General features: G+C 35.5%; 1 protein-coding gene and 2 long non-coding RNA genes across 10 annotated transcripts in view; 1 reads left to right on the forward strand and 2 right to left on the reverse strand.

Annotated features, from left to right (window-relative positions):
• Positions 1-15,606: 15,606 nt before the first annotated feature.
• Positions 15,607-87,548, reverse strand: LOC141541060 (uncharacterized). The gene is made up of 4 exons (XR_012481639.1): positions 87,460-87,548; positions 39,215-39,291; positions 17,233-17,309; positions 15,607-16,494 (listed from the first exon to the last, which is right to left on the reverse strand). It is a non-coding gene; the product is annotated as an uncharacterized LOC141541060 (long non-coding RNA).
• A 32,512-nt stretch (positions 87,549-120,060) lies between these two features.
• LOC141565662 (uncharacterized) overlaps positions 120,061-144,179 on the forward strand; it is a 25,261-nt gene continuing 1,142 nt past the window's right edge. The window contains exons 1-11 of one of the 6 annotated variants that reach the window (XM_074309043.1): positions 120,061-120,304; positions 121,712-121,897; positions 123,527-123,718; positions 124,201-124,300; positions 125,787-125,872; positions 130,289-130,477; positions 133,443-134,708; positions 136,160-136,180; positions 138,047-138,131; positions 140,424-140,515; positions 141,733-144,179. The exon at positions 141,733-144,179 is cut by the window's right edge and continues 1,142 nt beyond it. In XM_074309043.1, coding sequence (XP_074165144.1) covers positions 120,214-120,304; positions 121,712-121,897; positions 123,527-123,718; positions 124,201-124,300; positions 125,787-125,872; positions 130,289-130,477; positions 133,443-134,708; positions 136,160-136,180; positions 138,047-138,131; positions 140,424-140,515; positions 141,733-141,788 — 2,364 coding nt within the window. In that variant the 5' untranslated portion in view covers positions 120,061-120,213 and the 3' untranslated portion in view covers positions 141,789-144,179. The remainder of the gene's footprint in view (positions 120,305-121,711; positions 121,898-123,526; positions 123,719-124,200; positions 124,301-125,786; positions 125,873-130,288; positions 130,478-133,442; positions 134,709-136,159; positions 136,181-138,046; positions 138,132-140,423; positions 140,516-141,732) is intronic. The other 5 variants (XM_074309046.1, XM_074309044.1, XM_074309045.1 and 2 more) reach the window with 5 other exon arrangements.
• LOC141565664 (uncharacterized) overlaps positions 138,418-144,179 on the reverse strand; it is a 26,671-nt gene continuing 20,909 nt past the window's right edge. For all 3 annotated transcript variants that reach the window (XR_012489085.1, XR_012489084.1, XR_012489083.1), the window contains 2 exons: positions 142,476-142,582; positions 138,418-138,507 (listed from right to left, as the gene is read on the reverse strand). This is a non-coding gene — a long non-coding RNA (uncharacterized LOC141565664). The remainder of the gene's footprint in view (positions 138,508-142,475; positions 142,583-144,179) is intronic.

Below are 144,179 nucleotides of genomic sequence, written 5' to 3' on the forward strand. Positions count from 1 at the left end.
CAAATAAATTGGGTGTATATATATATATTTATGTACATATATATATGTAAACAGTATTTATAAACTAACAATAAATTAGACTATTTATATTTATAGCAAGCTCACATGCAAGCCTAAAGATATGCCAGCATATTTGCAGTAGTATTATCATTGGTCATATCTTCTTTCCCCCTTCTCCTCAGAGAAGTAAGTGCATGAAAAGCCGTAGTAGAGTGTATGAATACATCCTATAATAATAACTATGGAAAGAATATAAAAATAATTGAAGTGATTGAATCAATTATGTTTTCATAAAGTTGTTGAGGATAATAGATTTTGTTCCAACTTTTTATTTAAATGCATTTCATAAAAACAACATGTTGGATTATGATTTTTTTCTATTCAACTATGTTCCATTTATAAGTTAATTCTATAATTGGGCATTTACTTCCTTTTAATTTTCTTATGATTTTTCCTCTCTTCCCCACTCATTCTTTTATGAGATGATGAGGATGATTCTTCTTACCATTTTTCTGTGATTGATATTTCTGCTGTGCTGCCCATCTTTTTTCTCCATCACTTTGGGACTTATCACAAGTTTTTACATTTCCTTTCTTTCATTTTAAATTTGATCTTTTGCAATCTACCTTCTGAGTTTAGCATTTGTGTTTCTTATGACTAATCTCTCTTTGAATCTGCCTGCACTCTTATTCACTAGTCTTTCCTCTCTCCATTCTATTTGTTTCTTTGTTCATCCAATTGTGTCTACCTTTCTTTGACCTTCAGTTGAAAGTTTGTTCAAGGGCCACCTGTTTTCCCACTTCTTCTTGTTTGTATAATTCTTTCTAGTATATTAAAGATTATGCAATATATGTTCCCCCACCCTCTTTTCCCTAGTATATTTCTTATTTTCTCTCTCTTCTTTTGATATCACAGAACACAACAAAGCAGTCCCAGATCCTATTTCTTTTAAAATTTCTTCTATGGCTCTAAAGACATTAGGGTTCCAAGGGAAAAGTTGTATCATTTCCCCCTGTTAAAATATGTACACTTCATTTTTCTTTAACCTTTTTCAATTGTTCATTTATATTGGTCTCTTTATGGTTTTCTTAACTAATACTTTTATTTCAAAATATATACTAAACTTGGATCTGATCAGGAACCTTCAAGTCCTTTATTTCATTGAGGGATCATTCTCCTTTTCTTCCACAAGATTATGCTTTTGTTGAATAAGTGTTGAATAATTGTTGAATAAGTGATTTTTGGTTGTGATTCTATATCTTTTACCTTTTGGAATATTATATTCCAAACTATCCATCCTTTAAAGTTGTAACTACTAAGTATTATAAGGAGCCTATGACTCTCTTGAACTCTTTCTACTTGAACTATATTGACTATTTAAAATATTTTTTCTTTGAATATTTTTGGAGGGTTAAGGCTTTTGGGAGTTTTCATTTGAGGCTTTATTTTATTTTATTTTTGATGGTTTATTTTAGGAAATGACTGATAAAGTCTGTCTTCTCATTTTGCCCCCATGTTCCAATACATCTGGGCAATATTTCCCTATATCTTGAAATATTATGTCAGGTTCTTTTGTTATCTTTTGTTTTGGTCATGGAATTCAGATAGTCCAGTAATTCTTAAGTCAAACCTTATTGGTCTTTTTTCATATCAATTGTTTTTTATGTGTTATTTAATATTTTCTTTTGATGTTTTGATTTTTGTTTGAATGTTTCTTGTTTTCTCCTGGAATTATTAATTTTTATTTAGTTAATTCTGATTTCCAATGAGTCTATTGTGTGGGTAAGATTTTATATCTCTTGTACTTGATAAACCTCCTTCCAAATTTTTTCTCTACAACTTTCTTCCCCACCCCACCCCAATTTTTTCCTTTAATTTTCTCTTTAATTTAATTAATAAATAAATCCTTATTTATGAACCAATTTTAACCAATTATTTCTTTCTGGAATTCTAGATGAACTTTTGTCCATACTATATTTTTCTTTTAGGTTTTGCTTGTATATGTTTAAAAGTCATTCTCTTCTGTGATCCATAATAGGTTTTTTTTACAGGGAGTACTTTTTTTGTTTATTCATTCTTCTAACCTTACTTACTAAATTGCCACCTAGTTATTAAGATTGGGCCCTGAATCCTTCTGAAAAGAACTTATAGGGCCTTGTATAGTCATTTGTATTCTCTGGTTGCTTCTTATTGCTTCTTTTTTTTTTACATGTTAAATATTGTGCTCTTTAAGATCACAGGGTACCTCATATAGAGACTTACACACTTTTAGTGTATACAAAACAGTCTATTGTAGGGTGAAGTCTGATCACCATTCTCTTGGGCTGATATTTTCAAGTTCCTCATCTTTCTTTCTGTCTGAAAAACAAAATCACAGGTTTCCCTACAGTTGATAGCACATTGGATAGAGTAATGGGCCTGGACTCAGAAAAACCTGGGTTCAATCTATCTTAAACACTTATTAGTTGAATGATCCTGGGTAAATCAGTGTTTGCCTCAATTTCTTCAACTGTAAAATGGTGATAATAATAACACTTATCTTGCATGGTTGCTTTGAGAATCAAATGAAATGATCTCTTTTTTTAAGTGCTTAGCAAAACTCAGAGTTGTTGTTATTTGTCCTTCATTCTTGAATAGGATTGTGACATCAGGAGATGGTACCATGACATAAAAGTAAATTGAATTTGAGTGAGGGAGGATTAGGTAAAGACACTAGTTTCACTTTCTCTAGATGATGAGTGGTGGCTCTGGATTCAGTAAAAGACCTGGATCTTTTAAAGTTTATGTCTTTTAATAGATCTCATTTAGACTAAGTAAACCACCCATTCAGTGATTAAGGCTAGGTAAGAAATAAGGAAGGCAAAGAATGGCCTTTGCTATGTAGTAAAAAAAAAAACAAAGGAATCAATCTGGGAGGGGAAGATCCTCAGCATTTCTGATCAAAAAGCAACAACTTCTTATTTAAATTCACTCTGCAATCAGAACCAAAACAATACCAACTAGGTTTGGTCTGGGACTTTTTGTTGGCCAATCTAGGCATGAGAAGCAGAATGATTTGGATTTAAGACATGATTTTAAAAAAATCTATAGGAACAGAGGAAGGGAGAAGTCAAGGAAAGGAAAGGAAAGAAGACCATAGAGAAAGTGCTGTCAATACTGACTCCCTTATTTTCCCTTTGTCCTTGGCTGGAATTATAATATTGATATAGATCTGTATCCTTTAGCAAGCTGAAAAGTTCTACAAGTTTAGTGTCAACACTTTGTAAAGGCTCCATCTTGGTATAAATTCTGCCATGGTTGCTCAACTTCAGGCTTCAGGTGAGAGTGGAGGTTAAAGACCTCATTCTAGGGTCAGAGATCTAGGGAAAAATAAATAGTTTCAAGTTTGGCAATGGAAATCATTAAGAAAGGAAGGAGAATATCTGGCAGGTCTGTAGATGACAGCCACTGGCATCTAAATTGGGTGATAAAATTGGATAGTGTATGGGAATCTCAAAAATAAAGAAGTTAGTGACAGTCTGGGAACGGTTTGGAAAAGGTACTATGGAGCAAGAAGTAACTTGAGTCTTTCACTATGACTAGTTAGTTGGGGGCTACGGGAGAAAGCATAGCAGGTATTGGCTAAGAAAACAGTGTGGTTAAGAGGGACCTGTTTCTCAGGGAAAAAGTAAGGAAGAAATGAGGAAGGGGAAGAGGTTTAAAGTTAAAGGAAGTATGTTAATCACAGAGTAAAAAGATAAGGAAGAGAAAGATCTGCAGTGGGTCTTTGGTATGATAGGGTTGACCTGAAGATAGTCAGGTCAAAGATAGTGAATGGGGTTTGTACATCAGCTGTCTAAGTAAAACTATGTTCCCATATCTAAACTTCTATCAATTATTTTCTGCTACCTCCAGGATAAATTCCAATCTCTTTTATCCTATCATTCAAAAACTTCCATGATTTACACCTAAACTACCATTAACAATCTCATCCCTCACTCTCCTTTTCACACAGTGGGCTTCTGGCAGCCAGATCAACTCAGTGTCTTTCAAATGGACAGTGCATGCAGTCAACTTGATCTCAGGTGATCCATTCCACCCCAAATAATTTCCTTTTTTTTCCCCCCTGCCTATTTAATTCCTATCCATTCTTCACAAGCTCCATTTTTGTTCTGATATATTTTAGAGGACTTTTACTGGAAATGGTGGATTCTCCATCATTTAGAGCTGTAGTACTTGAAAATTTTTCCTGTATCTGCACAATGCTAGTACACAAAGTAAAGATATGGTAAAACAGAGGACAGCAGAATCATATATTTGTGTGGGGGATGGGAGTGAAACTTCTTAAAGTCAGCATGTAAAGCACACATTAAAATCAAAATTATCTTTGAAAACTACCCATAGAGTACAGCATCTTTAAAATGTAGTTGGCAAGGAACTAGGATCTCCTTTTAAAAAAAAAATATTTTGTTTGAAAAAAACAGATTAAGAAAAAAAGAAAAATAGAAAGGAAATACAAAAAAAAAAATAAATGAAAAAAAAAAAAAGAGAGCATTGTCATGTGCCCAGAAGAACATCAGGGAGGATTCAAAATATATAACAATGAATTACCAGATCAAGAAAGTATATATATGAAATTATATTCATAAATGACCATTTTTTTACTTCCTTGTAAATTGTTCTTTGATTCTCTGCTTATGCACCTTATTTACTTTATTCTTTTTTCCACTTTCATCCCCTTTATCATGTCCAAGCAAGCTACAGATAAGAAAATATATGTTTATGTATAAATATATTGATATATATCTATATATACATATACTTATACCCAATACACCTCCCGCCCAAAGATATTTTCTTTGTCTTCTTCCCTCACCCTTTGCTTCCCCATCTGCCCATCCCTTCCCCCTTCTTTATAGATTTTGGAGGGTTCTATACGCTTCAAGGTATATATGTAGTGTCACCTATTGAACTCATTCCCTAAGTGAGTAGGTTTTCAGAACTACAAGCCTCATCCCCCCTCCAATGACTCTGTGTCTATTCTTCCTATGCATCTCATTTGTATAACATTATTTCTATTTTTACCTTAACTCTGTCAATTTTTCTTTTTAGCTACCTGTCATGGGCCAGAACTCTGAACTTGAAACAAAGGTTTCTTTCAAGGTATTAAGTCAGTGGAATTGATAGAGACAATAGTTATCTAGTTTAGCGTGGTTCAGTATGATTGATTTAATCCTTCAAGGAGATGTTATGGGCCAGAACTTGAAACAAGGTAATGAGTGGAATTGAGGAGACAATGGTTAAATCTAGTTTAGCATTGATTTAATCCTACAACAAATAATGGTTTCCTAGTGATATAATGATGGGTTTATATAAGAGCATATAAGCTAGAAGTTCTCAGGGCCAAAAAAGACTAGTGAACTAGAATCTCTTGGAGGCTGAGACAGATTCATTCCATCGTCTACCTTTGTGGTGGGTCGAGATTGAAGCTTTCTCTTTCCCTCCTTTAAGATCTATTTCGGATATAATCTCAGTACAAACACTGCTGAATTAAAGAGTATGCACAGTTTGATAACTTTTTGAGCATAGCTCCAAATTACTCTCCTGAATGGCTGGATCCATTCACAATTCCACCAACAATGTCCTAGTTTTTCCACATCTCTTCTAACATTCATCATTATTTTTTCCTATCATTTTAGCCAATCTGAGAAGCATCTTAGTATCTCAGAGTTGTCTTAATTTGCATTTCTCTGATCAATAGGGATTTAGAGCACCTTTTCATATGACTAGAAATGATTTTAATTTCTTCATCTGAAAATTATCTGTTCATATTCTTTGGCCATTTATCAATTGGGGAATGTCTCGAATTCGTATAAATTTGAATCAATTTTCTATATATTTTAGAAACGAGACCTTTATCAGAAACCTTTAAATGGAAAAATGTTTTCCCAATTTATGAGCACTTAACTTTTAAGACTTCAAACATTTATAGTATTTTATTAGTAACTTCATTTTAACTTTCATGTTGAAAAAAAAAAAAAAGACAGAGGTATGTGGAGTTACTGGTATCCTATTAGGCACTTCACAAGTTTTCTTCACCTTACTATTGTAAAGAATTTCCTGTACATCCATTGCATAAAGTATAGTGGAAGTTCTTTGGGCTTTAAGGTGATGTTGAAACCTCACCAGTCTCTATGTCTTCCAAGAGCAGCAACTATAGTCCCAGAAACCTATCCTTTGGTTTTCAGAGGGCAGCCAAGGTAGAGAGGTTTACAGCCATATAGCATCTAGCATAACATACTTACACTGCTATCTGACATAGTGGAAGGTAAAATTCAGATTAAAAATGTTTTAATTTCAATCATCTTATTTGCTACACTGTATTTATGGCATGGATTTCATATGCTATGAAAAGTGAATATTGTCTGAAATAAAATGTTTTATATTCAGATGTTAACACAAAAGGTCACAGAATTCTAAGGAATTACTAGTGTGAAAAATGTTTTGCATGTTATCAATTTATTTTGTGTATTGCATTTTGTGTGTTATTTCATAGTTTCATATTTTTCAGAATCAATATTTTTAATTAAAAAATTATATTCAGAATACTATATTTTCAACAATCTCTAGTTTTAAGTTGTTGCAGGAACCTAACTCTCTATTTTTCATAACTACAATATATCATCATTTGAATTTTTCACACTATTTTCTAGTAATATTAACCTTATGAAAATTGATGATTGATTATGATTTTTCTTGCACAATTCCTACATGAATATCCTTGACAAAGATTTTCATAGGCCAGTATGTCTGAACTTACCTTACTTTAGCAGTGGCAATATTATTCCTATTCAAGTTAACTCCCAATAGTCCTTTTGGATTTTTTAAAAAGGAAAATGAGGGCAGCTAAGTGGCACAGTGGATAGAGCACCAGCCTTGAATTCAGGAGGACCCGAGTTCAAATATGGTCTCAGACACTTAACACTTCCTAGCTGTGTGGCCTTGGGCAAGTCACTTAACCCCAGTCTCAAAAAAAAAAAAAAAGAGTTGGAAAAAAGCCATTGAGACTCTTATCTTTTTGGCTAAAAACTCAGAAGATAGCAGTGGACTTAGCTAACTACTCAGAACATGGCAGAGAGCCCTGATAAATGATTATCTTATTTTACTATAGGCATAGTAATAGAAGAAAACAATCTCAGATTCATGCAAAATTGAGTCTGATGCATTTGTGTGAGATTTTGAAAGTAATTTTCCTATTGAATGTAAATATTTTGGTTGCTATAAAAATTTTGGAAGGGAAATTGAAAAAAATCAGCTTGAGGAGAAATACAAATCACCAGACAAAATGTTGAGGATAGACAGACAGTTCTGCTCCTCAAATAATATACTAAAGAAGTACTTGTTTGAAAGCTCTATGGAGGTGACAATGGTTTCAAGACATTGTGGCTTATCAACTCATTTTCATGTAACTGTCATCAGAGTTTAAAAAGTTATATCTAAGAAACTATATATAAATCAAATAACTTTGGATACCATAGAAAGTTTATATAGGGACTATTGAGGTCATACTTGATAGAAAGATGGATAATTCGAGTTTTACATAGATGGGTTATTTTTATGAGATGACCCTGATTTGGAACATTAGCAGTACTAGGAGAACTAGATGATAGGAGAAGAGGAGTTAGAAAAGACAGAATACAACAGATGAAGAAAATTGATCAAAGCTGAGGTAGGATTTGCAACAGTTTACTGGAGATTGTGCTGATTAGAAGACAAATCTTGTTTTTCCAAGAACTGATTTTCTGGAGAAAGGCAAATTCCTATTTATAGATTGAATGGGGAAATCTTTCAAAGACTTATTTTTGTGTTGCCCTCTATTATCCTTTCTGGCTTAAGAGGGAGAAATAAAGAGAGAAAGACAAGATTTGCTGACAGCAAATTGGATAAAATGAAATCTGATATTTAAGAGTTTGCGGGACATTAACTGGAAGACTCTAATGAAATTTACTGCTTGAGACTTAGGTTCTTCAGATCCCCAAAACAGATATCAGGATAAGCATTCATTAAATGTTTACAATATTTCAGAGCTAAATACTGTGTATACAAAGAAAGACTTTAATCTAGGCTTCCTTTCCAGTCTTGAATCAGCAAATATCTCATTGAATCTAGATCTGGATTTCTGAGAAACCAGACCTATTGCTTAGATATCATATCCATTTAATGCTTCACTCAGAACTTAGGTTGTACAGACTAGAAAGCTTTCAGATTCAAAGTCTGATGTGGAGTTTCTTTTATATATCTTAAGCAACCCATGTATCTTATCTGGAAACTGTAACGTGCTGTCGTCTCCAGAAGCTGCTGGATCTCTCTCTGGGAAGAGATCTGCTGTGTCTTCTACTCAAATCTCTCCGACAGATTCTTCTTCCTGTAACGAACCGTTGTCTCCAGGCAGTTGCTGTTAACTCTTGTCCAAAGAAGTGACTTCCCTTCCTGCAGAGAGCCCCGTCAGGCCTGATGCAATTCAGAGTCTTCTCCTCTTCCTGGATTGCTGTCCTCTTTATCCTCCCAGAGAATGGGCGTGGGATAATGCAAGGGCTTCTGGGAAGAACCACCCCAGCCAATGAGCTTGCCCCCTCTATCAAGTCAACCTGAGTTCTCACCTTGTAACTGTCCAGACAACCTGAGTTCTCACTTAGTAATCCTAACATCTCCCCCTTTCTTTTGATTTAGAACATAGGACAGTCATGACCTTGAAACATAAATCCATCAATATGGGAAGTATTACAGATAATTACATAAATTACATAAGCACATAGTAACATAACACATGCTAGAAGTATATAACATAATCATAAATTGAAAATTTATAAATGTCCATAAGTCCATTGTCCATAAGTCTCATCTTGTGTGAGGAAGTCCAATGATTCCTGCTGGTTTTTGAAGTTCTTTAGCAGTCTTCTTATTATCCATGCTCTTTCAGTGTCAGATGTTTCTTAGATCTTCTCCTTTATTTTGAGGTCTTTCTCTTTTTCTGTCTCTCTCTGATGGACAAGGCGAATATGACTCATTGGCACTCATCTGATTCCTTCTCCTGCTGAAGAAATACAAGCAAACCCTCTCTCCCAGGCAGTTAACCTATCTAATTTCCTTCTATTTACCACTTTCTAAATCTCTTCTCATCATCTGACAATTACATTGGAATTGTTTGCACTGGATACAGCCCTGTTGGTTTAAAAGGCCTGTATTCTCCCCAAGTGTAATCCATTTTTGCAATCTGATTGCCTTTTGGCTCACTTATCAGGTAATCCCTTTCTGCCATGTGATTGCTTTTCTGCTGGTTGATTAAATCAGAGTCCTGGCCTTCTAAAGGTTCTTTGGGTGTAACATCAGCTGCCATCATGCCCCAAGTCTTTTTTGCCTGGGGCCTTGGACATGGGCCCCTCATCCCATTTCCCTGAATTATTCTACACTCTGATGCCCAATGGAGTCCTCTGTTGCATTTTGGACATGGGGTTTTAGGTCTTCTTTCACCCTGTCTTCTCACTGTATCTCCATACCTACACTGAGCTCTTAGATGTCCAATTTTTCCACATTGAAAACATCGCCGAGTTTCTCTAGAAGTCCCTTGCCAGGAGGGACCCTGTCTTTCCACATTCATCATTGTCTGAGTGTAAAAAGCATTTGTTCCCACTGTAGCACAGCGTCTTATGATCTCCTCTAAAGGAGCATCTTTGTCTAATCCCCATATAATTCTTTTGCAAATCTCATTGGCATTTTCCTTAGCCAGATGTCTGGTCATTATTTCTGTAGCTGCATTTTCTCCAATAGTTCTTTTGACAGCAGTTTGCAAACGTCCCACAAAATCTGCAAAAGGTTCATTGGGACCTTGCTGTATTTTAGTGAAAGCCTCTCCACGATCTTTCTGTCCAGGAAGGACACCCCAAGCTTTTATTGCAGCCTTAGCAATTTGTTCATATATTGTCATGGTATAATTAATCTGTTCCGAATTCTCTCCATACTGACCTTCACCAGCTAAGTGCTCAAAAGTGAATTGTGTGTAAACTCCTATTTCCAAATTGCATCTGACTTGAATTTTACATAATTCATGAAATTCCGCAAGCCATAATAAATTTTCTCCAGGTTCCAGACATGTCCTTGCTATGGATTTCCAATCATTCGGGGTTAGGACTTCATAAGACAAACCATCTAGTAACATTTTGACATAAGCTGATGTAGCCCCATAAAGGGTACAACCTTTTTTCAAATCCTTAATTTTATTCAAATCTAAAGGTGCATATCTTCTCCTTTTTTTACCTACAGAGTCAGTATTTTCAATCACAGGATATGCATGTATAAAATCACTTATATCCTGTCCTTCTCTCTTAGCTTTAACCAATGCTTTTTCTAATCTTGTCATAGGCTTAGGCTTCTTCACAGGCAATTCTGTTTGTGTTTCTGCCTCTTCCCCTCTTTCTTCCTCCATCTCTGAAGGTGGGGTTGATGTGGGCCTGTCAATAATCTGTTCTCTAGGCAGGGTTGAAGCTTCTTCAAGAGAATCATACCATAATTCCTCATTTAAATCCTCTTGCTCTAGGGAAAGATCTTGATCTTTCCTTTTTTCCTCACACTTCCTCCTCTGTTCATTTTTAGAACTTTTCCTTCTCCTACAATTTGCTTGATAGTTTAAGGCTAATTGAACTATGTTGTAGATATAAAATACTTCTGCAGAAATTGAACGAGGCCCATTTTTTGCTTGAAATTCTTTCATTTCATATCCCACTAGCTTCCATTTATCTACATCTATCTTTTCTTCCTCTAAGAACCAAGGAGATGTACGTCTTAATGCAGCCAAGAGTTTAGCAATCTGTACCCAGGTTACAAGTAAACTCTGCTCCTCAATTATCTTGATTATACTCTCTATAGTACCACTCCTGAATGGAGCTGAGGTTGCGTCTGGGGCTGAGGTTGAGTCGGCTGAGGTCCAGGAATTGAATATAGCTAACATCTGCCCCATTTCAGCTATAAGAGATTCCTGGTTTAGCCCTTAACAAATTAAGTTCCTTATTTATCTATTAGCACACTCACTTAATCTTTAACAAAGTTTCCTCGTTACTCACGGTTCTGGGTCAGAGAGACTGATATCTAGATCAGAAGCTTTTCCACTGGAATCAGGACTGTGTCTGTCCCTGTTCGGGCGCCAAATTGCGAAGGTCTGGTCTAGCTCCTCTTGTCAGGATAAGCAAAAGTCCTTGCCCCACGTTGGGCGCCAATTGTAACGTGCTGTCGTCTCCAGAAGCTGCTGGATCTCTCTCTGGGAAGAGATCTGCTGTGTCTTCTACTCAAATCTCTCCGACAGATTCTTCTTCCTGTAACGAACCGTTGTCTCCAGGCAGTTGCTGTTAACTCTTGTCCAAAGAAGTGACTTCCCTTCCTGCAGAGAGCCCCGTCAGGCCTGATGCAATTCAGAGTCTTCTCCTCTTCCTGGATTGCTGTCCTCTTTATCCTCCCAGAGAATGGGCGTGGGATAATGCAAGGGCTTCTGGGAAGAACCACCCCAGCCAATGAGCTTGCCCCCTCTATCAAGTCAACCTGAGTTCTCACCTTGTAACTGTCCAGACAACCTGAGTTCTCACTTAGTAATCCTAACAGGAAACTACTTCCATAATGATCAATCACCTACTGTTTCTTTGTTCCTTTGTTTGAATCTATATAATCCATAACATTATGAACACTTATGAGAAGTGGGTCATCCCTTTTGCAGCTTCTCCATCTGCCAGACAACTTAATATTTATTGTTTACAAATTATTTCACATCTGGGTTCTGTTCTCTGACACAGAAATTATGATGTCAGAAGTGGGATCTCAGAGAGTCAACCTGTGGAGCAAGACTGAGAAGAGATCAATCAGCAAGAACTAGATGAATAACCTTAAAGTTTGGTGGAGCAGTCTTTGTTCCTTTGTTTTATCTCTATATAATGTAGGGAACTGTCTGGCAACTTCTATGTTTCAGTTCTATATCACAGTTCCATGCTTAATAAGATATCAGGGTGGCTGCCACCTGAACCATGTGACCGGATAAGAAAGCATTTTTTATTCTTTTCAGTGATTATCAGTGATGAATCAGTTGCTACAACAGTCCTATACATAGGACTTTCACTTAGAAAGACCCCAGATTAATGAGGGAAGAAAGAGAAAATTGAGAATTGATCAGTGATGAACAGAACAAACTACTCCCAGTGAAAGAATATTGAGAAATGAGTGTGGGCTGCTTGCATTTTTGTTTTTCTTCCCAGGTTAATTTTACCTTCTTTCTAAATCTGACTTTTCTTGTTCAACATGATAACTGTATAAATATGTTTACATATATTGTATTTAACATATACTTTAAAATGTTTAACATGTATGGAACTGCCTACCATCTAGGGGAGGGGATGGAGGGAAGGAGGGGAAAAGTTGGAACAGAAGTTTTTGCAAGGGTCAATATTCAAAAATTACCCACGCATATGTTTTTTCAATAAAAAGCTTTAATGATTTTTAAAAAATAAAATAAAAATGATAAGCTTAGAAATATCATGAATAAGAATTAAAAGTATAATTGCCCTATCAACTGGTCTTTTAAACGACAAACTGATGAAGTGATTTAATATGTGGAAGGCAAGATGCAAAACATAAAATGATTAGAAGTAATCAGCTGAATTGGTGTTATTTGGTAAAAATGTTTTGTAATATGTTTTAAAATCCATAAAATCATATGTGTCATTATACTTCTATTTTTCTTGTATTATAATTTTTGAAAAATAATTGTATAAGAAATGCTATAATTTGAAAATTGACAGCTAGAGTTAATACAATTGTATCATTGGCAAATTAGACATTATTTTTAGACACTATTATAATTATGATTTTTAAAACTTTAAAGTATTTAATTGTATGTATTTTGCTCAAAATGAATAATAAGAATTACTTAGAATTTGGGAAATTACCACAGATTTTATAAATATCTATGAAGTTCTTTGGGACATAGTGAGATTTTCAGTTTCCTAGTTCTTCAACCTTAGCAAGATCATAAATCTTATTATCCCTGTGAGGAAAATTGCTGAAAGAATGTTGTGAAGCTCTAAAATAATGAAGTGGTTTAATAAAAAAAAATTAGGTGTTCTCATGTCTGAAGTAAAGATATTTTTTATTTTATAAAGAGTTATTTTTTATCTAATAGATTGTTTGGCCATTGTTTGTGAAATTATGAAATAGCACCTGAAATAGTATGTGTTGAAGTTATATCTTTGAGCCACCTTGGTACTCAACAGATTTCAGATTTAAAGATTTTATTTTGGCCTTACAGATTAATATTTAATTCATACCAGGGTGAATATCTGTCAGCCTCAAGGTTACAACAACCAGGGTGTTTTTCTGGGTTTTGAGTAAACTTTCATGTGTTCACTATATTTATGTAATCATAGAACAGAATTGTTTTCTTAATTTTTGGTGACTGATTTCTGCTCCAGGATGAATTTGAACTAAAAAGGATGAATAAGATATGATTTGCATTTATTGTTATAAACATATAGCAAATTTCTATAATAAAGGCATGTAAAATGCAAAATTTATAAATATAATGAGTCCCATTGTTGTAGGATTCAACGTTTCTGGATTACTATAATAGGATGTAAGTATGAAAAATCTTGACTTTTAAAATTTTACTATTTTGAATTTGTGGTCACTAATAGTTACATATTCATGTATAAAATTAGGTCCTTAAAGTGTTTCATTCTTTCTGGGTGATTTGAGGATGATCTATATCTTCAAAGGGGTGGATAGGAAAATTAGGACAAAAGTGTGATGTGAGAAAGATGTAAATTTTTTTTCATTTTAATGGAGGAGTATACATTACTCTAACAAAAGTAACATGGTTAGGTTATTTTCCCTAAAAATATGTGTATATATATACATTTGAATATGTGTGTATACAAATGTTTCTATGAAGAACCATGACAAGTATGAGATTATTTACATCAAGTTTGAACTGGTTTACATCACATGAACTAATTATTGAAAACAAATTTAAGAGGAATGCCCCTCCACATCTGCCGAATTTCCAAGGAAACATGTTTCCAAGAATTAGATAGCTACAAGTCACAATAAGATTACATATGTTTTAATCTGTAACCTAACTTTTTCCTATAGAGTCTGTATAGCTAGATTTGTTTCCTTAGGGGACATTTCCTTAGGAGATTATGACTATTTGATTTAGTTTATTCACCATCAATTAAATTAAAGGAATGGGATTATGTTTTTTTTTCTTTTTTACTTTTTGTGATGTTTGTGGTCATATGTGTTATTTCAATGTTTGGGAAATCTCCCTGTATTGTATAGTGCACATGCTTACTGGCAGAAGTCTAAGTCTCCTGACTTATAGCCCCTGGTTCTTAATTTTATCCCTCTGATTATGAGATGCTGCAGAAAAATCCCTCCTTTAAAAAGAATTCTATCAAGCTGTTCATAAGATGGGTAGTGAAAGAAATGTCTCCACTAATCAGCCTTATCAAACTTTAATTCAGCTATCTGTTTCTGTAATTTTGCTTCTACTAGTATAGAAATATTAAAGTTTCTTAAAGAAACTTTATAAATTATTAAAAGATTAAAATAGGAAAACTTTATTGCATTCTTTGAACATAGCCATGCATTTCTGAGAAACCAGACACATTGCTTAGATATCAGATCTGTTTAATGCTTAACTCAGGACATAGATTGTGCTAACCAGAAACCTTTCAGATCTGAAGACTGATGTAAGGAGTTTCTTTCCACTATACATGTGAAGCAAACCATGTATCTTCTCTGGAAACTGCTTCTATTCTTGCCAGTCAACTACTGTTTCCTTGTCCCTTTGTTTGGACCTTATGCAAGATGCAGTTTGCAAACACACAGAAGGAGTGGATTATTCCCTTTTAGGCTCTCCTCTTTGTTGCAGAAGTTGATAAATCCTTTCTAAATTATTTAAATTCTGCTCCGAGTTTTATTTTCTGCTACATTACCATAGATATGTTAAATTCAACAAATTCAAAACTCATCTGATTATCTTTCCATTAATCCTTTGCTCTATTCCATATATTAATGATGAGGACACCACAACCTTCCCAATCACTTAGGCTCCAGATGAGGTATCGTTCTTGAGTCTTCACCATGACACTTCCACCTCCTGTCTTCTGATACTTTCACCAATTAGGGTCTAAGTTATCATGACCTACAAATGCATATTAGGGTTGATATCCCTGCCTCAAGTCTCTTCCCAATCCAATGGATCCTTTACTCAGCTTTCAAAGTGATTGTCCTAAAGTTCTGACCTGACCATGTTAGCCCCCGACTAAAGAGACTCTAATGAGTCTAGGATCAAATGTAAGATCCTTTGGCTTCTAAAATAGCTCACAACCTGGCTCTTTCTATTTTTCTTTTTTGAAAACGTGAAATATATTCTTTATTAACCATAATGCAACAATATTGTATTTGAAACAAGGACCATAAACAAAAATTAAAGAAATGCATAGGCTCTTTTTACTTTTCTACTCTTACAAGTTATTCCCACTTACACTCTCAATGATCTAGAAAACATCTCTCTTGTGATTCCTTGAACATGATACTCTTTCTCTAGTCTCTGTACCTTTTCATTGGTTGTCTCATATCTCTGAAATGTTCTCCCTCCTTCTTCTCTCATCTCTGCCTTCTGGTTTCACTGACTTCTTTTATTTTTTTACTTAGCATTTTATTTTTTCTTCAATTACATATAAAAACTATTTAACATTCTTTTTAAAAAAATCTGAATTCCAAATTCTCTCCTTTCCTTCTTCTTCTTCTCCCTTCTTATTGAAAAAAACAAGCAATTCTTCAAAATATATTTACATATTAGTCATGTTGTGAAAGAAAAGATAGCAAAAAAAGAAAAAGACAAATTTTTAAAAGTATGCTTCCATCTGAAGTCAGATTCAACCCCTCTTTTTCTGGAGATGAACAGCATTTTTCATATGTTCTTTGGAAATGTTTTGGATCACTAGCTAAATCATTCACAGTTGATTATCATACAACATTGTTATTATAGTGTACAGTGTTCTCCTCATTCTTATTTTTTTTAATCCCTTCATGTAAGTCTTCCCAAGTTTTTCAAAGAGCATCCTGCTTGTCATTTCTCACAACACAATAGTATTCCATCACAATAACATACTATCATTTATTCAGTCATTCGCTAAATGAGGGGGATTCCTTCAATTTCCAATTCCTACCATTAAAAGAACTGCTATTACTGGCTTTTTTTTGAAACTCAACTCAAATCTCACTTTCTGCAAGTGGGCAGACTCTTCTTCACAACTACAGCGTTTCCTAGGGGTAAAAACAGGTACACCTGGAGAAACACTGCTGCTTCTTGTATCAATAGCTCTTGAATTTAGAAGGGACATCATTTCACTCTGTGTCTCTCAAAGAGTTTCCTTTATGTAGTCTTTTTTTTTTTTTTGCCAGAGACTCCTTCTGAAAACAAAAAGCCCAGATATACTTTATATACTCATCATTTCTCTAATTTGTTACCCTACCCAGCAGATCAAGGAACATCAGTATCTGATCAATCTCGAATGATAGCCACCAAGTTCCTTTAAAAGTAAACAGGTTCATGATACTCCAAATTCTGACTTTTATTTATAGCTTAATTGAAACATTGAAAGTAACAATATCCCAGAGTGAGAACTCCCTAAAGAGACCTCAGAGACTTATAGTACTGCTTTAGGCAAGGCTATGACATGAAGCAACTTAGGTTTGCTTTTGTACATCAGCATTCCTTTTTGGAACCCTACCAGTCTCTTCAGAGTTCTTTTCCCCAACATCTCTTGCCATAAGTTCATCAACATCAATAGTGTCACCAGTCACACTCATTATTGATGCCTGCTATTGCTGGCTTCATAGCTTCAGAAGATTATGGTGATTCACTACAGCTTCTTACCCATTTTCAATCCCCACTCCAGTCTTCTCTGTCACTTCAGTTCTGCTATTTTTCCTCAGCCTCTAGCAGCTGCAGCTCATTCTTCTTCCTATCTCCCCTTCTTCAGCTCTCAAACAAGTGGCCCATAAGGGGCAATTACTCTAGGGTTTTGGAGAGCTCTAAACTTATGAACCAGTACTGTTCTGGGATGCTGAAGGTTTCTTTTGCACACTGGCTTTCACAATCTCAGGTCTCAAATATGAGAGGGACAGAAAGGCCTTTCCCTTACTTACCTTACAAGTAGGCTTTTTTCTTCAATCCCCTGAATGTCTCTGAACTTATTACTATTACACATCTTTTCCATCAATATCTGGTGAGGGAATTAGAACAAAATGAGTAAACCATACTACTCCATATTGTGACTCAAGTTTTTAAAAACTTTTTGTTTTCAAAACATATGCATAGACCATTTTCAACAATGATCCTTGCAAAACCTTGTGTTTCAAATTTCTCCTCCTTTCCCCTCACTCCCTCCCCTAGATGGCAAGTAATCCAATATATCTAATTTCTATCTTGTGAAAAATAATTTATTCAGTTGTGGAAGTTTTGAGAAAATTTTATTTGTGTTGTTTGAACCTAGCTCTACCAGACTGGAAAGCTGGACCACCTGCCCCCTGCAGCTGGGGAAGAGATAAAATGTATAAATAATCTAGGTTTATTTCCAAAAACACCTAGAAAAATGGAAAGGGAAAGAGTGGATTCCTCTTGTTACTGACTACACACTAGGGAGAGAATTTTTTTTTGTAATTCCCACTGAATTTGCATGGACATTTTTCTGTGCAAAATCTTTTATGTCACCATAATCTATGAGCCACCAGCTGGGACAGTAAGATTGTGGTGGCTGCATCTCATTCCCTTAATTTATCTTGCTTGTTAGAACTACATTTGGTAAAGGGTTAATTTTAAACAGTGAACTTGTGATGAAAAGGCCTTTTCAGATACAGTTCAGGCTAATATGGCTAACTTTTCAAGATTCTTCCCCTCTGCCTGCTCACCTTACGGGCTTATATAAGAGTCCTAGGCATAATGATTTCACTGCCATGATGAAAAATATTTCTTGTAACGCTGAAGATTTGATTAATATTGCTGCAGCTCAAGGAACAGCTGTGTAGGCTTCAAACTGTGAGGATTAGGTTACAGAATGAGTTTGAATAACTTCACTCCTGCCTAACACTATTGCATTCCCACTCATATTTTAAAAGCAACACACTGGTTCCCACAGCTCTCTCTTGATTATACTCTTTCTTGGTCACCTTCAGCTTGTATTCAAAACATAGCCTCCTCACAGTTTCAATATAGATCAGAAAGGGAAGAGAGAATGATATTTGTAGTAAAAAAAACAAAAAATAAAAAAGATTATGAGGAACTACTTGTACTTTAGATTAGGTATTTAGTTTCCTAATTGGAAGAAAGGAGACTGTTGTTGGGAGATCATAAACAGCTCAAACTCTTACATATAACATATGTGTATATGCATACATATATGTGTGTATATATATGTGTGTGTATATATATATATATATATATGTATATTTATTTATTTATCTGTGTGTGTATATATGTATGTATGTGTGGGTATGTGGGTGTGTAAATATCAATTTAGCAATGATAGCCAAAAAGGAGGAAAATTGTTGGAGAACTTCAGGAAAAAACACATTATACATTGATGTACTTGTGAATTGATCAATGTTGTGATTGAACAATGTTGGAAAATAATTTGATATTATAACCCCCCTAAATCATTAACTCCCAAATTATTAAACTGCATGTCTTTGATCCAGTAATACTACAATGAGTCCTATAACCCCCCAAAAATATCAGAAATAAGAAAAGAACCTAGTGAGGAATGTTTGAAAGAGCTTTTCAGTTATAACAAAGAATTGGAAACTATAAAAGTGCCCATCAATTTAGGAATGGCTGGAAATACTCTGGCATATATAGAATATGATATTATTGTGCTATAAGAAATAACAATGAATAAAACAATGGTTTTAGAGAAATGTGATTTCAGAGTTGTGGGATTTTATGTAGAATCCTCTTTTTCTGTTCTGCTTTGAATATGGAAATGTTCATTTTATTTAGTGTTTGTTAAATCTAGAATATTTCTCAAAATGCTATTTATTCCTTTGATCTTTGATGATTTAGACAGTTCATGGGACCTAGATTGCTTGGTATTAGAACTTTTTAATCTTGAGTCTAGAGATCCCCAGCTATGGAAACATTTTGGAGATTTGTGAAATTAAATGGGGAAAAAAATCACATATTTGTTTTAATATGACTGATTTCCTTTCTAATAGCAATAATTAGAGAAAATTGGATAATAATTTAAATTATTGGAAAATTAGAGAAAAATGGATAAGAAGCCTGAAAAATTAGGTTGGATCTACAATATTAAGAGCTTTAAAGACCAAATGAAGGAATTTATAGTTGATCCTAGTGAAATACTTGGAAGCTATTAAGTTTATTGCATAGGAGAATGATATAGGTAAATCTGTGTTTTAGGAAAAATCACCTGTAATTAGTGGAAAATGTTTAGGAGAAAAGAAGGATGGAAGACAAAAAGATCAACTGGGAGGCTCTTATAATAATCTAAGTGAGAAGTGATGTGGGCCTTAACTAGCATACTGACCTATATGAGTAGAAAGAAGGGAATCCAATATATATATATACATGATACAAGACTAAGTTCCATCAGCAAGAGTTAATTCTCTGAAATATTTTTAAGGAATGTTAAGTTTTTTAATACAATAATTATTTCTTTTTAACATTTTAAAAAATTCGGAATCTCATATTATCTCTCTCCCTCTGGTGCCTCCCCCACCTTTGGAGATGGCAAATAATATGACACTAATTGTATTCGTGAATACAAAACATATTTCCATATTAAACATGTTGCAATAACTACAAGAAAAATAAAGTAAAAAATATTACTTCAATTGCACTAAGAATTTACAAATTCTCTCTTTGACCTACTTGGAAGTACATCCTGTAAGGGCACCAAAACTTTAAATTATTCAGATAATAGAGAAGCAGGTGCTATTATGAATGAAGTTCTGCACTTAGAGTTTGGAAGGGTTGAGATTAGGGTTCAAATTGAATTCAAATCCCACCTCAGCCACTTACTAGTTGTCATTTAAGTGTCTTGGGCTTCAGTTCCTTAATCTGTCCTATGAGATATTTGAGTTTGATTCTTCTCAATGTAACTTCCACTCTCATTCCATGATTTAATGATCTAATCTGATGCTATAGGGGAGGCAATTAATTGATCTATTAATATTATTAGTGGACAGTCTAGACATGAAATATCTAATGCTATATTTAAGATTTCAAGAAGTGCCAGTACATGAAGGACACCCAATAGAAGTCAAAGAATCTTCTAAAGCTATTGGCAATACTTCCACAACCACATGAAAGTGGATATGTAGACAGGTGTTGTGTGCCTTTCATCCCACCACCCTCAAAGCAGTGAACCCTGCACATGTCTTGCTGGAACTTCAAAGAACACTTCAAGAAGAAGAAGACAAAGAAGGAGGAGGAAGAAGAGGAGAAGGAGGAGGAGGAGGAGCAGGAGGAGGAGGAGGAGGAGGAGGAGGAGGAGGAGGAGGAGGAGGAGGAGGAGAAGGAGTTGGAGAGAAGGGGATGGGCCTTGTCTAACTAGATTGTTTGCTTCTCTTATTACATACTTCCCACTTTCCTCAATTTTTTCCACCAAGTTTTAAACAATGATTCTTTGGACCCATTCATCTCTCAGCATCTGAACTCTCTGACCTATGCTCATAATCATATTCATAATGAAAGCTAATATTGACGCAGTGTCTATTGTGTACCAGGCACTATCCTGAGAAGCAATTCACAACTATTAAAGTCATTAGATCCTTTTAACAATCCTGGGAGGTAGATGTTACTATTATCCCTATTTTACAGATATTTATATGAGAGAGAGGATAAACAATATGCTCAAAATCACATGGTTAAGAAGAGTCTAAGCCTGGATTAAACTCAGGCTTTTTCTACCTCAGGTCCCATGTTCTAACCACTATCCCTATATGAATTAAAAATTACCACATTTTGAAGATTACTCATCCACTTTTCCCTTAGCTCATACTTAAGATCAATATAGGGCATAGAAACTATGTGCACAGTAACACATAAAGCTATGTATTTGGAAGCAAGTGAAATGCAAAATTAGTAATTACAATACCATTAATAATATATCATTAAATCTAATTATTTAAAGCAGGAAGTACATTGACTACTTCTAGTGTATTATTGGCCAGCCACCATTCTGCTGACTTTGGGCAGAAGTGTCAATCTGCAGAATAAGAATTAAATCTGAATAAGCCTAAGGAACTCAAGAAGGGTTTTCTGTGTGGTTTGGGTCTTCTGGAGGCAATTTTCATTCAAAAAAGCATTTTCTAGTGTAATAAATATTCTATGTCACCTCTTCCTCTCATAGCCATCAAACTCTTCACTTGGGAGAGTATCATTTTGCCATGAAGGGCAAATCTGAGATGATGAAGCTATATTCATTTCTGGTTCAGGCTGCATTTCTGACACAGTGATTGTTCTGAGATTCTTTTCTCTTATCTTAAGTCCATGTTTGAGAAGTTCATTACCTGAACATATCTGGCTGATAGTACAGATTTAAAATGTCAAAAAAATTATTATTTTCTTCCTAAGATCTGCTCCTCATTCTAATTTCTCTATTTCCATTAATGGAATCTTCATACAACCTGGTTCAAAAAACCTAGAGTAGTTTTTCCCTCTCCATCAACCTCCATATTCAATAGTTGCTAAGCCCTATTAATTCCATTTCAGCAATATCTCTGACATTTGTTTCTAGTGTAGACTCTCCTGATCTCTTATCAAGGTTATTGTGATGCTTCTTAGTTAGACATTCTGATTCCAATCTGTCCTTTCAATGTCATCCTCACTCCCCCCAAAGTAGCCTTCCTGATGCAGAGATCTGTATCCATTACATTATTCTCCTACTAAAGACTTGCAGTTCCCTACAGTCTGCTGAATTAAAAACCAAATAGGTTTTCTTGATCTTCAGGGCTCAACTTTCTAGTCTTTAGATTTTTCCTATATTACATGCTAGCCAGAGTCACTCCTCAATTTCAATCTCTCCTTCCCCACATCTACACTATTTCCTATTCTATATTCATAAACCTCTTCCACAACTTTACCTATGGAAATGCTCTCCTTCTTTAAAATGGAGCTCAGATGCCACTTCAGGAAATTTTCTCTGATTAGAACAAGCTAGAGCCAATCCTCTTCAAATCTCATATGTCTCTGTTTAAACTTTCTTGTGTATTTGATATATTTTAACTTATAGCATAATTAGTCATATATACATATATATGCATACATATATATACTTCTTCCCCTTCTATGATTGAGAGCTCATTAAGATTGTGTTATGAGTTCTTTCAAACCTTTCTAAACCCATTTGCTTTGCACCTAGTAGACTATGAACAAGTGTAATTAAATTGAATTGAATTATTTCTGACTGTAAAGCTTTTTTTAATTCTAAATTACCAGATGGCTGAACCTGTATCTAGAAATGTCTGCCTCTTAAACTTTTTTTTTCTAAATCCTCCACTCCTCCTAGTACTTTTTGGAGTAATTAATCTATTAATTATCTGTTATATTCAAGGCTGCCTTTACTCACAATAAATGACTTTGGGAATGGAAAGTCTTCCATCTAAAGTTCTATTTCATTAGTACCAAATTAAGATATGAAAAATCTGCAATTAAATATTAAGTTAACTATTGCCTTCTTTTTAATAGTCATCTTTTAAAGTTCATATTCCTGCCTCCCATCCCATTCTCTCCTCTAGGAGGTAATAGGTTTAGTCCCAAGCACTTTAAAATTCTGTGAGAAAGAGAAAGGAGGCAAAGAGTTCCAGTTTTAAAGCCACGAGAGGATGAATGGAAGTGCCACATAAATATTGAAATCAGAAAGAGAAACAGATAGAGTTTGATTTTGGAGGTATTAATGGAGCATTGGGGTGTAGCTGTCCTGTAGGAAGTGGGAGACTAAAGTTCAGAAAAAGATATAAATTTAAGAAACACAGGCACGAAGGTGAAATTCTGACAGTACTAGCAGAAATTGTGTGAGTGAAAAAAGCTGTTAAAGTATTCTCTTCAATTTCTCTTTCTCCATTTGATCTTTCCATGTTATCTATAAACATGGCCAGTCTATTTTCTCTTTTAAAAAAATCTATACTTTCTAGCTAATGATCTATATTTCATCTCCCTTAACTGATAAATTCCAGTATAAAATCATCTGTACTCCTTGCTTCCATTTCTCAACTCCCATTCACTTCTCAGTCCCTTGCAATCTAGTTTCTATCCACAACATTCAACTGAAACTGCTCTCTCTAAGGTTATCGATACTCTCTACCTTGAAATCCTCAGTTTCCATTCTTCTTGACTTCTGTAATTTTTTTAACCCTGTTGAGTATGTCCTTAAAGACATTCTCCTTCTTCCTTGGCTTTTCATGGCCCTGCTTGTTAACAAGTATTTATTAAGCATTCACTATGTGCCAGACACAGTGTTAAACTGTGAGGATACAAAGAAAGCCCTTGATCTAAAGGAGCCCACATTCTAATAGGAGAGAATATGCAACAACTATGTTACACACAAGATATAGGAAAAGGTAAGTTGGAAGAAATCCCAGAGGAAAGGCAGGGAGTGGGGAGGACTGGAAAAGGCTTCTTGTAGAAAATAGGCTTTGATTCCCAGATCAGAAGTTGTTTGTTTTGTTTTGTTTTCCTGAAGGAAACTTGGGAAACCAAAGGACAGAGATGAAGATGAATAGAATTCCCAGATTTCTGGGACAGTCAGTAAAGAGGCAGCAAGTTGGAAGATAACGTATCATGCATGAGCAACAGCAAAAAGGCCAATGTCACTAGACTATCATTGATTTCTCCCGGTCCCCTTCCTACCTGTCTGATTAATCCTGCTCATTTTCCTTTGCTAAATCATCATCCATCTCCTGTCCCCTTTGTGTGAAGTATCCCTAGGGCATGTAGCCCTCTACTGTTCTTTCTTTATACCCTCTTTTAATGATCCTATCAGCTCCCATGAGTTTAATTATCTTTATACAAATGAGTCCCAGATCCACATATCCATTCTGCTTTCTATTCTGTGCTCTACTCCTGCATCATCAACTGCCCACTGGCCTTTTTTTTTTTTTTTTTTTTTTTTTTCCTTTTCTTTTTTTGGTGAGGCAATTGGGATTTAATACCTTGGCTAAGTTTGAACAGCTAGTACGTGTTAAGTGTCTGAAGCAAGATTTGAACTCAGGTCTCCCTGATCTCAAAGTTGGTACTTTATCTACTGCCCCATCTAGATGCTCCTATTCTTTCTCTTCAAAAGCCATATACATATATAAATAAATAAATATATATATATATATATATATATATATATATATATATATATATATATATATGTATATATATATATATATATGCTATAATTATTGTTCCTATAGCTGGTTATAGAATATTGAGTCGTGTGTCTTAAGGCCAAAGAAAGAGTTAAAAAAATGAATCCAAGACAGATCAAAAGAACAGGGTTTGAAGAAAAAAATTAGCCAGTGTGTTTTACTTAATTGTGAGCACTCTGCTCCATTTTAAGTGAGCCTGCTTTTAAGTCAGGGTGGGTAAGCCTGGTCTCCACCACATAGCCTTTGTTCTTCCAGATGGGCAGCAGCTGTAGACAGCTTCAGTTATTCATTGCCCTTCCTACTTAGGAGGTAGGCTATGCCAATGGACTATATCCATAACCCAACAAGTCTTCCCTCATTTACAGTCTGTCTCTGTGAAGCTATCCTTCAACTACTCTAATTATTCTTTCTCCTCCCCATATCTTATGCAGGAGTAGAGGTACAGTAAAGGCCTGTATGTTGTCTGAGGATCACCTTAATAAAAATCTGATAAGTTTACTTCTAAGCCATAGGATGTCGAATAATTTGGCCACAGCTAATCTCCAAGCAAAAAATTAATTTATTGTTTTCCTCTCAAAGTTTAAGTTTTGAAAGTGTTTTGATTTGTGTCAGTGGAAGAGGGAAACAGACTAATAATATTTTAGGGCTTTAAGGTACTACTATATGTATACATAGAACTGATCAAATCCTTCTTCTATTCAACCCCTTAAAATAGTGCTTCATTATTGTCAAGTCATTTCAATGGTACCTGACTTGTCATGATGTAATTTTGGGTCTTCTTGGCAAAGGATGGTGGTTTGCCATCTCCTTCTCTCATTCTTTTTACAGATGAGGAAACTGAGGCAAACTGTGTTAAACGATTTGGAGGGGGTCACACAGCTGGCAAGTATCTAAGGCTCAGGTCCTTCTAAACCCAGGATCTACATTGTAACTACTGCGCCACCTAGTTGCCCAAAGAGCTCCTCATTGCCTATTCAATAAATAGAATCACAAAATCTGATTGTTGGAAGGGATTTTAGTTTGATATCCTTAAGGCTCCTCATCTTCCTTGCTCTCCTTTGAATACTCTAAAATTAATCAATCTTGCTTAAGCCACGCAGCCCAGAACAGAGGACTATATTTCAAATTTGGTCTAATACAGGCACAGTACAATGGGACTTTCCTATTTCTATTCCTAGAAGAAGACCAAACTCTGCTGTGGTAGCATTGAAGACCATCCACATTCTGGCTACATTCTACCATTCTAGTCTTATCTCATTGCTCCTCTCTCCAATTGCATTACATGCAGGACAAACAGGAAGACTTTCCATCTCCCTTGTTTGTCCCATACTGCTCCTTCCCTGGGCATTTGTTCATACTGTTCTACGCCTGGAACGTTCTCTCCCCACCTCTACATTGTTGAAATTCTACCCATCCTTATGTCACTGTTTTCATGACATCTCCACTGATTCTTTCTGTAAGTGATAATCCTCCCTCCTCCCCAATCCAAACCTTGAAAAGCATTCAGTCTGTTCCTCTCCTTTTTACTTCTCATGTTATCGTTTGTATTATAATGATTTGAGCACCAAGAGGGCAAACATAGTGCCTAAATCTTCAACATTATACTTTGGCGTTAACCATGATCATTTCTTCTAAAAAGATCAAAGCATTTCATAGATGGGAATTTTGGCCACCTTCCTCCCATTCTGAATGACAGAAATAACAAAGATCTACTTCCCCAGTCAATGGGAAAAGAATAAGAGAATGGAAATAGTCATAATTATTTCCAACTGCTAATATGCATAGATACATAAACCCATATGAAACACAAACACCCCACCCCCACTCACACTTCAGAGCACAGAAGAAAGTCTAAATTTGTATTTATTCTCCTGAGCATTAAAAAAATGTTCAGCTGGGGTTGCAGAAATATTCCCCCCAGCTTCATCAAATCATGGCCCTTTGTTTTGTTGCTTAGCCAAGGGTATTTTAATGTGACAATATAAACAGGTGTAACCACTCAGGTGCAATGTAACCAAGGGCAGCAGTTTGGTTCCTGTCAACAGTTTGGACCCCTGGGCATATGACTGTCAATCAACTGTCCCCAACCCCCCCCCTCCAGCCATGCTTTGTCATGGTTATATACAGATTCTGCTATATAGGGCAATGATTCACTAAACTTTTATGCTTGTTCCCCACCTACCTGGCATGTTACTTTTCCTTCCATTCCTATTATTTCATTTGTTCACTTCAAATCAAAATTTTAAACTCACATTTTGACTTGATTGGTATTTGAGTGGCAAAAGCAGAAACAAATGCTGGACCATAAACTCTCTTTGGAAGATGATACCATGAAATACTGACTAGCAGAATGATCTTAGAGTCAATAAAACTGGAGATCAAGTCCTTCCTGCCTCTGACACATATGTCCTCTTTCATCCTGTGCAAATTACAATCTCTTAAGTGTTCTCAACAATTCCTTAAGACTACAAGTTATAAAGAAAATGTGGACTTATACTGGTCAAGGAAGCTTTGCCATTTTGGGAAATCACAGGCCCATTTCCTACCCTCAATAAAATTGATATGTTTCATTCTTGTCTAGATTCACCTCCTCTCAAAATAGAGACTTATTTCAGGTTGGAATCTGTCTCTCCTTTTTTTAGGTTTCTAGCCACAAAGGTGTGGCCAAGCTGGAAGTCCAATGTCTTATTATAAACCTTCACATCTTCATGATGAAACAGGGTGACTGTAGGTTGTTAACTGACAATTAGTTTAGTTTGGTTGTAGAGTTTTCAGCGATTCTCAAGACTGAAGCTTCATGGAAGGGGGCAGAGTCAAGATGGCAGAGAAAAAACAGATACTCCTTTGAATTTCCCCCAAAATCCCTCTGAATACCTTAAAAATACCTTTAAAACAATTCCTGAAGCAGCAGAACCCACAAAAGGAAGGGATGAAATAATTTTCTAGCCAAAGATAATTTGCAAGGTTTGCAGGAAAGATATATCATACCTGGATGAGAGTGGAATACAATTCAGCACAAATTGGACAAAAGCAAACCAGAAGCAGGCCTTGGGAGCCACAAAATCAGCAGCAACAGCAACTGTTTGGGATCTCTCAATCAATAGACAGTTAAGGGAGTCAGAAGGAGATTTCAAAGGTCTCTTTGCTAGCCCTGAGGTAGGACTCTGTTGCTTTGCAAATACTCAGATTCAGACCTAGGTGGCAGTCCAGGGTGAGCATTAGCACAACAGAGCTTGTGACCACAAAGGACTTGGAATTCTCTTCACAGTTCCAAGACAGAAAAGAGTGCCTGTGATCCCTCACAAGGCAGAGCACAAGTCAGAAGAGCAGTACTACCACCTTGGAAAAATTGAAAACTTTCAGGTCCCTAGAAGTATCTTTAAAAACAGCTGCACAAAACCCCTGAAGCTTGGCAAAGTGCACCCTTCTTAGCAAAGCCCATATTAGCAAAGAGTTCAAAGTCAAGAAATAGGCAGGGTAAATGAACAAACAACAGGAAAAATATTCTGGTTATACAAAGTTACTTGGGTGACAAGGAAGATTAAAATACAAAACTTAGAAGAAGATATCAAAGTCAAAGGCTTTAAGAAAAATATGAATTGGCCTTAGAGCATGGAAGAGCTAAAAAAAAAATTTTGAAAGTCAACTGTTTGGTAAAAGAGACAACAACAACAACAACAACAAAAACACTGAAGAAAATAACCTTAAAAAGATTAACTGGTCAAAATGGTAAAAGAGTTATAAAAAGCCAAGGAGAAAAATACCTTGAAAATCAGGATTGGTGAAAAGGAAAAAGAGGCACAAAAATTCACTGAATAAAAAAACTCTTTAAAAAGTAGAATTCACCAAATGGAAAAGGAGGTACAAATGCTCACTAAAGAAAATATTTCCTTAAAAATTAGAATTGAACAAATGGAAACTAATGACTTTATGAGAAATTAAGATACAATAAAACAAAACCAAAAGAATGAAAAAATAGTAGACAATATAGAATATCTCACTGGCAAAACAATTGACCTGGAAAATAGAGCAAAAAAAAGATACTTTAAAAATTATTAGACTACCTGAATGCCATGATTCTTTTTTTAAAGGTATGGACATCATCTTTCAAGAAATTATCAAGGATGGGGGGCAAGCAGCTAGGTGATACAATGAATAGCCCTGGAGTCAGGAGGACCTGAGTTCAAATCTAGCCTTAGTCATTTGACACTTACTAGCTGTGTGACCCTGGGCAAATTAATTACCTGATTGTCTCAAAAAAACAAAGAAGAAAAAATTATCAAGGGAAACTGCCTTGATATCCTAGAACCAGAGAGCAAATTAGTCATTAAAAGAATCCATCAATCACCTAAAGAGATGCCAAAATGAAAACTTTAAGCAATATGATAGCCAAGTTCCAGAGTTCCCAGGTCCAGGAGAAAATATTGCAGATAGCCAGAAATAATTTGAATATCATGAAGTCACAGTCAATATAACACAAAACTTAGCCGCTTCTACAATGAGGGATCAGAAAGCTTGTAATATAATACTCCAGAAGACAAAGAAGCTAGAATTATAATCAAGAATCAGCTACCCAGATAAACTGAGTATAATTCTTCAGAGGGGAAAATGATATTCAATAAAAAAGAGTACTTTCAAGCATTCATGAAGAAAAGATCAGAGTTGAATAGAAAATTTGACTTTCAAATACAAGGCTCTAGAAAAGCATAAAAAGGCATATTAGAAAAGGAAATCATAATAGACTTAATAAGATTAAGCTGTTTACATTCCTACATGGAAAACAGATTAGAAAAGATGTGGGGTGACAAAAGGATAGACAGATTGAGGGATGGAAAAATCAAAAACAAAAGGAAAGAAAATCGAATAAATGGAGAAATAGGATGGAGAGAAATACATCTAGCTACACTAACTGAAAAATAAAATTGAAGCAAATTTCTCTGATAAAGGCTTCATTTCTCAAACATCTAGAGCCCTGAGTAAAATTTATAAAATTAGGGCTACTCTCCAATTAATAAATTATTTTAAAAATATGAATAGTCTTCAAATAAAGTAACCAAAGATATCTATAGCCATATTTTAAAAAAAGAAAAACTGTGACTCAGTATTGATAGTAGATTGATTTAATAGGACAGAAAAGGAAAAAGACGAAAGTTGAAGGGAATATGGGGAAAATGAGACATTGATGCATTGTTGGTGGAATTGTGAACTGATTCTGCAGAGCAACTTGGAACTATGCCCAAAGGGTTATAAAACCAAGCATATCCTTTGACCTAGTAATACCATTATTAGGTCAAGTATCCCAAAAGAGATGAAAAAAAAGAAAAGATCGAATACAAAAAAATATTCATAGCAGCTCTTTTCTGGTAGCAAAAACTGGAACTTGATGGAGATACCCATCAATTGGGGAAAGACTGACAAATTGTGACATATGATTATGATGGAACACTCTTGTATTATAAGAAGTGATGAGCAGGATGTTCTCAGAAAAACCTGAAAAGATTTACATGAACTGATACAAAGTGAAATGTTCTGGGTACAAAATAACAGGAACACTATAAAATGATCAGCTAGAAATGACCTAGCTATCCTCAGCATACAATGATCCAAGACAACTCTGAAGGAGTTATGATGAAAAATACTAAAAAAAAAAACTAAGGTCAACTAGGGAATATCTCTTATTTTTACAAATTTGACTCAAGTCTATATGTTTGAGAAACTTGTTTCAACTTTTTCTCATAGTTATTGTTGCTCACTGTATTTCCTTCCATTTTATCCTCTCATTTATTCTATTCTCTTTCTCCTTTAACCAAGTCTCCTTTTTTTTTTTCCTGAGGCAATTAGACTTAAGTGACTTGCCTAGGGTCTTACAGTTAGGACGTGTTAAGTGTCTGTGGCCACATTTGAATTCAGGTTTTCCTGACTTCAGGGCTGATGCTCTATCCACTGTACCACCTAGCTGCCCTTACCATGTCTCTTCTCAAATATCATCCTCTCACTTTTCTCTATACCTCCAACTCTCTTCTCTATATTAAGTGTGTATGTTATTCTTCTTTGAGCCAATTCTGATGAAAGTAAGCCTCACTCACTTTCTTTGACCTCCCCTATCTTCCCTATTACAAAAGCTTTTTCTTTTCTCTTTTATGTGAGAAAATTTACCCCATTCCACCTCTCCCTTTCCCTTTCTCCTAGTATATTCTTTTCTTACCCCTTAATTTTATCTTTTAGGTATCATCTTTTCATAGTCAACTCACATCTGTACCCTCTCTCTATATAGATTTCTTTTAACTGCCCTAGTAATGAGATAGTCCTTAGAAGTTATAGATATCATCTTTCCATATAGGAATATAAACAGCTTAATCTTATTAAGTCCATCATTATTTCCCTTTCCTGTATACCATTTTATGCTTTGTTTGAGTCTTGTATTTAAAAGTCAAATTTTCAATTCAGCTCTGGTCTTTTCATCATAAATGCTTGAAAGTCCTCTATTTTACTGAATATCTATTTTTCCCCTGAAGGATTATACTCAGTTTTTCTGGGTAGATAATTCTTGGTTGTAATTCTAGCTTCTTGATTTCCAGAATATCATATTCCAAGCCTTCCAATCTTTTAACATAGAAGCTTCTAAATCTTGTGTTATCCTTATTGTGGCTCCCCAATATTTGAGGAGTATTTGTTTCTTTCTGGCTGCTTGAAATATTTTCTCCTTGACTTGGGAACTCTGGAATTTAGTTATAATATTTCTTGAAGTTTTCATTTTGAGATCTCTTTTAGGAAATGATTAGTGGATTTTTTCCATGACTATTTTACCATCTGGTTCTAGGTTATCAGAGAAGTTTTCATTGATAATTTCTGAAAGAAGATGCCTGCTGTGTTCTTTTTCCTGAAAATGGTTTCTGGTAGTTCAATAAGTTTTAAATTATGCTTTCTGGATCTATTTTTCAGGTCATTTGTTTTCCAATGAGATATTCCATATTGTCTTCTATTTTTCATTTTTGGGGTTTTGTTTTGTTTCTTGATTTCTCACAAAGTCATTAGCTTCCATTTGTTCAATTCTAATTTTTAAGGAAATATTTTCTTTGGTAAGATTTTTAACCTTCTTTTCCATTTCATCAATTTTACTTTTTAAGGATCTTATTTATTTAGTGAATGTTTGCCTCTTTTTCCATTTGGCCAATTCCAATTTTCAAGGTATTCTTCTCATTAGCTCTTTATACTTCTTTGCCCATTTTGCCCATTTTTTTTAAGATGTTATTTTCTCAAGTTTTTTTTTGATGCCTCCTTTATCAAGCTATTGACTTTTAAATTTTATTTTCTTGCATTACTCTAATGTATTTTCCCAATTTTTCCTCTACCTACCTCTCTTACTTGATTTTCAAAATCATTTTTGAGCTCTTCCATTCAAATTTTTCTTGGAGTCTTTAGATATAGAATCTTTGACATTGTTATCTTCTTTTAAATATGTATTTTAATTTTCCTTGTCACTCTAGTAACTTTATACGGTCAGAAAATTTTTCTGTAGTTTGCTCATTTTCCCAACCTATTTGTTGACTGTGAATTCTTTGCTAATATGGGGGGCTCTGCTAAGAAGGGTTCATTGTCCTCACAAAACAGGGGTTTGTTTAGCTGTTTTTTTAAATTAAAGCTTTTTATTTACAAAGCATATGCATGAGTAATTTTTTAACATTGACCTTCTATTATTATTAACAAAGCCTTCTATTCCAAATTATCCCCTCCTTCCCCCCACCCTTTCCCCTAGATGGCAGGTAGTCTAATACATGCTAAATATGTTAAAATATATGTTAAATCCAATATATGTATATATAATTATACAGTTATCTTGCTGCACAAGAAAAATTGGATCTAGAAAGGAAAAAAAACCTGAGAAGGAAGACAAAAATGCAAGCAAACAACAGAAAGAGTGAGAATGCTATGTTGTGGTCCACACTCAGCTCCCATGGTCCTCTCTTTGGGTGTGTGTAGCTGTTTTCAAGAGACTCCTTGAGACCTCTAAGTTTTAGATTTTTCCAAGATAGTATGATCAAAGCAGAATATGCTTACTGCTTTCCTGGTCAGTCCTGTGTTCTATGAGGGAGCACTAGCATTCTTTTCTGCCCTGGAACCATGAAGAAGATCTCCAGTCCACTGTAGACACAAGCTCTACTATGCTAGAACTCTTTCTCAGCTGAGCATAACCCAGATCTGATTTGGGCAAAGCAGCAGAATCCTGTCTCAGTCTCAGGAAAGAGAGCTCTGCAATCTCCTTTTGAACAGTTGTTCAACTCCCTTAACCATATATGGGGGGGGGGAGCTAGATGGTGCAGTGGATAGAGTACCAGCCCTGAAGTCAGGAGGATCTGAGTTCAAATCTCGTCTCAAGACACTTAACACTTCCTAGATGTGTGATCCTAGGCAAGTCACTTAACACCAATTGCCTCAGCAAAAACAAAACAAAACAAAAAATATGGACTGAGAGCTCCCAAAGCAACTTCTGCTGCTACTGATTCAGAGGCTCTCAGAGACTGCTTCTGGTTTTCTGAGGTGCAAACTGAACTATTATGACTTGCACTGGACTTTGTTCTACTTTCACTCAGATATGGCAGACTTTTCATGAAAACCTAAGTTGTCTGTGGTTGGAAAATTATTACACACCACCCTTTTGTGGGTTCTGCTGTACCAAGAATTATTTTATGGCATTATTTAAAGATGTTTACAGCATTCTTGGAAAGAATTCAGGTGAGTCATTGCCTTTTCTCTGCCATCTTGGCTCTGCATTCAACATTGACTTTTTATAGTAATTTTTCCTAGTTACATGTCAAAACAATTTTTAGCATTCATTTTGTACAAGATTTTGAGTTCCAAATTTTTCTACCTCCATCCCACCTTCCCCTCTCCTTTTACTGATATGGTAGGCAATTTGACATAGATTATACATGTGCTATCATGTAGAATATATAGAATATATTTCCATATTAGTCACAGTTGTGAGAGAAGAAACAATAGTATTGCACAATAGTATTCCATTACACTCATATTCCATGGCTTATTTAGCCATTCCCATAATAATAGGCATCCTTCTGATTTCTAATATTTTGCCATCATATAAAGGACTACTATAAATATTTTTCTCACATAGGTCATTTCCTCTTTTTTTAATGATCTCTTTGGAAATAGACCTAGTAGTAGTATTGCTGGCTCACGGTTGGATTGTTCTTTGGACATAGTTTCAAATTGCTCTTCAGTGTGGTTAGATTAGTTCACAACTTCACTAATAATTCTTTAGTGTCCTGATTTTCTCACATCCCACATTCTTTTTCTATCATGTTGACCTATCTAATAGGTATAAGATAGTTATTTTAACTTGAATTTCTCTAATTAAAAGTGATTTACAATACTACTTCATATGGTTATATCATCTAAAAAGTGCTTGTTCATATGTTTGACCAATTATCAAATGGGGAATTGACTTATATTTTTATTAATTTAACTCAGTTCTTCATATATATAAGAAATGAGGCCTTTATTAGAGACACTTGCTATCAAGATTGTTTCTCAGCTTTCTTCTTTACTTCTAATCTTGAGTGTATTGATTTTGTTTGTGCAAAAGCTTTTCAATGTAATATAATCAAAATTATTTATTTTACACTTCATAATATTCTCTGTCTCTTGTTTGTCATGAACCTGTAACTCAGTTAACTTCTCCTTTAAGAATTTGAATGCTATACCACTTGGTGCATATATATATAGTGTTGATATTACTTCATTGTTTATGGCATCTGTTAGCAAGATGTAACTTCTTTCCTTATCTCTTTTAATAAGGTCTATTTTTGGTTTTGCTTTGTCTGAGATCAGGATTGCTACCCCTGCTTTATTTTTACTTCACCTGAAGCATAATAAATTCTGGTCCAGTCCATTACTCTTACTCTGTGTGTTTCTCTCTTCTTTGAGTGTTTCTTGTAAACAATATACTGTAGAATTCTGACTTTTGATCCACTCTGCTATATGCTTCTGTTTTATGGGAGAATTCATACCATTCACATTTATAGTTATGATTACTAACTACTAATAAATGTATTTCCTTCCATCCTGTTTTCTCTCTGTTTGTCCTCTCTCTCCTTTCTGCCTTTCTCTTCTCACCAGAATTTTGCACCTGCCTGCTACCTTCCCTGGCCTGCCCTCCTTTCCATTAGTTCCTTCCCCTTTATTTAATCCCTACCCCTCTTATTATATTCAACTGATCAGGTATATTATTCCCTCTCTGAGTCAATTATTTAGTTGGTTGGTTGGTCATTGTCCTTTGTTCTCAAAGAGGACCAAAATGACATCACCATGTCAGAGTCAGGTTACAGTGTATCCAACTATGGCTGATCAGACCAATGTGAGCTCAGAATACTCCATATGTACATTTGAAGTAGCTTCCCTAATTTTGTGTATCTCATGTATCCTTTGGGCTAATTCAATTCTGCTTTGCTCATAGAGCACAGCATTTTTATAATGGGAGCACACCATGCTGGGTGGTCCTGTGCCAGTGCGTCCCATGTCATGCAATCAATTCTAAAATTCTTAAGAGATACCTTGAGAGTGTCCTCATATCATTTTTTCTGACCACCTTGTGAGTCCTTGCCCTGTGTGAATTCTGATGAGAGTAAGATTCAAGTAATGCTCATCACTCATCCTCCCATCTCTCCTTATACTGTAATACATTTTTGCACTTCTTCCTGTGAAATAATTTACCCCATTCTATCTTTCTCTTACTTCTGCATGTTATATACTCTTCTTTTTCATCCCTTAGGTTTTTTTTAAAAATGTATTCCCTCAAATTAACTTTATGTTCATATCCTTTGTCTATATGTCCTTCTATCTATATTATTAGTGGTACAATTTTAAAGAATTACAAGTATTATCTTCCCATATAGGGATTTAAATGGTTTAGCACAGCTTAATCCCTTACATTTTCTTTTTACTTTTTTTTTTTCCTTTTTAGGCATTTCTTGGACCTTGATACCAGAGAAAAAAAAGTTTTGTTCAAATCTGATCTTCTCTTATGAAAACTTGAAATCATTCATCGAATGACCATTTTTTTCTTGTCAGGATTATACTTAATTTCATCAGGTAAGTTTTCTTGGTTGTCCTAGCTCCTTTGTCTTCCACAATATCATGTTACATGACTTTCAATCCTTTAATGTTGTAGCTTCTAACTAGGTTTTATGTAATCCTGTTTTTGGCTCCCCAGTGTTTGAATTGTTTCTTTATGAACTCTTGTACTTTTTCCCCTTGATCTGACAGTTTTGAAATTTGGCTCTAATGTTACTTAGTATTCTTATTTTGGCAACTTTTTCATGAAGCCATCAATGGATTCTTTCAATGCTTATTTTGCTCTTTGTTTCTAGGATATCAGGACAGTTTACCTCAATAATTTCTTGAAAGATGCTGGCCAGGTGCTCCTTTTTTATTATGGGTTTCAGGTAGACCAATGATTCTGACATTGTGTCTCCTGGATCTACTTTCCAGATCAGCTGTTTTTTCCAATGAGGTATTTTACATTTTCTTCTATTTTTTCATTCTTTTGATTTGTTTGATTGATTCTTAATGTCTCATAATGATGTCTCATTAACTTCCACTTACCCAATTCTAACTCTTAAGAGAATTGTTTTTATCACTTGGTTTTGGTACTTCCTTTTCCATTTGGTAAATTGTATTTTTTAAGGAGTTGTCTTCTTCAGGGGAGGTTTGTATCACCTTTTCCATTTAGCCAATTCTACTTTTTTTAAACAGTTGTTTTCTATTTTTCAAGTTGTTGACTGTCTTTCAATAATTTTCTTTCATCACTCTCATTTCCTTCTCCAATTTTTTTTCTACTTCTTTAATGTGATTTTTAAGCTCCTTTACGAGCTCTTCCATTAGTGTTTTTTTTTTGTTTTGTTTTTTGTTTTCTGGACTTGAGACCACTTCCTTTTCTTTGGGATTTTGCCCATAGGTGTTTTGACGTCATTGTCCTCCTCTAAGTTTATGTCTTGGTCTTCCCTTCATTATAATTACTTTCTGTGGTTAGATTCCTTTTTGTTGTTTACTCATTGTTTTTGGCCTTATTCCTTTCTTTTAAGTTTGAACTCTGTTCATATGATGGAAGAAGAACTGCCTCAGGCTTCTTTTATGTGTGGCTGTAGACTCTGACTATTTATTTGGTGCAGCATTGAAGCTGCCCTGAGCCCATAAGGGACATTCATATCTGGTGCTGTACTGAGAGGGTAGAGATGGTGGTGGTAATAGATGATACTGATGCAACCCAGGTTGTAGGGGTTTGGTATGTTAGTTGGTGCTGAGCCAATGTCCTAGTGCTGGTGTCTGGCATGTGCTGAGGCCAGAAGAGTGTTTCTACCTTTTTCCAGAGCTACCTAGAAGCACATAGCTGTCTGGCCATTGGCAACTGGCTGTTTTTTCTGTGCTGTGCTAAAGCATGAGAAAGTCAGGTCACTGGAGGTTAGCTGTTTGCCCCAGGCTATGCTGAAGCATTGGCTATTCTTGAAAGTGGAATTTGCTTGTTCTCCCGGCTATTCTGAGTCATATAGGGAGTCCTGGTATTAGGATTTGCCTGATCTGACAATACTGGGGCTCAGGTTCTCCCACTGGTTTGCTGAGGTGGGTTTGTGGATTGCTTACTCAGATGTTTTCTGTCCTGGTCTATGTTCCCTTTTTGCCTAAGTGAGCCAGACCTCCTTGGCAACCTTCCAAGTTTCTTGAGCTAAAAGATTGTTTCATTCCATTTTTTTTTGCTGCTTCTTCTCTTCCAGAACTCATTTGGGGACATTATTTTATGGTTATTGATGGATGAGTATGGGAAGATTATATTGATTTACTGCTTACTCCGACATATTGACTCTAAGGAAGTAAATTTAGAATTGATGTCACTTCCTAACAAGGGAAACTTCTCCCAAGTGGAATGGTCTGCCTTCTGCAGTTATATAGTACCTACTATGTACTAGGTATTTTACAGTTATTTTCTCATTTGATCTTCCCACCATCCTGAGAGGTAAATGCTATTATTATCCCCATTTTATAGATAAGGAAACTGAGGCAGAGGTTAAATGACTTACCCAGAATCACACAACTCATAAGCATCTGAGACCACATTTAAACTCAGGTTTTTCTGCCTCCACTCCCAGCACTTTAGTCACTGTACTACCTAGCTATCTTTTGAGAGGTGATGATTTTCCCCTCCTTAAAGATCTTCAAGCAAAGGCTGAATATTATAGTGATAGTATGAATTTTTGGAGTTCTTCAAGCAAAGGCTGAATATTATAGTTATAGTGGGAATTCTTTTTGAATGTGGGTAAAAGGATTAGTTATTCTCTGAAATCCCTCACAAGCATGAAAATAACCCAGGATATTTATCCTGGGATGGGGGAAAATTGTGAATGCATTCACTCCTGAAAAGTTTGTTATAAATTTTCAAGGAAAAGCTATATGTATGTATGCATGGATATATATGTATATGTATGTATATATATATACATATATGTATACATATATACACATACATATATATATACAAACACAAAAACATATATACACACACATATATGTCTATATATAGCTCCTTAGTTCTTAAACACAGTAATATTCAGCTATTAGAACTAGCACAGAGTAATATTAAATATCTCATTTTCTCTATTGCTAAGGTTTTTCTTTCTAGAAAGACAAGCTTGGGATGTTTTGCTTTCTTATGGCTAGAAGAACCAAAGGGAGGAATGGAAAATAACTACTACCAAATTCTAATAATACTGATAGTACTACTTGTGCCACCAATAATAATAGCATATTTTATACACTGCTTTAAAGTTTACAAAATGTTTTTCATATGCAAATTCATTTAATCTTCACAACAACCCTAAAAGAAAGCTGCTATTATTAATTCTATTTTACAGAAAAGAAACTGAAGGGTCATACAATTAATAAGTATCTGAGGTTGAATTTGAACTTAAGTCTTCCTGACTTTAATCCCACACTCATATTTGACTTGGGGGGTTTAAAGTTATTTTTTTTTAAATATAAAACAAACCCATGTGTAGAACAACAAATTCTGGAAAGCATATTGGCACCAGAAGCTCAAGAGTTAGAGCTCGAATCAGTATGGTCACTATAAATTTCCTGTCCTGAAATTGGTATAACTGTTTCTAACTAAAGAAACCGCATTCCATTCTCCACAGGGCTCTTTTTGAAATCTGGGTTTTCCCAAGAAGGCGCCAGAAGGTTCTCATTGGAGGGAAAATGGTTAAGGATATTCGTGGAAGGGAAGAATGTGGCTCTTTGCCAGGAATGTGGTTGAGAGGCATTGGTAATCATATATTTTGTTTCTTATTCTTTTTCCACCATAGCTTCTTAAGCACAAGATGGTAAGCACAACTTCCCCACCCTCCATCACATGGAGTTTCTTCTTTTTTCCATCTTTCTATTTTGGATTTTAGCATATTTGTTCCATGAAGCTATCTTAAATAAAACAAAACAGCCTTTGGATTTTAGCCATTGAGTTTATTATTCCTTGTGCACTTTATCTGGTTTGCCAAATAACAATAAGAACTTACTTCATTCAACATTAATGCCTTTGGGTGTAGTCCTTCATATTCAGAGAGAAAGAGGAGAAATGCTATTTTTGTTTCAAAATATTTTTCATTAATTTGAAATATGGCAAATTAAAGCATTGTTTAATTGTTTCTTAAGCATTCGTAGCCTCTTTTCCCTTGAAAAGAAAACAACTTACCACTAGTGAAGTCCCTTTGAGCCTGGGCATTTTGATCCTAAATGGAGCTGGAGTGAAGGACTTCCATCGAAGATTTCCTAGAAATCAGGATTCTGTATCAGTTACTTTTTTCTCCTGCATCATAATGTAGATAAGCTAAGTGTAGAGACTGATACAACCTCATGCTTATAATACAACTCTCTCCAGTCCCTAATCAATTAAGTTAATGTCTTCCTACATTTTTTGATTGGCATATAAGTGCTTTAAAATGATTTTTCAACCACTGATTCATTCATTCACCCATCCATCCATCCACTCATTCATTCTTGGAAGATGATAAAGATTACTATACTCGCTACAATGTCCTAATAATGTTATGGGTTCAAATACTTTCTCTCCAAGACTGTCCATGAGAATCTCAAGGACTCATTTCAGCCTCACATAGAAAGTCACAGGATTTAAAGTTAAAAGAAACTTTAGAAATTGTCGAGTCATTTTACAGATGAAAAAACTAAGGACCAGAGAGAGAAAAAATTATTTGACCAAGGTCATATGAGCAGTAACAGAGTTCAAATATGAATCCATGTTCTTTCCATGTATTTTCTATCACACTTGCCTTAATATAGGCTTCATCTGACGATGAGCAATCTAAGGGTCTATAGTAATTAAACAGGACAATGCTAGGAGTCAGGAGTTCTTTTCTAATTGTCCTGTCAACACTGGCCCTTGGGACTGATGATCCAGTGAGATTTCACGAGGGCTCCTGCTCCTAGGGAGCCACACTTATTGCTCATTGGGGCCCGAAATAAGGCTTTGTGCGCCTTATACTGCATGTATCAGTTTCTGGTTAGCATTGATTTGAGATCCAATAACTACTTCTCATCTCCTTAAATCTTCCACTCTGGCTGCTGCTGAGCAACCCTTCTGGGATCCCAAGGGCTAAGGTCACCAGCTGGGTAAAAAGCATAATTCTGTACATAAGCTATGGGGACTGCACAAAGTATTACTGTATATAATCCCCAAAGTGAGAGTGCAAGTGGGAAAGTAGAAATAAATATATCTCACCTACAAAATGCCTCCTAATCAACCAGGCCTCCCTTTGGAAGGAACCTGTTCAAGGATCCCTGGGAGTTACCGTATTTAAAAGAATATAGTATTCCCCCAAGGAGGACCTACCAGGCAAAGAGATAGGTTAGCATTAAAAAAATTTAAATACAACAGGAGGTCAGTGATCAAAAAATTGATGATGGTTAAATGGATGTCACATAAGTAGTTGGGATGGCTCTGGTCTTTGTGAAAAGGGGATTTAGAAGTTTAGCCTTTTTTAGACAGTTCCCAAAGGGCTGACCATCTCAAGAGCCAGAATGAGTATTACCTAGCAACTAGATATACAGTAATAAGTTCCAAGAAGTTCATTAAAACCTACAAGCAGCCAAGGTCTCCTCTTCATTGTCCTCTGGCATGGGACTATTCATACATTAATTAAAGCAAAGCTTTAAAATTGCATTTTTAAAAACAAAGAACTTGAAATGCTTCATATGAAGCATTATTAGGAAACTGAGACACAAAGAGGTGAAACCAAAGATCATACATATAGTAAGGTAGCATGGCAATGGAAAGAATACATAGAAGTTCTGGAGACAGAGATCCTAGATTATTCTGCCACTGCCACTTCTTACCTGTATGATTTTAGAAAAGTTATTTGGCCTCAAAATACCTCTACCTCCTTACCTGAAGAAAAATCAAGGGATTTGGGCTAGATGAGTTCTGAAGTGATCATTTAAAGCAAAACATGGCTAAAGAACTCAGGAACCCTAACTCCCAGACTACAGCCATTCCCTCCAACCTAAGAACTTTAGTTTTTACTATTATTATTTTTTAAAAATATTTTATGTTCCTCCAACTTCATGTAAAAACAATTTTATTTGTTGTTTTTAAATTTTTTATACTTGAAAACTTTTATTTTATTTTTAATAATAATTTTTTTATTTTCAAAATATATGCAAAGATAGTTTTCAACATTCATCCTTACAAAACCTTGTGTTCCAATTTTTTTTCCTTCCCTTCCCTCCACCCCCTCCCCTAAAAAGCTTGTAATCCAACATATGTTAAACATGTGCAATCCTTCTATACATATTTCCGCATTTATCATGCTGCACAAGAAAAACAGATCACAAAGGAGGAAAAGATGAAAAAGAAAAAATAAGCAAGCAAACAACACAACCAAAAGGATGAAAATACTATGCTGTGATCTACATTCAGTGTCCACAGGACTCTTTCTGGATGCAGATGGGCTCTTTCCATCTCAAGTCTATTAGCATTGGACTGAATCACCTCATTGTTGAAAAAAGCCAAGTCCATCAGAGTTAATCATCATATAATCATTGTACTCAGCTTATTGCTGAGTATAATGTTCTCCTGGTTCCACTTACTTCACTTAGTATCAGTTCATGTAAGTCTCCCAAGACATTTTCAAAATCATCTTGCTGATCATTTCTTATAGAACAATAACATTCTATTACATTCATATACCATATTCAACCATTCTTCAACTCATGGGTATCCAACCAGTTTCTTGTTCCTTGTCTCTTCAAAAAGGGCTGCTACAAACATTTTTGCATATGTGGGTCCTTTTCCCCTTTTTATGATCTTTTTGGGATACAGACCCAGTAGAGTCTGGATCAAAGAATATGAATATGCAGTTTGATAGTCCTTTGGGCATAGTTCCAAATTGCTCCCTAGAATGTTTGGATCAGTTCACAACTTTACCAATAATGTATTAGGGTCCCAATTTTCTGATATCTCTTCTAACATTTGTCATTATCTTTTTCTTAGCCAAACTGAGAGGTGTGTAGTGATACCTCAGAGTTGTCTTAATTTGCATTTCTCTGATCAATAGTGATTTAGAACATCTTTTCATATGACTAGAAATGGTCTTAATTTCTTTATCTGAAAATTGTTCATATCCTTTGATCATTTATCAATTGGGGAATGGCCTTAATTCTTACAAATTTGAGTCAAATCTCTATATATTTTTAAAAATTGAGGCCTTTATTAGAACCTTTGGATGTAAATTTTCCCCAGTTTTCTGCTTCCTTTCTAATCTTAGCTGCATTGGTTTTGTTTGTATAAAAACTTTTTTAATTTAATATAATCAAAATTATTCATTTTGCATTTCATAATGTTCTCTAGTTCTTCTTTGGCCAAAAATTCCTTCCTTCTCCATAAAACTGAGAGGTCGACTATCTCTTGTTCTTCCAATTTTCTTATAGTCTCACACTTTCTGTCTAAATCAAGAACCCATTTTAAATTTATCTTGGTATAGGTTAATGCCTAGTTTCTGCCATACAATTTTCCAATTTTCCAGCAATTTTTGTCAAATACTGAATTCTTATTCCAGAATCTGGAGTCTTTGTGTTTATAAACACTAAATTACTATAGTTGTTGACTATTGTGTCTTGTGAATCTAATCTATTCCACTGATCCTGCTCTGTTTCTTAGCCTATACCAAATGGTTTTGATGATTACTGCTTTATAGTATTAAGTCTGGTGTAGCCAGGCCATCTTCATTGCATTTTTTTTTCATTAATTCCCTTGAAATTCTTGACCTTTTGTTCTTCCAAATAAAATCTAAGAACTTTAAAAATGTTTATGCATTTATTATGTCTCATCTTCATTTCATGATACAAAAATCAGAGAGCTGGAGAACAAGAAGATTAAAATATACTTGATACCTAGTAACATAAAACTAAATAGAAACTGATCCCTGTTGGCTGCCTATTGACTTAGAAAAACCACAAATTCACATTAATTATGTTGTAGTATATTTTTATCTTGTTAAACATATCCCAGTTACAATTCAGTCTGGTTCAGGAAACACTTTAGAGTTTTGCCCCTGGGGAAAGTCCTGAGTTTGATATCTCTATGTAGACATAGAATGTTGGAAGCAAAAGGACCCTTTAGATGATCCAATTGCACCTCCACTACTTAATAAGGAGGAAGCTGAGATTCAGAAAGTTGATACCTCTTACTCAAACAGAGCTATACTTAATACCCAAGATTTTCACATTACTTAATACCCAAGATTTTAACATTCCTTCTAGCCTCTGGAGGTTCAAATAATTCAACTTCTGATACTACTTGTGTAGTCTGGGGAAGTTATTTCATTTTCCTGGGTCTCATTTTTTCATCTGTAAAATGGGGGTAGGGGCAGTGAAGCAGATGGCCTTTTGAGTTCCTTCCAAGTCAGATCTAATGATTTTCTGATTCTTTCTCTACTTAACATCTAACCTAGTCCTCTTGTCCCCTCAACTACCAGTATACATGCTAGGAATACAAATCATGTTCACAGCAACATGGCCAAAATAAAATAATAGAATCATCAAGTCTCAAAATTAGAAGGATTTAGATCACCTATCCAACTTTTATATAAAACTTGAAAATCTTCTGTAATATTCACAGCAATTTGTCACCTGGAGAGAAAATCTATTGTGCAGTGGTTAGAAAGGTAAGAAAGGATAATTGAATGCATTTCACAATCAAACTGGAGTGCTTTGGGGGCCAGCTAGACAGCACACAATGGATAGAGCACTGGTCCTGGAGTCAGAGGACCTCAGTTCAAATCAGACCTCAGATACTTACTAGCTGTGTGATCCAGGGCAGGTCACTTAACCCTAATTATCTTGTCCCAGTCCCACCCATCCCCCCCAACAAAAAAATCTTTTTGGATTATCTGTTTTTCACCTCCTATGTTACTGATATCTTGCCCACTGCCCCTTTCATGAATACAGAAAACAGAGAATCAAATAAATAAATCACACACACAGTGTCTTATTGATTGCTATATACACACATTTGGAGCTATTTTGGGTAATCAGATATTAAAAAAAAAAACAAACCAAAAAAAAAAAACATGTCCAGACTAAGGCTCTGAGTGAAGTGTAAATAATTTGGTCTCCTGATGCTGATAAATTCCAAGCAATTGCCTCTCTTGAAAAATGGTTAACACACGCCAAAATGTAATACTAGATCCTTCTGCAAGTTCCCCTTACCCAAAGTAATCATTAATTAATTATTCTAGATAACTACTAGAGAATCCAAAACCCAAAAAAGACATTTCCCCTGAGGGTATGGTACAATATAGAACTCCATTGCCAGTGCCTTATGCACGCTAACTACTCACTTTGTTCTCCTTCCATACTTAAAAAAATTTTTTTCTTTTAAAAATCATATTAATATCTTGGTTGAATTTTTATTTATCAATAAATTTTAATCTTCTCTAGACTGCATTCATGACTTTCCATGGGACTTTGTCTACCAAGCCATAGAACCTCTTTACCCTGGAAGTTCATTCAAGTACTAGATTATTTTTCACATTGTAAATATCCCTAACTCTTCCACATCTCCTTCTGATTGACTAGTTCCTATCAGAAACTTCACATTAAGGAGGTCCAGGCCAACTATGTCTTCATTTCCATTCAGACTTTACTCCTAAGTCTCTACAAATCTTTCTCTACTATGGTCCCATTAGTCTCCTCTTCAGCTTCCTTTTATGTTTTATTTTCCCTTCATCAGAACATAATGAGGACAAGGTTTGTTTTTTTTTAGGCCTTGCTTTTTAGTCCCAGCACTTGGCACCTAGTTGGTGCTTAATAAGTGCTTATTGACTTAGCTTGATTTGTTATTTCTCCCTCCTCTCCGTCATATAACAAAAAATAAAACAGAAAAGTGGGTGAGGGAACTAGTGATTCCAAGCACCAAAATGTATAAACATTTTACCCATTTTATTTAACAATAACATGCCATTACATCTGGCTAACATAGTTTTTCAGCCATTCTCCACTTCAGTGCCAACTCTTTGCTTCCACAAAGAATGCTGCTGTAAACATTTTTGTATATACTGGAGTTTTGTCTATAGCTCATATCCATAAGGTATATACCGTGTTTCCCTGATAATAAGACACTGTCTTATTATTTTTTTGGGACTAAAAAACACCAGAGGGCTTATTTTCAGGGGAGGGCTTATTTTATCCTCCATCATGCCCCTTTTATCCTCCATCATGCCCATTTTAGCCTCCATCATGCCCCTTTTATCCTCCATCATGCCCATTTTAGCCTCCATCATGCCCCTTTTAGCCTCCATCATGCCCCCTGAGTGCTATTTTATTCTCCATCGCTTACTGAACTTACCGAGTTTTTAGATGGTCCTGTCTCAGCTCTACTCCGCGGCGCTGCTCTCAGTAGCGCCAGCAAGCAAATCACCAGGGAAGAAGAGGATGACGCGCTCACTGCTGCAGCTCTGATTGGATGCAGCTCGGAGCGCGACGTGCGTTTCACCCGGGAGGGGAGGGCGGCGCTGCTTACTGAAGGTACCGCTACGCAGCATATAGCGCAGGGGATCACCATGATGACCGTTTTCATAGTAAGTTCGATAGGGCTTATTTTCGGGGGAGGGCTTATTTTAGCGGAATATTAAAGAGTATGTGGGTGTCTTATTTTCAGGATAGGTCTTATTATCGGGGAAACACGGTACCTAGTAGTGGAACCTCTAGGTCTTCTTCCAAACTGATATCTGGAAATATTGAACAAACTGACTGCATTACATCTAAAGCTTTTAGATTATAAACTTCATGGGGGCAAGGACCATTTCTATATCATTATATCCTAGAATAATGTTCTGTTTGTAATAAATGCATGTTTAACTGAAGTTCTTCAAAATATTTTTTCCCAAAAGTTGCTCCCTCAACCATTTAGCACAGTACTCTGTAGATACTGGGCTGCACAATAATTGCTATTGCTCCTAATTTCTCAGAAGATTGAAAGAAGGTAAAAGGACAAATGCAGATTGTTCATACTTAATGTCATTATTCTCTTCTCTAGACTAGACAAACTCTACTTTCTTAGCTTCCTTCAGGACTGAATTCAAATCCTGCTTTTCTCAAGAGGCCTTTCTGAGTCTTTCCTATTAAAACCTTCCTTCTGAGTTTACAAAGATTCTGAAATTACCAAGTACAAACAAGATACCAAATCCCCCATCACTCTGAATATGAGCTATTTAAGGGAAGGGATTGTGTTTGTGTCTTTTGTTTTGTTTTGTGTTTGTTTTGTCACATTATCAGAGCTTTAAAAATGCTTGGTGACAGACAAGGTAAATAAATTATTTGCATGATTCTATTTACATGGGTATAGAATGTTATCTTCTGCCTTTCTAAGTCACCCGGTGAAAGGAAATTAAAGATAGTTCAGGTAAATAGTACTAAGTAGACCAGTATAGAGAATTGAACAGAGAATTATCACTTCTATCTCTGGAATTCAACCAATCCCAAATGACAAAGGGAGACTTTGCTGATTTACTTTTTCCAAGAAGAATGTTTTTGTTAATGACTTACTTATAGGATCATATTGTAACTAGCAAATACCTACTTACAGAGAAAGGGAGGAACCCACAATTAAAACAACACACTGCCAAATACTTAACTGAAAAACAAGTCTCTGTTTGTTTTTCCTGCGGGCTAAATATGATATCAGATGTTCTTTTTATTACCTGAAATATGGAAAGCATTAGTGGAAATGAAGAAGAGCACCATGAAAGGATTTGATGGTGCCATGAGGGAAGAGGGAGGGATTAAATAAGAACTCATAGAAAAAAGTAAGAAAACACAGGAGGTACAAAAGGGAGGTCAAAAAAAGGAAGGCAGAACAAATACATTTTTTCTTTATTTATTATTTCATTTATTTCTTCCTTGAGAAGATTTTTGTCTCATATTTTGTTTGCTTATAAACAGTTGAGTGACATAAGGAATGGAGGTCTAGGTCTGGAGGTGGGAAGCCCTGAGTTCAAATTTTACTTCAGACACTTCCTAGCTGTGTGACTATGGAGCAAATCATCTAATCTCTCTCAGTCTCCTCATCTGTAAAATGATTATAATAGCACCTATATCCAGAATTGTTGTGAGAATCAAATGAGATAATATTTGTAAAGAACTTAGCATAGTGCCTAGTACATAGCAGATATTATATAAATATTATCTGTTATATATTTGATTAATTTAATTATTGTTTTTAGTTCCATATTCTCTTCTACCCTCTACTCCTACCTCATCCATTGAAAAGACAAGAAATATAATACATATTTAGAAGAAAAATAAAAAGCAAAAAAAAAAAAGAAGGAAAGAAAGAATTGGAAGGAAGGAAGGAAGGAAGGAAGGAAGGAAGGAAGGAAGGAAGGAAGGAAGGAAGGAAGGAAGGAAGGAAGGAAGGAAGGAAGGAAAGAAGGAAGGAAGGAAGGAAGGAAGGAAGGAAGGAAGGAAGGAAGGAAGGAAGGAAGGAAGGAAGGGAGGGAGGGAGGGAGGGAGGGAGGGAGGGAGGGAGGGAGGGAGGAAGGGAGGAAGGGAGGGAGGGAGGAAGGGAGGGAGGGAGGAAGGGAGGAAGGAAGGAAGTTAAGAAGGAAAGAAGGAAGGAAGAGAGGGAGGAAAGAATCCAATTTGGAATTATGCCCAAAGGATTATAATACTATACATATGCTTTAACCCATAAAGCATAATCTGACAATGCTATTCTAAGAGGACTTATGAAAAATATAGCTCATCATATTGATTTTATGATTTGGTATTCTCTGTCCCCCAAACCTTGAGACTTTACTTTATGGTATGTCAGTCAAAAATTTTATTAAGCCCCTACTATGTTCTAGGCACTATGCAAAGAGAGATAAAAAGCATTCCCAATTTTCCCCCCTGGACACTAGCAGTAGTACACAAGGACACAAATACAGTTATTCAAAAACATCACAATCTTTTAGCTTTACTGATTAACTAACTACAAAGAGGTGTTACCTCTTACTCTCCCCCTTTTTGGAGACAACATGGTCTATAAGCAGCAAAAGAAATGAAGCAACTTAAAACACCTTCTCAGAGAGTCTGCTTCTACCAGCTTATCTATTTCCTACAGACACCCTCAAAATGGGAAAGAGATTATTTATTGCAGGCCTCAGACTGTTTCCCAAGGCTTCACTTGCAGGCCCCACAAGGCAGATATAGTCAAGACACAATTCAGAAAACAGAGACAATCCTTGCCTTCAACAGTTAATATTTTAATTGTAGAAAAGTCCCCACAAAAAAAGAAAGGTGAAGAGGAAAGAATGGAGGTGAAGGCAGAGAAGAATAGTAGAGCAATGAAGACATGAGTGGTCTGTGCCCTCCCTAAATGGAGATTCATAAGGAAACATCCAACCCAAGGGAGAGATCACAGGTATGTGAATACCAAGACTACAGCAGTCTTTCAGAAAGAAGAGATTTTTGAGGCAAGGTGGAGAAATGGGGACAAATACAACCTCATAAGAAATGAAGATTTCTCCACTCAGCCCTACCTTCCAATGCATTCTAATTCTCACAGTGGTTTCCCATGCTCCTTGAATTATAATTGATCATATAGCAAGAGGAATGATTTTTTTTTAATGTTCTTCCTGAAGGTCTTTAAAGCTTAAAGAAATTAGAGTTGGGGGGGTATTGTTTTCTTTTTAATTCTAAACTTGGTTTATATTTCAATAGAAAAAAGATAAAATTGTCAAGACACTTTCAACATTTTTGGCTGCACAAGTGAGAGATATGTTTTTGAATGGAAACATTGGCATTATGTTCTAGTTCTAGGTTTGTTCTAATGCCAGCACACCCTCTCAGATCAAAATTCAATGTTGGGATGAAAGGGGGTACTCAAAAGTCATTGAACATTTAATAAAAGAGGTTTAACTTTTGTCCTTTTTATATTATAATAATATATATATATATGTAGAAGAAATTATATTCATGAATGTCCATTATTTTTACTTCCTTGTAAATTGTTCTTTGGTTCTCTGCTGTCCACCTTATTACTTTATTCATTTTTCCTTCTTTCATCCCCATCCCCATCCCCACCCCCAAGCAAGCTACATTTGAAAAGAGATATTTATGTATACATATATAGATAAATACATACACATTCACACACATACACTCACATACACACTCCACATACACATGTCTTTCCTATCCCCGCTGGCTCTTTAATTAAATTCTGCTCCATAGCTTGCCTTGCTATTACTTAACCTTCATTCACCCAAGAATCTCTCCCTTGTCTTCTTCCTTCATCCTTTGCTTTCCCATCCACCCATATGTCCCCCTTTATTTCCTGATAGATTTTGGAGGGTACTATACCCTTCATGGTATATACTCATATACTTCATATACTTCATGGTATATACTTCAGAATGGTGAAATTTTTGGCCATGAGACTCTCATATACCAAATAGTAAGTTGTAAATAAGATGCTATCCAAGATGGTAGAGGGAATATTCATCACTGAAAGCACATATCTTTCAAATAGGTCACTATTCTAACAAGCCAATCATAATTTTCAGATAGTCATTAGCATGAGTATAACCTTCTGTTCCTATGTCCTAGTATATTTTGTACTAACAGAGTAATTAATTATAATAATATGAAGGAATGGGGGGGAAGGAAATGCTGTAGATGAGATTAAAGAACACCTGAACAAATCTAAACCTGAAGGGGAATGTCCTGCAGCCCATATCTTCTCCTCCCCCTTTCACACATCTAAATGAGAGTATTTTTTTCAATGTTTGCACAAGACTGAACAAGGGTCACCAGACCCACCCTTACACTATCACAATATCACAATGGGTGGTGAGGATTAGTCATTTTTCTGTCAATTTCTGACTTCTGTGGAATGAGATTATTTAAGACTCTTTACAAACATTCTGAGAACAACTATCTGCCAATATAATATTTAATTGCTTATTTTTATCCATGAAACAAATATTTATTGAATATCTACTATTAGAATTCAGGCATAAAAATAGTCCCAATCAATCAAAGGATAAGGTGTTCTGGGACATTAGTTGGAGCCTTATTTGTTGTTTGTCCTTCATTTTCAAAGGGAACCATGACATCAGGGAGATGGTGCCATGACATGCAAGTGAATTGGATTTAAGTGAGGGAGGGCTGTGTAAGGTCACCTGCCTCACTTTCTCCTCCAGAGCCATCTGGGTCCAGTGGCCTGATGTAGATCAGAATGACTGGAGATGACTTTGGAAGCAGTAAAAAACCTTGGACTTTAACCTAAGGTCTTTAATTGGGTCTCAGTTTGACTGAGGCAATACCCATTCAGTGATTTAAGGCTAGGTAAAGTTTGGGTTTGGAGTCACTAAGGAAGGCAGAACCAGGACATAGAACCCAAAGTCAGTCAGGACTCTTACTAATTGTGTAATATTGAGCATTGAGACATCAGTCAGTTCCTCAATTCTCAAGTAAATGGGTTAGAAGACCTTAAAAAACTTTCATAGACCTGATGGCTATTTGATGTCATTTATGAAACTGGGCAATCCTTTTCTCCGTCTTTTTTATCTGACCTGTTCCCTGAAACTATGATGGAACTTTGGGCACCAGCTGAAAATATGATACCTCATACTTATACTTGTATAGTACTTTGTATCTAGCAAAGCACTTTGTTCTCAACCAGCCTCCAAGGTGTGTAGTGCTAGCCTTATGTCAAAACCACCATTTTACAAATCAGAAAGTAATAATGGGGGAGGGGTAAGGATAGGAGGAGAGGAACCAAGATATATAAAGTCATTGGATCTTAGATTAAAAGCTGGAATGAACCTCAGAAGGCAATTAGTCCAACCCCATCATTCTTGGATAGGCCGAGCGAATATAATAAAGATGACAATACTCCCCAAACTAATCTATTTATTTAGTGCTATACCAATCAGACTCCCAAGAAACTATTTTAATGACCTAGAAAAAATAACAACAAAATTCATATGGAAGAATAAAAGGTCGAGAATTGCAAGGGAACTAATGAAAAAAAAGTCAGAGGAAGGTGGCCTAGCTGTACCTGATTTAAAGCTATATTATAAAGCAACAGTCACCAAAACCCTTTGGTATTGGCTAAGAAATAGACTAGTTGATCAGTGGCATAGGTTAGATTCACAGGGCAAGATAGTGAATAAAAATAGCAATCTAATCTTTGACAAACCTAAAGATTCCAAATTTTGGGATAAGAATTCATTATTTGGCAAAAACTGCTGGGAAAACTGGAAATTAGTATGGCAGAAACTAGGCATGGACCCACATTTAACACCACATACTAAGATTAGATCAAAATGGGTCCAAGATTTAGGCATAAAGAACGAAATCATAAATAAATTGGAGGAACATGGGATGGTTTACCTCTCAGACTTGTGGAGGAGGGGAGTTTGTGTCCAAGGGAGAACTAGAGACCATTATTGATCACAAAATAGAACATTTTGATTACACCAAATTAAAAAGTTTCTGCACAAACAAAACAAATGCAAACAAGATTAGAAGGGAAGTAACAAATTGGGAAAAAATTTTTACAGTTAAAGGTTCTGATAAAGGCCTCATCTCCAAAATATACAGAGAATTGACTTTAATTTATAAGAAATCAAGCCATTCTCCAATTGATAAATGGTCAAAGGATATGAACAGACAATTTTCAGATGATGAAATTAAAACTATTTCCACTCATATGAAAGAGTGTTCCAAATCACTATTGATCAGAGAAATGCAAATTAAGACAACTCTGAAGTATCATTACACACCTGTCAGATTGGCTAAGATGACAGGAACAAATAACGATGAATGTTGGAGGGGCTGTGGGAAAACTGGGACACTGATGCATTGTTGGTGGAGTTGTGAAAGAATCCAACCATTCTGGAGAGCAATCTGGAATTATGCCCCAAAAGTTATCAAAATGTGCATACCCTTTGACCCAGCCATACTACTACTGGGCTTATATCCCAAGGAAATACTAAAGAAGGGAAAGGGACCTGTATGTGCCAAAATGTTTGTGGCAGCCCTTTTCATAGTGGCTAGAAGCTGGAAGATGAATGGATGTCCATCAATTGGAGAATGGTTGGGTAAACTATGGTATATGAATGTTATGGAATATTATTGTTCTATAAGAAATGACCAACAGGAGAAATACAGAGAGGCTTGGAGAGACTTACATCAACTGATGCTGAGTGAAACGAGCAGAACCAGAAGATCATTATACACTTCAACAATGATACTGTACGAGGATGTATGCTGATGGAAGTGGATTTCTTCAACATAGAGAAGAGCTAATCCAATTCCAATTGATTAATGATGGACAGAACCAGCTACATCCAGAAAAGGAACACTGGGAAATGAATGTAAACTGTTATTTTTACCTTCTGAATCCAATTCTTCCTGTGCAACAAAAAATTCGGTTCTACACACATATATTGTATCTAGAATATACTGTAATATATTTAACATATATAAGACTGCTTGCCATCTGGGGGAGGGGGTTGGGGGAGGAAGGGAAAAAAATCTGAATAGAAGTAAGTGCAAGGGATAATGTTGTAAAAAATTACCCATGCATATGTACTGTCAAAAAAATATTATAATTATAAAATAAAATTAAAATTAAAAAAAAAAAAGTCCAACCCCATCATTTTATAGATAAGGGAACTGAGATCCAGGAAAGAAAAGTAATTTGTCCAGTGTCGTACAGGAAGGAAGCTTGAATGAATGAATAAAAATATTCATTAAATATTTGTTGAGCTTCCAGGTGGTACAATGGGTAGACCACCAGGCCTGGAGTCAGAAAGTCCTGAGTTCAAATTTAGACTCAGATACTTATTGGCTATGTGACCTTGGACAAGTCATTTAATTCTGTTTGCCTCAGCTTTCTAATGACGAACCATTCCAGTATGTTTGGCAACAACAATAACAACAAAACCGAAATGAGGTCACAAAGAGTCAGATACAATTGTAACAAATGAATAATAACAAAACAAAATGCAATGTGAAAAGCACTAAAGATACAAATACAAAATTAAAACAGTACCTGCTCTCAAGGAGCTCAGAATCTAATTAGGAGAGACTGCATCTATCCCCATATATAAATATTTGTATACATTTGAGTCTATGTATATAAATGGAGCGACTATATAAATATATACAAGTACATAAATAGGGAAGGACTACATAGACATATTTATACACACATGTATATATATGTACACATACATATATATATGGAAAAACTATATAAACATATACAAATATCTAAGTAGGGAAAGACTATATATATATATATATATACACACACACACATACATACATATGTGTGTATGTATATATATGGAGAGACTATATAAAATATACAAATACATAAATAGGGACTATATATACATATGCAAATATGAGATAATAGAAAGGGGGTATATATACATATGTGTATATGTATGTATAGAGAGACTAATATATATATATACATATATATATATATATATATATATAAATAGGGAGTGACTATAGACATATATACACATGGGTATATGTGTATATATGGAGAGACTATATATACATACATGTTTATGTGTGTATTTGGAGAGATTACATATACAAAATTATGTACATGTATAGGGAGAGACCATATATACATATACACACATGTGTATGTGTATGTATAGAGAGAAAGACTATATGTACACATATACATATATAGGGAAAAGTATATATATAGTGATATGTGTATATGTGGAGATACTATATATACACATAGAGAAATACTATATATGAACACATGTGTATATGTCTATTAATATGGAAAGACTATAAATATATTTACACAGATGTAAATATGCATGAGCACACACACGTCTGCCTGTAGGGCTTATCAAAGGATTTCTTGGTCTTAGAAGTGCAGCTGAAGGATGAAAGGGAAGGTCCAGGCATTCTTAGGGTACAGAGGCAAATCCAATGATAATGCCTGGGTATGTAGAGGGTGAAGTGAAAGGTCAGATGATAATTCCAAGTGGTCTTCTTTTTTATAGGAAGGATTGTAACTGGTGATTCTCTGACCATCTAAGAGTACCATGTCCATTTGGCAAAGTGTCCAAAGAAGGAATAGGGTTGGATGGAGGTCCAGTGTACCACTCTTGAGAATCAGGGCATAACTGTAGGATTAGAATGCAATGGGGACTCTGTGTTCCTTCCTGCAGAGTAGGAGATAGAGTCAATGTCTGGCCAGGAAGGAGAAAGAGAAAGAGAACATTGACAGGAAGGTTGAGACTAAAAAGAACATTGAAAGGAAGGTTGAGACTAAAGAGAACATTGACAGGAAGGTTGAGGCTAAAGGGTTTTCTGCAGCTCCCGTGTCTGGCTATGAGACAGGAGGATAGAATCTGGATGTGCCGGGTTACAGAGGCAGGTCAGGATAGGGGGAAAGGATGTCAGAGGCAGAATTTTCACCCAGGCTCTCTGAATTCTTTCCATTATAGCCTGCAGCCATTCTGAGCCTTTGCTCTCCCTTCCTAATAGCTCTCCTGATTCTGATCCTCAGGCCAGGAACTATGAAGGGACTTGGAAAGGTATTGCTAGGAGAACAAGAATGTCTCAATACTCTAAGGAGTAGCAGTCCTGGTCTGGCCAAGGGAATGGGGATCATTCTCTTCCCCCACCTATGCCACAGCTTGGGGACTAATAATTCAGTGCAAGGTCCCTTTTTGTCACTGCTTCCTCTGCTTCTAGGATGTTTGCATTAAAGAGAACTCACTAAGGCTGCAAAAAATAAAAAATAAAAATAAAAATCTGAACTTATGGCAACATAGTCAGTGGATTTGAACATCTATCTGAGCCACCAGTGTTAAGATTTAAATGGAAATGTTTTAAAACAGAGTGAGAAATACATTTATTTCCAAGTGCACATTGACGTAAATAGGGAGGAGTCATTTTCTGAATTTTTATGGGGCTTAGATGAGTGTGTGCAGCCATCTAACAATGAAGGACAACTCCCTCATCAAGTGTAATTTGTTATTCAGATTTAAAAGAAATATATTTTCATCCTTGGCTCTCGTAGGCTCTACTAAACATCCTGTATTAAAGAGATAAGAATACTGGTTGGAATTCTACACTTATGAGTGAATGTGGACCAAAATGAGTCAGAGGAAGGGGAAAGATCCAATTCAGTTCTGAAGAGTATGGGAGTATACTAATATACTAATACAATATAATAATACTAATAGATAATAATTACAGATAGGCACAAATAATAGAATCTTTTTAATTAATCATTTTTTTTTTTTATTGAGAATATCTCAGTTCCTCTGTCAGACTGATTGGGTTTGCCACTACCCTCTACCAACCATATCTTGAACAGGACACCAAGCAAAGATGTAGGAGTAGAGGAGATAACTAAGGATGATATAAACAGTCTTTTCCTGGAGGGTTTGCCACTTAAATCTATGACTGTTTTTCAGTGCCAACTAGGTATCCTTGGTGGCCAGCGCTGTGTGGAAGCAGAGAAGCTGCGGGACGCAGGGTTCAAGTGCTCCCTTAGGAATGTGGCTTGTAGCTTTCCACTCATTATAGGGAACCACTAACTAGGGACTGAACCACCCCCTTTCTCTGGAAGGGCTGCCCAGTACACTGTCCCTGCCAGGAAGACATGGCAACAGGACTAGGGACTTTCCAGTCTCTCATTGACTCTGATATAACAAAGCAAACAAAATGGAAGAGGTCCTTATGGAGCAGTGTTTAAATTCTGAGAGGTTACCATAGAATTTTAATTCTTTTCCCTTTCAATGATGAAGAGGGAGGCTGGAAGAATGTGCAGTGTACTGGCAAGGGAGCTGAGGAAAAAGCTAGAGAACAGATGTGAATAAAGGGCAGAGCAGGATACTTTAAGGTATGCAAGATGGGAGATTTCTCCAGCTATCTCTTTTTAGGTTCCATTACTAAGGCACATGCTTTTGTTTCTTTGTTCTTTTCCTAATTTTCTTGCACTTATCTCTCCTATGTTTCCTTCCTTTTCTATCACTGAGGAAATGACCTTGGTGTCATAGTGATGATACCTCACATTTGAAAAGTGTTTTAACCTTTCAGATCTTCCTAGCTGTGTAAAATCTCGGGTAAATCATGATTTTTGTAGGCCTATTTTATCTACAAAAATGAAGGATTTGGACTACATGGTTTCCACAATTCCTTTCAGCTCTAAATTTGCGCATGGATCTTTGTGCTTTGAGTTCTGGGAAATACATACATATATATATATAAGACAGGATTCTTTCCCTCTTGTAGCTTATTATCATTTTTGTTGTTCAGTCCTGTTTGACTCTTTATAACTTCATTTGGGATTTTCTTGGCAGAAATACTAGAGTGGTTTGCCATTTCTTTCTCTAGCTTATTTTACAAATAAAGAAACTGAGTCAAACAAGGTTATGTGAGTTGCTCAGGATTACATAGCAAATAAATATCTGAAATCAGATTTGAACTCACAAAGAGAAGTTTTTCTGTATCCAGGCCTGGCACTCTAAGCACTGCACTACTATCTAGGTGGGAACTTAAGATATACTGAGGAAGTAAAGCAATATTTAATAAGAGATGGTTCAAGAGGGATGAAAATGAAAGAAGATTTATTTTCACAAATGTTTCATACATTCTGAAACAAGCCTGTGAGTAGGTAGGGTAATTATTATTGCCATTTAAATCTAAAGTAACTGACACACCGAAATGTTCTGCCACTAACTATATGAACTTAGGCAAATAATTTTATCTCTCTGTGCCCTAAGTTTCTCATCTGTAACATTGGGGGGAATGGGAGTAGGAGTAGGACTGAGAGAGAAATAGACAATCTTTAAAGCATTTGCCAACTTCACAATTCTCTGATTCCCTGACTTGTGTTTGCCATACCCAAGAGTATTGTCAAATGCTTAAAAACGACTTTCTGATCACCAATTCACTTTTACGTTTAATCTGCATTACTAACTTTTTCTGCCAAAACAATCAACAAAACAAAAATTCAAGCTTTAATGTATAGCACTTGCCCATTTCTGAGGTGTAAATGTTCAACTAAAAATTTAGCAATCAGCTCTCATGAATTCATTTGAGCTGATTCCAATCCATCCCTATAATATGGCTTTAGACAATCTTGGGACCATTTTGTAGATGAAAAGATTGAACCAGAAATCTTACAAGTCCACTCCAGATTTCAGTGGATCTATATAGCCAGGTGGCAGCAAAGGGGAGACCTGAATCCAGGTTTCCTGAATTTTACAGAATAACAGACTAATAATGCAATAGACTAATGTCTATAGAAAGCAGGGAAACACTTTAATTTGAAGCAAATGGTAAACTACAACTCTTGACAGCAAAAACACACATCCTCTTTTTACTCTACCAGCAACAGGTTTTGCATATAGCCCAAATAACATACTTGAATTATTTTGGTTGCATGTGACTCTTAACTTTGGCAATCTATGACTTTTTATAGAGAGGAAGTGTTGCATAGGAAAGAGAGTCTAGATCTTCCTTGTTATTTTTGTTTTGGTTGTTGCTGAAACTTTTCAATTGAGCCAGCTCTTAGAGCTTACAGGCAAGAACTCTACAGGTAAATGTTGTCTTTCATACTAATTAGTTACACAACCATGGACAAATCACTGATCCTCAGTTACCACACCTATAAAATAAAGATAATACTGATTATATCAACCTCAGGTGGCACAGAGGATAGAGCACCAGACCTGGAATCAGGAAGACCAGAGTTCCAAATCTGGACTCAGACATTTATTAGCTGTGCGATCCTGTAACTTCTATTTTGGCCTTAATTTCCTCATCTGTAAAACAAACTGGAAAAGGAAATGGCAAACCACTCCAATGTCTTTGCCAACAACAACAGCAACAAAATAAATAATAAAACCCAAATGAGGAAATGAGATTATCAAAAATTGTATACAATTAAAGTAACTGAACAACAACTAGGCAACTTTATAGGATCATGAGAAAGCTTAAATTATATAAAATATACAAAGTGCTTTGCAAACTTCAAAACATCATATAAGTGTCAATTATTATTCTTTATACCCAATAATCATTTCCACCTTTAGACCTCAAAATTTTAATTAACTTGTTATTACATTCAACCCCTACATGCATATTTGTTTATCCAACTCTTTAAAATTCCTGATTACTTAAGCCTTTTTTTCTGCCAAAGAAAATATAGCTTGGCTCTTTTCACTAGTCATACTTTCTTTGCTACAATTCCATGCAGCATCAAAATATAGTAAGCTTTCCAAAACATACATTGAAAGGCATGCTTCCCACATCTTGCTCTGCCTTCAAATGAACAGAGAATGTAACAGAAGAGATACAAAACTTTACTGCTTTTTACTGCTGCTAGAAACCAATCACATTATATATGTATTTATGTCTGCATATAAATATACATTATATACTCAATGTTTCTTATGGTTTATTTCTACAGACTCCAATGTACTCTGAAGTCCAATGTGGCCCCAGTTCCCAGCAGACCTTCAGGGCTCATTCTGTTTCAAGAGACGATTACCCTCACCATAGCAATATCATGTTTGCATGGTTACAAGGACTTCCACAGAGGAAAAGATATTCCTGGCAACCCAAACTTGAAATAATCCTGGGATTTCCCAGGCTTGAATCTGATTCCATCCATCCATTCATGAAGAATTTACATTCTAAAGCAAATTGTGATGGTTGGTTGGTTGTTTTTTAATGATGAACTGGTATTGGTACCAAAGTAAGACTATGTATAGAAATGCTTGTCAATTTAAAAAACTGTTATGATATTAATAAATTATAGCATCTTCAGAAATGGACCATGTTAAGTCAAGATGCATTTATTAATCATTTAGCATGAATCAGGCACTTTGCTAAATTCTAGGGATACAAAGAAAGGCAAAAGACACTTCCTTATCTCAAGAAGCTCACTGTTCAATGTAGGAGACAACATACAATCAGCTAAAGAAACATTATCTATACAAGATAAACTGGAGTTATAGAGAGAAAGCATTAGAATTAAGGGTTATTAGGAAAAGCTTCTTATAAGAGATGAAATTTCATCTGAAACTGAAGGAAGACAGGAAAGCCAGAAAGCATTGATGAGAAGAGATAGGGAAACAGTCAGAGAAAATGCTTAGCTAAGAGATATAGCATTTTTTTCCAAGAACATTAAAGATGTTAAGGTCACTTGATATCAGTACTTGGACAGGAGTAAGGCATGAGAGAACTAGAAAGGAAGGAAAGGAATAGATTTTAAAGGATTTCAAAAAGCCAAAAAGAGAGATTTTATATTTGATCTTGGAGCAATTAAGATGCCACCAGAGTTTACTGAATAGGAGGGTGGTGTGATTAGTCCTGTATTTTAGATGAGTTTATCAGTTGAGTGGAAGAAGAACTGGAATGAGTAGAGACCAACCAAAAAGCTATTGAGAGTGGTGGCAGTGTCACAGAAGAGAAGGTAATATATACAAGTGATGTTATAAAGGAGGACACAGGACTGGAAAACTGACTGAATAAAAGAAATAAAAGAAAGTGAGAAATCAAGGATAACAACTAGATTAGGAGCCAGAGGGACTGAGGAGATAGTAGTACCTTGAGCAACACTTTCTTAACTTTGATTGGCAAGAGGCAAGAGACAAGAGAGATTTAAGGATTTAGGGAAAACCAAGGTTGGTAGGGAAAACCAAAGTTGATGGGAAAGACCTGAATGAAGATTCAGCAAAAGGGATTGAGAAGGAGTAATGAAACAGATGGTAGAAAAATCAGAAGAGCACAGTGTCCTGAAAAGCTAGAGAGAATATCCAGAAGAGGGTGATCAACTAAAGACAAGAGATATTACAATTGAGATAATTACCCAGTAATCCTTGCTAATTGAGTAGGCTGAGGTTTGTCTTCCTTTGAGCTCAGGGGTTCTGAAGTGTAGTAATTCTAAAGTCAATTAGATGTCTGTACTATCTGGCACTAATATGGTAAGCTCCTAGGAGCAGAAAACCACTAGGCCACCCAAGGACAGACAAACTAAACCAGTTTAAGGAACAGGTGCTAGCAGTGGGATTGGGCCATGAAGCCACTACATTTCCATTTGGGATGAGAGGACACCCGAGAGAGAGAGAGAGAGAGAGAGAGAGAGAGAGAGAGAGAGAGAGAGAGAGAGAGAGAGAGAGAGACAGAGAGACAGAGAGAGAGAGAGACAGAGAGACAGAGAGAGAGAGAGAAAGAGAGAGAAAGAGAGAGAGAGAGAGAGAGAGAGAGAGAGAGAGAGAGAGAGAGAGAGAGAGAGAGAGAGAGAGAGACTATAAGAAAGAATCATAGGAAAACAGAAATAAAGAGAATTGGAGAGTCAGAGACACAGAAAGAGCTCACTGGAAAATGGCCAAAGTACAAAAAGTTAAGAGAGTGAGAGGAAAGAAAATGGTGGCACCAACTGTAAACAACCTTCTTCAAAAAGTTTAACTACAAACCAGATGAGAGCTAGTGGGGATAGATGACCGAAGTTTTTATATTTCTCCATAAAAAGTTATTAATGTTTAATTTAAACAAAGAAAGGAGGACAGCTAGGTGGCGCAGTGGATAGAGCACCAGCCCTGAAGTCAGGAGGATCTGAGTTCAAATCTGATCTCAAACACATAACACTTCCTAGCTGTGTGACCCTGGGCAAGTCGCAACCCCAATTGCCTCAGGGGGAAAAAAAGTAAAAAATGAAGGGCAATGAATGTTGTATAATTAAGGAGTCTTGGATCTGGAAATCTGGAAAATTAGATTGAAAATTTGCCTCTATCACTACATAGTGAATATGTAGCCACAAATCACTTAAGTTCCTTGAGGTTCAGGAAACTTACCTCATTTAATTCTACATGTTACAATCACCATTGGGTGGAGAGATGAAGAAGGAGTTCCTTCACTTATGATACTGTAGGTCTTGGACAATGACTCATGAGGAAAGACTATTGCTTGGAAGATGGAAAAGGGAAAATGACAAATACTCAGAAGATACATGAAGAGGGATGATAAAAACAGAGAATAGGAAGAAAGTTAGCTTGACTTGAATGTAGGGTGTGGACCATGTGAAAGCAGATATCAGATAATTCACACAAGGAAAAAAGGACTATGAAAAGCCTTGAGGTTTGTACTTGATCAGAGCATTTATCTAAATAACCTGTCCTTATATAATAAAATATATTTTATCCTAACTTTCTTCTTACCCAAGAATTCAAAAGAGGATTATAGACAACAACAAATTAACTCTTTTGTGACCTCAGGCTAAATGACAAAACCAGCAATATCCATCATGCTATTGGGAAAAATGAGTAATGAAAAAATATCCCAAAGTTCAAAATAGCATGCAGCTGCAAAAGGGAGGGTCAGCCCTTGGAATATATTTAAAGTATACAGCCTTGAGAAGAAGATTTAAGAAGAGGGTATGATTCTCTCTGAGAACTCTCAATGTATAATTTTAAAATGGAAAAGGTAAAGAAGACACACTATTCCAATGAAATTGTCATAAATTTGAAACTCATGCCCTAGAATCTTAGACCCCAGGTTACACAGCCTGGAATACATTTTGGTAAGGATGGGAAAGAGCTTCCCCAAAATCATATCTCGATTCATTTTGCCTCTAGATTTGCCATATACTCTTCAGTCTTAGCTCATTTGCTCTCAGCCAGAATTATTGAAGTTTCCACATAGGTAAAAGGTTCCCAGGACTTCTGCAAACATGAAAGTTAACCATACTGCATCCAAGACAACCCTTATTTTAACCTACAGAGGAAAAAATGCAAAAAACTCACAAAGGTCTCATTCATAGGAGGTTATATTCAAAATAATAAAATTCTATTTCTCTTTCCCACCTTCCCCTCAGAGCTCATTTAGCCCTCCAGACTAATAGCACCATTCAGTGGTTTGAGCTCTAACCATAACTCTCTTCTTCAAAAGAAATATGAACTTGGAGTTGCTGAGTCAATCTTTTACCTTATAATGAATCCTATATTCTTCCCAGGCAACTAGACAGATATATAGCCTATTAAATATAAGTAGCTAGATTTCACAGTAGATAGAGCATTGGACTTAGGTTTAGGAATATCTGGCTTTAAATCTTATCTTAGATACTTTCTATATGACCTCTCAGGGTCTTTTAACCTCTGTCTGATTCAGTTTACTCATCTGTAAAATAGGGATAACTATAGCACCTAATTCTAAGAGTTATTATGAGGATAAAATGAAGTAATATTTATAAAGCACTTCTCAAACCTTAAAGCTCTTTATAAATTCTAGCTATTATAAAAGATAGTATTGGATTTTCCTGAAAGGAAATGAACTTTTAAGTTACCTGGAAGGGAAATAAACCCAGAGTTGGTAGGGAGACATACCAGCATATCTGCACTATCCTAGAATTATGGTTTAGCAATATTTTGGACATATTCTACCAGAGTAAATTGGCCACATTTTCCCATACGGTTCTAGGGGCAACTCTGAGAGTGGGGGAAATCTTCCACTAATATTAATAGTTCAAACCTCATTCTGCTATGTCTCCCCCACTGTTAACTACCAGTGATTAGTATTCAGTTTCATTTAACCTATTAACATCAATTAGCTTTTACATAGGGATCTTTACTGAAAAGATGGAGCAAAAACAGAAGTTGTAAACATGTCCATTAATACCTAGGGCACATTGTCCTCTATACCACCTAGGGAGAGTAGGCTTAGACTTCATGTAATTTCTAATCATTCTCAAGTTGACTTCTAAAGTTCATAATGAAATTTACTTCTAAATAGTTGAAGTCTTCTCTGCTACAGCTAGACTGGGTCTGGCAAGTTGTAAGTTAACTGTGCTATATTGTATGACGTCCAGCAAACCCTAGCACAGATTCCAGATCCCAGACATCTGATGGCTCAGTCCACTGACCTTTTGAAATTCAGAAAGTCATAGTTAGCTTCAACCTCCTTTACCAAAAATTGGAAAATGTAAATGCAAAAGAGCAAAAAAAAAAAATCAGATGATTATTAGTCATCTAAATTTTGACCTGAGGTGGAGAGGCCTGAAGCCTTTCTCCATGTAGAGACTTTTATCATATCTCTCTCCTCACCACCAAGATCAAATCTTTTGATTTTCTGTTTAGTGCCTTTTGAAACTATCCCCTACTTCTAAATCCATAATCAAATAGACTTCACTGCATGATAGGCAGACCAAAACCAGTTACGGAATGTCTGTACATATTCCAAAATCCATGAGGACTTTCAAACAATCTACTTATTTTTCATAGAAACTGGGTCAGGTGGCTAACTTCTTCTTTCCTTCCATCCCATTACAATAGAACAGATCTGATCTACCAATCTGATTCTAAATGGCCACCAATAGATCAGAGACCAAGCCCCTTTCTATCATTGCTTGGGTCCTGATTGATTCTGATTGAATATAAATAGCAGTCATTTCTATTTTGACCAGAAGCGCTGAGAGTCTTCGCCTCTCAGATAGATTCTTCCATTCTCCATACATCCATCCCAAAGTAAAAAAGATATTTTTTGGACTAGGTTAAAGAGGAGATTATGAACCTCAATTGCTACCTAGCTTTAATCACTGAAAAGATTCAGCTTCATCAAACTGAGACCTCTTAAAAATCTTACTTTAAAAAGGCCAAGGTCTTCCACTGCATACAGAGTCAGCTCCAGTCATCCTGATTTATATCTTGCCATTGGACCCAGATGGCTCTGGAGGGGAAAGTGAGTCAGGTGACTTTGTACAGCCTTCCCTCATGTAAATTCAATTCATTTGCGTGTCACGGCATTATCTCCCTGATATCATGGTCCTCTTCAAGAAGGAAGGATGAACAATATTATTGCATCCAGGTACTCATTCTCCCTCTTGTTATGTTCCTATTCCACTTTTTGCTATTGTGCCTTACTTGCATTCTCCCTCTGAAATATCCTCTGCCCATTGTCTCATGGATGAGTTTGTTCTGAGATTCTCCATTTGGTAGATAGAACTGGGCTGGCCATCCCCTTCCCCTCCTAGTTATGCTTTTGACTCTACAGACTTTGCCACCATGCCCCTTCACCACTTGTAAATGGTTTTACAAATATGTAGACTTGCCTCCTGAAAGAGATATCCACACTCTTCCCAGTATAATGAATATATCCATATCAAAACCCCAAACAAAAATTTAGCTATCCCTCCTTACCCCACTAATTAAAATGTTTGTACCTTTTTAAAATTGTGATTATTTTAAAAAATTCAAAGTATCACCAATGATATTCAGAGCTTTTTTAAAGAGGTAGTAAGGACTTCAGGTACAATTTAAAACTCACTGTGATAAATCTCCAGAGAAAAGCACTCAGAGGAAATACTACAGGAGTTGTGAGCTACAAAGCTCTATGGAATTCAACATTAGTAGGTGCCTTCCCCCAATATCTTAAAATGTGTCTCATAAGTAAGAGCTGATGCAAAAAAAAAAAAAAAAAAACACTGGCTCTTCTATTATTTCAATCCACAAACACTTTTTAAGCCACCTATTCAAATAGTTATGTTAGGTGCTAGTACAAATATAAAGAGGTTCAATCAGCTACTTTTTTGTTTTGTTTTGTTTTTGTTTTTTGTTGTTGTTTGTTTGTTTTTTGTTTGTTTTGTTTTTGAGGAAGTGTTGAGTGTCTGAGGCCAGATTTGAACTCATGACTTCAGGACTGGTGCTCTATCCACTGTACCATCTAGTTGCCCTTCAATCAGTTAATATTTGAAGAAATTAATTCAAACTATTCATGGAAAGTTAAGTACTAAAGCTGAAGGTTAAACACTTTGGGCCATATAACAAAATAGAACTCATTGGGAAAAGTCCCTGGTAGTGGGAAATATTGAAGGCAAAAAGTAAATAGGATGACAGAGCATGAGATGGATAGATGATGTCATGGAAACAATGAAGTGAGCTTGGACAGGCTTTGGGATATAAAGGAGGATAAATACATGCCATAGTCCAAGGAATCACAGAATCAGAATAATAGCGGAACAAGAGGAACAAATTCATAGTTTAATGAAACTAATTGCCAGGCCCCCAGGGACCTGAAGGTGGGGAGGGAGATTGGAATGTGACATGGATAAGATAAAATACATATGACTATAATACAAAGTAATACTTGATAAATACATTAGAGAGGAGAAATGCAAACAAAGTACTATATGAGGTCCAAGGGAGAAAGGCAATTGTCAACAAAGCACCAGGCAATAGAATTTAAACTAGATTTTTAAAAAAATGAGTAGGAATTCAAGAAGGGAAGGAAAGACATTCTAAATTTAAGGAACAGCATGAAATGAAAGAAGGCATAGAAATGAAAGAAGGGTGGGAATATTGTAAAATAAGGGAGGATGGCATTAGATTGTGGAGAACTTTGAATAATACAAAAGAATTGAAAATTGCATACTATATGAGGATGTATTCTGATGGAAATGGATATCTTCAGCAAAGAGAAGATCCAATTAGCTGGTTAAGAGAGGGATTCAAAAGCCAGGTTAAAGTTTGGCTGAATAATGCAGTAGTGCTGGCCCTGCTGTCAGGAGGACTTGAGTTCAAATCCAACCTCAAGATACTTGACACTTGATATTTACTGGCTGTGTGATACTGGGCAACTGCCTTAAAGAAGGGAAAAAAAAAACTATGCTGGAATGATAAACTGAGACTGTTAGCATACAAATATAGCTGGATAGAGTTGATTATTCTAAAAAAATAATTAATTTACTTAATTTTTCTTTGTTTTCTTTTCACTTTATTTTTATAGTGTTTATTTTTTCTAATTATATGTAAAGACAAATTTTAACATTCATTTTTACAATTTGTCTCTAAACTACAACTATTCTCCTGAGAACCAGAGAAATGAAGCTGTGGGTATATATGTGTCCATATGTTTTCAGTATTTTGTGGAGCTTGTTTCTGAGGTACCCTCTGAAGTAGAAAGTTCAAATATTATTATCTCCATCAAGTTGAAAATAATCAAGTGGCTTAATCAAGCAAGTAAGCAAGAGAATCAAGATTCAGACTTAGTGCTGACTCTAAGAAAAGTGTTCCTTTCATCATACTTAATTGTTATATTGTTCCTTTGATTATATGTGTATCAGATTACATGTGCATTCATCTCTGTGTGTTGTAGAGGGGCTAAAGAACACTTAGCTTAGTAACAAGAATAGTATTGAAGAAAATAAGGATGCCGATACTTTTACAGGTTTAATTTTTTCATTCATTCACTTACAGTCATTAAAAATAACAACAAAAAGAAAATAAAGGTGCTTACATCTAAATTCCTTAATTCAAAATAAATTAGCTTTGTCTTTCCAAAAAGCCAGATGTTCATATTAGTGAGCATCATTTTGATATTATAACTGTGGTATATATGCCATACATTTCAAATCTGTAAAATGAAATGAAATTAATGAATGTAAATGTTAGCAAAAGATGTCTGTTTTTTAAGAACAATACTCAGGACCACTTATTTGACTGGGATCAACAAATGATAGCCTAGGCAGAGAATGAATTTCCCCCTGAAAATGGAAATACGGCTTAAGTAGGGAAAAGAGAAGAGTTTTTTTTAATGAGATTTGACTGCCCAGGTTTTAGATGGAAACACCTCTGCACAGTGGAGGCATTTCTGCTACTCTGCTGAGACATCCTGGAGAGCTTGGTACCATAAGCCTTTCCTAACAACTCCTGCTAAGTGCTTATTTGTTTATTTTGTAGACACTCTTAGCAGGTCAAGTGGGAGCTTCTATTCTTCCAGTCAGAGCAGGCAGTAGGGAGTAGAAACCTCTGGGTCCCATAATAGCTGGTATTGCTGTTGGCAAATTTATTCACTCTCTTCTCAATTATTATTGTTATTATATTACCATAATTATAGATATTCTGAAGCCCATGCCTAACTCTGTGCCTCCTTCTATCTGTTAGTAAAATGGAGATAACTGTTGTCCCTCAATTTGCCACTTGGTTTTTAAAGAATTTTGACATTAACTAGTGAGAATAACTAACTAGAACAAGGGGAGTGTGGGAGTGTGGAAGGGGCATCTAGGCTTTATTTACAACTTGTTCATATTTTTGATTAATTGGTTGACTTAATTCAAGTGTTCACATCTGACCAAGGAAAAGACTTGCTTACTTACTTGATTGATTCAATGGACTCCTCAATTTTTATAACAAAAAGTGATAGTACTTGACAGAGTGAAGAAGACCAGGATTTACATACTACCTCAGACACTGGGCTATGTGACCCTAACAAGGTCCTTTATAAAAAAATCTCTTTTGGGATACAGACTTAATAGTGGTATTGCTAGGTCAAAAGGTATACATGGTTTTATAGCCCTTTGGGTATAATTCCAAACTACTTTATAGAATCAGTTCATAGCTCCACCAATATTTCATTTTTTTCACACTCCCTCCAAAATTGGTCATTTTCCTTTTCTATCATATTATTTCTATCATATATATTCTATTATATATACACATATATACATAGAATATATGTACATATATATTCTATCATATAATAGGTTTGTGATAGTGCTTCAAAATTGTTTTAATTTGTACTTCTCCAATCAATAATGAATTAAAGCATTTATTCAAATGTCTAGAGATAGCTGTAATTATTTCATCTAAAAATTGTTCCTATCATTTGATCATTTATCAATTGGGGAATGGCTTTTATTTTTATACATTTGACTCAGTTCTCTGAGAATTGAACATCTGAGAAATAAAATCTTTATCAGAGAAATTTGCTTCATGATTTTTATCACAATTACTGTAGCTAATTGTATTTCCCCCATTTGTTCTATTCTCTCTCTCCTTTTATTCTGTCACTCCTCAATACTGTTTTGCTTCTGACCATCTCCCATCTTCTTTCCTCCCCACTATTCTGTAGGATAAGAGATTTCTATTCTCAATTGAGTATATATGTTATTCTCTTTTTGATCCAATTCTAATGAAAGATTTACTCACTCCCTTCTTTATCTCTCCACTATAAAAACTTTTTCTTGTCTCTTCTATGTGAGATAATTTACTTCATTCTACTCTCTTTTCCCCTTTCTCTTAGTACATTCCACTTTCACCTATTTTTTAGGTATCATCCATACATATTCAATCCATATCTGTACTCTCTGTTCATATATGCTCCTAATTTTTTTTTTCTTCCTGAGGCTGGGGTTAAGTGGCTTGCCCAGGGTCACACAGCTAGGAAGTGTTAAGTGTCTGAGACCAGATTTGAACTCGGGTCCTCCTGAATTCAAAGATGGTGCGCTATCCCCTATGCCACCTAGCTGCCCCCATATATGTTCCTAATTAACTTAATACTGAGAAAATTCTTAGGAGTTACAAGCAAGATATTACAATATGGGAATGTAAATACATTAACTTTACTAAGTTTCTTTTGATTTCCTTTTCCTGTTTACTTTTTTATGCTTCTCTTTAAGTCTCTTAAGTCTTGTATATGAAAGTCAAAAATTCAGCTCAGGTCTTTTCATCAAGAATGTTTGAAAGTCAAATGACTATTTCACCAAATATCCACTTTCCCCTGAAGGATTTATTCAGTTTTGCTGGGTAAGTGATTCTTGGTTGTAATCCTAGCTTCTTTGTGCTCTGGAATATCATATTCTAATCCCTCCATTTCTTTAATATAGAAGATACTTAATCTTGTGTTATCTTGACTCTGGTTCCATGAAATTTGAATTGTTCCTTTCTGGCTACTTGAAATATTTTCTTCTTGACTTGGCAGCTCTGAAATTTAGCTATAATATTCCTAGGAGCTTTCATTTTGGGATCACTTTCAGAATGTGATCAGTGGATTCTTTCCATTTCTATTTTATCCTCTGGTTCTAAAATATCAGGGAAGTTTTCCTTGATAATTTAATGAAAAATGATATGTAGGCTCATCTTTTAAGCATATCTTTCAGGTAGTCATATAATTTTAAAATTATGTCTCCTGGTTCTATTTTCCAGGTAAGTTGTTTTTCCGGTTTTCTATTTTTTCATTTTTTTTGTTTTATTTTATTGTTTCTTGATTTTTCCTCAGGTCATTAGCTTCCATTTGCTCAATTTTAATTTTTAAGGAATTGTTTTCTTCGGTGACCTTTTGCACCTCCTTTTCCATTTGTCCGATTCTATTTTTTTTTAAAAGAGCTGTCTGAAGAATACAGTTGATTTTTTTTTTTTTTCATTTGACCAATTCTACTTTATAAGGGTTTTTTTTTTTCTGAACTCCTGCAAATTTCTAACCTCCTTACCATCTAGGGCCTGGATCATGCTGACGTAGCCTGTGCTAGACTGTGCTCCACTCTCACCCTAGTGCACCAGACCTTTACTACCAAGCTTTCAAGTTACCCTGGGATGGAAAATTGCTTCACTCCATCTTTTTGAGACCTAGAATTCATGTAGATTCATTATTTTAAAGTATTTGGAGGGAGTTGGGGGAGAGCTCCAAGAGTCACTGCCTTTATTCTATCAAATTGGTTCTATTTCCACAAAGAAAGATTTTCCTTTAATCTCTTTTTACTTCTCTTATTGCCAAAGCTAGCATTTCTAATACAATATTGAATAGTAATGGTGATAGTGGGCAACCTTGCTTCACCCCTGATTTTACTGGGAATGGTTCTTGTTTATCCCCATTACATATGATGCTTACCACTGGTTTTAAAAAGATGCTACTGACTGTTTTAAGGAAAAGCCTATTTATTCCTATACTCTCTAGTGTTTTAATAGGAATGGGTATTGGATTTTATCAAATGCTTTTTCTGTATCTATTGAGATAATCATATGGTTTTTGTTAATTTGGTAATTGATATAGTCAATTATACTGATAGTTTTCCTAATATTGAACCAGCCCTGCATTCCTGGTATAAATCCTACTTGGTCATGATGTATTATCCTGGGGAAGATTTTCTGTATTCTCTTTTCTAATATTTTATTTAAGATTTTTTGCATCTATATTTATTAGGGTGATTGGTCTATAATTTTCTTTCTCTGTTTATTCTACCTGGTTTAGGTATCAGTACCATGTCTATATCATAAAAGGAATTTGGTAGGAGTCCTTCATTCCCTATTTTTTTCAAATAGTTCATATAGTATTGGAGTTAATTGTTCTTTAATGTTTGGTAGCATTCCCATGTAAATCCGCCTGGTCCTGGGGATTTTTTTTTCTTAGGGAGTTTATTTATTTAGCTTGTTCTATTTCTTTTTTCTAAAATGGGACTATTTAAATAATTTATTTCCTCTTCTGTTAATCTGGGCAATCTATATTTTTGTAGGTATTCCTCCATTTCACTTAGGTTGTCAAATTTAATGGCATAAAGTTGGGCAAAGTAATTCCTAATAATTACTCTAATTTTCTCTTCATTAGTGGATATTTCTCCCTTTTCATTTTTGAGACTAACAATTTTGAGACTAACTTTCCTTTTTCTAATCAAATTAACTAAAGGTTTATCTATTTTGTTGATTTTTTCATAAAACCAACTCTTAGGTTTATTTATTAATTCAATAGTTTTGTTTTGTTTTTTTTTTTTAGTTTCAATTTTATTGATCTCTCCTTTTATTTTTAGAATGTCAAGTTTGGTATTTGTTTGGGGGGTTTTAATTTGTTCTTTTACTAGCTTTTTTAGTTACAGGCCCACTTTAATGAGCTTCTTTTTCTCTATTTTATGCAAGTAAGTATCTAGTGATATAAAATTCCCCCTATTACGTCTTTGGCTGAATCTCACATATTTTGGTATGTTGTCTCATTATTATCATTCTCTTGGATAAAATTATTGATTGTTTCTATGATTTGCTGTTTTACCCATTCATTTTTTAGGATGAGATTATTTAGTTTCCAATTTCTTTTTGATCTATTTTCCCCTGGCCTTTTATTGAATGTAATTTTTATTGCATCATGATCTGAAAAATGCATTTACCATTTCTGCCTTTCTGCATTTGATTTTGAGGTCTTTATGTCCAAATATATAGTTAACTTTAGTATAGGTTCCATGAACTGCTGAGAATAAAGTGTACTCCTTTCTGTCTCCATTCAATTTTCTCCAAAGATCTATCATATCTAGTTTTTTTCTAGTATTCTATTTACCTCTTTGACTTGTTTTTTATTTATTTTGTGGTTTGATTTATCTAGTTCTGAGAGAGCAAGGTTGAGATCTCCCACTATTATAGTTTGCTGTCTATTTCTTCTTGCAATTCTCTCAACTTCTCCTTTAGGAATTTTGATACTACACCACTTGGTGCAAATGATTTAATATTGATATTGCTTCATTATCTATGGTACCCTTTAGCAAGATATAGTTTCCTTCCTTATCTCTTTTAATTAAATCATTTTTTTCTTTTGATTGATCTGAGATCAGGTTGGCTTTTTTTACTTCACCTGAAGCATAATAGATTCTGCTCCAGCCTTTTGCCTTTACTCTGTATGTATTGTTTTGCTTTCAATGTGTTTCTTGTAAACAAAATATTTCAGGATTCTGACTTTTAATCTAGTCTGCTATCCACTTATGTTTTATGGGAGAGTTCACCCCATTCACATTTATGATTAAAAGTACTAATTCTGTTAGTAGTTAAAACTACTAATTCAGATAAAATTCTGCTTTGAGATTGCTCTAGATTGTGCTTTTAAGCTTTGAACATAAGTAAATAAGACATGGGTTCAAGAAGAGTCACTTTATATGGACCAGTGCTTAGAGGTCCCCTGGGGAAAGTTATGCACACCATCTGCTGGATAACTGGGGCAAAGCATTAAAGGAACTGAACTGCAAGATGATGTTGTTTTTATTAACATTAAATATAATAATAAAAGTCAATATTTATTTCACTTTTTAAGGTAATTTACAAATATTAGCTCATCCTAACAAAATTATCCTCATTTTACAGATTTCCCTCTGTTGATTGCCTCAGAATTATCCTGCTTGTAACTTATCTGTACATAATTATTTGCATGTTGTTTCCTCTACTAGAATGTAAGCTTTTTGAAAACAAGGACCATATTTCTCATTCTTCATATAATATGAACTTGTCACATAATAAATACTGAATAAATGTTTACTAATTAACTACAGAAGAAAAAACAATTGATTTGTCCAGGATCACACAGGTCATTCTAATTCCAGATTTAGCCCTCTATAATTATTGTACAATTATCTGACTCCTTAAATGTGAAGCTCTGTAGAGGAAGGATGGGGAACCTGAGTTAGAGAGGACAGAACTACAGTGGTGATGGAAGCAGAGATGCAGGAAATGAAGCTGTAGTGTATAGTGGGAGCTAAGCAAGAGCTACTGGAAGAAAACAATATGATACTGATAAAAAGATCCTAGAAGAAAACATCAGTGTGAAAGAGCAAATCCCAGTCATGACCTTTGCTAGAATTCCATAGAATCAAAAGTCATGGAGATTATAAGTTATCTTCAATTTCTCATTCTCGCTTCTTTCATATCCATTAAGTTACCAAATCTTATTGTTCCTTCCTTCACACTATCTCTAGTATATGCCCTTTATACATATATACACAGAGAGCTACCATCTTACTTCACACCCTCATCAACTCTGACCTAGACTTTTGGAGTACCCTCCTCTCTGGTGTACTTGCCTCAAATCTCCCAATAATAATTCATTTTCCACTTGGCTATCAAAGTGATTTTCCTAAAGCTCAGGTCTGATCATGTCACTCTTCTAATCAATACATTCCAATGATGTCCTATTACTGATAGGATAAAATATTTTTAAATCCTCTGTTTGCCATTTAAATTTCTTCATAATTTGATTCATTCTATCTTTTTAGACATTCTATATGTTATTCTCCCCTACAAATACTCGAATCCAACCAAACTGGTTTTGCCAGTTCTCACACATACTACCTATGACTTATCATCTTGCCTTTGTATTGGCAAAGATGTATGGTGGCAATAAATGTAAGTTTATGAGTATATATTCTAATATAAAGGAAATTCAGGATACATTGTTGCTTTCTGATTTTCTATTGTTAGGTTTTATGCACCAGCTAATTAATCCTCTGAATTCTTAAAAATCCCTAATTTCTTTCAAAGTTCATCTCAAATACCACCTTTATTATAAATTAAACCTTTTCTCAAGTTGCTCCTTTTCTCTTAGCTGCTTTCTCTTACTTGCTCCGACAAATTTATTTTTATCATTATTATTGTTATTGTATTTTGTTATTATTTATATATTTATATGTTGTATCTCCCTAGATATATACATGTTGCCTCTTCTCTTTAGCATATAAACTTTTGGGGGGCAAGGATTATTTCACTATTTCTCTGGATGCTTAGCCCAGAGTCTGACACAGCTTATTAGGTTGATTGCCTAATTAATTGTTGAATTCTTTTTATGAGAATGGATGGGAGATGATTCTATGGATCTGAATTCAAATGAAACCATTAAAAGATTTTCCATTTGGAACTTAGCACTTGCAAGGAGAACTAATGATTAACTTTGGGGGAATGTCAAACTCAGATGTGTCCAGGTTCTACTTAGTTGAAGGGAATGAGGCAAAGAAGGAATAATTTCCCAAAGTGAATTTGGGCTTTTATGTCAGAAGAAGTCCTTTACATAAAGATAATTTACCCAGCAAATGAACAAGGGAAATGAGACTCAGAACTTAAGTAATCTAGTAAAAGTCCAAAGGCTAGAAAGCTGAGAAGAAACCAGGTCCTAACTTTCCAACTGACTTGCTCTCCCCATTCTATGACATCAAAATCACAGTGTGAAATTAGAATAAATCCATGCAATTATTAAGTGATTTCTATGTGCTGGGCACTGTGCTATAAGCACTGAGAAATTTAAAAAGAGGTAAAATTCAATCCTTGCCTTCCTAGAGCTTTACAAGCTCCCAGATTATGAATAGTCTGAAAAGCATGCTGGAAATATAGATACTTTAGAAGGGAATTTGCTGCCTTGATTATATTGCCCATAGAAATTTACCCTTTAATTGGTAGATTAACTTGGACTTGATCCATTTGGTATGTCAACATACATTGTGACTCTTGGTGAGTCATAAATTATTAGGAAACTTTCACAGACATATTATTGTTTATTGTTCAGTAATCTTGGTAATTAAATATAGGTATAGCTTTTACTAAGTACCAACTCATCTGAGTGGACATGCAACATGAAAGAAAAATGGACCAGATTCCTACCTTTAATCGATTACTTTTGGAAAATTATTATTGAACTTTAAAATAGAAACAGTAACAAATTATAGAGAGATATTCAGAAAAGAAGTTTGAATCTATATGATGTTTTGAATGGTAGGATAAGGAGTCTATGGAATGATTAGCACAGTTCCTGGAATATAGTAGACACTATATAAATATTTGTTTCTGTCTTCTTCTTTCACCCACAAAGATATTCCCTGCCCAGAGCCTTGCTGAAATTTCTATATACTATGTCTATAGTATTTCACTGCATTGAAATGTATGGAACTCTAGCAGTGTCAAACTAATTAAAAAAAAAAAAAAGAGGAATAATCTGACATGATTTGGGCGCCTAATATTTAAAGGAGTAAAGGATCTTAGAAATTATCTAGTCTAAGGTTTTTTTTAATTTGACCTCCATGAACTCTAGTCTATGAATATATTTCAGAGTCTTTGAGCTTGAATAGGAAAAAAAAATCACATCTTTATTTTCACTAACTTCTAACTGAAATTAATGTATCAGTTATGAATTTTAAAAGAATTATTCAGAGAGGGGATCCATAGTCTTCACCAGATTGCCAAAGGAGGCCTTGACCTTGATCTATCCCAACTTTCTGTCACTATTTTACCATGAAAGGTAATAGAGTAGGTTGCAAAGCCAGGATTCTAACTTAGGTTCTCTGATTATAAACTCAATACTCATTTTATTACACCATTTTGTTGCTAGTGAACTAATTAGTACTAGCCTCTAGTGATCAGCACTTTTTTCTCCCTTATGTTTACAGATCAGTTTTTTACCTTAATTCCCTATTTCTCTTAAAGACACTTCTCTTTACCCAATTACTCAGTTACTCAGGATCAAAACTTCTGTCATTTTCCTTTTTACTCACATCTCATATCCAAACAGCTGCCAGATTCTGCTGATTTACATCCCATTCATCTGTCTATATTGCTGTCATGTTATCAGTTCTGTTGCTTCTTCATGCTGCCTCCCCCTAATTCTTGCTTTGATTATGTTAATCAAATCAATGCTAACATTGCTACAGATAAGATGTCAATTGACTGCCCCATGAATAAATTCATTCCTATGAATTAGAAAATTCTTTTCCCTGGCCACCACTGTTCTCTTTGTGCTATCTCCTCCATTAGAATAAAAGCTCCTTAAAGAAAGAGACTAACTTATTTTTATACTTGTACCTTTAGTTCTGAGCACTGTATGTATTTGACACATTAAAAAGTGTGTAATAATACTCTTTCATTCATTCATTCCTCATTCATTCTACCTAAGTAATATCACTTATATTTGCCACCTCCTTTCAAATCTCACTGCTATCATTCTAGTCTAGTCACCTTCATCTCCTAGTAATCTCACCTGGACTGCTGCAAGAAGTTGCTAACTGATCTTCTACTTCTGATATCTTTTCCTTCTAGTCCATTTCCATACATCCTCCAGATTAATCATTTTAAAACATAACTCTGATGTTAACTTCCCTCCCCAAACCAACAACCTTCAAAGCTCCCAAAATTGCAGACATAAAATCCAAACTTTTAAGACTAGCATTCAATGAATCTAGTTTTCTTTTTTATTGAAGTTTTTTATTTTCAAAACATATGCAAGATAAGAGCAAAACTACAAAACACCTTCCACACAAATAAAGTCAGATCTAACCAATTGGAAAAATATTAAATGCTCTTGGATAGGGCAAGCAAATATAATAAAGATGACAATACTACCTAAACTAATCTATTTATTTAGCGCTATACCAATCAGAGTCCCAAAAAACTATTTTAATGCTCTAGAAAAAATAACAACAAAGTTCATATGGAAAAACAAAAGGCCAAGAATTTCAAGGGAACTAATGAAAAAAAGTCAAATGAAGATGGCCTAGCTGTACCAGAGGTAAAATTATATTATAAAGCAGCGGTTACCAAAACCATTTGGTATTGGCTAAAAAGTAGACTAGTTGATCAGTGGAATAGGTTAGGTTCAAAGGACAAAATAGTCAATAAATTTAATAATCTAGTGTTTGACAAACCCAAAGACCCCAGCTTATGGGATAAGAATTCACTGTTTGACAAAAACTGCTGAGAAAACTATGGTATGTAAATAAATTAGAGGAATTAAGATAGTTTACCTCTCAGACCTATGGAAGAGGAAGGAATTTATGACCAAAGAAGAACTAGAGATTATTATTGATCACAAAATAGAAAATTTTGATTATATCAAATTGAAAAGTTTTTGTACAAACAAAACTAATGCAGATAAGATTAGAAGGGAAGCAATAAACTGGGAAAACATTTTTACAGTCAAAGGTTCTGATAAAGGCCTCATTTCCAAAATATATAGAGAATTGACTCTAATTTATAAGAAATCAAGCCATTCTCCAATTGATAAATGATTAAAGGATATGAACAGACAATTCTCAGGTGAAGAAATTGAAACTATTTCTAGCCATATGAAAAGATGCACCAAGTCATTATTAATCAGAGAAATGCAAGTTAAGACAACTCTGAGATACCACTACACACCTGTCAGATTGGCTAGAATGACAGGAACAGATAATGCAGAATGTTGGAGGAGATGTGGGAAAACTGGGACACTGATACATTGTTGGTGGAGTTGTGAAAGAATCCAACCATTCTGGAGAGCAATCTGGAATTATGCCCAAAAAGTTATCAAAATGTGCATACCCTTTGATCCAGCAGTGCTACTACTGGGCTTATATCCCAAGGAAATGCTAAAGAAGGGAAAGGGACCTGTATGTGCCAAAATGTTTGTGGCAGCCCTTTTGTAGTGGCCAGAAACTGGAAACTGAGTGCATGCCCATCAATTGGAGAATGGCTGAATAAATTGTGGTATATGAATATTATTGAATATTATTGTTCTGTAAGAAATAACCAGCAGGATGATTTCAGAAAGGCCTGGAGAGATTTACGTGAACTGATGCTGAGTGAAATGAGCAGAACCAGGAGATCATTATATACTTTAACAACAATACTGTGTCAGATGATCAATTCTGATGGGCGTGGCCCTCTTCAACAATGAGATGAACCAAATCAGTTCCAATAGAGCAGTAATGAAATGAACCAGCTACACCCAGCGAAAGAACTCTTGGAAATAAGTAAGAACCACTACATAGAATTCCCAATCCCTCTATTTTTCTCCGCCTGCAGGTTAATTGTACACTGTTTCAAAGTCCGATTCTTTTTGTACAGTAAAATAACTGTATGGACATATATATGTGTTGTATTTAACTTATACTTTAACATATTTAACATGTATTGGTCTACCTGCCATCTGGGGGAGGGGAGGAGGGGAAGGAGGGGAAAAATTGGAACAAAAGGTTTTGCAATTGTCAATGCTGAAAAATTGCCCATGCATATATCGTATAAATAAAAAGCTATAATAAAATAAATAAATAAATAAACATATGCAAGGATAATTTTTCAACATTGGTCCTTGAAAAACCTTGTGTTCCAATTTTTTTTACCTTTCCCTCCTACCTCTTCCTCTAGATAGCATGTAATCCAATATATGTTAAACAGGGTAAAAAAAATTTGTTATATCCAATATAGGCATACATGTTTATACAATTATCTTTCTATACAAGAAAAATCAGATCAAAAAGTAAAAAAAAAAATTATAAAATAAAATTCAAGTAAACCATAACAAAAAGAGTGAAAATACTATATTGTCATCCACCCTCACTTCCCACAGTCCTCTCCTGGGGTGTAGACGGTTCTCATCATCACAGGATCATTGGAATTGGTCTCAATCATCTCATTGTTGAAAAGAGTCACATCCATCAGAATTGATCCTTGTACAATCTTCTTGTTGCCATGTACAATCATCTTCTGGTTCCACTTATTTCATTCAGCATCAGTTCATGTAAGTCTTTCCAGGCCTCTCTGAAATCATCCTGCTGATCATTTCTTATAGAACAATAATATTCCATAACATTCATACCATAACTTATTCAGCCATTCTCCAACTGATGGAATCCGAAAAATGGTAGAAGGGACCTGAGTGGGAGCATTGCAAAGTCTAGAGATTCAGGACTGGAACTTACAGTTTCCAGTCCCTTGTCACTACAAAAAGAGCTGCCACAAACCTATTTACATATGTGAGTCCCTTTTTCCTCCTTTAAGACCTCTTTGAGATACAACATGGTCACAAGAAATACTGCTGAAGCAAAAGGAATGCCCTGTTTGATAACCCTTTGGGCGTAATTCCAAATTGCTCTCCAGGATGGCTGACCCCACTTTTCTAGGACTATCTCTTACTTTTTTCCTTACTCCCTCCTCCATCAACAGTGTCCTCTGCTTCAGTTAAGCTGAATTGCTTAATATTCTTGAATATGTCCTGAGCTCTCCTTTTTATGAATCCCTGATCCATGTCATTTCTATCCTTAAAATGAAGTTCCCTCCATCTCTACCTATCAAAATCCATTTCAATAGTTATTTTCTCCATAAAGTTTTCTATGATCACCCTCACCAGAAGTGAGTTCTCCTCCCTCCTCAGAACTCTTACATCACTTTATGTATATTTCTCTTGTGATTCTTATCACATACATTCTGTAATGTTCTCCACCCTTGGAGATCCATCAGCTTTATCTTGATGCCCTGGAAGCTCTATTCCTGATTCTGGACTTTCTCCACCATGCCATAGACATCTTCTCATCCTGGAAGTTCATTCCACTGCTAGATGTCTTATACTTAAAGTACATCCTCCATCTGTGACCTCTTCCTCTGCCTGACACCTCCCAGAACTTTCATTTCAAGGAAAATGACCAGGCCAGTTATATCTTCTGTAAGTTCCAGTCCTGAATCTCTAGACTTTGCAATGCTCCCACTCAGGTCCCTTCTACCATTTTTCAGATTTTTAAAAAAAATGTTGTCTTTCTTTCAGCTTGTATTTGTATTCCCAGTGCTTAGTACAATGCCTGGCACATAGTGAGTATTTATTAAATGTTTCTAGACTTTGTAAGCTCCTTGGAAGGAAATTCTTCAACAGTTATTTAATATTTAGATCACAGATAATAATATTTAATAATTTTTTGCATTTATATAGTGCTTTAAGATTTACAAAGTGTCTTACAGATATTATTTTTTTATCCTAACAACTCTGAGAGTAAGATGCTAATGTTATCTCCATTTTACACGCGAGGAAACTGAGACAGAGAGTGGCTTAGTGACTTACACAAAGCATAACCAAGAGAGAGAACATCATCAAATGAATTAATGTACTTTATAAATAAAATCCCTTTTAGATTCACAACATTTTAATGAGGATTTCTCCGAGCTACAAACTGTGAAATGAAATGCTGCTATGAATTGAGCACTGCTGGGTGTGAGACCGCAGGGATTCAAAGACTTTCCTATTTGGTTAGATCAACAATCTCAATTCATCTTTAGCACTTAAGAGACCATTGTCATTCTCTCACTACCATATTCTGCTTTCTAAGCAAAGGAATTTCTTCCTCATTTCTAACGCACTAATAAGTGAAGCATATCTACAAAAAGCTCCCTCCCTTGCTGCTACTATGAAGGGAATGACCAAGTGCTGGGCAAATGGGTTAAGCCTGCTTGGAAGAGATAAAAACAGCTTGGTGCTTTGGCAACAGAGAACTCACTAATTTGAACAGTGCAGACACCTCCTATGAAGAACTAACAATATTTCTATTAAAATGGCATGTGTTATTTCCATTTTAAACAGAGAGCTTTATTTTGGACTTGGTTTCTATGGAGTACAACCCAGAGAAATATGTGCAGCTGAGATCATAGGGAGTTGCCCAAGCCATTTAAAATTGAAGAGGAGGCATTAGGAGCATGTACTGGATGTGTTTTCACAGTTCATTCTATGAAAAAGTCCCTTGTTTCTCTTCTATCTATATATCTATGATACTTCTATCACTTCCACTAGGTTGCCACCTACAAAAAAAACACCTGTACATAACCACATACAGATTCATTCACTTATGAGCCAACTTCATATATCAACTTGATCATGCTCCAAATTAAAATATTCATTTTCATGAACGTAACAGAGCAGGCAGAAGCTTCCTGGTGTGCTAAGAGAATTTTATAAAGGTGGAACCATATTCAAAGAACTAAGTTTCTAAAGGTCCTATAAATATTCTTTTAATGAAATTTTAAGTCTGGGCTAGCACCAAATCTGGTTGGGGCTGCTCTCTTCCTTTGTTAACCCTTAAATGTTCTATGGCATAGTGGATCTCATGAATTGAGGGGGAAATAATATCTAGTATTTATATACTGCTTTATTTATAAAACACTTTATGAAGATTATCTAATTTTGTCCTCTTAACAACATTGGAAAATAGGTGTTATTATCATCCCCAATTTATAGATGAAGAAACTGAGGCAAACAGGTTAATGTCACAAGCAGGGTCTAAACTCAGGTCTTTCTGATCTCAGGTCCAACCCAGTATTTATATGCCACCTAAATAGGCAGGGTGGTTGTATCTCAACTATTGGAAATAGAATAGGGGTTAAGTCTTTATTACTGACTCATGATCCTCAAAATATTTCAAGTTGAAAGATGAAAGCACCCCTCAATGATCTCCTTTGTTGAATTCCAATAATACTTACGCCTACTGTAATGTCTGAGCTAGCTTTCTGGAAGGCCTTGGGACTAGCCTTAGTCTCAGAAGAATAATCACTATGAGAATAATCAGGAATAAAGTCCAAAGTCATTATTATCTTCTTCAGTCTCCCAGTCTGAACCAGTCTCCCCCATGGTGCAGGAGGCAGGAGAGCCACCAGGAGCATAGTCAAAGATAGAATGTCTATGGCTGACTTTGTCCTCAGTTTAAATACCCTATTACAATTACATCAACTGAAGAACCATTACATCACCATGCTTAGTACTAAGGATATATAAACTAGGTAATCATTGTCTCATCAATCCCTCTGAATTAACACCTTGTTTTAAGTATATTTTCAAGTGTGTTTCTCCTGCTCATTACAATCTACAGGATATAATTGTACAAACAAATTTGCTTCACTCCTTCTATCTTTTGGTGCTAAGACCTGATACCTTCTGATGAGATTACTTCTTTGGCCACCCTTCCCACTACTGGCAATACCTTTTCTCACAATTTCTATCATTTTTACTAGGTTGCCACCTACAAGAGACACCTGTACATAAACACTCACAGATGCACTCACTTAGGAGCTTATTCAACAATCATGATAGGGAAGCCAAACTAACTACTCCTTGCTATGGTTACTTCAATCTAGACTCCTTTTTGAACACTATTAATTGTCCTTTGAGCTCCATGATACCCAAATTTATTGCCCAATCCATGACTCTCAGGACATTTTCCTTTCTTCTTCAATGAGTTCATTGTCTCACCTTCTCTCTCTCTTCCCCAACTCCTGCCATTATACTGACCAACTTAACAAACATATCAACGTTCTCTCAAATATTCTCATTTCATAGTTCTTCAACTACTTCACAGGATTGTTGTAAGGAGCTAAATGTAGAAGAGTTAAATAGGTAAAGTAATGTATAAATCTTAAAGCACTTTACAAATGTTATTATAATTATTATTACTCATTTCACATGATCTAATTTTCTTTTCCAATTCAGCTATACACAGAGATAGACATACTCTTGATCTTGACATCACCTCATAAAAACATTTCTGAATGTTCTGAAATGTCTTTATTTGCTATCATTCCATCCTTTCCTAGGCCTTATGACTCTAAAGCCCATTCTTCATCTCCATCAAGACCTCTTTTTCCTCCACCATCCCATTGCTTGCCACATTATCATATCTGAAATGACTATATTCTCTTGTTTGTAACTGCACACCTTGGTGAAGGAACTCAACTCTATGCTGTTCTCTATTTTAGAATCCTATGTTCCCTTGTCTATAACAATCATATTACAATCCCCAATTTGGATTACTGCCATTGGCATCCTTCCTAGCTCCCTTCTACATTCTACTCAATGGAATAGGAGAAAATTATAAAACTATGCCAACTGGGTCCACTACACATTTGTTATTTAATATCAACCTGACCCTCCCTTCAACAAAACAACCATTTTACTTTTTAATAAATTTCCTATCTCACTCTCTACAGCAGCTTTTCCAAACATTCTCATATCTCTTTAATTCTCCCTCCCTCTCACCACATCTTCTTCCCTTATCTGAAGACTTAATACTTCACTTAAAAATTGAGTCCATTCTTCAAGAATGTCCTCTCCATCACTCTTCCTGCTCATCTCATATAACTCAGACATCATCTGCCTCTATCTTCTTCATTGTTGTCTTGGATGAAAAGGTAGCCCCTCTACTTGTCATGGTCAAAAATTCTGCATGCACACTTGATTCTAGTGGTAGATTATGCTCACTGTCCTTCCCATTCTCTCTCTCATTTTCAATCCATCCTATCTACTGAGGGCTTCTCTGCTGTTTAAAATATATCCACATCTTCCCAATTAAAAAAAAAACCTGACCACCATTTCTCCTTTCTTTTGTAGCTAAACGCCTTAAGAAAGTTACCTATAATTTGTTCCTCCACTTTTTTTTCCTATTACTCTCTAAACCCTCAACAATGTCATTACTTCCAACTTCATTACTTAACTGAAATTGCTCAATCCAAAATTATCAAATCTAGAGGTGTTTTCTCAATTCTGATCTTTCTTAACATCTCACATTTGACCTAATCACCATATTCCCCAGGATTCTCTCTTTGGATTTTCATAATTTTTTGGTCTCCTCCTCTGTTTGACTCCTAAGCCTCTTTTGTCAGTTCTTCATTTGTGTTTTGCCCACTATCTATCCATATGCCATCTTCTCATTTACCTATTTTCTATATAACTTATTGGTTTCATTTAAATAACATCTAGAATTAGATGTCCCATGTATATCTCAAACTCAATATATACAAAACATCACTCATTATTATTTCTCCCAAACCTTCCCTTTCTCAAATTTTTCTATTATAATTATGGGTTCTATCATCATTCTAATCCAGGCTTATGGTGAAAATATCCAATTTGTTGCCTAATCCTATCATTTCTATTTTTGCAACCTTCCTTCTACTCATAAAGACCATGATTCAAGCCTTTATTAGATCTCACCTGGACTACTGCACTAGCCTTCTGCAAAAGGTTGCTTCAAATCCTTCTCTATCAGCTTATCCCTCACTCAAATGTGAAAGGGATTTTTCCTAATACCTAGTTCTACATCATCTATTTGTTAAATTTTGTGGCTCCTTATTAGATTAAGGATCAAATGTTAAATCATTTTATTTTTATTTTAAACTCTTTACAATATGGTCTCCTCCTATCATTCTAATCTTCTTTATTTCTTTCCATATAATCTATAATCCAGTTGTCCTATTCTTTACACTTTTAACATTCTCTCCCTTTTTCTCCTTTTAGAATGCTTTTAGAATGACTATTTTTGTGACTGGACTGTTCTCTCTGTTTACCCTCACCTCTAAGCTTCCCTGGCTTCCTTCATCATTCAGCTCAAATTCATCCTTCTTCATGAGCCCTTTACAGCCCGTCACATGCCCTAGAGATTAGTACCTTCTCTCCTGGGTTACCTTCCATCTACTCAGTATAATATCTTGTATGTGTCTATTTATTTACAGGAATTCTCCACCATCCAACTGGGAGTTTCTTGAGTGTAAGGACTATTTTTGCCTTCTATTATATTCCTAATATGCCTATCATACTAAGCAAAGCACTGAATAAATGCTTGTTAGCAATTGACTGAAACCAGTATGAACTACTTATTGTTGTAAATGCAAAATAAATATATGCTGAATGAATGAATAAATGTTTTATGTTAGTTTTTTTCTGCAATGAGATCTTAAATTCCTTGATTTATGGAAAAATGACATTTTACATAAGGCATTTTACATAATTATCTATCTTGGACTCAGTTTTTTCATCATTTTTCATCTATAAAATAAATAGATTGGACTGGATGATACACTGTAGCTCTAAATTCTATTAACTTTGTGGGACTTAGGGGACCTTGAAGAGTCCTCTCCCATAAAGGCACTGGTTAAGTCTTCCATTTGCTCTAAGGACAACACTGTCTCAGATAGAGAGACCAAAGAAGTTGAAAACATTTCTGCAGAAGATCCATAAACATCTGACTAACCAGGTTTGGATCTCACCAGCACTGGACTCTGATCTCTTTGGTTAAAAGGTAATCCTTGACAACAAACTCTCATTAGTACCACTTTTCTTTCTGAAAGATACTTCATAGCTATTTCTGATTTCAGCTTTTCTGATGTTTCACATCCTTTATAATTTCTTCAAGGTCCATACATCTGTGTCATATAAACAGGGCTGACTTGGTTCCCTATATTCTGCCTGTTTCCAGACTGTATGTCTCTGCACCTAATCATTGTTCTAGATCACACCTGCATTCTTTCCCTTGAATTTCTTGGATTTTACTTCTGTCCCAAGATCAAATCCTAGTCTATTGTACCATTGCTAAATTTCAGCTTATACCTGCCTGCCTAAATCAGTCTGGGACTTTACATCTCAACCTACATAATTTAGCCTCCATTTGTCTGGATAAATGTTGTAGGTCTTCATGCACCTCAACCCATCTTCATCTTCTTCAGTCTGGGCATTTTTGAAGTTTGGCTATAAAAAGTGATTGACTCTTAGAAGGAAGTTAATCTTTATCCTATACCTTTTATTCTCTAGTCACCATCTTCTCCTCCTTCCTGTCCTATCTCTTCTGTCCTTCTGTTACTCAACTTTAATAGGTAATCATTTGCCTGACCATACTACAATCCAGGCCTCTGTGTCATTCCTTGCTCTCTCCCCACCATACCTAGATAAGTCTCCCTTACCCTCCTCCACATTCTTTCTTGATATTGTCTTCTCCCATTAAAAGTTAAGCTCTTTAAGGCAGAGACTATCTTGCTTGCTTTTTCTTTCTTTCTTTTTTTTTTTTTTTTTGTTTGTTTTTTTGAATCCTAAGAACTCAAGACAGTGTTTGGTACACAGTATATAATAAATATGCTGTGCTTGCTCTCTGTCTGTCTGTCTCTCTCTCTTCCTTTCTCTCTCTCCCTCACTCTTTATTTTCCTCTCCTTCCCTTTTCCCCCCTCCATTTATCTCTCTTCCTATCTTTTCTGCTATCTCTCTGTCTCTGTGTATATGTCTTTCTCTGTCACTTTCTCTCTGTCTCTCTCTTTTAATAACTTTTTCTTTTCAAAAAACACGCAGTTTTCGGTATTTCTCCTTGCAAACACTTGCATTTTCTACATCCCCTTCTTTAGACAGCAACTAACCCAATATATGTTAAACTTATATAATTCTTCTATCCATATTTCCATATTTATCATGCTGTACTATTCTCTATCTCTTTTTCTCTGTATAAGTCTGTCTCTCTGTGTGTCTGTCTCTTTCTGTCTCTCTCTATGGGTTTATGACTCTCTCTCTCTGGCTCTCTCTCTCTATGTGTGTATATCTCTGCCCCTGTCTCTCTGACTCTGTGTGTATGTTTCTGTCTCTCTCTGTGTGTCTCTCTCTCCCCATTTGTTGGTAGGACTATCAAACTGAAGGATCAATAAAATGGCATCTTTAATTTAGAATAAAAATTTGGAACTTTATTTGAAATATCTGAAAAAAAGCATCTCATATGGCTCTATTAAGCTCCTTTAACAGATTTATAATATAGCTATTAAAACATGTAAATTTCTGGGCAGCTAGATGGTGCACTGGATAGTGCAGTTCTAGAGTCAGGAGGAAATTATTTCAAATCCAGTCTCAGACACTTAACACTTGCTAGCAGTGTGATCCTGGGCAAATCACTTAATCCCAATTAACACACACACAAAACAAGACAAAAAAGAAATTTAGGTTTCACAGTAGAAATTCCCAGTTAGAACTCTACTTAAAAATGAATTGCTATATTTTAATAGAATTGCCAATGACATGTATATTGGGATTCTGGACTCATTCAGTATATGTGAATGCTTGTTTTATGCTCAGATTCAAACACTCCTAGGCTCATGGAGTGATCTGAAATATAGGAAGATGGTGGAGAAGAGATGTGTCCTTATACAAGCTCTCCCTACTGTCCCTCAGATCAACACCAAATCAAGCCTCTAAACTAGTTTTGGAGAGATAGAACCCACAAATATTTGGAATGTAACAATTTTCCAGCAGAAGATATTTTGGAAGAACTTCAGAAAAGGTCTGTTTCAATCAGGCATGGGGGAAATGGCCAAGCACAGATAGAGAACGAGGGCAATGTGGGGTCTGTGAGCCGGGGAATCTATTGGGAGGAATCTACAGCAGTGTCCTGGTTACAAGCTGGTATATCAGCAAATTAGCTATGAGACATCCCACACAAATACAAGAGGTATTTGTGAGCTTCTGAAACTCAGAATAATGTGGGACTTGGCCGTCCCTATCCAGCACTAGAAGTCAGCAGCACCAACTCAGCACAGCCACTGTCTCCTGTAGAGGAAGCTTGAACAATCTCCCCTTTGCCCTAAGAGCAGAGTTCAACATTTTTTTAAAGTGAGCAAAAAAGCAAAAACACAAACACACACACACACACACACACACACACACACACAAACCCTCTGACCATGGATAATTTTATAAAGAAAAAAAAGAATAGACCTCAAACTCTGAGGACACTGAAAGCAAATCATATCCAGATGAAGCCCCATAGGGTTTTATGAGTTGATTTGTACCTCACAGAAATTATTTGAAGAAAACTCCTTACAAAATAGATTTAGTGAAATGGAAAAAGCATATAATTCCTTACAAAATAGATCTGATAAACTGGAAAAAGAAAACAATTGCTTGAAAAACAGAATGTATGAAATGGAAAAAATCCGTTGATGAAAACAACTCATTTAAAAATTCAATTGGCCAAATACAAAAGGAACAAAAAAAAATTTAACTGAAGAAAATAATTTACTAAAAATTAGAATTGAACAAATGGAAATGAATGATACAATAAGATATCAGAAATCAGTCAAACAAAGCCAAACAAATGAAAAAAAAAATAGAAGAAAATGTAAAATACCTCATTGGAAAAACAAGTGACTTGGAAAATAGATCTAGGAGAGAAAATCTAAGGATAAAACTGAATTTCATTTATTTCCTATAAAAAGACCAGAGCTGAACAGAAATTTTGATCTCCAAACATAAAACACAAGATAAATATAAAAAGGTAAAAAAAACAAAAATCAAAGCATACATATATGAAACATAACTTACGAAAACTGTAACAAACAAACCTCTCCAGGTTGGGTACTTTAATGTCTCTCACAGTTGTTGGTTCCCTTTACCAAGTAGTACCTCTTCTTCCTCAACATCTATACCCTGCCCTCTGCTGACAATCTCCAACCCACAACTTTGCACCCGACCTTTTCCAGATAATCCTTATCAAACATTACAAATAGAAACCGATTTAACATGCTTAAATGAGAACACACTCCCTTTCTGGAAAAATCTATGTCCTTCACCTGTATCCCACATCCACCAGAAAGTGTGACAAACAACTACAAAATGGGGGGGGGGTAAATTTGAAAGCACCATCCCTATAAGACCATCTTTGACTCCCTGCTCTGAGGACCTTTCTTCACCTGACTCTACTGAAGATCCAACTGCTCCTTTGGCTATGACCATCGTTTGTTCTCCCTGCTCCCAGACTCCCACCCCATGGGAGCAAACTACTGTACATTATAGTTAGGTCTTAAGCCTTCCGTCCTATGAATCAAAATGTTCCCTAATAATGGTCTATCACTTTAAGTATTGCTGCTCTGGCTGATTCATAAATGATTCCTTTAATTCCCTAAATCTGTGAAATGGACTGGAATAGAAAATGAGATTGTGACTAATTTCATGAAAGATTGCACAAATTTTGTCCTACTTATTTTGTTGCAACCATTATGAGCAAGCTAAGGCAATTCTTAGCTTAGAGACTGGAGACCTAAGTGTTCAGGTCAATTTGTCAACCTGGTCAGGGACTAAGCAGGGATACAGAGGAACTGGGGCCCGACTACCCTCCTTTACATTTACTCTCTCTGGATTTTGTGGACAACCATTCGCCTGAAGTGATTGCCTCTCTTCTTTCTCTCTCTCTTCTCTTCTTCCTATTTCATCCTAACACTACTTTGATGAAGAAAAGGATAGAAGAGAGTGAGAGAAGGGGAGAGAAAGAGAGAGACAGAGAATGACAAAGACACACAGAGAATTACCGAAAGAGACAGAGAACACAGACTTATTGTATTTGCCAAGTCATTAAAGATATGGTATCACTTCCTGACATGGAAGTAATGAGCTCAGGGTACAAAATAAGACAAAAAATTTTGGTCATGGTCAATGTTAGATTTTGTTTTGTTAACTATGCAAATTTGTTGTGAGGACTTTGCTGACTTTTTTTTCTTATTAAATGAGGATGGGGGTGAAGGAAGAAGGTTGATTTTTGTTCACTAAAAATATTTTAAATTAAAAAACCAAAACAAGGTCAGTATGTAAATACTTTGCCAGTCATAATGATTATGGATCAGATTCGTGTTTATTGTTAATCTTCAGAAGGTCTAAAGAGAAAAAAAAACAAGGCAAACATCAAACCTGTACTTTTAGCTTTATTCTTTTCAAATATCTCTACAAAATTCTATTAGGAGGCAGACTGGTGGTGAAGAAAGGGACCAAATCTGTGGAGAAGTCCAAACATTTGCCCTCAACCACGAAGGTGATCTTGGTTTTTATGATGAAAGAGTAGTCTTCTAATTTAAGTCCCCTCAATTTTTTGAAGGTTTTTCCTTTTTCCTGGTAAACAAAGATGAAGCATCTGACTGTGAATGGGAGGTAGCTAGCATTTGGTGCTTTCCTTTTTTCAAGAAAAACAAAGAAACAGTGCCTAAGAACTTAGCAAAAGACTTTTTTATTCCATGATGATTTTCACCCAATGTTAATTATCTTCCCAGGATAATCCATTTCAGAGCTTGGTAAATGAACTGGGACCCAGACAGCAGATTTTTAGGGGGATTCCTTGAAATAGCTGTAATATAAGTCTGCTTTGCAATTGTAAATTACAACGTTTACAAAAAAGGCAAAAGGAAGCTTGGACCTTCCAAGCTTTTATGCTTTGTTATAAGTTATATGTTTTGTTGTGCAAAAGAGTAAAAGAATTGCAAATACCAGATTTAGAGTGTTCCTTGAAATATGTTATAAGGAAGAAAAAGCTTCTGACTCCAGATCTGGAGAAGAGGGCAGGAATTAATTAGCATACAAGGGCCAAGCTTGACTATGGGGATGCTCCATCTGGGAAAATACAGTAACAGCAAGACTGTTCAAAGAGTAACTGTGAATAACTAAACTATTCTGAATATTATAATGATTTATATTAACTCTGGTGGCCTTGTGAGGGAAAATTCTGTCTACCTCCAGAGAAAGAACTGATACATGGAAGTAGGGAGTAGGAATTATATAGTTCCACATATGCATCTATATCAATTGATGGCTTTCTATAACAAGTAAGTAGGGAAGGTGAGGACTTGGAATTCACAATGTAATAAATAAATTATCTGAGGAATATATACAGAATGGTAAATTGTGAACATAGTCAGATATCATTCTTATTTACATTAGTTATTATTATTATATTATGTTTTCCTTTCCTTTGACTGAAAAACTATTTACGATATATTTCTCATTGCTGTCCCTTAGGACACTTGCTAATATTGATATAGTGAAGAAAATATTTAACTAGCAATGTTATATCCATGTATTATAATTATAACAAATTATATAAAATATAAAATCTACAATTGATATATTAATAACAACATTTATAAAGCATCTTAAAGTTTGCAAAGCACTTTAAAATTTTCATTTGATCCTCATAACAGTCCTGTGAGGGAAGTGCTATTATTATCTCCATTTTACAGATGAGGAAATCGAATCTGAGAAGTTAAATAATTTACTCTAAGGCCATCTCACCCTGGGAATTTCCCAAGCTGATCCCTGGGCTTCCATTTTGTAAAGAGGCCCAGCCAGCCAATCCTTTCCAGTTCTACTTCTCACCTCTGTCCTTCTGACCTCATATCCTGCTGGGTATCTTTGTCCCTCTGTCCTCTCCTCCACCCCTAACTTTTATCTCTTTGCACAATTTTTACTCATTTAGTCTTCTCAACCAATGTTTTGGATTTATGTAGTGATACACTTTTTCCCTAGGAAAATCATCATTATTTTAATGACTAAGACAAACTTGAAAACAGAAAAACAAGATTTAGCAGAGGATGATGACTGGAACATATTTGCTCTTAAGTGAATGCTTCTGAGAATTCCTAAGGAAGCTTTTGAATTTATTACAAGTTTCCCAGTGCTCCACACCCTATTGAGAGTTCATTAATTTCAACTCTATTCAATAAGCATTTATTGGATTACTACTGTTTCCTAATTCTCTTTTACTCCAAGTTAGTATAAAAAGCATATGGTGAAAAGAGGTCAATGGTCATATATACCAGCATTTTTGTTGGAGACATAATAATAAAACATTCACAATATGTGGTAGCAAAGTTTGTCTAGAATTATGCATTGAAAATGAACATGAAACTTTTAGAGTTAATATTTAAAACAATTCAGTACACTTCTCAAAGTTTCATTGTTTTATCAATCTTTGATTGTATTATTAATTAAGTATTAACACTAAGCATTCTGCTAAGTGCCAGAAATACTAAGAAATGCAAAAAACAGTTCCTACTCTCAAAGAGCTTACATTCTAAAGTTATAAAGATTCCCTTCACAAATGAGGACTGAATTACTGAGTATGGTGACCTATAATGGAAATCTTTCCATCTTTATTTTCCTCTGACTTTTTTCATTCTTTCATGAAATAATTAATTCTCCTTGCTAACTTCGACTAGTCTTTCATTTTTTTTAATTTAGGTAAGCTAGCCTGCATTTACACATACATATACACATGTCTTTATTACTCAGCCTTCAGAGAAGCATATAGTCTAACCTTTGAATACAACAGAAACATATTCCTTTCTCTGTTTGCTGAAACAGAGAACTTAAATCTCTATAACTTTTGCTATCAAGCACCTTAGCAAGTAGTTTGACATGTTTGTTTACTATACTAGGGGCTCTGTTAGGACATTTCTGAGCTTTGATTTTTAGATAGAAGGCTCATGGAAGGATAGCCTTCTATTAACTATCCTGCTGCCTGTTCAGATGCACTGGATCTTGAGATAATGAATTCCTGTCAAAAGCTTTAATGCAAAATACAGTCACCCTCAGCTATATTTAAAAAGTCTTTTGAATATAACTATTGGTCACTACTGGGCTCATATATATGAAGCAAATTTTGAAAAATAATGCCCTACATTCATAGGAATTCTGTACTTGGAAATATAGTTAGAAGGTGGCTCTCATGATAATGCTCTCAATTAGAGAGGGAAAATTTCTAACAAGAAGCTGGCACTAATGAGATTGCAGCCCTGCAATAGGAAAGGTCATTCTCTTCTTTGTAGTTTCCAAAGGTGTCCTACATCTTTGTGCCATGAACAAAGGGATAACAGGAAACATATGAATAGAGTCTTATAAAACATAAGACAAGTGTTTATGGGAAATATGATTAGGTTGTCAAATGTCTTTAACAGAATGAAAAAAGACAATTAAAATGGATGCCAGTGATTGGAGAATGGCTAAAACAAGTTGTCATAAAGGAATACAACGTAATACTACTCTACTGTAGGGAATGATAAATGTGATGAATACAGAAGATAAAGGAAAGATCTACATGAATTTGTGTGGGACTGCTGCCTGGTGACCCCTAACTCAAAATGATTACTTCAGTGATTTCTCAAAGTGAAGATCAGAAACTTTATTAAAATCTCGTGAGAAGCAGGCAGTCTGCTCACTGGGTTTCAGAGAGAGAAGGACGACATTACAAAGATGATTTAAATAATCAAAAACCACAGGAACCCGTGATCCCCTCCCCTCATCTTGTGAATTTTCACTGCCTGCTCAGATGGAAGTAGCAAAAATTTGCTCAATTCTAGGCAGGACAATAGAATTGACTTATTGCAGATGTGTTTGCCTACATTTACTGTGGTCAGTTTGTTAGAATGTTTGCAGACTCTTGAGCTGATATGAGCACTCTATTGTAATGTTTGTACAAAGAATTTTATTTTTCCCATATGCATCAGACCTTCATAAATGAAAATTTACATTACAGGTTCAACCTGCCTTAGTTAATGATTTTGTGAGAAATCACATAATCTCTCACAATAAGGAGATTTATTTAGAGGTAGGTAATTGATTAAGCCAGAGGGGTTAAAGGTTTCTAGAATAACTAACGAGACTTAGTTTACCTCAGGCTTTCTCAATCAATAAATAGAGGTAGCTAGTTTGGAGGCTTCTCTAATTTCTCCAGGCCATTAAATAATTAGGTTCTTCTCTAAACAGTTAAGTAAAAGCCAGGGGCTTATCTCAGGTATTTCTGCTGGAAGAGCAAGTTGTTGTTATTGTTATTCTGAGAAGTTGTTATTCTGAGAAGTCCTCATTTTCTCGTTTCACTCAAATCCCCCCTCTTATTAACATATGAGGACTTCTCATCTTTGCTAGAATTCCTTTAACTAGTCTCACAAGTTTAAAACAGTGAGCAGGAATCAGACCCCGTTTTCACTAACTCCCAGTATCTGTCTTGGAAACAGAGTCATCACAGAACAGATTGTCATCTAGCAGCCATACAACTACAGCACTGCCTGGGGGCCTCAGGGCCATTGTCACATCTATCCCACCTCAAACAGTGCAGACCCAGACTCATTTGGGACAAAGGAATGAAGGTCTCATCTTCTAGAACTGCTTTAGGCTGACAAGGAGCATAGAGCTGGCCATACCCAGTGGGATCTGGACTGAGGAAAGGAGATGAGTGAGTTGTAGGGGGCAGCAGCAGTGTCCCCTGCTGAATGTCAGAATCAGGTCTCAGGGATTTCAGGCTGACCAAGTGGTTGGAATTTCATGGCTCAGAGTCTGAAAGAAGCAACTCTCACACGTATATTAAAATGCAAGGACTAAATATAACAAAGAGAAAGAGCAAATAAAAGTAAAGTTAATATACAGGTTAGTAAGGACAGTAACCAGGAAACCCACCCAGAAGAAGGCTGGGGGTGGAGGGAGATGAGGCTATCATAAATGTCTCTCGTCCAAACATTTCCTAAGATAGATATCAAAGAATGTTTCTCTGCATCTTTAATGGAGAATTGTTTGACTGTCAAAAATTCCCTTCTTTTCCATATCACCTCCCCACCATGATCATGAATATTCCAGTCATCATATGATGGCATAAGCATACAAAGAATGTATGACTTAGAGGCGATGGTGATTTTTGAGACTCAAGGGAGGGAACAGTGATGGAGATAGGTGTGCAGGTACAGAAGACAATGGAAGAGAGGATTTCATGGTCCTGATCTTCCATTGATAAGGCTAAATTCTTATTGGAGCTGAAGGTACCACCAAGAGAGAGAGAGAGAGAGAGAGAGAGAGAGAGAGAGAGAGAGAGGGAGTACTTCAATATTTATTGCAATCCTGTAGGAATAGAAACTGGTTTGGTCTAATTACCATATATGTTTCTGTGAACAGAGAAATGGGACTATAAAGGGATTCTAGAAATTCAGGCAATATTTCATTTTGGGAGGGGAAACTCCTGCCTGAGGAGACAGAGAACTTCAGCCTCCCACCCCTTCCAAAAAACACTGGTGATAAAGTACTAAGTGTATCCAACAAATTAGTCATATATTATAAGCTTTTTTCCTATTCTCTGAGAATATCTTCCTATCTCAACAGAAATGTTTTCTCCCATTCCCCAAATTTTAAGTGATCAAAGGATATAAACAAGAAGTTTTCTGGAAAAGAGAACAAAGCTATCAATAGTCATATGAAAAAGTATTTTAAAACACAAATAATTAGAGAAATGAAAATTAAAACCACCCTTAGGTACCACCTTACATCAATAATATTGACTAAAAAGACAGAAAAGAAAATGGATGGGATGTGGAAAAATAGAAAAACTGATGCACTATTGGTAGAGTTATAAACTGGTCCATTCTAGAGAGCAATATGGCACTGTCCAAAGGACTATAAAACTACATAGTTTTAACTAGGTCTTCCCAAAGAAAAAGAAAAGGACCCATATGCACAAAAATGTTTATGGCAACCCTTTTTCTGTTGGGGAAGAACAGAAAATTGTGGAAATATCCATCAACTGGTGAAGTTGAATGCTACTTTGCTGTAAGAAATGATAAAGGAAATAGTTTCACAAAAACCTAAGAAGGTTATTATTAACTGATGCAAAGTGAAATTAATAGAACCAGGAAAGTACAGTATAGAGTAATAACAATATTGTAACAATAATCAATTGTGGAAGATTTAGCTATTCTGATCAAGACAATGATCCAAGAGAATTTTAAAGAACTCATAATGAATAATGTTATCTACTTCTAGAAAGAAAACTAAAAATCTCTGAATATATATTGAAGCATTTTTTTACTTCTTTATTATTCTTGCTGGAGTTTTTTATAACATGGTTTTATATGATTTCAGATGTATAACAGGTATTATATTGCTTGCCTTCTTGATGAATGGGGTGGTGCTGGAGGGAGAGAGAGAATTTAGGACTAAAAATAAGAAAAAAAATTTAATTAAGTGCTTTGTATGCCCTAGAGAGCAAAAGAAATGTTGGCTCCATCAACCATTCTCTAAATCAGTGAATCCTATAGACTCTTGGTTCACTTATGCTTCTTAATTCTACAACACTCTGGTCTCTTTTAAGATGGTTTCTAAAATCCCTTGCAGCTCTAGTATGTTATGAATCCAATATCTTCCCTTTGCTGATGGAAATGCTATTTATTGTCATTAAAGGTCCCATAGTATCAGGCCCCTGTTATCAATTATTCTTAGATATTGCCTAGCACTACAACATACTTAGATTGAACTCTACTCAACAGATATATCTTGATTTTAAAAATTCCCCTATTATGAACTTCCTTTATAAGAAGTAATACCTGTTTTTAAGAAGGTAAATCAAAGAGACAGAGGTGGCAAGTAAGATTCAGAAATAACCCACGTTTTGGTAAATGTTTCCTTATTCATCAGATTCTACCTTAAATACTCTAATTTGATCTTCTCAAAGTTGCCCCAATGGAGCCAGCAAAGTTTAAAATCATCAATGTCAAATCAATACAATTCTAGCAATAAGAGGGGCAATTAGATCGATATTTCTTATATAATTGAAAGACACATGCTTGTTTTAGAGGAAAGTTGAGGGAAAATGCTGAGACCTCCCTTTTGTCCTTACCACACATCTGTGGATTTTAAAGGTAAACACTCAAAGATAATATTACTTAATTACACAAGGACACAATCCACAAATACAAGTACATTGTAAAGGGATATAACAACACAAATACAGTCTTCAAATTGTACTAGCAATCCACTTGAATTACAAAAATAAACATTTCACAACCTAACCAAGCACACAAAAAGTTAATTTCAACCAGTTCCAAATGCATATAAAACCAGATATGAAAGCAATTCTTATAAAAATAACATTTACATATGTAGCAAATAAAAACAATTAAAACTAGAAACACAATAATTTGTCAATTTCTGTGCAGAAAAAACAGGAGGAAAAAAAATAGGCCTTACCAGAGTGATCCAGGTCAAGAAAGGGGAACCTGGAACATTCCTCATACAGTGAGCTCAAGGTTAAACTGCTGCTGCCACAAATGTTAACAAAATTTTTACTAGCCTGGTCTCTAACCTGTGAATAATTGGAGACAAAACAGACCAAGTCAGAAATAGGCTCTTAAGAATCAAATGGTAGTTTAATTAATCAATTTTAGATTGAATAATACAGTTTGCAAATCAGAAACTCTTTTGGGCAGGATATCTCATCTACTGCAGTAAAGATAGAAATTTTATACACAAATCTGAAGAGGGAAGAGAAGGGGAAAGTGGATTACATACAATCATTCTCAGGGCTTGAGCAGTTTCCTACAAACCCATAAAAAGAGGACAATACAACAATTCTTAAGGTGATTGTTTCAATCTTAAGGGTTGTGACCACCCCTAGAGTACAGAGCCAGAGTTCTGTGATGAAATAGTTTCTGTAGTCCTCAATTCACTTCACCTATCACACCCAGATACAGCACAGCACAAGAATATAGCCATTGTCAGAATGATTGATAATTTTAAACTGTGTTATGAGTTTCTCACTCTGAAGTGAAAAAAAGCAGCTCTGAGAAATCTATATTATTATCATATTCATTATACATATCATAATCATAAATTCTTTCACAATATCATGTCTACATATTGTGAATACTTTTTAGAAAAATCATAAGGCCCTGGGTATAACAAGGCATGTATAGCATAACAAAAAGGAAAGTGGTCACATTTTAATAGATAAGAAACAAACTCATTATTCAAATGGAAGTCATTCTATAACCTACTACTCTGACTGAGCAAAGAACAAAATTAGTTCACAATTAAAAGAAGAAATTTTTAAAATGAGAAAAAAATATATGATATGCAATAAAACTCCTGAGAAAATTCATGTGAACTGATGCAGAATGAAGTGAGCAGAAACAAGGGAACATTTTTAAAAATACTCTTCTGTGCAGCAAAGTTTGCTACTTAAGTATGCCATAGGGTCCAATCAGTAATGTGCTGGTAAATGTTTAACCACTAGCTCTCCCAAAGGTGAGTGAAATATATCCTTGACACACTTTTGAGTATAATCTATATTACATTTTCCCCATCATTTCCTTAAGTCTAGGCAAAACAAGCTCTGAAGAGTAGCAATTGCAGATTTTTGATATAGAAATGCTCACACTGAAAATTCTAATTCAAGCTGGTTCTAGTACATGCCTGGAACTAACCAATTTAATGAGAATCTTTTTATCTTTCCTCTGATATCATGAGGATCCCAGTGGTGTATATCTTATGTTGGAGATTTACTATCTATTGGTTATATCTTCTTTTGCTACATGACCAAGATGTCTATTGTTTTCAAGAATACACCTCCTTGATGACTATAAAGGGCTGAAACTCTTGAGTCAATGCACTGTGGTTGGACAATTGAGCACTTGAGGCTAATTACTGATTGGCCAATATTCCATAAGAATATTCTTGGAAAATGGCCCTTCCCACTATCCTGTGCTGGCCCAATCATTTGGTGTATACAGAGAATTGTGGGAGGACCTAGGAGGTGGAGAGAGACTAGCCAAACTTACTCTGGGTGGGAGAGGAAAAGGTGAGGTTGGGGAGATCCTATGCATCCATTCCTCTTGACTCCTACTGCTAAAGACTAAGAATAAAAACTTTTGCTTATCCTGACTTTGACTGATTCTAAGGTATCCAGGGTGCTAATGTGGTCATCACAGATGACATCAATTGTAAGTTACCTATTTGTTATATATTGCAAACTACTCATGACCACTATGAGTAATGATTGCCTCTCCAAGTCATTAACCATCTCTAAATCCATGTGTAATCAAAATAAGGTATCTAGGGTGCTAACGAGGTCATCACATTCACCCCAATGTGTGGACCAAAAACCCTAATTTTACTGAAGAAGCCCTCAGGGACCAGGAAATAGGGTGAGTATTTTAATAGACAAACAGGGAACTTACTTTGTTAAGGGCTAAACTAGTAACCTTTTCTAGCTGAAATGGGGCAGATATTAGGAAAACATTCTCCCCTAGCCCCAGCCCCAGCCCCTCCCTCACCCCCACCCCTACCCCGAGGGGGCTCTATAGAAAGCATGCTTAAGATGGTCAAGGGACAAGGTTTAATTATAACTTGGTTGCAGATCGCTAGACCCTTGGGTACATTAGAACACATGTTCCCTTGGTTCTTAAAGGAAGAAGTAATAGGGCTAGATAATTGGAAACTGGTAGGAGAACAACTTTGTGAATACTACAATGATAAAGGCCAATTGTATTATGTTGTATATGTATATATACAACATAATACAATTGGCCTTAAAGAATCCTGCAAGTTATAAAAAAAAGAAAAATTTTAAGAACATCCAGATGAGGAAGTATGAGGAAAAAGAGGAAGACAATGAACAGATTAATAGCAATATCACCAGAGGGTATGTGGAGTTAAGTGAGGATGAAGGGGTGGTGAAGGGCGTGGTGATTCTCCCTCTGAGCAGGCAGCTTCAACCCTGCCTAAACCAGAACTGGTTCTGGACATGCCTCCATCAACTTTACCTTCCAGGATAGAGGGATAAGGAGTAGTGGGAGGGGCAGTGATATCACCAGCACCTCCCCCCCAACAGTCACCCCCTCTTATGACTAGATTGCAAAAGGCAGTATTTAAAGCCACAGAAGAAGGGCAGGATTTAGCTGATTGAAAATCAATATGTATCCAGTGATTCAACAGCTTAACTCTTCAGGGCAAGAAAGTAGAAGATACATACCTTTTGATATAGAAATCCTCAAAGACCTGAAAAAGGTTTGCACTCTTTATGGGGCTACGTCAGCTTATGTTAAGATGTTATTGTAGAATTTGGCTTATGAAGTCTTAATCACTGGGGACTGGAAATCTATAGCAAGGACATGCTTAGAACCTGGACAAAACTTGTTATGATTTTCTGAATATAGTGAGCTCTGTAGGATACAAGCCCAACAAAATTGTCATAGTGGAGTTAATCCTCCAATCACCTATAACCAACTAACAGGTGTAGGTTTTTATGCAGACATTTCAGTATAAATTAATTACCCCATAGCAGCATATGAACAAATTGCTGCTGCTGCTATCAAAGCATGGGCTTTTCTCCCAGGTAAAAACAATAAGGGTGAGGCCTTCACAAAATTGCATAAGGGCCAAATGAACCCTTTGCTGATTTTGTGGGATGTTTGCAAACAGTTGTCAGTCATATGAAGGAATGGTGAAAATACAGTAACAGACATTATGATAAGGCAACTTGCTAAAGAAAATGCTAATGAGGTTTGTAGAGGGATTATACTAAGACTACGCAAGGATACTCCTTTAGAGGAGATCATAAGACACTGTGCCACAGTGGGCACAAATATCTTTTTTTTTTTTTTTAAAGATTTATTTATTTTTAAATTTAATTTTTATTTTATTTTATAATTATAACTTTTTTTTTGACAGTACATATGCATAGGTAATTTTTTATAACATTATCCCTTGCACTTACTTCTGTTCAGAATTTTTCCCTTCCTCCCCCAACCCCCTCCCCCAGATGGCAGGCAGTCTTATACATGTTAAATATATTACAATATATTGTAGATACAATATATGTGTGTAGAATCGAATTTCTTGTTACACAGGAAGAATTGGATTCAGAAGGTAGAAATAACAGTTTACACTCATTTCCCAGTGTTCCTTTTCTGGATGTAGCTGATTCTGTCCATCATTAATCAATTGGAATTGGATTAGCTCTTCTCTATGTTGAAGATATCCACTTCCATCAGAATACATCCTCATACAGTATCATTGTTGAAGTGTATAATGATCTTCTAGTTCTTCTCGTTTCACTTAGCATCAGTTGATGTAAGTCTCTCCAAGCCTCTCTGTATTTCTCCTGTTGGTCATTTCTTACAGAACAATAATATTCCATAACCTTCATATACCACAATTTACCCAACCATTCTCCAATTGATGGACATCCATTCATCTTCCAGCTTCTAGCCACTATGAAAAGGGCTGCCACAAACATTTTGGCACATACAGGTCCCTTTCCCTTCTTTAGTATTTCCTTGAGATATAAGCCCAGTAGTAGCACTGCTGGGTCAAAGTGTATGTACATTTTGATAACTTTTGGGGCATAATTCCAGATTGCTCTCCAGAATGGTTGGATTCTTTCACAACTCCACCAACAATGCATCAGTGTCCCAGTTTTCCCACAACCCCTCCAACATTCATCGTTATTTGTTCCTGTCATCTTAGCCAATCTGACAGGTGTGTAATGATATCTCAGAGTTGTCTTAATTTACATTTCTCTGATCAATAGTGATTTGGAACACTCTTCCATATGAGTGGAAATAGTTTTAATTTCATCATCTGAAAATTGTCTGTTCATATCCTTTGACCATTTATCAATTGGAGAATGGCTTGATTTCTTATAAATTAAAGTCAATTCTCTGTATATTTTGGAGATGAGGCCTTTATCAGAACCTTTAACTGTAAAAATGTTTTCCCAATTTGTTACTTCCCTTCTAATCTTGTTTGCATTAGTTTTGTTTGTGCAGAAACTTTTTAATTTGGTGTAACCAAAATTTTCTATTTTGTGATCAATAATGGTCTCTAGTTCTCCCTTGGACACAAACTCCTTCCTCCTCCACAAGTCTGAGAGGTAAACCATCCCATGTTCCTCCAATTTATTTATGATTTCGTTCTTTATGCCTAAATCTTGGACCCATTTTGATCTAATCTTAGTATGTGGTGTTAAATGTGGGTCCATGCCTAGCTTCTGCCATACTAATTTCCAGTTTTCCCAGCAGTTTTTGTCAAATAATGAATTCTTATCCCAAAATTTGGAATCATTGGGTTTGTCAAACACTAGATTGCTATTTTTATTCACTATCTTGCCCTGTGAACCTAACCTATGCCACTGATCAACTAGTCTATTTCTTAGCCAATACCAAATGGTTTTGGTGACTGTTGCTTTATAATACAGTTCTAGATCAGGTACAGATAGACCACCTTCACTTAATTTTTTTTCATTACTTCCCTTGAAATTCTCGACCTTTTGTTGTTCCATATGAATTCTGTTGTTTTTTTTTCTAGGTTATTAAAATAGTTTCTTGGAAGTCTGATTGGTATAGCACTAAATAAATAGATTAGTTTAGGGAGTATTGTCATCTTAATTATATTCGCTTGGCCTATCCAAGAGCACTGAATGTCTTTCCAATTATTTAAATCTGACTTTATTTTTGTGGCAAGTGTTTTGTAATTTTGCTCATATAATTCCTGACTCTCTTTTGGTAGATATATTCCCAAATATTTTATACTATCGACCAATAATGGAATTTCTCTTTGTATCTCTTGCTGTTGGATTGTGTTGGTAATGTATAAAAATGCTGAGGATTTATGTGGATTTATTTTGTATCCTGCAACTTTGCTAAAATTCTGAATTATTTCTAATAGCTTTTTAGCAGAGTCTTTGGGGTTCTCTAAGTATACCATCATGTAATCTGCGAAAAGTGATAATTTGATTTCCTCATTTCCTATTCTAATTCCTTGAATCTCTTTCTTGGCTCTTATTGCTGAGGCTAGAGTTTCTAGTACTATATGAAAAGTAATGGTGATAGTGGGCAACTTTGTTTCACTCCTGATCTTACAGGGAAAGGTTCTAGTTTATCACCATTACATATGATGTTTACTGAAGGTTTTAAATATATGCTCCTTATTATTTTAAGGAATAGTCCATTTATTCCTATATTCTCAAGCGTTTTTAGTAGGAATGGATGTTGGATTTTATCAAATGCTTTTTCTGCATCTATTGAGATGATCATATGGTTTTTATTAATTTGATTATTAATATGGTCAATTATACTAATAGTTTTCCTAATATTAAACCAGCCCTGCATTCCTGGTATAAATCCCATTTGGTCATAGTGTATTATCCTGGGGATGATTTTCTGAAGTCTATTTGCTAATATCTTATTTAAGATTTTAGCATTAATATTCATTAAGGAAATTGGTCTATAGTTTTCTTTCTCAGTTTTTGATCTACCTGATTTAGGTATCAGTACCATGTCTGTGTCATAGAAGGAATTTGGTAGGACTCCTTCAATCTCTATTTTTTCAAACAGTTTACATAGCATTGGAGTTAGTTGTTCTTTAAATGTTTGGTAGAATTCACCTGTAAATCCATCTGGTCCTGGGGACTTTTTCTTAGGAAGTTGGTTAATAGCTTGTTCTATTTCTTTTTCTGAGATGGGACTATTTAGACTACTTACTTCTTCCTCTGTTAATCTGGGCAAGCTATATTTTTGAAGGTATTCTTCCATTTCATTTAAGTTATCGAATTTATCGGCATAAAGTTGAGCAAAGTAGCTCCTAACTATTGCTCTAATTTCCTCTTCATTAGTGGAGAGTTCACCCTTTTCATTTTCAAGACTAACAATTTGCTTTTTCTCTTTCCTTTTTTTAATCGGGTTTACTAAGGGTTTGTCTATTTTGTTGGTTTTTTCATAGAACCAACTCTTAGTTTTATTAATTAATTCAATAGTTTTTTTACTTTCAATTTTATTAATCTCACCTTTTATTTTTTGAATTTCAAGTTTTGTGTTTGTCTGGGGGTTTTTAATTTGTTCCTTTTCTAGCAATTTGAGTTGTAAACCCAATTCGTTGGCCCTCTCTTTCTCTATTTTATGCAAGTAGGCCTGTAGAGCTATAAAACGTCCCCTTATTACTGCTTTGGCTGTATCCCACACATTTTGGTATGATGTCTCATTATTGTCATTTTCTTGGGTGAAGTTATTAATTATGTCTATGATTTGCTGTTTTACCCAATCATTCTTTAGTATAAGATTATTTAGCTTCCAATTATTTTTTGGTCTATTTTCCCCTGGCTTTTTATTAAACGTAATTTTGATTGCATTATGGTCTGAAAAGGATGCATTTACTATTTCTGCCTTACTGCATTTGATTTTGAGGTTTTTATGCCCTAGTATATGATCAATTTTTTTATAGGTTCCATGAACTGCTGAGAAGAAAGTATACTCCTTTCTGTCTCCATTTAGCTTTCGCCAAAGATCTATCATATCAAACTTTTCTAGTATTCTATTTACCTCTTTGACTTCTTTCTTATTTATTTTGTGGTTTGATTTATCTAATTCTGAGAGTGCAAGGTTGAGATCTCCCACTATTATAGTTTTGCTATCTATTTCCTCTTGCAGCTCTCTTAATTTCTCTTTTAAGAATTTAGATGCTGCACCACTTGGTGCATATATGTTTAATATTGATACTGCTTCATTATTGATGCTGCCCTTTAGCAGGATATAATGCCCTTCCGTATCTCTTTTAATTAGATCAATTTTTGTTTTTGCTTGATCTGAGATGAGGATGGCTACTCCTGCTTTTTTGGTTTTGCCTGAAGAATAATAGATTCTGCTCCACCCTTTTACTTTTAGTTTGAATGTCTCACCCTGTTTCAAGTGTGTTTCCTGTAAACAACATATAGTAGGATTCTGACTTTTAATCCAGTCTGCTAACTGCTTCCTCTTTATGAGGCAGTTTGCCCCATTCACATTTATGGTTAGAAGGACTAATTCTATATTGCTTGCCATCCTATTAACTCCTGCTTATGCTTTTCCCCTTTCCTTCCCTCTTACCCCCCTACCCAGTATTAAACTTGTGAACACCACTTGCTTTTCACAGCCCTCCCTTTTTAGGATCCCTCCCCCACCTTAAAGTTCCTCCCCTTATTTTACCCCTTTTCCTCGAAATTTCTGTATTCTCTTCCCCTTAGTTTACTCCTTCCCTTTCACTTTTCAATGAAGTGGAAGAAGTTTCACCATAAATCGAATATGTGTATTGATACACACTATGTTCATCTCCCTCCTTTCTTTCTCTCAGATATAATAGGTTACCTTTGCTTCTTCATGAGATGTAGTACCACCACTTTACACTTTTTTATGATATAATTTCCTTTCCACCTCTAGTTCTAAGACAAATTGTACATATGTTCTTTACATATTTTTTTGGCAGAAGTATAGTTCTCAAGATTTCTTTTTACCTTTTTAGAAATCTCTTGAGTTCTATGTTTGAAGATCAAACCTTTTATGTAGGTCTGGTTTTTTCATCAAAAATAGATGGAATTCATTTATTTCGTTAAATGTCCATCTTCTTCCCTGGAAAACGATGCTCATTCTTGCTGGGTAAGTTATTCTTGGCTGCATACCAAGTTCCTTAGCCTTTCGGAATATCATGTTCCAGGCCCTTCGTTCTTTTAATGTGGACACTGCTAGATCCTGGGTTATCCTTATTGTGGATCCTCCATATCTGAATTGCTTTTTTCTAGCAGCTTCCAATATCTTTTCCTTTGTCTGATGGTTCTTGAACTTGGCCACTATATTTCTTGGCGTTTTGATTTTAGGGTCCCTTTCAGTAGGTGATCGATGAATTTTTTCAATGTCTATTTTACCCTCTGTTTCCAGAATGTCTGGGCAGTTCTCTTTGATAATTCCCTCAAAAATAGTGTCCAAGCTCTTTTTTTCCTCACATTTTTCAGGGAGTCTGATTATGCTCAAATTGTCTCTCCTAGATCTGTTTTCTAGGTCTGTTGTCTTTCTGATAAGGTACTTGACATTCTTTTCAATTGTTTCATTTCTCTGGTTTTGCTTGACTACCTTTTGGTTTCTCCTTGAGTCATTCATTTCTACTTTTTCCAGTCTAATTTTCAATGATGTATTTTCTTCACTCACTTTTTTAATATCTCTTTGTAATTGTCCAATTGAGTTTTTATCTTCTATGGAATTTTTTTCCATTTTATCCATTTTATTTTTTAGAGAGCTGTTTTCTTTTTCCAGATCACTAATCCTGTTTTCCTTGGAGTTGTTTACCTTTTCCAGCTCACTAATCTTGTTTCTCAATTATTTGATTTCTTTATTCACTCTGTCTTTGAATGCATGGGATGACTTCTCCAGGCTCTCTTGCCAAGCTTCCCTTTCCTTTTCCCATTTCTCTTCCAGCTCTCTTGTGAGAGCCTTTTTGATTTCCTCTATGAGATTCTTTTGTATTGAGGAGCAGCTCATATCCCCCTTAGGGGATTCTTCTGGGACAGTCTGTTTTTAGTCTCCTCAGTGTTTGAAGTCTGCTCTCTCTCCATACAAAAGCTGTCAATGGTTAGAGCCCTTTTGAATTTTTTGTTCATTTTGTCAGAGTAGGAATCGAAGAAAACAAATTGACAAGAGAAACAATAGGTCTGTTTTGGGTGGGATGGGGCTGGATGGTGTTAATGGGCTTCCTCTACAGACTGGGGGTAGGGCAGCAGAGAGCCACTAACAGAACAGCAATGACTGTACTGAGTCTGCGCTCTGAGGCTCTGAGAACTCACTGAGTCAGTCCAGGTGATGGTTGGGGATGACCGGGTTCTGAGAGATGCTGGCTTTCCGGGGTTTTAATCTTCACCTCCGGTGTTTACACCCTCTCCGCTGATCCTGGCTTGCTGCCAAGATGGAGTATCCACACTGGGGGAAAAGTCTTTTCGCTGAAATGGCAGAGATCGTACCCCTCCCCCTCAGGTCTGAGCTGTGTGAGCTGCCTGTCTAGCTCTGGCTTGCCTGCCCTCAGTCTGCACCCAGTCTGATTGACCCTCCCCCAAGCAAACACAGACCTTTTCTGGCAACTTTCAAGGATGTCTTCTCTTGGTGATTATTTGTGGGTTTCTTTCTGGGTCAAGCATTAAGTCTGAGGCTTGTCATGAAGTAAGTTCTGAGAGAAAATGAGGAGCTCAAGCAGCTGTCTGCCTCCACGCTGCCATCTTGGCCGGAAGTCACAAATATCTTTTATAGCCAGGCTATGCAGACTTCCCAAGATCCGAACATGGGAGTACAGGGTCCTTTTTGGCAAGGGGCTTCTAGAGAGATTCGTCAATGCTTTCAATGTGATAAAGTAGGGCATCTGAAAGCTCAATGTTGGCATAGAGACAGAGTGAGAAAACAGGGTGGGAGAACAAGACCCAATACCCCATGTCCAAAACACAAGAAGCTTCCATTGAGTATCAGAATGTAGACTGATTCAGGGAAACAGGATAAGGGGCCCAGCCCAAGGATCCAAGACAAAAAATACTTGGGGCATGATGGTAGCTGATGCTACAACCAGAGAGTGCCTAGAAGTTCAGTACCCAGATATGACCAATCAGCCAGGAAGCAACCTGATGGGAAAAAGGGATTACAACTGGGGAGAATAGAGTTATGCATCTGGGACAACTGAGATAACCCCCTGGAGAAGTGAAATCTATTCCTCTCCAGCCTATGGATCACTTGCCTCCAGGCATAATAGGCTTGACCATTTAACCTCCTGAGTGTACTTACAAAACAGTGTCCATTAATACACTGATGTGGAAAACTGGGGAATGTGTAGATAATATTCCAGTCACTAATACAGGTAGACAACATGTGACTTATCAACCAGGAGAAGTAGTAGTATCAGGTTTATTGACACAGACTCCTAATAAGCAATCTGGTGATAGTCGCCCAGATTCTGACTCCAATCAACAAAATCCAGGAATATACTGGACAGCAGCCATGACAGCTGACCAATCTATGCTCACTATCTATATAAATAGCATAGAAGGATTGGTACACATTGGTTCAGATAGTACAGTCATTAGAGGTGCCAACTGGCACAGTCACTGGCCAAAGATTAAGGCAGACACCTAAATGTCTGGCATATGAGGATCAATAGAAGCTGAAGTTAGTGTTATCCCTTTGAGATGGACTTTTGAAGATGAAACAGGAGTTTTTACTCCTTTTATAGTTGAAAAAGTCCCTATCAATCTGTGGGGAAGAGACATTTTACAACAATTAGGATTAAAAATGAGTACTTCAATTTTTTTAGGCAGGGTTGCTATTGAAGGCCTGCCAACACTTTCATCTGTTCCTATCCAATGGAAAACTGATACATCAGTGTGGATAGAACAGTGGCCCTTAGGTAGTGATGAAGTTCAAGCCTTATTAGATATAGTACAGGAGCAACTTGACCAAGGACACTACAGCCTTCTCTAAGTCCTTGGAATTACCCAGTATTTGTTGTAAGAAAGAAATCTGGAAAAATGGAGAATGTTGACTGATTTAAGAAAGGTAAATTAACAAATGGAAACTATGGGAACTCTTCAGCCTGGACTTCCATCTCCTACTCAATTGCCTAGAGAATGGCCTCTTTGGGTTATAGACATTAAGAATTATTTCTATTCTCTCCCTTAGATAAGGAGGATATGAAAAGATTTGTCTTTTCAGGCCCAGCATTAACTTAGCTGAGCCTTATAAAAGATATGAATGGCCAGTTTTGCCACAGGGAATGAAAAATAATCCTACTATGTGTCAAATGTATATTGCTGCTGCTCTTACTCCAGTAAGAAAAGCATTTCCAAAAGTAATGTTATTACATTACATGGATGATATATTGGGATATGCACCTGAGGACCAATTGTTAGAAACATGTCTACAAAAGACCATGGAAATACTAAGGAACTACAAATTGCACATAGGTCCAGAAAAAAATTCAAAGACATATTCCTTTTCAATATTTAGGATATGAAGTATATCCTAAGGTGCTTACAGTACAAAAACTTTCCTTAAGTTCAGAGAAGCTAAACACCTTAAATGACTTTCGGAAATTGATAGGAGATATCCAATGGATGCGTAGAGTGTTAGGCTTGACTACTTATCAATTACAACCATTATATGACATTTTAAGAGGAGACAGTGCTTTAAACTCACCACGCCAACTTACAAAAAAAGCTCAAGAGGCTTTGAGAGAAGTTGAACTGGCTTTATCCAATGTGGTTGAAAGAGTCACTCAAAAGCCCTTGGAAATATCCGGTTTTTCTACACAAGAGGCACCCATAGAAGTCCCTTATCAAGGAAACAGTATGATGGAATGGGTGAACCTCCCAGCACAACTAGAACAAAGCCTTACTCCTTACCCAGTGATTGTGGCTAGAATTTTATTAAAGGCCATTAAGCTAGCAGTACAATTATCTGGGATAAGATCTGACAAGATATACACTTTTTATAGTAATGCACAAATTAATGTGTGCTGTGAAAATCCCAGAGTGGCAAATTTTATTAGCCATGGCTCCAAATTTTACACACGGTCTCCATTAAAGATAACCAGACTATTACATAATTGGCGATGGATTCTTGAAGAAAAGCTTTCTAAAGTTCCTCTTAAAGGACCAACTATCTTTACAGATGCATCCAAACATAATATTTGCGCTGTATACTCTCATGATTTGACTATTAAGAAAGTAGTCAGAACTCCTTTTCAGTCCATTCAGCAGAATGAATTGTATGCAATCATTCTAGCTCTTACTTATTATCCAGGAGATATAAATATAATATCTGATTCAGCCTATTCAGTAGGTGTGGTACAAAGAATTGCCGCAGGCAAATAAAATTTGTTGCTTCTAATTTATATCAGCTCTTTAAGGAACTTCAAGAGCAAGTGAGAAAGCATGCAGGTAAGATTTATATCTTGCATGTCCACTCTCATTGTGGACTTCCAGGTCCTATTTTTGATGGAAATTCAAAAGCAGATAGCCTTCTAATCACGTTCTAAACACTCCTTTATTTCAGGAAGCCAAAGAATCTCATTTTAAATATCATCAGGCTGCTCAAGCTTTACATTTACAATTGGGAATAACAAGAGAGGAAGCTAGGAGCATAGTAAAAGCCTGTAAAGCTTACATTCCTTTCTACACTCCTACATTCCCTTCAGGGAAGAACCCTCATGGTTTGAGACTTAATGAAATTTGGCAAATGGATGTGACCCATTATAAATCTTTTGGTCATCTGTCTTTTATCCATGTTGTGGTAGACACTTTTTCAGGATTCACTTTTGCAATACCAGCAGCAAAAGAGATAGCCTGAGTGGTCACTGAATTACTTAGAAAAGCATTTGCAATTATGGGTGTGCCACAAGCAATAAAAACAGACAATGGACCTGCATATACTTCTAAACATTTTGCACACTTTTGTGCACAATATAAGATTTTACACACCGCTGACATACCTTTTAATCTTCAAGGACAGGCAATAATAGAGAGGAGAAACAGAGACATTAAGACACTCCTCCCAAAACAAAAGAAAAGGGGAGCCACAAGTAACCCTAGAGAACTTCTAAATCTAGCTCTTTATACTATTAACTTCTTGATTTTTGACAAAGATGCACTGGCTCTGGCAGATAGGTTTTATAACCCATCAGAAGGGCAGTGTACAGTGCTAGCAGCTATACTGTCTTTAGATAATCACCAGGTGATGTGGAGAGACCCAGAAAGTGGTGAATGGAAAGGACAAGATAGGTTAACTGCTTGGGGAGAGGGTTTGCTTATATCTCCACAGATGGAGAAGGAATTAGATGGGTGCCAACAAGCCGTATCTTCACAGAGAGACAGAGCAGACCCTTTAAACGAAGGAGAAGACCCAAGAAACATCGGGTGGTTCCATTGCTGACTGTGCCCACCACTGAAAGGGCATGGCAGTATATCGTTTGACTCATGGACATCAAGAATTGTTGGACTTCAAAACCCTCGGGAATCATTGGATTCTCTGAGACATGATAATACAGTTGCAGGACTTCAAAATCTGCAGGAACTTGTGGGGATCATTGGATTCCCTGACACATGAAACAATGGACAATAGATTGGTTTTGGACTATCTCTTGGCTGCTGAAGAAGGCTTATGTGGGACTGTTGTTTACATACCATCCTTCTAGGACTTCTGGCGAGGGCCATCCCCTTCACTTCTACTGCTAGAGATCAAGTATTAGATTCTTACTAGGTGCTATGTCCGTACTTAATAATTCTCTAGCTCAGGGTTCACACCTTTATTTCATACCTTTAAAAGGAGTTTACGCCTTCAAACTTCTGAAGAGGAGTTTGCACCTTTAAAAGGAGCAAGTTCATTGGTTGTAAGTAGTTCCCACAAGACCCACAAGCCTATTCTCTGGGAGGACAAAAGGAGAAGACAGTGTGGAAAAAGTCAGTCTAGTGAAGGTCAAGGAAAAGACTTCCCACACTGCTGGAGGCAGAGTCTGATTCCCATACTCTAGGAGATTCAGAGTCAAGATTTCATTTTCACATATACCTTTGCTCTGGCTGGAGGATCCAGAAGCCTTTCAAGAAACCTGATTCTAGAGAAAAGGATTTACAGAAAAGAAACCTCCTCCCAGAGAAGGATTACAATTGAGAGATGACAGAACATTACGATCAAGAATAAAGACTTTTGCTTATCCTGATTCCGACTGATTCTAAGGTATCCAGAGTGCTAACATGGTCATCACAGATGACCTCAATTGTAAGTTACCTAGTTGTTATATATTGCAAACTACTCATAACCAGTATGAGTAATAATTGCCCCTCCAAGTCATTAACTATCTCTAAATCCATGTATAATCAAAATAATTTGTGCACAGAAGACACTATGCAGAAATACAAATGCAATAGAAATTCTTCTGTTTAATTACTTGAGGATATGCATGATTATTGCAAACTGTGAACAGGAGAAGATGCAACAAAGTAGGATATCTCTATTCCACTTCCTCTTTTGAACCTACTGAAATGATATCATTTGTAAGTATCCAGTTGGCAGCTATGTGGCTCAGTGGATAGCAACCAGACCTGGAGTCAGGAAGGCTTATCTTCCTAAGTTCAAATCTGATCTCAGACATTTATTAGTTGTGACTCTAGGCAAGTCATCTAATATTGTTTATTTCAGTTTTCCTCATCTAAAAAATGAGCTGGAGAGGGAAATAGCAAAGCACTCTAATATCTTTGCCAAGAAAACCCCAAGTGGCATCAATAACTGAACAACAAATCCAGTTATTTTTTGGCAAAATATATCTAAAGATCTTTAACTTTTTAGATACAGGCACAGTCTTCATTGCTAAATCAATTTAAAAGGGTTTCTCATTTCAGTAAAAATTGCTTCCTCTTTATCCACCTGGGGTCAGAAAAACTGAAATACATAAAATTGTTTCATCTCATGTATAGTTGATGTTGAATGAATATTTATTGGAGTGCTTGAAAATGGGACAATAATTATCTCTAAAAGGTGATCTGACTTAGGAAAATGACTAGCAGCTCAGTGGGTTTGTGATTAAAAAAAAATTGGAGGTGGTAAAAGTTTAAACAACTTTGAAGTTCAGAAAATGAGAAAGGAATTAAGAAATTGCGAAAAGTACCAATTGAGAGATCTAACCCCTAGAGATAAGGTGACCATACCACATGGAAGCAAATTATCTATTTAAAAATATCTCCTAAGAGCCAAAATGGTGAAACAGAAGCAGCAATCCAGCTGAATTCTATCAATACTCCCCTCCAAACAACTTTAAAAATAACTTAACAAACTGAATTTTGGAAGGGCAGAGGCAACAAAAGATCAGAGTAAGACTTTTTTTGGCATAAGACAACTTAGAAAGCCAATAGAAGAATCTGTGACACTGTGGAGCAGGCCTGTCCATAGCACATTTATATAGTAGTAGCTGCAGCAGCAGAGGCTTCAAGAACTCTTAGCCCAGAGAAAGTGGAGGGGAGGGAAGGGAAAGAGGAAAGGAGGAAGAATCCAGACAACTAATCAAAAAATAAAAGAGTACAGGAAACCCATTGCTGGTACTGGGTACAGGGCCTGGCACTGATTGGCAAGTTCCACAGCACAGAATAGTGCTCATCATCAGTCAAACAGGAACAGGAATGATAGTCACAATTCCAGAACCAAGAAGTACACTAGCAATTCTAAGTATAGGGGACCAGAAACTATGCTTGAATAAAGACCAAAGCTAGACCCAGAGACTGTTGCTCCCAAGGTCACATCACTTTGGAGGCATCAAAACTTGCAGACTCCTAGGAGTAGCTCTAAAAACAGCTGCACAAAAAACCTAAACCTTTGGACGGTATTTCCTTATCTTCAGATGAGCATAGCTCAACTTTAACAAAAAAATTCAAAGTCAAGAGAGAGACTGGAAAAATAAGCAAACAACAACAACAAAGTATTTGACCATAAAAAGCTATTATAATGGCAGAGGAAACCAAGACATAAACTCAAAAGAAAACAGTTTACAAGCAAAGCTTCAAAGAAAGATATTAATGGAAAGCAAACCTTTGCATGGTTTTGCATGTATAATTGATATCATATTGCTTGCCTTTCCAATGAGTCTGGGAAGTGATGAGAAGGAAAGAAAGAATTTGGAACTCTAAGTTTAAATGTTAAAAATAGATGAAAATTTTTAAAAATAAAGATACTTTCAAGAATTTCTGGAAGGGCTTTTTTAGAAAAGATATCAGTAGGAGAAAAAATGGGAGAAGAAATGAGAGTGATGCAAGAAAATTGTGAGAAGAGAATTAATAGCTTGGTTAAAAAAAAAAGAAAGAAAGAAAAAATATTGAAGAAAATAGAAATTTTTAAAAAATAGAATTAGCCTAATGGTAGAAGCACACACACACACACACAAAAAAAAAAAAACAAAAAACAGAATTAGTCAAATGGAAAAAAGAGACACAAAAATTCACTGAAGAAAATATTTTTTTAAAACTTAGAATTAAGCAATTGAAAGTTAACAAGACATCAAAAAAAAAAGAAAACAAAAACAAAACAAAATAAAAAATATAGAAGACAATGTGAGATATTTGATAAGAAAAATAACTGACTTGGAAAATAGATAAAGGAGATAATTGCAGAATTATTAGACTAACTTCCATGATCAAAAAAGTAGCCTAGGAATAATATTTCAAGAAATTATTCAAGGAAAACTGTCTCAATATCTTAGATCCAGGGAACAAAAGAGAAATTGAAAAAAATTCACCAATCAGTATTTGAAAGACATCCCAGAAATGAAAACTCCCAGGAATATTATGACCAAATTCCAGAGTTCACAGGTCAAGAAGAAAAAAATGTAAGCAGTCAGAAAGAAACAATTCAAATATGGAGCCACAGAAAGGATCACAAAATATTTAACAGCTTTCACGGGAGGCTTAGAATGTTATCTTTCAAAGAAGCAAAGATTATACTCATAAATAACCTATCCAGCAAAACTGAGTATAGTCCTTAAAGGGAGAGGAATGATATTTAATGAAATAGAAGACTTTCAACTATTCCTGTTGAAAAGACCAAAACTGAATAGAAATTTTGACATTCAAACACAAGATTCAAGAGTAGTATAAAAAAATAAACATGTACGAGAAATCATAAAAGACTCAATAGTTAAAATTGTTTACCTTTCTTAATAAGAAAATGATTCATATAAGAATCTTTATCCTAAGAACTTTATCATTATTAGGGCAGTTAAAAGCAATTACATAGACAGAAAGCATATTAAGTATGAGTCAATTATATTGGAATACTGTACCAAAACAAAATTGAAGTGCTAAGGAAAAGGTTTGAACTAGGAGTATAGGGAAAGGAAAGATAGAATGGGGGAAAGTTTTCCACATAAAAAAAGTGTGCAAAGAAAATCTTTTGCAATGGAGGGAGAATGGTAGGGGGTAGGGGGTGGCAGGCAATACTTGAACCTCATTGGAGTTGGTTAAAAGAGGAAAGATATGTTGTATGTATGTGTGTGTGTGTGTGTGTGTATATATATACATGCATATACATATATACATACATGTATGTATATATGTATATGCATGTATACATATATATATACACACACACATATGTCAGCTTTTTTTGTGATGGCCAAAAATTGGAAATTAAGGGGATGCCTATGAATTAGGCAAAGACTGACAAGTTATGACATATGCCTGCAATGAAATTTTGTTGTTGTTCAGTAGTTTTCAGTAGTGTCCAACTCTTGGTGACCTTAGCTGAATAGAAAATTTAACATCCAAATATAAGACTGAAGGAAAGGCATGAAAAGATAAACAGGAATGAGAAATCATAAAAGATTCAATAAGGTTAAATGGTTTACCTATCTAAATGGGAAGATGATTCAAATATCTCCTAAGAACTTTATCATTATTAGGGCAGTTAAAAGGACTTTACATGAACAGAGGGCATAAGTATGAATCAACTATATAGATGTAGTAACATTGTGCTATAAAAAAAAAAAGTATGAGGTGGGGTAGTTTCATAGAAAATACAGCAGGACTTAAATGAACTGATTCAAAGTGAAGTGAAAAGAACCAGATCATCATGTTTAATAATAGCAATATTATGATGAAGATCAACTGTAAAAGACTATAAAAGATGTGTCTTCTCAAATGTTATCCACCTCCAGAGAAAGAACTGATAGAATCTGAATGCAGATTTAAGTATAATTTTCTCATAGATTTTTTTTTTGGCAACATAACATATGTTTTACATGGTTTTGCATGTATAATTGATATCATATTGCTTGCCTTTCCAGTGGGTCTGGGAAGTGGTGAGAAGAGAAAGAATTTGAAACTCTAAGTTTAAATGTTAAAAATAGATAAAATTTTTAAAAATAATCAACTCATCATTTCAAAGTATTCACATTAGTCTGTCACACAATGCCTGAAATGCCACCACTTAGAAATATAATTAAGGAAGGTCTCTTCAAAATGCAGATATTTTTGATATGGGGTATTATTCAGAAAACAGATTCATTTTATCAAAGTGATTTCCTTCTGACACTTGACACATTAAAATAAGAACAGATTTGTTTGCATAACATGGAAGGAGACCAACTTTTAGAGTATGAGGAAATCAAAAGGAGATCTCATCTGCAAAGTGAGCCAAAGTGGAGACTTTGCACAGTCAGCTGATAGTGTGAATGCCTTGGACAACAGTTAGCTTGTTTTAGATGGGGGGGTGGGGGTTGGAATAGACGTTTTTGCTGACTGTGATTAAAAAAGACATTAAGGAAGACAAAGATTTAAGGAAGATCTTTGTCTCTGTCTCTTTTTATCTCTGTGTTTCTCTGTCTCTTTCTCCTGACCTGCAGAAAATTGGTCCTGACTTGGTGTGAGTATAGAAGGCTACATTTATTTTGAACCAGCATATCTTTATTGACAATACAGAGAGAGAATGAGTTGAGTCTAAAATCGAATAGGAGGAAGAGATGGATAGATTGTGCTGGAACTCTATCTTTCCAGAAATCAGCAGGAGTCAGGACCACTAAATGTCTTTATTCTAGATCTTTACCGTCACCTCCAACGCCAGGTCACCAGTGCGAGTGAGCGTGAGTTCCACCACCCAAGTTTCTCTTACTCCTCCCACACAAGTCACTTCCCTCTCTTTGTCCCACCAATCAAGTCAGCACAGAACAGCTGGGGAGGGTCAACCTTCAAACAAGTTAATAGGGAACCGTCCAATTGGCAATTAGTCTCACGTGCTTCATTATCCAAGTGCATTGCTCAGTTCTAGCCCTTTACAACTCCCGCTTTCTTTTGTTTTAGACCACAGGAGGTCGCGCCATCCCTGACTTTTCAGGGAGAGGAGAACCCTAAAAAGGAGGTGATCACGCCCCCCCTGACATCTCAGGAAGGGAGATGAAAAGCACCAAAGAGAAGTGGGGATTTGCTAGCGGGTTTCTGGATTGAAGGGCCTTATTAGAGACAAGTATGCACAAACCCATCAGCATGGGAGTTATTACACAAGCACATAGCAATAACGCAGAGGCTATTAGTGGTGACTCTCCCCACAGTCAGTGCAGACTCGATGTGGTGTAACAAACATGAATTGTACATGCAAGTAGTGATATAACAAACAATATAAATCAACATGGTATTGTAAGAGATTTCCAGAAGTCCTAGAAGGAGGGTATATAAACACCAGACACACATACCCCTTCTTCAGCAACCAAGAGATAGTCCAAAACCAATCTGTTGTCCATTGCTTCACTGTTAGGGAATCCAATGATCCCCACAAGTTTTTTAAATCCCACATCAGTCTTTTTATATGTTAGGGAATCCAATGCTCCCCACAAGATTTTGAAGTCCAGCAACAGTCTTATGATGCCTCAGAGAATCCAATGATTCCTGAGGACTTTCAGTCCTACAATAGTCTTATGATGTCTCAGAGAATCCAATGATTCATGAGGATTTTCAGTCCTACAATAGTCTTATGATGTCTCAGAGAATCCAATGATTCCTGAGGATTTCAGCCCTACAATAGTCTTATGATGTCTCAGAGAATCCAATGATTCCTGAGGATTTTCAAGTCCAACAGTTTTTGATGTCCATGGGTCAAACGCCATAACTGCCATGCTCTTTCAGTGGTGGGCACAGTCAGCAACGGAACCACCCGATATTTCTTGGGTCTTCTCCTTCGTTTCAAGGGTCTGCTCTGTCTCTCTCCGATGGACAAGGCGAATACGGCTCGTTGGCACCCATCTGATTCCTTCTCCATCTGTAGAGATACAAGCAAACCCTCTCCCCCAAGCAGTTAACCTATCTGGTCCCTTCCATTCACCACTTTCTGGGTCTCTCCACATCACTTGGCGATTATCTAAAGACAGTGGAGCTGCTAGCACTGGACACTGCCCTTCTGGTGGGTTATAAAACCTGTCTGCCAGAGCCAGTGCATCTTTGTCTTTTTAATGCACAACATTCAGCACAGTGTCTGAAACATAATGAGTGTCTAATGAATCTTTGCTAACTAAAATGACCTCAAACAGTTATTAGCTATGTGACCTTGGGTACGTCATTTTATTATTTGCTTCATTTCTTCATCTGTAAAGTGAGAATAATAATAGTACCTACTTATCAGAATTGTTGTGAGGATCAGACGAGATAATATAAAGTGCTTAGCCCAATGTGTCACACATAGTATCATAAATGTTAATAAAAACATCAACTTCTACAACTACTATTATAACTAGATATCAACAGGATGCAATCATAAGTTTGCCTTTTGGTGTGGAACTGCTTCCTTCAGAAGAATGGGGAGGATCTGGGGAGGATCAATGGTAATGACCTGAAGGGATAAATATTGTCAAGGAAATAGTTGAATAGTAAAAGAAGTGGAACCCCCTCCCAAATTGGATTTTTGTTTAGTTTGTTTGTTTGTTTTTGTGACCTTGTAAAAGAGGTCATTTTTTACCTTAATTCTTACCTAACCTTAATCACTGAATGGGTTTTGCCTCAGATACTGAGTCCTGTTGAAGACCTCACTTTAAAAGGACAAGTGTCCCACTGTGCCCAGGGTCATCTCCAGTGGTCCTGATCTCTCTTACCACTCAGGTGGCTCAGGAAAAGAAAGTGAGGAAGGTGACTTTGCACAGCCCACCCTCATTTAAATCCAATTCATTTGCATGCCATGATCCTCTCTGAGAATAAAAGACAAACAAGGGAAAATAAGGAAGCAGCCTGGCACCTACAAAATGAAAACATCTCTTGACCATGGCCTCTAGTAGGTAGATTTTCTGTGTAGGATCTGTGGAAGAACATAAGTAAGAATCCCACAGGATAAGGAGGTATGTATGGATGGATTATGGAGGGAAGGATTGATTCCATTAATTGAGATCACAGATACATAGAAGTTATACTTGCAGTATGATAGTCTCCAAATGAGTATCTGTGATTCATTAAGGAAAACTCTTGTAGGTAATTTCAAATCTATCCCCAAAGACTTCAGTCTAATAGCAGCATATTAGCTACATTTGGAATAAAAATGTCCTGAGTCAAAATTCTGTCTCAGACACTATCTGTGGGATTCTGGTCAAGTCATTTAATCTTCTTAACCTCATTTCAAGTAAAGTGGAGATAACAATAGAATCTACTTTACAAGGTTGATGCTCAGATCCTGGGAGATGACATATGTAAAGTGCTTTGCAAACCTTAAAATGCCATATAAATGTTGGTTATTATTAATGTGCTGACATTTCTAAGAAAATGCATGGGAACATCAAGTAGTATATTGGAAATAAAGAAAGCATTATTCTACCCTTGAACAAATCCAAAGTTATTCCTCACCTAAAATGCTACATGGTCACTATACATAAAAGATATTATGGAACTAAACAAGGTAAATTCATTTGATCAAAGGCATGAACATCAGATTTCTCAAAAGAGGACAAAATAACATTAAGAGTCCAGAGAGGAAGAAGGTATGAACAAATATATGAAATCATGAAAGTTATGTTGGGTAAATGTATGCTTGTACAACAATTGTATTTACTATTCACTTCTTTCATATTGTGGCTAATAAATATTAAAAAAAAACCTATGCTCCTCAAAACAAAATAGCTTCAAAGAAGGTTTAGCTAAATGAATGAATAAATGGTCTCTAAAAGTTATCATTATATTGATCAATTCTGATGGGCGGGGCCCTCTCCAACAATGAGATGAATCAAATCAGTTCCAATAGAGCAGTAATGAACTGAAGCAGCTACACCCAGCAAAAGAACTCTGGGAGATGACTATGAACCCCTGCATAGAATTCCCAATCCCTCTATTTTCATCTGCCTGCATTTTTTATTTCCTTCACAGTTAATTGTACACTATTTCAAAGTCCGATTCTTTTTGTACAGCAAAATAACTGCTTGGACATCTATCCGTATATTGTATTTAATTTATACTTTAACATATTTAACATGAATTGGTCAACCAGCTATCTGGGGGAAGGGGTGGGGGGAAGGAGGAGGAAAGTTGGAACAAAAGGTTTTGCAATTGTCAATGCTGAAAAATTACCTATGCATATATCTTGTAAATAAAAAGCTGTATTAAAAAAGAGAGAGAAAAAAAGAGTTATCATCATGGCCCATTCCCAAAAGAGCAGCAATCTGAAATGACATGGGAGGAGAACTGGAAAGAAAAAGAGGAAACAAGCTCCTGGCTTAGTTCTGCCCATGGAGCTATCCCTCTGCTTCTCTTCTATGAAATAAGGGAGTTGAACATAATATAAAATGTGTAGTTCCATAGCACTACCAGGGATAAGTTTTTATGAACTCAATTTGTATTCAGATTCTGCTTATTATTAGAGCAGAAATATGGTTCAGGCAGAATCAAAAAATAAATGTTGGATATATCTGGTCAGATATTGGCTTCAATAAGCAAGCTCATTATCTCTCTTAACAAACTTACATTGGCAAGTCATATAATGTGAGTGGGAAGAAAGTGGAAAAGAAGATTCTCCAAAACACAGCTTGTCCAGAAAGCAGGAAAGTAGAAAATTGGAGTATAGAAACAAATTTCACCTGGGTTTAGACTAGGAGACTAGATCCAAGAATCTAAATCAAGAGCCTTGCAGAGCCAGGCATTAAGAAAGGTAAACTTGAAGCAATATGTCAATAAGGAAAAGCACTATGTCCATATTCAACCTATTCTTAAGATTTCTTGACAATGACAGAATGCTTCATTAGTTTGTTTTAGTAGGACACTGGAGTTCTGGAGTTCTGATGATGACTTTTCCTCTTGTAGTGTGCTAGGGTGGAGTGTGATTGGTTGGACTAGATTCTGTCCACGTCAGAATGCTCCAAGATAAAATTAGAAAGTACCTGGTGGTCTGGCAGAAAAAATCGATCTAAATTGTAGTACATGGGTCCTCCTGGATAAAGAAAGAACACTGAAGGAAGGAAGGAATGAGCAGAGAGAGGAAGGGAGAGGAAAAGAGGAGTTGGGGAGGAAGGAGGGAGAGGGGGAGAAAGAGAGACAGAAAGAGAGACAGAGAGTCAATCCTACTCCATAATATGTGGTTTAGTGAGTGTTCTTAAATTCTTTCACATTTACAAGCTTTGTAAGCCCTAACTAGATTGTAAAAAAAGCCAAGTGACCAGACGGCATCTCCTTTTCTTCTTATCTGAAAGTAGTAGAAAAACCAATATTTTGAGTCAGGAGGCCTGGTGCTATTCTCCATTCTTCCCTTCTTAAAGCTTCAGTTTCCTCTCCAGTAAAAATAAGGGAATTGAAGCAGATTACCCCAAACTCCCTTCCATTCTAAATCCTATTATTCTGTGAACAGTTTGTTCTCGTATCTACATTTTCCAAATGCAAGATGTCATTTTTCAGTCCCACCCTGCAATCTATCCACGAGAAGAGTTTACAGTTTCAAGCCAAGCCCCACCACTCGGTCTCTTGGCTCGCCCCAACACCCCGGCTCAAAAAAAAGTCTGGATCCCACCCCTCACTGCCTCAGAGGCCCCGCCTCTTTCCTGCACCTGCGCTAGGCTCTGATACTCCTCCCAGGACTCTAAGTCTTGGCCCCACCCTTGGCCCGCCTTCATTTAGTGAGGGATCGGGAACATTTGCTGCTTACTCCTAGTGCAAAGAATAATTCCCAGTGACAAGAAGACGCTTTCCTCCTCTTTCCTTCCCGGGCTCCCAGCGTGAGCTAAGTCCAAACCCCGCAGCTGTCCCTGGGACGGTGCGTGTCATGAGCCCCGCGTTCCCCAGTGCACCCCCGACGCTGGGGCTTCTCGGGCTCTTCTCGCTGTTGCTGCTGCTGTACTTGCCCGCGGCTCAAGGTGAGTGGAGGGGGGGGGGGTCCCTCAGTCCCCTGGCCGAACAGATTATTGGCTTGGGGCAAGGGGGATGGCTGGAAATGAGTTCGTCGTTTTGGCAACCGAGAGGTACTGAGGACCAAAAGAATGTGGAGGATGGCTTTACATTGGTAGGAAAATGGGTGGGTTATTAAAAGTGAGATTTTTCTTTAGACACTATCTCAAAAAAAAAAAAATAAAATAAAATAAAAAAAAACCCGAAATCTATCTTCTGCTCACTTGGGTGGCTAGGTTTTCATTCATAGAAACTCTGTTTCTATGGAATTTTGAAATTTGCAAAGTGCTTTCTCCACGTCAACCTAGGATGTAGGTAGTGCAAGTATTATCATCCCCATTTTCCAGATGAGAAAACAAGGCTTAGTGAGGTTAAACAAATCGCCCACAGCCTCAGCTAGTTTCAGAGGCAGTTTTCAAATCCAGGAGGTCTCCTGACTCCAACACTCAAAAGATGAAACTGCCTCAACAGATTAATAAGGAAACCTCTCTTAAAATCTCATCAGGGACTCGAATAGGGTGAACTCTCTAAGGAGAAAAACCCTAGTTTCTCAAAGGATTAGAGTTGGAAAAGACCTTAGAGATCATCCAATCTACCATATCCCCCTTTTCAGAGAAGAAAACTAAGATTCAGAGACAAGTAAAATGTTTAGGGTCACAAAAGTAATAAGAGGTGAGATTCAAACTTAGTTCATCTTTCTCCAAATCCAGTTTTACCTACCACAACATGTTACTGCCTCTAAAATAATCCTTTTTCCTCCTCTTTTCTCTTTATTCTTCCTTCCCTCCTTTTTTCTCTCCCTCCCTCCTTCTCTTCTCTCTTTCCCTCCTTCTTTCCTTCCCCTTCATTTCTTCTTTCCCTCTCTCCTTTCCTTCCTTCTTTCTTTTTTCTTCATTTCCTTTCCTTTTCTTTCTTCTTTTTATTTCTTCCTTCCTTCGAGCTCCCATTATACACAGCCCCTCCATGAAATAGCTTTAATGAAAGCAAGCAGAAAACTGGGTGACTAATGGCCATACTGACTATGCATCTTCACCTTCTGGTTTCCTTTCTATTCTGGTTGAAATCATAGAAACTAGGAGGATCTTGGAGCTCATTTAATTCATCCTTCTGACATTTTACACATGAGGAAACTGGCACAGAAAAGTTCAGTGATATGGCTATGATTGCATAGATATTTAGTGGTAGATCCAGAAGTAGAATTCTTGTGTCTCTTCTATTGTTCCAATCTCTGGTTCTGTCAGTTCAGACCATTTGGTAGTGTCTTTGGGAGCTTCCTTTTCATTTATTTATTTTTATAGCCACTAGAAAGAATCTGTTATAGTAAGATGTTATTTCACTAAATTCAGCTTGGTTTTTTTTTTTCCTTGTTTTGGTAGGTGCCTGCAGTATCCCTACAGAAATACCTAACGCCAAGCCAGAACTGAACAGCCTAACAAGTTTTCCTGTTAATAGCACTGTAACATACAAATGTAATGAAGGATTTGTAAAAATTCCTGGCAAGTCAGACTCAGTGGTTTGTCTTCAATCCAATAAATGGTCAAAGTTGTCAGAGTTTTGTAATCGTAAGTCATTCTTTTTAATGGACCTATGAAAAACTGACATTCTGTTCTATCTAAACAGTAACATTTTCAAAGTGATTCTCAATGATTTATCATTAATGATTCAAAGCTAAGTGTTTTCTAGCAACTTATCCCAAATGCCTCTACAGTCTTACTGAATGAAGGCTTTGTTTACCTGACTCAGTTCTTGCTCCTCATTAAAAGGTTTTCTAACATTGCAGCCTCTTCCCAATTAATAAAGATAGTCACTGCTAGTTGGGGAATAAAAAAAAAATCATAGCTATTTTAAGTAATACTCTTGAGTACAAATTCCAGAACTGAAATATTTTCTCAAATTTTATTCAAACCAAATTCTAAGTGGAATTTTAACTTCTCGGTGTTTATTTTTTATTTATTTCACACTTATTGGAAACAAGGGGTATATAAAAAGAAAGGTCCCTCACCTTTGTTGTCTTTGAAGAATTTAAAATAATTTAATCAATAAGCATTTATTGTATGCCAGTATTGTGCTAAGTTGCAGTTACAAAGACAGTGAGGAAATATCTCAGGTGGAAAACAATACAAATATCATCAGTTATAAAATAAATTTTTGCAGAGATTGAGGAACGGGGTAGTCATTAACACCTTGGGGATTCATAAAAATCCTTAGGTAGGGAGGGATACTTTAGATGAGTTTTTAAGGAAGTTACCAATTCTAAGAGGAAGTATGTTACAGGCATGGAAGACAGAATAGAGAAAAATATTTATTGTGAAAAGTTTGCAGCACGATATTAATTGTAAAATGAGTAACACAAACAATAAGCACAAAGAAGTTCAGAAAAAGGAAATCATTTAACTCCTCCAACATGTTTGGTGGATCTCCTATAGGAAATTATTTAAAAGACATGGATGAGAGTTATACAGGATAGGTAGGAAGAAAAAAAGGAAATAAACAAGCTTATTAAGGACCTACTATGTACCAGGCACTATGCTAAGCACTTTACAAATATTATCTTATTTGATTTTTACAATAATCCCGAGAAGTAAGTGCTATTATTATTTTTATTTTTGTTGTGATCATTCAGTTGTTTTCAGTTACATACAACTCTTCATTACCCCATTTGAGGTTTTCTTGGCAAAGATTATGAAGTGGTTTACCACTGAGGAAACTGAGACAATAAGTCACACAACTAGTTAAATGTCTGAGGGTAAACTTGAACTCAGGATGATGAGCCTTGCTGACTTCAGGCCCAGCAGTCTATCTACTATACAGTTGTGGAAACTGAGGCAGGCAGAAGTTAAAGTTAAATGACTTTTCTAGGAGGGGGCAGCTAGGTGGCAGTGAATAGAGCACCAGCCTTGAATTCAGGAGGACCCGAGTTCAAATCTGATCTCAGACACTTAACACTTCCTAGCTGTGTGACCCTGGGCAAGTCACTTAACCCCAGCCTAAAAAAAAAAAAAAAATGACTTTTCTAGGGTGATACATCTAATAAGTAAGATACACTTTAGATACTTAGACATGCTGAATGCTGAGCCACCTCAGTACCTAGGTATGAATGGATTGTAATCATTGGGGGAAAGACTCATATTGAGCTGATGTGGTATGTGGGGAAAATTCTAATTTCTGTTATTTGCTTTTTTTATCATCAGGTACTTGTAACGTTCCACCTTCATTACGTTTTGCTTCACTCAAAAAACAGTTTAGTAAACAGAACTACTTTCCAGTGGGTTCCACTGTACAATATGAGTGCCGTCCAGGATATAAAAGGGATAATAATCTGCCAGCAAAGCTGACTTGCCTTCAGACTTCAGTGTGGTCCAACCCCTCTGAATTTTGTAAAAGTAAGTATGACTTAAAAATAAGTTTTCTCTTTCAAGTGAAGAAAAAAAAAGAAAAAGAAAGAAATTCATATGATAACTTTATTATACATTTATTGCTATAAGAAATAGCAAGTTGTATTTTGCAGGAGTTCACATGCAACCTTTTTTTAAAAAAAACTATACTGTTGTGGAAATGCTTGTTTTATTCTATAAATTTAAAATACATAATTTTAAAATGAAATGACAATGGCATTTTTAAAAGTATCTCTTTGGTGAACTCTTCTCCTAAGAGGTAGATGGACATAAAGGGAAACTCAAAATAAAAGATAGATTGGTCTATAAATAGTATCATATGTTGTATAAAAATAATAATAATAATAAGATAGTTCCATAATACTCTTTAATAATCTTTAACATAAGTAGTAAAGAATATGTCAGATGGTATTTTGAGTGTATATGATGATATAAAGATAAAGCCTAATTTCATTTTTTTTCTCTTTTAGGAAAATCATGTTCAACTCCTCCAGATCTGCTACATGGTCAAGTCAGTATAACAAGTGATATTTTATTGGGTTCAACAATCACGTTTACTTGTAATGAAGGGTAAGTTTGTATTATACAGGAATAAGAATAGACTTGTGGTTTCATTGGCAGAATGGAATTCCCCAGATAGAAAATAGGCTTTACCAAGGTATCTTGGAATCTTCTCTGAAGCTCAAAAATTGCATTAAGGTTAGGAGATAAAATTTTAGATTCTATATAGTCACATTAATTTCATTGTTGATATCTATAATAATTGCCAGAAGGGAAGGGGGAATTTCGTTGAGGTTAAGAGGATAAAGACCATCTATGTGAGAGGTGGAACTCAAACCTTCAAGGTCTAGTCCTCAATCTACTATATAGCTACATTTATTAAGAAAGCAAAAAAAAATAAATAGCATCAGGGTCTTATATTATGGCTAATAGTTTAAAACTACAACTATCTGGGCTATTCTTTTCTTTAAACACACACACACACACATACACATCCCTACCTCTTTCCCAAGAAAATGATCGTGTATATATTTCAATAGGGTTTTTTGAGATTCTTTGAATCCTTTGGAATCTAGAGCCTTCAGAATCTCAGATTCTGTATAGTATAGTTATTCTAATTTCAGCCTTGGTGTCCATAATGATTGCTGAGAGGATATATTCAGTGGAGAGCATACTGGCTTAAATTTACTTTTATATATCACTTTAAGGTTTGTAAACTTCTTTACAAATATGCTATCCTTTTTATCCCCATAACGATCCTGGGAGGTAGGAGCTATTATTATCCCCATTTTGCAAATTAGAAAACTGAGGAAAACAGTGGTTAAATGTCTTGCCCAAGATCACACAGTCTGAGATTTGAATTTAGGTCTTCCTGACTCCAGATCTATAATACTCTACCACCTAGCTGTCTCTATTTGATATTAATTATTGGAGAGGACTTTACTGGGTGATGACTAAGGTACCTTCCAATATTAAAAACTATAGTCCTAGAAATTTTACTAGGGAACTTAGAGACATAGAGTAGAAATCAGAGCAAGAAAGGCATACCCACTCCTCAAATTCACAGTTGTCATTTCTATTCCTAGTTCTCTTGCAAAGCCTTTAAATAATATTTGATGTATTATTTTACTCATTTGCTCTTCATATCCTGTGAAAGAAGATCTGTCTTCTAATTTCTGCATGTTTGTTTTAATTGTTAACTTATTTATAAAAATATTTTATAAAACTTATAAAACTTAATTTATAAAACTATTTTGTGCTTTTTAAAATACTCTTCTATCAAAAAGAAGTTGGTCTCTAGGGCTTTCAGAAATACTGAAAAATTTGGGTATTTATACTGTATAACTTAATAACAACAAAAATCTAGTTTTTGTATTATCCCATTATTACTATCATGATTTCTTAAATATTGTTGCTTGATACAGTAGACTTTAATCACATTATTATGTCTCCACCTACTGACAGAAAACAAATCCAACTGTTTCTGCAGTGGTTGAGAAAATTTCAAATAGGGCAATAGTGGCTATTTCTTTCAGCTTTTTTCTCTCTTGTTTAGATATAGGTTAGTAGGGGCACAAGATAGCCAATGTATTCTTATGGATAAAAATGTTGTTTGGAGTGACCCACATCCAGAATGCACAGGTAAGACATTAATAGAAGCTATTAAGTCAATATTGTATAGATTTTGTAGCATCTATAATAGACATTATTTAGGGGCAGCTGGGTGATGCAATTGGGTAGAGCACCAGTCTTGGAGTCAGGAGGACTTCTATTAGTTGTGTGACTTTAGGCAAATCATTTAACCCTAATAACGAAAGGAAGGAAGGAAGGAAGAAAAGAAAAGAGGAAGGGAGGGAGGAAGAAAGACAGGGAGAGAGTGACACACAGAGAGAGAGTGAGAGAGAGAGAAACAGAGACAGAGAGAGAGACTTAAAAGAGATAGAGAAAAAAGAAAAAGAGAGATAAAAAGAGAGAAAAAGAGGAAAGAAGGAAGGAAGGAAAAAAGAAAGGAAGGAAGGAAGGAAAGAAGAAAGGAAGGAAGGAAGGAAGGAAGGAAGGAAGGAAGGAAGGAAGGAAGGAAGGAAGGAAGGAAGGAAGGGAAAAAGAAATAGACAAATTTAGCATTTCACTATTGGGGAATTTCAATAATAACAATAGGTGAGCATTTATCTACTCTTAAGGTCTGAAAAGCTCTTTACATATATTATGTACTTTGATCCTTACAATAACTCTGTAAAATAGACATTATCATTATCATCATCATGATCTCCATTTTACAGTTGAGGAAACTGAGGCATGCAGAAGTTAAGTGACCAGCCCAAGGACACACAGCTTGTACTCTCAAGCAGGATTCCACTTGAGATCTTCCAAACTCCAAACCCAGCACTCTGTCCACAGTGCTACCTATATTTCCATAGCAGAAGTCAACATAGTATTTTATCTATTAAATGTTACTATTTTTAAAAGAACAAAAACTACTCTTCCCTAAGCAGACTCTTACTATTGATTTTGAGGAATGAAAGCCAAAAGGCTAGTTCTCTCTTTCTAAAGAAATTAAGCTTTATGACTAGGGTTTAGTTTATTTGTGGGTTTTTTTTTTTTTTTTTTTTTGGTTTTTGTTTAGTTTTGTTTTGAAATTTACATGACTTCTGGCACTGTCCAGCACATGTGTAAGAAACAGCTTGGAAGATGCAAACACAATAGAGACAGTAGAAATTGGGACTTGGGTTTTCTGCCCCCCTCCGTCACACATATTCATATATCCTAAAGGCCAAGCCAAATCCTATTTTAATGTTGTCAACAATCATCCCTGTGCTAACAGCTTTTCTCCTGTGATTCTCAAAAATGTATTTTATATGCTCTAACCACATTTTTCTAGGACAGACTAGTTTATTACTTGCAGCTCCATTCATAATTCCTTGGTGGGGTGCCTAGGAATTATTATTGCTCATATTAACTATGGGAATACAACATATTAATCTATTAGTGATTAGAGGACTTGTTATGGAATTAGAAAGATCAATAAATCAAAAGATATTTATTAAGTCTTTACCATGAACCAGGCACTGTACTAAGCTTCTGCAAAGGAAACACTGTCCCTGCCTTCAAGGAGCTTATATTCTAATGGAAGAGATAACAAGATGCATAAAAAGTAGATATAATACTTTATTATAGTATAATAGTATAATATTTAGTAGAATATAATAGTAGAATACTTTTGAGGGGAAGGTATTCTTGGCTGGAAGAACCAGGAAAGGCATAGAAGGTACAGTTTGAGATAGTTTTTAAAGGAAGTCATGGATTCTAAGATGAGGGAAAACATTCTAGACATGGAAGACATACTCTCCACAAAAAAGGAATAATATCTAAGATGCCTGGAAAATGAAAGGAAGATCTAGTTCAAATCTCTCACTGTTGCCTCTCACTGTTGAAGTGGTTATTGTTGTTCAGTTGTTATCCAATCCTTTGAGACCCCATTCCAGGTTCACAATCCCCATTTGGAGTTTCCTTGGCAAAGATACTGGAATGGTTTACCATTTCCTTCTCCAGATCATTTTATAGATGAGGAAATTGAGGCAAACAGGGTTAAGTGACTTGTCCAGAGTCATACAATTATCAAGTGGCTGAGGCTGGATTTTAACTCAGATTTTCCAAATTCCAATTGCACTGTCTCTATCCAGTGTGGTAAGAAGCTATGTAAGGGAAGTTTTGGCAAAGTATCTGGTAGTACAAGTTAACAAACATCATAATTTGAAGCTTTATTTAGCATCACCTAGACAGGTAATGTAAATAACAAGTTTTGCATTGATTGTTTTATTTTATCAATATTTCACTTAGGCCTAATAAGAAATTTATAAGTATCACTAAATTTAAATCTATAGTAGTCTCTGTATTTAAAAGGTATATATGATATTTTTCTCTAAGTTCAATTCTATTTATTAAACAATGTATCTGGGGAATCATTTTTACTTTCATTGGGAGTCCTTATAGTTGGAATATCTGGGAATCATTGCCTTAATCTTTTTTGTTTGTTTGTTTGTTTGTTTGTTTGTTTTACTGAGGCAATTGGGGTTAAGTGACACAGCTAGGAAGTATTAAGTGTCTGAGGCCAGATTTGAACTCGGGTCCTCCTGAGTTCAGGGCTGGTGTCATTGCATTATTCTTTATGATCATAGGGGTCACAGATGTCCAGAAAGAACCTTAGAAGACATCTAGACTTATGTTATTATTTTCACTGATCCTTAAAACCAGAAATGAATTGCAACTTCTCTCTAGTTCCAATATCTCTATAACTACTGTCAGGTTTTAATTTCGAGAAGTAATACCTACTTAGAAGTAGATGAATAGATGAGAATCATCATGCTGTCATCTCTCAAACCTGTGTCACAATATTGTCCCTTTCTTATTTCAGTCCCCATGCCACTGACCTTCTATTGACTCAGCCCATTATGACTTCAGTTTCAGAGATATCTTCTTTTAATCTGGGAAATGTAATTAGGCTCCTAAATATCTGACTCAGATTTTTTTATTCTGTTCTTGATATTATAATAAAATGTCCTAAGGGACATTTTCTGATAGGAGAAAGTGGAAAAGAGCCTGCATTAGTTCTTAATTCTTAATAACTTAATTCAACAGATATTTATGAAGGGCCCACTATATACTAGACCCCTTCCTAGGTATGAAAAGAGATTTAAATTTAGATTCAGCAAATGAGGCTAGTGGAGAAATATATATATAATTATAATTTATGATAAGTATATCAGTGAGAAGAAAGAAAATGCTATGCAAGGTTAGAAGGGGGAAAATTGTTGAGAATGGAAGATTGGTATTTTATATTTTTGTAAAGTTATCCATCTGATCTAACTTATCAGTTTTACTGACTCTTAATTAGGCAAAATAGTTTATGATAATTTATTTTATCTTAATTTTCGTTTGGGAATTCCTTTTTTAATACCATTTTTAATACAACTTGGTTTTCCATTCTGTTTTTAAAAAATAAGATTAGATAAATGTTTATTTTATTAGTTTTTTTCCTGCAAAATAACAACAATAACAAAAAGCTCCTAGTTTTATAGATCAATTCAAGGGATTTTTTTTTCTTTCAATTTTGTGAATCTCTCTTTTAATTTTTTCCAGATTTTTATTTTGATATTTAGTTGTAATTCTTTGATTGTTGCTTTTCTAGTTTACAAATTATATGTCCAATTTGTTCTGTTCTTTTGCAGTATATGTGTGCATATATATAATATGTATTTAGATATATTTAGAAATATTATATTTCTTCTAAGGATTGTTTTGTCTAGACCCTGAAATTCTGGTAAATTGTCTCATTGTTGGTATTTTTTAAATGAAATCTTCTGTTGTTTCTATGATTTGTTATTTGACCAACCAATTCTTTAGGATTAAATTATTTGATTTCCAGTTGCATTTTGTTCTTTCAAGGCCCTTTATTAAATGGCATTGTGGTCAATAAAGAATACATTAAATCTTCTCATTTTTCTTTGTGAAGTCTTTATGCCTCAAATAATAGTAATTTTTTGTAAATGAGTATAGCTGGGAATAACTAAATTTTCCATTCCCATCTAGTAAGTGTCAGAGGTCTATTATATTTATTTTTTCCAAATTTTATTCAGGTACTTATTTATTGTTTATGATTTGAGTGGGTTTTTATTTTTTAGTTCTGAAAGAGGTCCACTGAAATCCCCTGCTATTAAAATTTACTATCTATTTTTCTCTGAAATTTAAATTTAAGTATTAACAAGCTATGCCATTTGGTACCTATTTAACATTACTATTATTCTTATTTTCTTTTAAGCTACATTAATGATTATGCCATTTCCCTGCTTATTTCATGTTATCCTTTATATTTTCTGTCATGATTTAACATGCCATTTTAAATAGCAACATGTTTGTGATTTTAATCAAAAAGTTCAACTCATTGGTTTTAATTTCTTCACTAAGAGAATCTTTGAAGATTTCTAATTTTCATTATATTTAATAATTTCCATTTGCATAAAGCATTTAATGGTTTAAATATCTTGCACTTTTTTTCTTTAGAAATTTTATGTCATGAACCTCCAAAAATTGCTCACGGAGGAATCAAAGAAACTCAGGACAGTTATAAATATGGATCATCTGTAACTTATATATGTAGTGAAGGCTTCTCACTTATTGGGGAGAAATCTATTCATTGTACTATAAAAGATGAACAAGGAGAATGGAATGGGACTCTCCCTGAATGCAAAGGTAATTAATTTATATATTAAAATAATTGCTTTTTTTTGCTTTATTTATATGTGTGGAGATAAAGCTTAAATTAAGACTGTGGCATAATATCTTGAAAAATCCAATTTTCAGTAAGTTAATAGAAATAGCTTTTCCTTCATGTATTCCTAAAATGTTGCCTAGACAGTTCAATCCTAAAACATAAATATTATTCCACCATTCACTTCAACTATAAATTGAAAATAAGATCTAAATGTTAAAAAAAACCACAATTAAAATGAGTTTGAAATGTATGGAAGGAATCAAGATGTTGATCAGCCCAATAACATCATTTATATTATGGATACAGGCAAGAGAGTTTTTAGGTAAATTTTAACAATCAGCTCCCAAGGCTGGGGGTAGGGGGTGGGGAAGGGGCAAGTATGTAATACATAACACACTTTTAATTTTAATCTTCACTATTGACATTTTCTTCATCACTTTCTGAAGTGCTGACAGTCAATAAAACAATAAATCAAGCCCTGACTTGTGGCATTTACTGATTTATATAGTATAAATACACTGAAAATTTAATAATTGGTTTATTGATTCAAGCTAGTTCCCAAAACACTCCCTGTATAGGTAATACTATGCCTACTGAGTTATCTTCATACTTTTTACCTGCTAAAAAAGTCATTCACTTTTCCATTTTATCACTTTTAGCGATTTTTAGCTCTTTTCTATTTCTAAAAACTTCCATTTAGAGCTTTAACCAAGTATTCTGGTTCTAAGGGTATATTCAATTGAGAGAAGGCATGAGAAGGAATAGAGAGAAGAGTGAAGGAGGGAAGCAGATTCAAAGAGGAATAGGAGTGAAGTACTGTGGTAAAGAGGGCTTGACAGGTCATGGAAGATGAAGATAAAACATAGCTGGATATGATGGGTCCAGTATCAATGCACTAGTTTCTCTTAAATGTGTATTCTTTTTCAACAAGCTTCCTAAATTGGAAAAATGGTTACAATAAATATTGACATCTTGAAAAATGTCTATGACTTCATATTCTATCTCTACTCCTGAGTTCTACCCACCTTGAATCCAGGGTATTAAAAATTGTCATTATTTTCAGATGCCACTTGCAAAAGTCCAATAATCCTAAATGGCACATAATGACCCCAAACAAATATTCCTTATAAATATCAGCATATCTTGGCAATCCTGGATTTATCTTAATGGGTAATTGCATAATATAATGTAGTTCTAATAATATATAGCTCCCTGATATTTCATCCTATAATAAAATGATAGCTTATTATTCCCCATTCAAAATATTTTCCTTATTTCTGTTTATGTATAGAGCAATTAATAAGAACTGATTTATTGTCTACTCTGTGTTAGACACTGCTGGTACTTAAGAATACAAAGACATAAATGAAATCATCTCTGCCCTCAAGAAGTTTATGTTCCATGATGAATGAAATTTATTTTTAGAGACCTAAAATAATCTTGAAATCAAATGATAATGAAAAATGAGCAATGTGTGTTTAACTTTTCAGATCTCATTCTCAGGCTAAGGAAAACCAGGAAATAGGACTAAAATGAAATTAGGGAAATGTTCAATTTAGTAAGTATTTATTGAATGACTACAATGGGCAGTACACTAAGCTAGGGAATACAAAAATTAATGAGGAACATATCTTATCCTAAATGTTCCTATGGTCTAATAATGGAGATAAAATATGTGCAAAAATAAATTGAATATTGAATATTGGGTAGACTGTAGTGTAAAAGAGATACAATAGGAGCAATGAGACGAAAGGTTTCTAGATGGTGGATATTTGTGGTGGTCTTTGAAAACTTAGTAGAAATTCATAGAATGTGAGGAAGAGAATACTTCAGGGTGGCTAGAACAGGAACAACAAAAGGAAAGTTCCACAGTCCAAAGAATATTAGTCATGTTTGAGGAAAGAAGGAGTAGTTAGTATGGCTGAAATATAGGATCCATGAAAGGGAATAGTGAGAGAGGAAACTTCTGAGTTAGATTAAAGACAATTATGAGTGGCCTTGAATGTCTTGCTCAGGATTTTTGCTCATGGCAGGAATATATAATATAAGGGAAGCATTGTTCTAGAATCAGAAGACCTGAGTTCAAATCTTTGGTACTTATATTTGCTATTGATGTGACCTTAACCTCTGTGGGTACTGATCTTTTTCTTTTTTTATAAAGAAATTCCTATAAGTGCATTAATAACTTAGGTACTTCATGTAAAATTAATACATTTATCTTTCTACATAAGAACTATGTAAAAGATGAAAGTTCATATTAGGAGAAGAGGAATTGGGAAAACAGAAAGAACAGTTTCAGTGTTAGAGGTACCTTACTAAGACAGTGTAGTGTCCAATCTTTTTCTATTTCCCCAGTCCCTCAGCCATCTCAATTGGAAGTGTATTTTACATAAAGTGACTTTTTGGCTCAGATTTTATTTGATCTAAACTTGTCATTTCATTGGTGTTGGGAGATCTGAGTGAGGAAATCCCTTTTCTGACTTTATGGCAATAAAATTTCACCAATCCAATTTGAAATCATGAAACAAAGATACTGATTTGGAACCCTATCCTCTGTTAGCATTGAAAAACAAATAAATATATACAGAATTAATACAAAATAATTGGAAAACATGAAAATACTAACACTTGGAGGAATTGGTCAGCACTTCTTGTAGTAAATGGGAGGTCAAAATACTTCAATTTCCTACAAAACTCATAATAACATCATAGGGTCATCATTCTAGAGCATGAAGAAACTTTGGTGATCACCAGTCCAACCTCCTCATTTTATAGATTAAAATTGAGGACCAGGAAGCTTAAGTGACTTGCCAAGGTCACACAAGGTAGTAAGTTTCTCAAAGTTAAGTCTGACTTCATATGCAAAAAAAATATTCAATCAACAAAAACTAACTTATAGAGTAATGTTTAATGTTTATGGCTGATGTTCCCCACAATTTACAGAAACTGCCATGTTGGTCCCAACAACAGCTGAAAAATCAACCACAACAAATGCTCCAGCAACTGATGCTCTAGCAACTCATGCTCCACCAACAGGGCAAGCCAATGCTACAAAAGCTCCAGCAACCCATGCTCCAGCAACCCATGCTCCAGCAACCCATGCTTTACCAACAAGGAAGGCCAGTGCCACTAAAGCTCCAGTAACTGATGCTCCAGCAACCCATGCTCCACCAACAGGGCAGGCCGATGCCACAAAAGCTCCAGCAACTCATGCTCCAGCAACCCATGCTCCACCAACAGGGCAGGCCAAAGCCACAAAAGCTCCAGCAACTCATGCTCCAGCAACCCATGCTCCACCAACAGGGCAGGCCAATGCCACAAAAGCTCCAGCAACTCATGCTCCACCAACAGGGCAGGCCAAAGCCACAAAAGCTCCAGCAACTCATGCTCCAGCAACCCATGCTCCACCAACAGGGCAGGCCAATGCCACAAAAGCTCTAGCAACTCATGCTCCAGCAACCCATGCTCCACCAACAGGGCAGGCCAATGCCACAAATGATCCAGTAACTGATGCTCCATCAGCCAATGCTCCATCCACAGTGCAAGCGGACACCACAAAGACTCCAGCAACTGATGCTCCAGAAAATCCTGCTCCACCAACAGGTCAGGCAGACGCCACAAAGACTCCAGCAACTGATGCTCTAGGAACGCCTGTTCCACCAACAGTGCAAAATGACTCCACAAAGGCTCCATCAACCAACATTCCAGTATCTGATGCTCCACCAACAGGACAGGCAGATGCCACAAAGGCTGCAGCAACTGATGCTCCAGCAACACCTGTTCCACCGACAGGGCAGGCAGATGCCACAAAGGTTCCAGCAACAACTGTTCCACCAGTAGATCAGGCCATCACTACAAATGCTCCAGCAACACCTACCCTACCAATAGAACAGACCAATACCACAAATGGTCTAGCAACACTCATCCAGCCAACAGAACAGGCTAACACCTCTAATGCTCCAGCAACGCCCACCTCTCCAAAAGAACAAGCCAACATCACAAATGCTCCGGTCACACAGACTCCAGTGACACAGCAGGCCAGAACAACCCATGCTACCGTAAAGCCTACCACATCAACAACCAAAAGATCTACAACAACTCGGAGTTCTACCAGAATTGTCACAACTCATCGTTCCACCACTACTGCATCCTTTCACACAACTAGACCCAGCTCTACAAAATTTCATGGAAAAGAAAATGCTCCTTCAGGTCAGTACTCAAGCTCTACTTTTTATTCTTCATAATGAGTTTGGGTTAATAAAAAATAAGGTTTTACAATGCCCTGTTTAAAGATATTGGGTTGTATAAAATTGAATTGTTCATGTTGTTAAATAACATTGTATCCTGATATGTCATTGCCATGGAAGTTTTATGCAGGTCCTCAAGACACTCTGCACTGGAATTCTTGGATAGCATCTAGACAGAAATGGGGGTGGGGGGAAAGCCATTAGATCATATGGGAAAAGAAAGATAAAGTTATGTCCTACTAAAAATGATTCCAAGTTGAGGCTAAGAAGGGAAATCCTAGCATTTAGAGAGAATTATGAAAGAGACTTATACACAGTGGGTCTCACTTTATTATATATTCTTTAAGTGACTTGTCTGCCTCTAAAACATATCCTATACTCCCTTCTTTGTGTCTTGAATATACAAATGGGAAATTCCAATTTTATGGTGGAAAACTTCATCTGAGAGGAAATTTTTCTTCAATATAAAATAAACTGAATTTTCTAGGGAAAAATTTAATAGACATTACCTTTTTTTTTCTAACTAGGACCCTGGCTGAATATGTTCACTTCAGTAGGGGTCTAATATATACACATACACATATACACATTTATACACATACATATATACATGTGCATGTTTGTACATTCATGTGTATAATATGATAGTATATATACATGCCCATATCTATTTGCACATGTATATTTTATATGTGTGAGTGTATATATATACACATACTACATATGTATGTGTTTGTGTATATATAGGTGTGTATTATGTATATACATAGTATTTGAGAGTAAAATGAGGTCAAATGTTGTGCTATTCAAACTTAGCCAAAAGCTTGAGAGGACCTGGATATCATGAGTTAAATTACAATTTGTGATGGTTAAAGGATTTTTATGCTCTTATAATGGCAGGTTAAATCAAAAGATTTATTTGCATGTGATTTGCTTTCTAGTGCAATTTTTTGCAAAGTGTTTTACTCAAAATAATCCTATGAAATTGAAATTGTACTCTAAAGAAATTTTATGATGTTGAGAAGACATCATAATTGATGTGAAAGATAAAGTACTGTTTTAGGAGTCAGGACAATTTGGATTCAAGTTCTACTTCTACCTATGAGTTGTATAACCTTGAACAGGCTCCCTAGCCTATAAAGATTCCAGGCAGCCCCCTAAAACTATCAATTGCAGAACTTTCAAATTTGTGTTGACCCTAATGAAATCGTAGGTCTAGACCAAAAAAAAATTTAAAGTTCATGCTTTAGATCAAAATCTATACCAAACTTTAAAAAGCTTATAAGTACTTTATTTTAAAATATGCAAATCTGTTATTAATATATTATACTTTAAATCTGCATCATTGATTCTTCTAAAAGATATTACCATTTAGCTTAAAATTTACTATTTTCTTTATTTTTCCCTCTTCAGGTGGTGCCATTAATATATCTGGTAAGTCTAACTCTCAGGGATTCTTTAAAAATTATAGTAAGTGTTCAAAGTATTTCTCTAAATGCTACTATCTGAGGACAGACTTTTGTTTAAAGCATTTTGGAAATGCTATTAAAAAGAAAAGTTTAAGTTTATCAAAGACAGATCAAGTAAAGAGATGGAATGGACAAATACTGGTGAAATGTTCTCGGGTTAAATGCTTCTGGGTACTTGATGTGCTCCAGAATTTTTACAGATGTATTCCAGGAAGAAGGAGTTGCTACAAATTAGTCAAACCATATTATTAAGAGTCTACATTGTACAATGCAGTCTGGGTGCTATGGAAAAATCAAGAAGAATTAAGATACAGTTCCTATCTTCAAATAATTTATAATCTATTGAACAAATTCTCTGTTACCTGACACTATGGTGCCTAGATAGACGGTTCATGAGCATAATCAGCTGGATTTCTATAAAAAAGGTTATTCAGATTACTTTTATTTTTATTTCAATTACAATTAAAATTTGAAAAACGTGTTATATTCAAAGTTTATAAAGAGGACATTTAATGATGAGTGAGTAAAATCTTATCAGAGATCTTGGTTCATAGTATGATTCTAAATTCTGGGCAAACTGGCTTTTGGAAATTCCACCAGCAGGAAAAAAAAGTGAGGGGAGGAAAGGACCAAAATATCAAACAGGATGAAACAAATTCAATAACATGTATGTACAAGGCATGAAGGTTTCAGGTAGGATGAAAGGGCCACACCTTCACTTGTCTGAACAAGAAAACCATCTAGAATGTAGGGAAGAACTGGACTTGTGGTGAGGTGCCTCTTTCTGCCTTCTTCCTATCACACACTCCAAGGCACAAACTAAATCCTAACTTCTTTGTGTGCATACCTGTATGACTATAGAAAGGTTCTAAACCTGTGCATTACTGATTTAGAAGGGATTGGGGAGGAAGTGAGGAAAGGTTGGAATTATAATAGTAATATATGGCTTATTAGCCATTTACAATCTCTACTGTGCTGTTGCTAGCCTGTCTTATATTGCATTAAAATTTCAGAGAATATTAATGACAAAGAAGGAAGGGAGGGAGGGAGGGTGGGAGGAGGGAAGAGAGGGAGGATGGAAGGGAGAGAAAGAGGGAGGCAGGGATGAAGGAAGGAAAGGAGGGAGGAAGGGAAGAAAGAAGGAAAGAAGGGAGGAAGGGAGGAAAGGAGGGAGGGAGGAAGGGAAGGAGGGAGGAAGGGAGGAAAGAATAAAGGGAAAGAGGGAAGAAGGGAGGAAAGGAAAGAGGAAAAGAGGGAAGGAGAGAGGAAGGAAGAGAGGGAGGGATGAAGGAAGGAAAGGAAAGAGGGAGAGAGGGGGAAAGGGATTTAAAGGATGACCAGAAGTGAGAGAATAGGTGGCTAAGACTGTATAGAAAGGGTGACTCAAGTGAGATTTTAACTTAATTTAACTTAATTTGAAATATTTCAAACAAAAAAAAAAGTTCATTTCATTATACAATCCTTTCTATAATAGACAACAGAGAGAATAACCTAACAATGATGATTCTTGGATGACCAAAAGCCCTTTAAAAACCAAGGATGGAAGTGATAAATTTTATAATTCTGTCAATCAAAAATAAATCACATATTGCTGGAGGATGTCAATGTTTACTTTTAAAGTGACAGGACAAGTTAATTTGAGAAATATTTAGTTAGATATTTAGTTTCAAACCTGAGGATTCAGGAAGGTATTTGAAATATCTGACCCACATCTCTTGTTTTGTTTGGTTTTAATTGTTTCAGAACAATGTGTTTCTTAATCAAGATACCACATTTAACGTTTTTTTCCTTTCAATGCTTAACTTGGTTACCAAAATGTTTTTCTTTCAAGGAATTGGTGTTGGTCTCATAGTATTGGCTGTTCTAATAATACTTCCGGTTTTCATCAAACTTCTTTGTTACTCTGGGAAATCAGGGTGAGCCAAAATCCAAAAATCTTTTTCCTCTTTTGATTTGTTAGCATCTTCCCCCAAAAAACCCAGATTGGGTGCTACCCCTGCCAAAAACTTTCAGATTATTATTGTGCCTTTGGCATGTGAATGTCATTTCTCCTTTTTATAAAAACCTCTTCTTATTCTCTTTAAGACTGCAATCTTAACCCATATGTAAGAAGCCACACAGAAATATATTACTAGTTTCACTAGTAATTTAAGGACTTTTAAAAACAAAGATAGTTTATTTATTTGTTTTTTCCTCCTGCATAAAGGGAAAAATTTTTAAATGTTCTGATTTTCCATTAATTCTTCAATTTACTTCATGATCTTGGTTGTGAGTTTCACAATCTTCACCCATCTGAAACAAGAAAAGATAAACAATCTTATAGTTTCGGTTTTTGGGTCTGCTTGTAAATGGAATTTCTTGCTAAAAAACAAACATGTATATTTTTCTTGTGGTGCTTTAATTGAAAGTCTTAAGATCTCACAAGTTATTATATATTAGACATTGCTTTAGTTAGAATCCCTCTCCAATTCACTTGGCTATATGACTATGAGAAAATCCCTTAACTTCTCAATGACCCAGGCAATTAATTATAGACAAGTTCCAAGCTTTATCTGTGGAAAAAATTTTCACATCAGGAATTCCCCACACTAATGAAATGAGAGGTCCTGACTATTTCCCAGGTCCTAGAAGATTTTATTTGTTTAAAGCTCATTTAAAATACCTGAATGTGATATTAAAATAATTAATTGTATTCTAATTTTACATACAGTTATTTAAAACATGAGTATTAAATATTTTGATTATTTTAGTTTTTTTTTTTGTTTAGGTACCATTTCTGGCAAATTTTAGATGAGGGGATCATGGATTTATTCATTGATTTGCAGCTGATAGGGACCTTTGAGGTCACTAAAATCTGGTTCTTCCCAGTTTTAAAGATGAAGAAATTGGGGGACAGAGAAATTAAAATTACTTGCCAAGGTTCACATAGTTCTGAAGCAGGACCTGATGAAGCCTGATTCCATATCCAATACCCTATCCATCATACCACACTATTTAAAGATTACCTCTGAATTTTTGTTGGTCAAAATATTTCTAATGGAAAGAGATATATAATACTTCTGAGTCATGTATAAAAGTACTTAAGTAACATTGGTTTAGCTGCTTTTCAGTAGTTTTCTTAGAAATATACTTTTCAGTTATCACTTTTACATAATTTTTCATATTCCTTATGGATTTAGTTTTACAATATACTCATTATTATTCATATATCCCCTAAAAGCCAATAATTCTTTTTTTTGTAGGAATAGGGAAGAATTACCATTTTTTCCTCATCGACTCTAAAAACTGACCATATTCTGCTGATTCAGTTAGAATGCCTATATGTCATACCTTTTTTCCTATAAAGAAAAACACTCATGGGAATATATATATATTTTGTTTGTGTACCTTTTGTTGTATTTAAACAACATTTGTACCATCACATAATAGGTTTACAGGACTTAAAGTAGAAAGAATTATAAAAGTTCTTCTAGTCCAACCTCCTAATTTTACAGATGAGTAAGACTAGTAAGTAACTGAACTGATATTTTCAAAACCCGACCTTGGAACATTAACCTTAGGGTTCTTTTTTCTTTACTATAGTATTTTACAACAAGCAAACCTGATTCTCTAAGCATAGGGAACATTCATGAAAACTATCAATGAAGAGAATTTTAATTCCTCTCTTACTTTCATATTGAACTACTCCTTACTCTGAATTAACCAAAAAGAGGTTGAAGCTGACTTTACTTGCTACTGGACATTGATAGAATTTTGCTTTGAATTCTCTAGTGGAAGTGAGTCAGTGGCAATTGTTCAATATGAAAAAAATGGATTTCAGAAAGTTAAACTGTTTTCAGCTTCTTTTTTGCCAGTTAATAAGACTTATTTTAAAGGGAGTGAACTGGTTTAAAATTAGAAGGCACTTTGGATAGGAACTGTGGAAATTGGGTTTCTAATCTTGACTCCTTCACTAACAAGTTATGTGACCAGCTTTTCTGGGTCTTGTTTCCTCATCTCTAAAATTGAGGGAAGATGAAATCATTGCTAAGACTCTTTCCACTTTTAACATTCTAAGTACAATGGGTGTATTACTGACTTTTGAATGTTGATGATTTTGTTTGGGAATGGGATAAGTAAGTACTGCAAAGAATGATTTGATTTTCCTTTTTGAATAAATATATCCCTTACCTAATTTACTTAGCTATTTTCCCTCCTCTGCTATTCAGCTCTTACCATATTCATGAGATCAACAAAGAACTTAATGTTTTCTTACCTGATAAAATGGAATCGGGCAAGCCCACAGAAGTAAGAATTTTTGGTAAAATAAAAAATGTCTTCTTATCATGGCTTTTTTTCTGTAGCTCCTAAAATGTTAATCATCAGAATTGACTGGGGACTTTTCCATATCTGACATTTATTCTATATTCCATATTCTGTATTATATTTGATATAGAATATTCTATATTCTGACATTTACTACCAGATATGTTTTCATGTTGGTTTCTTTCCTTTGACTAAACACATGCATTATTAAAATGTTTATTTATTAATTCTTTATATTTCTACAATAAATCTTTCATCTACTTTGTTTTTATTATAGTAAATAATACTGGGAAAAGGTGGATTGTGTATTAGAGTTTATGCATATATATTTTTTCATTATCCTGCTTGTGGTAAATGGAATGCTATTGGTTTGCATTTAACATGCTGCTTCTTTTTCTTTGCAATTTGTAGGATTTCAGGTGCTTTTTAAAAATACTAACTTTTAAAGCATTTTACAGGTATTTTGGAGTCTTTAAAGGATACTTAAGAGGTATTAATTAGAGCAGAACAGAGTTTAGCTAACCTTCCAACATATACTTCTTCCAATAAATAATGATAATATTACTTAGTATTTCTAAAGTATAGAAATACTTTACACTTTACAAATATTATCCGATTTTTCTTTCAGCAACCCTGGAATATAGTAGATATTGTTATATCCATTTTACAATTAAATCATAGGATAGGCTTTGCCCAAGGTTACACAATTAGTAAGTTTCTAGGCCAGATTTAAATTCAGATAACAACTTAATTCCAGCATTCTAGCATCCTATTCTATGCATCCTAGCATGCATTTCAGCTTACTATTTTATGCAATTCTGCTGAGTACCTCCCTTGGGTACACATTGCACACTCATGCATGCACACACCATGCCTTACTTCCACAGCATATTGCTTACCTGAAAAAAAAACTTTTCAACTAGGAAACTTGTTTTAAATTTTCCTGTATTGCTCAAAAAAAAACCATAAGAAATAGATTCTCATCTTTTAAATTGGCAATTCTTTAGTTGCTGAACAAAGGTGACTTGAAGAAAAATTATCCATGATACCTGGTGTATTGCTTTTCCATTATTTACAATTTTCTTTCTAATGATGATGCTTAGTGCTTTGTGCTTGATGTTTTAATCCCACTAACAAAACTAATGCTTGATTCAGTACTCTTTAGTTGAAAGGCAGTCTGTGATCCTGTGTTGATTTTTTTTAACTTTTCAGGAAATACATGTATAATCTTGGCACTGCTGATTATGAAGCTATTAATGGCTGGCTAACTAACAACAAAAAAGAAGAGTTAAGCAAGACAATTCTTTTGCCCAGACTCTATCTAGTTTACTAGGACTCTCATGAGAAGTGGATGTAATTTTCGGCATAACTTCCTTGCCTTTCTGCACATGGAATTTTCTTACTGGGCTTGGTATTTGAATGAAGTAAAGAGAAGAATCAGTTTCAGAATTTTATTCTGAAGCCTCCTGAATGTTATTCTGAAGCTAAACCTCCTGAAAACACTAGCAATTTGCAAATTGCAGACTGTTCCCTTTTTTTCCTAAGTGTGCAACCATGGACTGAATCTTGCTTACCTTAGAACTTGAGTCAGCAAACAAACCAAAAACCACTAAAGCCAAATCCATTCAAAATCAACTGGCTTTCATTGGTGGTTTGACGTTACTTTAATTCTCTTAACTCTAAGGCCAAAACACTTGCTCCTTCACTACAGTTGCATGGCATTTCTCTATGCCTCCCTTTTTGTCCTTATAACGGTTATCAAAAACAGAAATTTTCAATTTAAAAAGACTTTAATCAAGCATTGGGAATAATACCAGGATGATATTTTGTCATACTGTGTACAAAACTACCAGGAATAGAGGAACTTTCTGTTGATTACATTTAAAAGAAGAAAACCTAAATGAAAAAATTAGTCATCTTTTCCCATTTTGCTTAGGATTTGTTAATGATGTTACCTGTGATTTGATGGTATTCTTGGTTTGACCAGGATTCCAGAAACAAAGAATTACAGGTTTCTCCTTTTGGTAGATTATGTCAGCTGACACTTTGGTTCACAATATATCTGAGAAGGAAAAAAGCCTATGAAAAGGATCTTTCTGACTTAGTGCCTAAGTTAAACCAGTTTTATTTTTACATCCAGAGATTATATAAAAGTGAATTTTTTTAAAGAAAGAAAAATGTTCTGTACTTTTAAAATAATGTATTTGTAGCCAAATTGTATATTTTGTTGTCTTGTAATTTAAATTTTATTTATTTACATCAGTGAGTGGAAGTTTTACATATATATATACTGTGAAAATTCACATGTTCAAGATTTATGAAGAGAATGTTATTTTCCCAAAATAAAAATAAGCAAATGAATGTTTGATAATGTTTGATAAATGGATTTTATACCATCCAATTTGCTAAACTATTTCATTATATGTGAATAATGAAAACATCTGTTTGCACTATTGTACAATGAGATTTTAAAATAAGATATATTGTTTCCATTAAAGTAGTAGTTGGGGATTTTAAAACAAACTAGTTTTTATTTTAAGTTTACAATACAAATTTAGCATTGTCAAGCACTACTTACCTCACAAGATTGTTACAAGGAAAGCAATTTGTGAATTTTAAAGTATTTGTTGACTTCAATAAATGTGAGTTCTTATTATAGTTTAGAGCTCCTGACAGAGGTGTGAAGCTGTTATTGATGTAGAACAGGAAGGATGAACCTTTTTCTGCCAAGGACATTTGGAAATATATATATGTATGTATGTATGATCACAAAATATTCCTTTGAGTTGGGAAGATAAGAATTGCCTCAGATTAGATTAGTTGGGAAGATTAGTTTAGATTAGAAGTGCCTCAGACACTTATTTTATTTTATTTTTTTATTTCTCCCAGTTATATGTAAAAAACATTTTTGGTTCATTTTTTACCTATTTCCCTATGAATCATGTTGGGAGAGAAAAATCAGAAAGGGAAAAGCAGGAAGAGAAAAAAATAATACAGAAGAAAAAAAGTGAAACTAGAATTGTTGGTCTATAGTCAGTCTTCATAGTTCTCTCTCTGGATGCAGATGGTATTTTCCAAATTTGGATATTTAATTATATATATATATATATATATGTATATATATATACACATACATATATATATATATACACATACATATATATATACACATACATATATATATATACACATACATATATATATATATATATGTATGTATAATTTTGCTGAGGCAATTGGGGTTAATCAACTTGCCCAGAGTCACACAGCTAGGAAGTATTAAGTGTCTGAGGTCACATTTGAACTCAGGTCCTCCTGACTTAAGGGCTGCTGTTCTATCCACTGTGCCACCTAGCTGCCCCTCATTTGGATATTTATAACATCATTCTCAAGATATAGAAAATGATCAACTTATAGAACTCAAGCAGTGGGAAGTTGTTGTACTTAACTCTCAGTTCATCATCACCTTAGCAAATGATTTTCAGGGCCTTATATGGCCCATGAGCCAGACATTCCCCACCCCTAATGAAGGGGAGAGGAAAGGATCTAGAAACCACTCATGGTTTTCTGTATCACACCAAAGCTCCAATTCCTTTCAGCATTGATTCATCCCATAGCCAGAAACAGGTACAGATTTATCATTCCCAAGTGCAAAGTCA

This window comes from Sminthopsis crassicaudata, chromosome 4 (genome assembly GCF_048593235.1).
Source record: "Sminthopsis crassicaudata isolate SCR6 chromosome 4, ASM4859323v1, whole genome shotgun sequence".
NCBI lineage: Eukaryota > Metazoa > Chordata > Mammalia > Dasyuromorphia > Dasyuridae > Sminthopsis > Sminthopsis crassicaudata.